The sequence below is a fragment of the Drosophila willistoni genome (assembly GCF_018902025.1).
Source record: "Drosophila willistoni isolate 14030-0811.24 chromosome XR unlocalized genomic scaffold, UCI_dwil_1.1 Seg106, whole genome shotgun sequence".
NCBI classification, from domain to species: Eukaryota; Metazoa; Arthropoda; class Insecta; order Diptera; family Drosophilidae; genus Drosophila; species Drosophila willistoni.
Window position 1 is genome coordinate 1,170,772 of NW_025814055.1, and position 122,561 is coordinate 1,293,332.

Below are 122,561 nucleotides of genomic sequence, written 5' to 3' on the forward strand. Positions count from 1 at the left end.
AACGGTTAAGTTCTGCAATAAAGTACTAAAATACCGGGATTCTGGCGGACTTTAGATTTCATGAATTGTCTTTAGTTGCTCTTCAAATATTGTAACTTCGGTCGAATGCCGAAGTGGAGAGGGTTTTTAGTTAAGTAAATTTGGTTAAATCAAAAATCCGAAATAGGATTAGCGTTGATACGTTAAACGCTATATTAAGCATAAGGTTTATATTTATATATTTATTTTTAAATTAGAAATTAGCTTATCTAAAATTTTAGGTATGGACTGCACCGAGAAAACAAATGCAGCTGTCTAAATAAAATAGAACAGAGAGAATATTATACGAGCGATAAGGAAGATATTGAAAATCTAGTAAAAGATTCAATATATAAAAATCTGCTTTTTTCGACTTTTTTCCCCGGAGATTCAGCTTTTTTTAGCTGTTTTCTTGAGTCGATTCAGCTGTTTTGGCCTAACAAAAAATGACATCACTGGATATGAGTGCCGGGCTCTGGCCTAGAACCCCAGAGAGCGGCCGCAGCGAGAGCGAAAAACGTTCGCTCGCAGCAGTGTCGCTACACATCGAAAATAATTCAGTCTGACACAGATCGCAGAACGATGAACGCATGTCTGTGATCACACTAACAACAGAGCCACGTCGACACTTTGAAAAATGCCGTCGAGTTCTGTAGTTAGGCACGCATCTCATTATACCATACACCCATAGGGTGAAATGGTATATTAAAGTCGCCAAAATGTATGTAACAGGCAGAAGGAAGCATCTCCGACCCCACAAAGTATATATATTCTTGATCAGGATCAACAACCGAGTCGATCTAGCCATGTCCGTCCGTCCGTCTGTCCGTATGAACACCTAGATCTCGGAGACTGTAAGAGCTAGAGCCACCAAATTTAGTATGTAGACTCGTGTAGTATGTAGAGCGGTCAAGTTTATTTCAAATTTTCGCCACGCCCCTTTCCGCCCCCGCAATTTAAAAAAAGCGTTTATCTCAAAAACTATTCCAGCTAGAGACACCATATTTGGTATGCATATTCGCTTAATAAATGCACACATTTTGCCACGCCCTTCTCCGCCCCCGTAATTTGAAAAACTTGATTATCTCCCGTATTTTTTTACCTTATGGAATCAAATTTGGCACACTTAAATTTAATACTAATATCTAGCAAAATAACAAATTTGATCAAAATCGGACAAAAAACAGCTCGTATGATTGAGTGAGCGAGATACTAAGATATGCTTGTAAAAAGCATGTGAAAATGCATTTGTTTAATAAAGTTGAAATGTTTGCTTTACTGGTGTATGGTATACCTAAGTCGGCGTGACGACTTACTTACTTCATTTTTACATTGTCGCTAGCTCGTCGAAAACTCAAAAAGTCTGCGAGCGAGCGATTGAAATGCGATGTTGTACAACTTCACGTCACACGCACACTACGAAGCCTGAGCATGTACCGACGAGTGTACACATACATATGCAAAACGAGAATATAGCGACACAGACATGCGTTCATCGTTCTGCGATCTGTGTCAGACTGAATTATTTTCGATGCGTAGCGACACTGCTGCGAGCGAACGTTTTTCGCTCTCGCTGCGGCCGCTCTCTGGGGTTCTAGGCCAGAGCCCGGCACTCATATCCAGTGATGTCATTTTTTGTTAGGCCAAAACAGCTGAATCGACTCAAGAAAACAGCTAAAAAAAGCTGAATCTCCGGGGAAAAAAGTCGAAAAAAGCAGATTTTTATATATTGAATCTTTTACTAGATTTTCAATATCTTCCTTATCGCTCGTATAATATTCTCTCTGTTCTATTTTATTTAGACAGCTGCATTTGTTTTCTCGGTGCAGTCCATACCTAAAATTTTAGATAAGCTAATTTCTAATTTAAAAATAAATATATAAATATAAACCTTATGCTTAATATAGCGTTTAACGTATCAACGCTAATCCTATTTCGGATTTTTGATTTAACCAAATTTACTTAACTAAAAACCCTCTCCACTTCGGCATTCGACCGAAGTTACAATATTTGAAGAGCAACTAAAGACAATTCATGAAATCTAAAGTCCGCCAGAATCCCGGTATTTTAGTACTTTATTCCAGAACTTAACCGTGTCGTCGACATTTTCCCATTGTACTTACCCAACTTCATAGTACTTACGTTCAATTTGGTCAATATTGGGAGTATTAAAATACTCCAGGATCGGAGTGATGCTTTTCTTTTTGATTTTCAAGATGTTTTCAACAGAAAAAGCATCAATCTGTTTTAATATATTAAAGTTGTCCGGCAATCTAAAATTGACAAAATTGTATTTATAACAATTAAATAAAAATAATTAAATATTTACCTTTGCTTCAACTGTTTGACCAGCTCCACTACAAAACCCGTGCAGCATTCTCTTAGATTTTTTTCTTCTAAGGATTTTATGCTCAATTCTTTGAGATCTTTCTCAAAATCATTGTGAAATGCAATAGAAACATCTCACCAAATTGAGAAAAAGTAAAATTAAAAAAATATATATTTCAATGTGCTAAAAAAGCTACAATTCCCGCCGCCCGCTGTTTTCAAATTTTTCCCGCAATCTCATTTCCAAAACAGTCAGATCTGGCTGGAAAAAAGCTGAAATGACATCAGCACTCATATCCCCCGGGGGACGAACTCGTTCGGCACCTCTTATGCGTGTAAGCCGAACGGCTGCCGAAGACCTCACACACAAAAATCATGAGCAAGAGGGTGGATTCAGTTCAGAGCCCGGCACTCATATTCCCTGGGGGACGAACACGTTCGGCACCTCGTATGCGTGTAACCGAACGGCTGCCGAAGTCCTCACACAAAGGATTTTAGTTCCCCTCAGCATTTCGACGCAAGCAGATCTATGTCGCTTTGTTGACAGAAGACACATGAAAAAATTGATCGCTGCTTTGTTTTCTCTATCTTTTTCTTGCATAAGATTATTTGCTGCACTGATTTGAGGCAGAATTTGATGAAGTTTCATTTTAACAGGTATTATACCTATTAATGACTGGTGGGCCAAGTACAGAGTTGCCCACTTGGTGCATTTTCCTTATAGAATAGCTGGTATAATGCAAAATCCAATCAATCCAACTGGAGTTAGTATGTTGACTGCTTAACTCATTGGTGGTTTGAGCATTCATGCGATCGGATACGATACAAATTGTCTTCCCTTTAGCCCTAAGGGCAGCCCATACCATTATAGGTGGATCTTTAAATTCATGGTTTCATCCCTCCAATATTTATGATGACCGTCAGGGCTATCCAGATTGAATTTTCTTCATCACTGAAAATCACATTTTATAAATCTTCACACTAAAAATAATGATAATAATGCCAATAATGGCATATTTAGGTTTTGGTACGTGATGCTCAAATTTTGTATACACTTGCAAAAAAGGGTATATTTATTTTGGTCAGAAGTGTGAAACGCATAAAAGGAAGCATCTCCGACCATACATACATATAAGGTATATACATATGTATAGTATATAATGGTAAAGTCACGAACACTGACTTTTCTCAATAACTTCGTTATTTTCTAAACTATTGTCATAAAATTTTTACTCGTAAGTTAAATGTACCTATCAACGACTGTCCCAAGATCGATGGACTATATCATATTCTCCCATAGGAACAATCGGTCGGAAACATTAGATTTTTTAAGGTAAGGGAAGAGTAACAAAATTGCAAGAGTATACATATGTATATAAATTTCCCACAAATCTCTTTTTCAATGGACCACAAATTACCTTCAAAGAAGACAAGATTTGCTTAGTAATACAGAATATACAATTAAAATTAATAATTTATATTAAAAGCAATCTAAAAACTATTTCATTTTTGAAATATTGGAAAACTCGAAAACAAAAGCTAAGCAGTAATACACCAACAAATTTTTTGGAATCAGCGACATCGATTTGCCGTAGAAAGAATATGAGAGTATTGCACTAAAAAAAAAGGTATATTTTGTAAACTAGTGTTATGAACATCTTTGCAATTAAATACATATGTACATACATTTATTCGTCTCATATAATTTTAAACAACCCTAATGCACATTATGTATGCATACGTTAATATATGTATATATATGTATATACATTATACATATATTACACTTGGAAAATGCCACAGGAATGCTCGTCGCGTGACTTTGACTATAAATAAAAAAGGTTTGGTTAAACGCCATCATCGCTTTCAAAATTCCGTTTTTTAGAGAAAAATTAGCATCGCAAAGTAATAATATTCACAAAGTCACTTTTCCACACAAGCTTCCTTTTTTCGCATTCATCTACCCTTAGTTACGGCAGCTACTCATCAAGCCATCATAATTTAGAGTTCGTGGTTTCGATGATAAGAACGATAAGAAACCAATTTTCAACTGCAATGGAATTTTTAATGAGCTTTTGAGCCCTAGCTAGTACTGGAATAGGAATTACAATACGTTAAGCACCGAACTGTTTAAGTACAAGCACTATGTTCCTAGTAGTACACTATTTTGCCTACTCTGGCATTTGTATATAATTTTAAAACTTACATAAAATATAGTCTCACATAATATTTAAGTATGTGCTAACTGCATGCCACATGCCAATATAAGGTAGACTAATCTATAGCCCAGTATACATTTGTACCTACATACATAGGTATGTATTTAGATATACTGGGCTATATATACCGGGCATATTAACATACCTTTACGTGTTATATACTCCAACCGAATTTCATGCATTTTTGCTCCACAATCTATGCTTTCTCATCTTGTTTTTACCGAGCTATTTTAATATCGTAATCACGTATGCCACGAGTGTGTCAAATTTATATGCTATATTTTAAATTTTAAGAAACCGATTATTTTCAAATTGCAAGGGCATTATATCATCCATCACATCATCTATGCAAATATTTGATGAAAATTTTAATATTTGATCGCGTTTGGCGAAAATAATATATACAATCGATAGGGAATACTTCAGAGATTATGAATCCAAAAAATTTTTGAAATCGGTTGAGGTTCATGGGTGCTAGAGGCGCCCAAAGTTGAGACAACTTTAAAACTGAATATTGGGCGATTTCAACAATCGATCTTGGATTTTTTGGTTTTATCTGAAAAGTATGTTCTTTATTAATAGCATGTTCGATACATTTTAATAATTACTTAAATCGTTATTGAGCTAGAAGCGTTAAAAAAATACACTAAATATTGGCTTTTTTTAAACTTTGGTGAAATACAACTAACAAGGATCAACTAGTATCACAACCGGACTACATACACTAGGTAGGTGAAATATTTACCTATCAGATGTATATGGTCCCAATATGCGGAGCCCTGCGACACCGATGCAGAAGCCATTAAACTAAGGTAACCTCGCCTAAAAAATGCACTACAATGTATAAGGAAGAAGAAGAACGCATGCGTATTTGCCTGTAGCTTCTTTATATTTAAATGATAACATTGCGTAATGCTGTTTTGTAAATACTAACTGGTTATATAACTTCTCGTGTTAGACAAAATGAAGACCTTTTTAACATGCTGGCAGCCTTTTCGGACCCACTTATTGCATCACTGAGACACGTGTGATCACGAAAGGATTTGAAAAATAGCAACTATAGTCCCAAAATGTTGAGGTTATTAGATATTGATGTAAATATTGAAAATTATTTTGAAAAAAATCAGCCATCAATAGCATATTTTCGAAATTAACATAAATGAAGTAAGTAAGTCGTCTCGCCGACTTAGGTATACCATACACCAGTAAAGCAGATATTTTAACTTTATTAAACAAATGCATTTTCACATGCTTTTTACAAGCATATCTTAGTATCTCGCTCACTCAGTCATACGAGCACCCTAGCGCCCCCACCAGCCAACGGCCAACTCCGGCCTTATGGAAAAACGTTTATATGCATAACTCGACTGTCTTTTACCCGATTTTGATCAAATTTGGTATTTTGCTAGATATTAGTATTAAATTTAAGTGTGCCAAATTTGATTGCATAAGGTAGAAAAATACGGGAGATAATCAAGTTTTTCAAATTACGGGGGCGGAAAAGGGCGTGGCAAAATCTTTATATAAACAAAATGTGTGCATTTACTAAGCGAATATACATACCAAATATGGTGTCTCTAGCTGGTTTTTGAGATAAACGCTTTTTTTAAATTGCGGGGGCGGAAAGGGGCGTGGCAAAAATTTGAAATAAACTTGATCACTCTACGTACTACACGAGTCTACATACCAAATTTGGTGGCTCTAGCTCCTACAGTCTCTGAGATCTAGGTGTTCATACGGACAGACGGACGGACGGACGGACGGACAGACGGACATGGCTAGATCGACTCGGTTGTTGATCCTGATCAAGAATATATATACTTTGTGGGCGACTTTAATATACCATTTCACCCTATGGGTGTATGGTATAAAAATGTGAAATTTTTTTGTTTTTTTCATTTTAGTAATTATGTTAGAAAATCAAATTAAAACATTTAAAAATGTTACAAAGTCGTTTAAAATAATGATAAATTCCGTATGTGATTGAAAAAAACCGGGTTTCGCTCCATTTTTAAACAAAAAACATGCTTGGAAATATTTTCTGACTTTGACCTTGAATATTACAACACCACAAACATCCAGCACTCTTGAAAAACTTCTTTTGATGCTTAAGGTATTTATTTATTTATTTATTTATGTCAACTAACACAGCAGTCGAAGAAAAAGCTTAAGCTAAAGACAGGTAGTAGTTATGGTCCGACGTGAGCGAACACAAAAATATAGCGTATCTAGTAAATTAGTAGAAATGACTTCGCCGTTGAATAGTTTATAGAGAAAGAGAATGCCAAAAACGAGCCTACGGTTGTAAAGTGAAGGAAGATTAATAAGAAGAAGTCTGTCGGAATAAGAAGGTAGGCGATAGATTATAGATTATAGAAAAAGAGAATGCCAAAAACGAGCCTACGGTTGTAAAGTGAAGGAAGATTAATAAGAAGAAGTCTGTCGGAATTAGAAGGTAGGCGAAGACTCGGGTCCCAATTAAGACCGCGTAACGCAAACTTAAGGAATTGCTTCTGTACCGATTCAATACTACGCTGGCGAGCAATATTCGAGAGTAGGGCGAACTAACGAAGTGTATAAAACCTTTGTTATATAGGGATCATCAAATTCTTTGGCCCAACGTTTAATGAAGCAAAGAAGGCTGCATGCTCCATTGACAATTGAAGAAATATGAACATTAAATGAAAATTTTGGGCCAAATATAACGCCTAAGTCTTTGAACGATGGTACACAATCTAACAGAACAGACTTAATAGAGTAATGAGCTAGGAACGGAGACAAACGACTGAAAGTCATAAAAGAACACTTAGAGGCATTAAGGTGTAATTTATTAACGTGGCACCAATCACAGAACGCATCGAGATCTGATTGCAAGTACTGTTGGAAAGAAGAATCATTATAGGAATAACAAATCTTGACGTCATCCGCAAATATGAGCACGCGTGAATGAGCCAAGGCCAAAGGCAAATCATTTATAAACAGTGTAAATAACAGTGGGCCCAGATGACTGCCTTGGGATACACCTGACGTAACTCGAACAGTTTTAGATATCGAGGAACGAAAATACAGATTTTGGGTTCTGCCAATAAGATACGACTTTAACCAAGCCAATAGTTTTGGGGAAAAACCCATTATGTTAAGTTTCGTGAGAAGCATAGAATGATCAACCGTATCGAAAGCCTTACTAAAGTATAAAGTATAAATAACTTTTGTTTGACACTTTTTACGGAAGCCATGGTGTACAAGGGTAGTCAATTCTAAAAGGTTGGTAAGCGACGAACGACCTTTCATGAAGCCATGCTGACAAGGAGAAATAGTGGATCTGGATAGGTGTTGAAGGGAAGACGCAATAATTTTCTCAAACAGCTTTGGTATTGCCGAAAGTTTGGCAATGCCACGGTAGTTAGAAACATCCGATTTGCTACCCTTTTTAAAAAGCGGAATAATAAAAGACTTCTTCCAAATATCGGGAAAGCTACAAGTCTCACTCGATATAAAGAAAAACCGAGATAAAGGCTTAGATAGGGAAATTGAACACATTTTAAGGATGCAACTAGGTATATTATCAGAACCGGGAATGAAGGAAGACGTCATAGATGACAAGCTAGAGATAATACAGTCTTCAGTAATACTAGGAAAAAACATCCAATTTAAATGTGGGATTGAAAAGGGATAGGGTGTGGGTTCCGAAACAGTAGTAGAATAAGTCGACTGAAAGAATTTAGCAAACAGATCTGCAATATATGAATCATTATTAGCAGTCTGGTCATTAAGTCTGAAGGTGGAAGGTAGTACATTAGAGCGTCTTTTGGAATTAACAAAGTTGTAAAATCTTTTGGGGTTCTTATAAAATTAAACCTTACAGCGAACGATATAATTATTGTAGCATTGAGTGTTTAAAAGACAAAACTGAGATTTGGCTATACAATAATTTGCATAGTCAAGTCGCGAACCAGTTTTTTTAAATTTTTTTAAATATCTCGATTTAATGTTACGGAGATTAGAGAGCCTACGTGTGAACCAGACTGGCGCGCTGGAGACGGTAGAGACATTCACATAAGGAACGCATTTATCAATTAGAGAATTAAGAGCAGAGTAGAAAAACTTCACTGCACAATCTATATCGCAGCAGTCAAATAGAAATGACCAATCAAAAGAGAAAATAAGGCGATTAAGAAGATTGAAATTTGTTTTACGAAAACATCTACGACGAGAATTTGCGATGTTATTAAATGAATTAGTAACGGAATTGTAAGAAATAGTAACTTCAATGGTAGGGTGATAAGGATCTTCAGATTTCACTAGGGGCTGTGTTCGGGATACAGCACTAACAGTAGGTTCAGAGACAAAAACATGATCAAGGATTCTTTTAGAAGAGTTAAGGAAAGAATTCAACTGATACAGCGGACATTCAAGTAGGCTATCAAGAAAAACATATTGAGATGAAGGAATTAAAAAAGATAGATTATCATCAACAACCCAAGAAATATTAGGCAAGTTAAAATCACCTAAAACTATAAGGAAATCACGATCTTTAAGACGATTAAAAATAGTTTGCAAAGCATCAGCATGGTGCATATAGGCCATGATATCAGAAGCTGGAGGAATATATGAACAAGAAATATATAAGCTAAAGTTGGAACATGTAACTTTGACGCAAATAAACTTAACACCTAAGGGCAGATCAATCGGCACAACACTTGAACACATATTCGAGTTAACAGCAATGAGTACTCCACCGCCAAATAAAGTTATTAGAAAGAATTTCATTATCCAAAACAGAGGAGTTAAGCCAAGTTTCAGAGAAAGCTAATATGTCAGCCTAAAAGGTTTGGCTATCACAGAACAGGTTCGAGAACTTGGTAAGAAGTCCTCTTACATTTTGATAATGAATGCAAAGATTAGACGTTATTAGTTTTTTGAAGCAGAAGATAAACCAGGAAGGTGGACAGGCAACGGACGGGAGCGCTTATTGGGCGCAAACTCGTGTACAACTAGGCCCTCTGGTCAGAAATTAGTGTCAACCATAGCTGAGAAATACTCATTTGGTACTGTAATTTTAAAAGAGGAGATTTCGCGAGGCCTAGAAAACTTAAACTTTTGAATTAAAACCTTAGCAGGGCATATATTACCAATGTAAGCTGCCACAGACGACTCAGAAGTATCTGGAGCAAGCCTAGATATAAATAATAGTTTGCGATGAGGCACTACAGTTTAAGGAGGCGGAGGATCATTGGGATCCGCAAGTGATTGAGAGCCAGCGTGATCCTGTGATTGATCAGAGTTCCCGTGAGGGATAGATTGAGGTACACCAGGGCTTGTAATGGGTAGTTCAATCTGAAAAGAAGAGTATAAAGAGGGACAAGAAGATGGTGTAGGCGAAAATAAAATGGGAGACGATGTAATAGAGAGTGCTGGCGACTGCTTACGAGGCAACTCAAGGGTACATTTCTTGGGCAACTTCCCAGAAGGTGGTACAAACTTGAATTGCGACAATAAATGTCGCATGGCCAGTTTGTTTAAAGAAAGAAACTTTAAACGAAGATCCCTATACATACGGCTAAAATCAAGCTGCTAGCTCAGGCTTAGACACAGACAAACCAGAAAATTTGTCGTAGTCGCGGCCATTGAGGCCAGCACATTTTAAGTGAATAAGATTATCGCAAAGCCAACAAGATATTGCTCTATACTGATCATCAAAACGATCAGAATGCTTGCAAGTAGGTAGACAACAAACCATTGAAAAGCCAAAAGAAACACAAGGCAAAAAAAATAAATAAATTTATATATATAAGAATATATAGAAAAATTTTAATACACAGTACAAAGATTCTTTATCGTAAGCTTTTTAAATTTTTAAAATCGTTTTATCGGTTTAGAAGCTATGATTTTTGCAATGTAAAATGCCAAAAGGCATCATAGTGTAAATAAATTTATAAATTAAAGCAATTGCGAAGAATTGCAAAACAGGAAACCGAAAAAATACTGTTCGGGGGTAATAAAAATTAAAAGAGAACACAAATGTGCAAGAAACTTTGGCAATGAACGAGCCCTTACCCGAAAATGGCAATGTTGACTGTTCAAGTGATAGCTTGTTGCTTGAATTGTTTACATAAAGATAATAATGAATTGAACTTGCGTGAGGAAATAGCCAAATGGGCCACTGATTTTGGCATTAGTATATTTGCACTTAATGCACTATTATTATTGATGCGAAAATTCAATATTCATGTGCCGAAAGATGGCAGAACAGTTTTGCATACGCCTAGTTCCTGGTGACATTAATAAAAAGTAGGTATACATATATCTCTATTATTGATGTACAACATTAATCATTTTTTTTTACTTTCAGACATTTGTCACATTAAATACAAGTGCACCGACAAGGACATGAATGGCGTCCTTCAAAAGCATTTTGTGCATGCTAAGGATAGAATTTCCAAACGGAAAAGTTTTGTTTAATGAAACTTGGCGTATAAATTAATAAGTATTAAGTACATAAAAGTATAACGAAATATTGAAATATTTCTTGACTTTTTTTTTTAATTTTTCAACTACACTTAAAAATAGGTATGTATTAAATTGAATGAATGTAAATAAACTTTTTATTATTTTTTATAAAATAAATAATGGAAATTATAATTACAAAAATAATCGCTTATGACTAGAAAAAGAATCGCTTATGACTGAAATAATGACTCAAAAAAAAGTCGCGCATGAATGAAAATGGATATCAAAAGGGAGTCGCGTATGATTCAAAATGCGACTTAAATATGATTCGAAATTGGTTAAAGAAAGGGGTCATATGAGATTCTTCAAGTAGAGTCGCGGCTAGGGTACCATTTTCTCCAAACGAATAGGTCATTTATGTTCAGAAAACGAGCGCATATATGACTATTTTAATCAGTCGCGCGACTCATAAAAGACTCATTTATTCTCTGTTAAATTCAAAAATGCTTTCTGGGTGGCAATCTTTGAGCAGAGTCGATTTATATCGACTGTAACTTGTATTCTATTTATCCGATCTAAATGAAATTGAAAAATGAGTTTGAATAATGAAAAAATTCCATCCCGATAGATTTTAAGATGGATGAGTAATACGCATACGCACCGACAGACGGACGGACAGATGGACATAGCTATATCGACTCAGCTTCTCATGCTGATCAAGAATTTATGTACTGTATGGGGTCCCTCTGCTTGTTACATACGAATAAGCGACTGCTGATCAAAAATATATATACTTTATATGGTCGGAGATGCTTCCTTCTATGTTAGATTAATATAAAAATTAATATACCCTTTTTGCAAGGGTATAACAAGTTTCGGTCGGGGGTTGAACCAGGGTTTCATAAAGTTTAGGCAGGACCCCCACCCGTTAGGCGGCGCAGCTGCTTGAAGTCCTTTCGGCACTTGAGGCGATTTTTTAGGAAAATATAGAATAGTGCGACAAAATACTTAATTCGCGTACCTGAATTTTCCCTTGTAAGATAAACTGCATGTATGTAATTGTACTGTACTCTAACCGAGCCCGTTAAACGCCACTTATTTATATTAAAGCACTTTGTTCTTTGAATTATAAAATGGTGTGTCCAATTGAGAAACGCGTAATAAACAAAATGAAAATTGGCCATGTTATAAAGTTTTTGTGTTAGGCATATTACAAAATCGATTCTTGACCCTTACTGTCTATACCGAACTGTAAAAATGTGTCATGTATACAATTTAGTCCGAAACACCGTGTCCTGAATGGAGTCTGTGTTGGGGTCTGGACTCCTTGGACCCCCCGTGCAGGTAAGGGGAAAATTACTAAAACCTTGCAAGGGCTTAATATCATCGGCACGTCCAATTAACCCACGATCCTCTGGTTTCAGGTTTTGCTTAAAAAATGATTATGAGCACAAATACCCTTGGTAGTCTTTGACTGTTCCAATTACTAAATATAATAAAAACAAAATATTTGAATTAAATAGTTACGGCGATTTAACACCAGATTCAAGTAATATGTTAACACAACGAATTTATTATCGATATGAAGAGTATAAACCAATTACCTTTAACACTGCAAATCAAAAGTTTGTCACGTATTTGTCCAAACGCTAATTTTGGCACAGATTTCCCCAGACTGCTTATAAAAAGGTTCAAAGTTTAAAGGCCAGCCAAACTGAGCGCACACACTTTCGGAAGAAGTCTCTTTTTCATATTCTGTAAGTTTACACAGAGATAGCCCAATACATATCGAAAACTTTCGCCACCTTCCGACATGGTTAATAGCTCGGGCGATGCCTTACACCTGTTCCTCTTTTTTGCGCGTCTACTCTTAATCATGATGTGCGCATTTCGGAGTTTAAACGCATACTAGTTTGGTTGCATATTCACACTAACTGCTTCTTCACTTAATGCCGACGGCGCTTGCAAAATCGGTGGTTGTGCGGAAAGCGATTGCGCAGTGGAAACAGGTTTTACTTCAAGTGTGAAAGAGACGTACAGTACATGTGGCGGTACTCTTTTTAGGTATTGCGTGCATATTAAGCTGGGACTGGGAATTTTACTGGAAGAATGCTTCAGGGGAAATTGCTCCGCCCAATTCGACTTGCACACACTGTCAGGTTACAGCACTTTTTATACCCTGTATACGTTTTCGAATGCACTATAAATTCGTCAATGTACATAAGAGACTGACAAAATCAAATATACACAAGTTATATAAACATATGTATTATTTATAAATACTATCAATAATATTTGTACAAATATATAGCTAAAATATTTCATAAAAGTCGCCAAAATGCAGGTCTGTCCATTCGTACGAACATTTAGATCTCGAAGACTACAAAATTTCGCTATAATAAACAGTCACTAAATTTACTACGTACATACAATGTGTATATGGAGCAACAAAAAACGTCATAATCAACCACCATTCGAATTCTACGAAGACTTATGTATAAGATATTTTCACCAAGAAACCATAGGTATGTCTAAAATAAATTTAATACCTTAAAGAATGAAAGAAACGAATTTTTAAAATGTTAGACTTAATTTCGATTCAAATTATTTAAATAAATTCTTACTTTTTATACTTATATACTGTACGGGTTGTATATCTCGGATTCAACCGGATCGGATCCATCATATAGCTCCCATACAAACGGCAAAGTTACGAACAGTGACTTCGTTATGAGCTATTCTCATAACAATTAATATTTGTTAGTTTCGCCTTCCTATAAGTGTCTGTACCAAATTTGATCCAAGCCGGATGACTATATCATCATCATATTTAAGTCGCCAAAATGTATGTAACAGGCAGAAGGAAGCTTTTCCGACCCCATAAAGTATAGCTATATACATAAAGTATAGGTATGTACATACATACATGTCCGTCTGTCGGTCCGTATAAACACGCAGATTTTGGAGACTATAAAACCTAGACCCACCAAATTTGGTATATAGACTCGTGTAGTATCTGAAGTGATCAAGTTAATTTAAAATGTATGCCAAGCCCCTTTCCGCCCCCGCAATTTAAAATAAGTGATTTACTTAAAGACTATTTTAGCTAGAGACACCATATTTGGTATGTATATTTGATTAGTATATGGGCACATATTGTATGTGTAAATATTTTGTCACGCCCCTCTCCGCCCACGTTTCTTACGCAATAAAATTAGATTTTAATATCCAGCAAAATACCAATTTTCATCGAAGTCCGACTAAAAATAGCCAAGTTATGCATACAAACGATTTCCTATAAGACCGGAGTTGGGTGTTGGCTGATGGGGGCGCTAGGGTGCTTATATACTTGAGTGAGTGAGATATTGAGATATGCTTGGAAAAAGCATGTGAACAGAATTTTTTATAGATACATAAATGCATTTCTTATTATAAAATTCAAATATATTTACATGGCATACCAAAGTCAGCGAGAGGACTTACTTACTTAATTTTTATACCATACACCCATAGGGTGAAATGGTATATTAAAGTCGCCAAAATGTATGTAACAGGCAGAAGGAAGCATCTCCGACCCCACAAAGTATATATATTCTTGATCAGGATCAACAACCGAGTCGATCTAGCCATGTCCGTCTGTCCGTCCGTCCGTCCGTCTGTCAGTCTGTCCGTATGAACACCTAGATCTCGGAGACTGTAAGAGCTAGAGCCACCAAATTTAGTATGTAGACTCGTGTAGTATGTAGAGTGATCAAGTTTATCTCAAATTTTTGCCACGCCCCTTTCCGCCCCCGCAATTTAAAAAAAGCGTTCATCTCAAAAACTATTCTAGCTACAGACACCATATTTGGTATGTATATTCGCTTAGTAAATGCACACATGTTGTATGTATAAAAAATTTGCCACGCCCTTCTCCGCCCCCGCAATTTGAAAAACTTGATTATCTCCCGTATTTTTTTACCTTATGCAATCAAATTTGGCACACTTAAATTTAATACTAATATCTAGCAAAATACCAAATTTGGTCATTCGACAAAAAAATTCGACAACAAACAGTCGTGTTATGAATATAAACGTTTTTCCATAAGGCCGGAGTTGGCCGTTGGCTGGTGGGGGCGCTAGGGTGCTCGTATGATTGAGTGAGCGAGATACTAAGATATGCTTGTAAAAAGCATGTGAAAATGCATTTGTTTAATAAAGTTGAAATATTTTCTTTACTGGTGTATGGTATACCTAAGTCGGCGAGACGACTTACTAACTTCATTTTTTATACCCGTTGTAAAGCACAGAAAGAGACGTTTCCGACCCCATAAAGTATATATATTCTTGATCAGCATAAGAAGCTGAGGCGATATAGCCATGTCCGTCTGTCCGTCCGTCCGTCGGTGCGTATGCGTTTTACTCAGCCATCTTAAGAGCTATATTGCCCGGGTAAGATAAAGTATGAAAATTGTCAGGATCGGACCACTGTATCATATAGTTCTAGAAGAAACATTTTTGCAGAAATTGGAATATCCCCATGAAATTTACCAATACGATAGTATTAAATATAAAACCTCAGATTCCAAAATTTCAATCTGATCGGATAAATAGAACACAAGTTACAGTCAATATAAATCGGCTTAAGCGCTGCCTACTACGTCATCATCAAATCAACAGAGCCCTGCATTAATCGTCTGCGGAGACTCTCCGTCGAGTTTGCGGGGACATGTCCGCTGTCTTGGGGGACATAGCGGCGACACGCTCATTTGAGTTGCGGCGACATTTAACATTAGATGGCCTAGCAATAAGGACAATCGGGACAACTGTATGTCCGCGGATGTTTTAATTCTGCCGACGCATAGTGGGGCCTTCTGGCATACATTGCAAAAATCATAGCGTCTAAACCAATAAAGCGATTTCAAAAATTTAAAAAGCATATGATAAAGAATACCTTTAGCTTCAAAATGATGTCAAAAGTGCTGGGTGTTCGTGGTGCTGTAATATTCAAGGTCAAAGTCAGAAAATATTTCCAAGCATGTTTTTCCTTTAAAAATGGATCGAAACCCGGTTTTTTTCAATCACAAATGGAATTTTTCATTGTTTTATGACTATGTTACATTTTTTAATGTTTTAAATTGATTTTTTAACATAATTACAAAAAGAAAAAAAAAATTTTTTTAATTTTTTTAGGTTAATTTGTTGAGTAATGTAAAATTTTCGGAAAGAAGATCCACCTCTCCATCAGGCATACTTTCAACAAGACGTCTCGCAGTGTGATCCATTAAATTCTGGAGTTTTATTTCTACAGATACCTCTGTTATAATTTTATTTGCCGGTACTGCTACCTTCTTGGCGAATCCAATTTTTTTGTATCCGGGATGAACGTCGACTTTATGACTTTTTAAGGAACTCCTTCAAATTTGGTACTTCTCCTTCGTCAATCCCAGGTCCATAAATAAGGAAAACGCTTCTTCCTCAGTGTACTTAGTGGCAGCTAAGTTTGGTGGGGTTGGAATACTTTCCTTAATCCTATTTAGTCGAATAGGACTGGCGATCTGCACAGCTTTCTTAATGCTCGCCTTTGCGCTCTCTTGTTCCTTTTCACACTTTGAAGAAAGTGCTTCTGAAAGATGCTCCGTTGTAATGCTTTCAGTAGCACCACTAACCATAGAATACATAGATGCGTCAAACTCAAGTTTTTTTGATTACAAATGCTAGCCTGAGTCTGGAACCCCAGAGAACTTCGGCAAAAGCCGAACAGCGTAGAACCCCAGAGAGCGGTCGCAGCGAGAGCGAAAAACGTTCGCTCGCAGCACTGTCGCTACGCATCGAAAATAATTCAGTCTGCCACAGATCGCAGAACGATGAACACATGTCTGTGTCGCTGTGTTCTCGTTCTGCATATGTATGCGTAGGCTGAGTTAAGCAAGCGAAGATGTGACCGTAGCTTTTTCAGTCGCTGGCTCGCAGACTTTTTGAGTTTTCGACGAGCTAGCGAAAATGAGATGCGACGATGCCAATTTTCTTTTTACATACATATTTTATTAATACATTTTTATTTACTTTTTTTTTAAATATATTTACTCTTTTAATTTATAATAATTATTAATTTATTTACTTTTTTTAATTATATTTTCTTTATATGTATACTTAATAATACATATATTAATGAAATTTAAATTTTATATGCTATAAACAATTTTAATAATAAGAACATGGCAACAATAAACAAGCAATTGAGGAGTGTGATCGGTTTTGTTTTGGTTTTAGTCGTGCCCCCTCTTTTTTTTTCTCTTCCTGCTTCCTGCACTATTCTTGACCGCGCTTTTTTTCATTCTTCTTTATTGCTTATCTTATAACTATTTATACTGAAAACCTGCATAATAAAGGTCGCCGCTCGAATTCGTTACCGATTGCAATGTACAGTATGTACAGTCGGTATCCAGGGAACACCACGAGGAGGCCATTGCAATAGCAATGGGGTCATTTACGAATGACCTTCGAGTCGACTTGAGATGATTAAATTCACATTAAATCTTCTCCATGTTCCCCACCTAAAAAAAAACTAATAAATAAATCCTGAGCAAATCTATATTTTAAAAAATTACCCATGACGGACGGACTTTCCCAGAATACCGACTCTGTAGCTTATCGACCTTTTTTTTTAAGACTCTAAAATTTCTATTTTCCTTTTGCTTTTGTGCTTTTCAGAAGCACCGCATAAACTATCCATCAGCCATTTGCTATTTTTCTTTAGCAAAACGAGTAGAAAATAATTTAGAATAAATTTTCGATGCTCGCTGCATTCATGCAATTCACTGTACCAATCTCGGTAATTCGGGTCCTCAATATTCGAAAGGCATTCATTAATAATTTTTTCTTTTATTTTTCGCGCATGTGGGAAATTTTTAAAGAACTGATGGAAAATCTTATAATGCTGCTTCATCAGGTTAAATAAATGATTTTGTGGGGCTTTAAGCTTTAGGTTGTTGTTTATAGTTTTAAAATGTTTGTTAATGATAAAAAATTCCGATCCCTCATAATTTGCGATCTCTTCTTTCAAAAGTTCTTTGCATTTATCGCAATTGAACTTTTGTTGGGCTTTATGCATAACAAATCCTACGAAATATCTCAATGAATTCTCAGTGGCTATACTGATTTCAGTTGGCTGTTCTTCATCAGGCTCGGATACTTCCATATTTTCATCTAAGATTATGTTAAAATCTTCGTAATACACCTGATCTTGGTCATTTACGTTTTCAATTGCCAGTTCATGCTTTGTTTCTTCAATAACATTTATTAGCATATCTTCATCTGGCTCGCAATTACCTGTTGTCGTTTTTGAAGTTATTAATTTCATTGATAACATTTTTGATATTATATATATTTTTTATATTTTTAAAAACAGCATGTAAATTGTTTAATAAACTTTCATTAAGGCCCGGAACCATGTTTTTTACCGGAGCCCATCTTAATAAGGACGATTTGCTTGGCAGGTTTAGCTCAAGATCGTCACGCATAAAATTATAGGCCTTCGAAGAATAAAAATTAATGCTTTGAGCAATTATTTTTTCATCTTCTATCCATGATTGCTTGTTTTTCAGTAACATAGTGCAAATCGTGTTTGAATTCTTTGATAGGCCTTTTTTCTTTATATTTTCAAATATATTTTTGTTTGAGTTTTTTTCTTTCAGATATTTAATTTTTCTTGCCTTTTCCGTTTTCAAAGAAATTCTTAAATGTCGAATTTTTTGATTGAAAAGTTTAACTTTTTGTTTTTCTTTTCTTAAATTCTCTGACATTTCAAAGTACTTTTTTCTGTAGTACGCTTCATTTTGTTCTTTTTTTAGGCAATTTGCACAAAATTCAATTTGTGTCTCAATAGAGCTGCCATTATTCTTATTTCCATTAATAATTGGGCTTTCAACAATATCCATGCTGTCAACCTGGGTTGCAGCATTTGGAAAATTCAAAATTTCAGAATCTTCTGTGCAAAAATCATACACGTCATAATTATTATCTCTTTCCGAGATATTCAACTTTATGTTGGTTTCTTCAAATAAGCGAAGAGTCGGTATAGCACCTGCTTTCAGATATTTTACGCGGACAAACTTTTTTTCAAAATGTAAGTTGCAAATTAACGCCTTGTCAACATTGACGTCGGATTGCAAATTACATTTTGAAACCCACTGGCGACGGACAGCCTCGTTCTTAGGAAACTTAAAAAGCCGTACGGGAAAGTGCTCTGAGCCATCTCTGTGGCTTCTCAGGCACGACTTAATAACACACTTAAGCCCACTTTTTCTACGATCACCAACCTTGTTCATTTTTGTTTACTTACTTTTTTTCTTAAATGCACCAACTCACAAACCACACTTTGAAAAATCACTTTCAGAATAAAGAAGAATGAAAAAAAGCGCGGTCAAGAATAGTGCAAGCAGGAAGAGAAAAACTGATCAAAACAAATAGAGAAAGCGCGCCAAAACTAAGAAGAGGGGGCACGACTAAAACCAAAACAAAACCGATCACACTCCTCAATTGCTTGTTTATTGTTGCCATGTTCTTATTATTAAAATTGTTTATAGCATATAAAATTTAAATTTCATTAATATATGTATTATTAAGTATACATATAAAGAAAATATAATTAAAAAAAGTAAATAAATTAATAATTATTATAAATTAAAAGAGTAAATATATTTAAAAAAAAAAGTAAATAAAAATGTATTAATAAAATATGTATGTAAAAAGAAAATTGGCATCGTCGCATCTCATTTTCGCTAGCTCGTCGAAAACTCAAAAAGTCTGCGAGCCAGCGACTGAAAAAGCTACGGTCACATCTTCGCTTGCTTAACTCAGCCTACGCATACATATGCAGAACGAGAACACAGCGACACAGACATGTGTTCATCGTTCTGCGATCTGTGGCAGACTGAATTATTTTCGATGCGTAGCGACAGTGCTGCGAGCGAACGTTTTTCGCTCTCGCTGCGACCGCTCTCTGGGGTTCTACGCTGTTCGGCTTTTGCCGAAGTTCTCTGGGGTTCCAGACTCAGGCTAGCATTTGTAATCAAAAAAACTTGAGTTTGACGCATCTATGTATTCTATGGTTAGTGGTAGCACCCTGAAGCTTTCGTTTCCTTGTAAATGTTGAACAATCTTCCACATCTTTATGTGGCCTTCCTCTTCCTCGGCTAGTTGATGGTTGATCATCTTCGTGCTCCGAATCTACGAATGTCGTATACTCCTCAAGCCGAACTTTATTTTTTTTTTACGAAATTTGTCAGATTGCTGCCGCTTGCGATCCATTTTCGCCTTAAGTTATATTGTGTATATTTGATTTGGTGTTTCCACTTATGAAGTTAAAAATAAACTGTCGCAAACGAGAGGAATAAGTATCTCTTTATGTTATATTTTTTGAATTAACTAGGTAGAACGAAAAATCGGTATTACCCTTTTTGTATTCATTAGGTAAACAACTTAATATTTACATCCAATTAGGTAAACGGAAATAAAAACGACCAACCCACAAATAGGACAAACTTTTCATCAACTTAAATAACATTTACCTGTCTTGTCATTTTTTCCAAAGCAGGTAATTAGCAATTTATCATTGTAGAAAGGCATATATGTAAACAGGTAGTATTTGCAAAACAGCATTACGCAATGTTATCATTTAAATACAAAGAAGCTACAGACCAATACGCATGCGCTCTTCTTCTTCCTTATACCTGCAGCGCATTTTTTAGGCCAGGTTGCCTTAGTTTTATGGTTTACGCATCGCTGTCGCAGGTCTCCGCATATTGAGACTACATACATCTGATAGGTAAATATTTCACCTACCTAGTGTATGTAGTCCGGTTGATACTCGTTGAGTCTTGCTAGTTTTATTCCATCAAAGTTCAAAAAATGCCAATATTTAGTACATTTTTTAAACGCTTCTAGTTCAAAAACTATTAAAGTAATTATTAAAATTTATGAAACATGCTATTAATAAAGAACATACCAAGATCGAAAATCGCCCAATATTCAGTTTTAAAGTTGCGATTTTTTTTTAAAAATTATAATTTTTCCTTTTCACTAAAAATGTCTCAACTTTGGGCGCCTCTAGCACCCAAGAATCTCAACCGATTTCAAAAATTTTTCGGATTCATAATCTGAGGAGTTCTGGAGGGAGCTCATGCATACACACACAGACGCAACGCTACATGAACTGTATGTGTATGCGTGGCGTGCTTTGCTTAGGGAATGATGGAAGAAGAAGAAAAAATTGTAGTAAAAAGAGAAATAATGTTTTGTTTGTATTGATGAATTGAGTTGCAAATTTGAGGTAGGGGAAAGAAATTTCAAAATGTAAAAATATTATTGCCAAGGACTGCAAGGGTATATAAACTTAGGGTATATAAAGTTAGCTTCTTTGATATTTGGATTTATTTTCCACAGCGGCAAATCCTCTTCTTATTGTAATTGTTTACTCGAAAATTAAAAATTTGGGTCGAGCAAGCTATTGAAATGCGGTGTTGTACAACTTCACGTCACACACACACTCTGAAGTCTGAGCATGTACCATCGAGTGTACACATACAGAAGGAAATCATAACCCTTCAGTACCAAATTGTCGTCGACGACAACGTCGCCGCATTGTCCGAGCCACCGAAGTCGGCATAAAGAATTCTGACAGCGCTTTTCATGAAGACGTTTCATTCTGAGGTTAGCCGACTGCACCCTAACGAACTAATTTCGTCATCGAAACCCAATCGGCTGCCGAAAAAAGATTCATATTTCTCGTTTGAGGCTGTGTTGTTGTTATAGCCTTGCAAAAAGGGTATATTAATTTTGGTCAGAAGTGTGCAACGCATAGAAGGAAGCATCTCCGACATATAAAGTATATATATTCTTAATCAGAACGCGAGACGAGTTCAAATAGCCATGTCCGTCCGTCCGCTCGTCTGGATCAGCGCAAACTCCTCCTAGTCCGTTAGAGCTACAGAGCTGAAATTTTGCACTTAGACTTGTATATAGTGCACAGGTTGTTTATCTCGGATTCAGCCGGATCGGACCACTATATCATATAGCTTTCATACAAACGGCAAAGTCACGAACAGTGGGAACAGTGACTTTTGTCAATATCTTAGTTATTTCCTATGCGAAGATTGTAGGCTGTTCTTTCGCAAACATTAGCCTTTTTAGATAAAACGTCTTTCCACTCTGATGGCTATATATAAGAAAATAGTTACCAAAAAAGTTGCAAGGGTATTCAAACTTTGACGCGGTCAAAGTTAGCCCCGGCCTTCTGGTTTTTTATTTTCTTGTGTATTTCTGTTCTCGTCGCTTTGTACTTTTCGTTTTTCTGAGCACGCATTGAAAATATATTCTCGCCAAAAATGACCTCTAAGATGACCAAACCCCCGGATTCACAGCTATTTAGAACAGACAAAAACAAACATTTAACGCACTCTTCGGCTGGACCTTCTCTTCTTCTCTCCTTTTTTTTTGTCTAAAAAGTCATAGACAACATTTGCTCAGGAAAAGTCACTAAAGTCTTAACTAACTTCAAAAGTGGAACATTGGAAGTCGAAACTGCCAACCTTTATCAAGCCAATAACAATATTACAGTCGAAGTCAGTGAACACAAAATAAGAAACTTTTCTAAAAGTGTCATCTATTACAACAGCCTTCGTGATATTACTGAAGACGACATTACTAGAGAACTATCTTTCCAAAATGTCATCGAAACAAAAAAGATACTAAAAAAAGACAAAGACACAAACTTACTAAAAGAAACAGGACTCATTATCCTAAGCTTCGCTTCTCCACAATTACCAGAAGATTTCTCAATTGGTTACCTCAGAGTCAAAGTGCGCCCTTTCATACCACAACCAATGATGTGTAAAGATTGCGGAAGATTGGGTCACTCCACAAAGCGATGCCGAGGAAACAAACTCTGCCTTCATTGCAGCAACCAATTCCATCTTAAGATTGACGACCCTAACGACAAATGCCATAACCTGATCTGCTGTATTAACTGCAAGGAAGGCGGCTTCAACAACTACCATCACAGCTCTGTACAGCATCGTAAGTGCCAATAATACATCAAGAACAAAGACATTATAATTACCCTATGCTAAAAAACTTACACCCTACAGTCAAAGACCGAGTAACGCAACATTTCAACAATATCTTCAATAACCACATTCCTCAAAATTACAAACTAAGTAAAATTTTCCCTATTCACAAGCCCAATACTAACAAAACTAACCTAAACTCCTACAGACCAATCTCTCTTAACTCCTGCTTTGCCAAAACCCTCGATAAGATTATTGCCAATCGACTATGGTGGTTCGTCTCAGTTAACAAATCTATCAATAGCCGACAGAGCGGTTTTAGGAAAGGAAAATCAAAATCAGACTCTCTACTATCGATAGACTATCTGATATCTTCCACCCTTTCCAGCAAAAGCCATTTATCAATAGTCTCACTCGACTTTGCAAAAGCTTTTGATTAAATTGGCATACACTCCGTCATAGACGAGCTAAAACTGTGGAAAATAGGTCCCAAAACCATAAAGTACATTTACAACTTCATGACCAACAGGAAAATCATGTGAGTGTCAACGGACACTTATCCTCAGTCCGCCCTCAACACAATGGCATACCAAGGCTCTCCTCTCTCAGTTATATTTCCTCATCGCTTATAATAAACTAAACAGAACAATTCTTGCTCATAAAGTTGACTTCTATGCCTATGCAGACGACTATCTGATAGTTAAAAAACTCAACAAACTAAGCAGAATTTCTCTTGACCCCCTTTTTAACGAAATCATCAAATGGTGTGACTACTCTGGTGCCAAACTCAGCATACCCAAATGCAAAAATATACATTTTTGCAAAAAAAAAGGTGCCAATCTTCTCTACACACATCCCTCGCTAACATCTCTAATGTCCAATCCCTAAAGATTCTCGGAAAACCACATATCATACCTAATCTCCTCCATCTCAAAAAATCTAAACATTATTAAATGCCTGTCCAATAGCAGATATCGTTGCAGCCCCCTATCCGTTCTAAATGTCATTAACCTCATAAAAATGTCCAAAATCGGCTATGGAATATACCTCTATGGTAATGCCCCCAATCCGATACAAATAAATTAAAATTATTATACCACTCAGCCATTCGAATGGCCCTGGGAGCATTCAGAACAACTCCAACCCAAAACCTTTTATTCGAGTCAAACATATCTCCCTTTGAGAACAGAAAAACTTTTAGTGACTTCAAACTTATCAAACCCATCCTTCAATCTCACTCTAAAATTAATAAATCAAAAAACCTCCACCAAGGATATGCTCAGCGCTACAAAGAGCTATAATTTTAAACAAATCTCTTCATTTCCCGACTACACCTCTACAACCTACACGGGAAAAATTTCCTCCCTGCTCAAATATCGAACAGTACATAAACTGCTCCCTTCATGCACTGCCCAAATCTTCCACAACTCCCGAACAACTGAAATATCCCAATACAACTACACATCGTTCAGTGTTGTCAACAACCACTCTAAAACACAATACCTTTTACAAAATCATTGCAGTATTTTTTCCGCTGAAATTATAGCAATCTTCTCCGCAACCAACTTAGCCAAAGTCCTGTCACATCAAACTGCCATCTGTACTGATCCACTTTCTATAACTATAACTATTAGCTATAACTAACCCCTACAATCTATCTTTCTATCCCTTCCAAATTAGACAAACTCTCTTAAGCCACCCAAATAAACTAAAAACCAGAGGGCCGGGGCTAACTTCGACCGCGTCAAAGTTTGTATACCCTTGCAACTGTTTTGGTAACTCTTTCCTTACCTATAGCCATAAAAGTGGAGAAAGGTTTTATCTAAAAATGCGAAAGAACGACCTTCAATCTTAGCATAGGAAATAACGGAGATATTGTTCAAAGTCACTGTTTTCCTCCGATCGTTCCTATGGGAGCTATATGATACAGTTACCCGATATTTACTAAATTCGGCACAGTCATTAACAGATATATTAAACTAACAAATGTTTAATTTGAAAGCAATCGCGTCAAAAGTAACGAAGTTATTGACAAAAGTCACTGTTTTCGACCGGTCGTTCCTACGGCAGCAATATGATATAGTCACCCGATCTTGATCAAATTTGGCACAGTCGTTTATAGACGCAATAAACTCACCAATATTAAATTTCACGACAATAGCTAAGAAAATTAAAATGAAGTAAGTAAGTCGTCTCGCCGACTTGGGTATACCATACACCAGGTGAAACAAATATTTAAAATTTCGAAAACCAAATGTATGTCTATTAAATTGTTTTAGCATGCCCTCATACCATATGCTATCTCGCTCACTCTACAAACACACTAGCACTCTAGCGCCGCCACTAGCCAACGGTCAATTCTGCCCTTATGGATCGCGTAGCAAAATACGTTCATACATATATTTTGCATGTCTCTAGTCCGATTTCAATCAAATTTGGTAGTTTGATAGAAATAGATAAGACATATTAGGCTGCCAAATTTGATCGCGATGGTCAAAAAATTGAAAGAGCCAATCGGTTTTTTCTAAATTGTGGAGGCTGAAGTGGGCGTGGCAGCATATTAAAATATATATATTCTGCGCGGATACTACTATACATACTAAATTTGGTGACTTTAGCTTTGTTAGTTTTCGAGAAAATCAGTTTTGTTTATGTTGCGGGAGCGGAAATGGGTGTGGCAAAATTTTTAAATAGTCAATATCTGCGCGTCTATTAAGCTAGCTTACGTACCAAATTTAATGTCGGTAGCTGTCATAGTTTTTAAGAAAATCTGTTTTTTGTAAATTTCGCGGGCGGAAGGGGGCGTGGCAAAAAGTTGGAACAATTATTTTCTGCGCGCTAAAAAAACGAGTATACAAACCAAATTTGATGTCTCTATCTGCTATACTTTTTAACAAAAACAGTTTTATGTAAATTCTGGGGGCGTAAGGGGGCGTGGCCAAAATTCCAATTAACTCTATATATTTACATACCACACGGGTCTAAATACAAAATTTGGTGGCTCTAGCTCTTATAGTCTCCGAGATCTGCGCGTTCATACGGACGGACGGACGGCCAGACGGACATGGCTAGATCGACTCGGTTGTTGATCCTGATCAAGAATATATATACTTTGTGGGGTCGGAGATGCTTCCTTTAATATACCATTTTGAACTCGTCTCGTCGTGCTGATCAAGAATATATATACTTTATATGGTCGGAAATGCTTCCTTCTATGCGTTGCACACTTCTGACCAAAATTAATATACCCTTATTGCAAGGGTATAAAAAGGACCAACTGTAATAATGAGAAGGTGTCAGCACGAGGAAAAGCTGCAATTATACGCGCAGGACCTCAAAAAAATGCCACTGCCTCTAACATTGTGAAGGAATTAGACCTTCCAATCACAAAACGACGTGTGCAGCAAATTTTGGTATCTAGTAACCGGCTAAAATGGAAAACCAGAGGGCCGGGGCTAACTTCGACCGCGTCAAAGTTTGTATACCCTTGCAACATTTTTGGTAACTCTTTCCTTACCTATAGCCATCAAAGTGGAAAAACGTTTAAGCTAAAAGGGCTAATGTGTCCGAAAGAACGGCCTACAATTTTAGCATAGGAAATAACGAAGATATTGATCAAAGTCACTGTTTTCTACCGATAGTTCCTATGGGAGCTATATGATATAGCTACCCGATCCTTATCAAATTTGGCACAGTCATTAACAGATATATTAAACTAACAAATGTTTAATTTAAAAGCAATCGCGTCAAAAGTAACGAAGTTATTGACAAAAGTCACTGTTTTCGAAAGATCGTTCCTATGGGAGCTATATGATATAGTCACCCGATCTTGATCAAATTTGGCATAGTCGCTTATATGTGTAATTTACTTAACAATATTAAATTTCATGATAATAGCTCAGAAAATAACGAAGTTATTAAGAAAAGTCACTGTTCGTGACTTTGCCAATTGTATGGGAGCTATATGATATAGTGATCCGATCCGGCTGAATCCGAGATATACAACGCCTGCAGTATATACAAGCCTACATGCAAAATTTCAGATCTGTAGCTCTTACGGTCTATGAGGAGTTTGCGTTGATCCAGACGGACGGACATGGCGATTTGAACTCGTCTCGTCGTGCTGATCAAGAATATATATACTTTATATGGTCGGAGATGCTTCCTTCTATGCGTTGCACACTTTTGACCAAAATTTGCAAGGGTATAAAAATTAAGTCTAAGCCGGCTCTAACGCACAGTCACAAAGTGCTTCGGTTAAATTTCGCTAAAGAACACATGTCCTGGTCAGAAAATTGGAAGAAGGTGGTTTTCTCACATGAAAAAAAGTTCAATTTAGATGGCCCTGATGGATTCAATTACTACTGGCATGACATTCGGCAGCCTGAACAGTATTCCACAAAGCGAAACTTTGCAGGAGGGTCGTTAATGGTGTGCCTTTAGCTACCATAATCGAACTCCAATTTGCAAAGTTTCCGGGCGCTTGAACTCCCAAGGCTAAATAAATTTGTTGGAGAATGTTCTTCTAGATTTTTTGGGGGGAGAACCGTTTTCTGACTCAATTTTTCAACAGGATAATGCGGCCATACATGTTTCACGGGCTAGTCGAGCATGGTTTCAGGAGAAACAAATCACCACCATGTTATGGCCTGCTCGATCTCCGGATTTAAATCCTATCGAGAACATGTGGGGGAACTTTGCCAGGCGTGTTTATGCTGGCGGACGAAAATTTCAATCGGTGGAAGAGCTTAGAGTAGTTTCACAGGAATGGGCTCAAAACCCACAAGCCGACTTGCAAAAAATGATTGATTCGATGCAAAACAGGATTTTCGAAGTAATTCAAAAATCTGGGGGATCGACTCATTATTAACGGAAATTTTTGAGATGTTATATTTGTTTTTTTTTTCATTTTTTTAAGGCTAGAACATTGTGCCTTTAATTGAATTTCGCGTTAAATTTTTGATTTTGTTTGTTTTTCTTACATTATAAGTTTGTTTTTTGAAAAAAATGAAAAAAAATGTTTTTGTTAAACATACAACAAATAGATATATGTGATTTAATATAAAAAACTACATCAAAATGCATAGATAAAAATGGTGTGCCTTTAATTGAATTTCGCTGAGTGTACAGCTGTTATATGAAAAGCACAATTTTTCTTTAAATTTGCAGACCTCTCAAGGGGCTGGAGACAACTCTCTCTTGTGAAGAAATACCAAAAGTTGAGCCTTAGATTCTAAGAAGACCAAATGAAGACCATAGAGCGGCATTTGTCCCTCTGGTCGCCGGCGACTGGAGGGGCAATTGTCGCTTAATGGTATTGTGCACGGGACGATTGGGCGACAATTGTCCCCGTTCGGTACGGCATTTGGACATTTGTCTTGGCGACTGGAGCGATAACTGTCGCTAGGTTGTCGTTCGGGTCTTGAAAGCTAGGACATGCAATGTTAAATGTCGCCGCAATTTTAATGGACGTGTCGCTAGATTGTCCCCGACGATTCCCCGGCGACCGGTACTGAAGTTAAGCGACATACGCATGCGTTCGTCGTTCTGTAGTCTGAGAGAGACTACTTTTTTTTTCGTAGTTGCTGGCTCTCTCCCCACGTTAGGCTCTCATTGAGAGTAAGAACGTTCGGAGCATGGTGAAATAAGTACAAGGTGGTCCCGTCGCAAATCGTACGGTCCTATGCATGATAAAAAAAAGTAAACCGTCAACTGACAACTGTCGACGAAGTCGAATGACAACTGAAATAAGACCTCGTCGTGAGCAGCGGTGCTGCCGACGGGACCACCTTGTACTTATTTCACCATGGTTCGGAGTTCCATGGCTATCGAAAAATCCTACGATTGTCCCATCCATGGTGAAATAAGTACAAGGTGGTCCCGTTGGCAAATCGTGCGGTCCTATGCATGATAAAAAAAATTTAACCGACAACTGACAACTTACGTCGAAGTCGAACTACAGCTGAAATAAGACCTCGTCCTTATTTTACCATGGTCCCATCCATGTGTTGTATGGTTAGTGCTGAAATGTTTTCTATAATAATGAAGCAGCGTCAAAAAAAAAAAAAAAATTTTACCAGGTTCGTAAGTAAACGGTCCAAATTTTCGATAAATCTTTTATGAAAACTAGAGGTTAAAAATCTGTATAACCCTGCAAGTTTTTTTTCTTGTTACTCTACCCTCAATAGCCGTCAAAATGGAAAAACATTTTGTCTAAAAAGTCTAATGTTTGCAAAAGAACAGCATACAATCATAGGCTGGAGCAATGCTATTTTATCGTATATTAATCATATAATTATTTATATTTGACACAGTATTATGACAATAGCTCAAACAACAACAAAGTTATTGAGAAAAGTCACGGGTGCCGTTTGTATGGGAGTTATATGATGTAGTAATGTCTATTGTCATAAAAATTAATATTTGCATCACTATCCGATCCGGCTTTTTTTATGAGAATATCATCTATTTCTTTAAACGAGCATATGTACAAAAAAACCCTTGACACCAGTTCGAAATCGCCTAACACGCTCGAACTCCCTCTTCATTAATTAGTCGCAGAGACAAGTTTATACATGTGTATATTGCAGTCCCAGATTCATCGGCCGCGTGATACTGACTAACTTGATAATTGATGCGAAGTCGGCTTCCCCCTCTTACTCACTCTCCTTTCACGCAGCAAGATAAGACGTATACATATGCAAAAAGCAAACTCGCTGATTTGTTTCTTACAGTTGCATCTTTTAAATTCCACAAAGATTAAAATATGTAGGTGTCGAATTTAAAATGATGACATATGTGTCAAGAATGACAAAGACTATACAGAGAGAGAGAGAGCTTAAATATAGTGCATACAGAGAGAGAGCACAGAGCGAGAACGTAGAGGGAGAGTACGGGAGTCTTGTTGGAGAAGCCGCGACGATCGGACGTCTTTGGAAGAACACCATATACATATATATAATTTGTATGAGTTCGATCAAATTTAAGCTGTAATAAACGTATCCAATAAATCGGTATCTTGACAAATCAGAAGTGGGATACGAAGACACACGGCTTTCGGAAAAGACGGAATAATTTATTTCATAAGTGATGAAATAAATTTAAGAATCCAGCGAGACAAGGGAAAAAGACAAACGGCAAAAGTGCAAAACGGTCACGATTTCCCGAAAGAGTAAAAGAGATATCTATAGGTCAACGAAACAGTGGAAGAAAGACAAAACGGCAAAGAAGCAAAACGGTCACGAAACTTCCAAAGCTGTAAAAAGACAAGGGTAGATACATACAAGAAAAAAAACGCGGGAAAAGACGCAACGGCATTTATCGCAAGACTGTCACGAATTCCCAAAGTAACGGAAAAAGGTTTGCACGGATTTCATGGGGAGGCAAGACATCGACAACGGCAAGTCATAAGGGACGAAGCAAACATCGACGTAGAAATCTCCACGAGAAAGGCAATCACAGAAAAGACGGAAAAAGTCCATACCTAACTATCGAATGTATCGATAGCATTTATCGATAAACCAATCGAGGGAAAGGTCCAGATCTAAAAAAGCACTAAAAAGAGACAATTGACTAGAAAAAAAAAAGTTAAGAAAATGTTGGTTAAATTATCTACACTACGAGTGGCGGAGTTGGATATTATTTTACAGACAAATAATATTCATGTAAATGGTAACAAACAAGCCAAGATTGATGAAATTACGACAATCCTAGGAACGGACCAAATAAACACCGACGAATACGATTTCAACCAGCAAAATAGTACGATGCAGAGACAAATGGATGAACTGAAACAAATGGTAGCTGATTTATCGCAAGCTGTATCAACGATCAACGTACGAACACAAAATCTGATGACGGAACGACAGGAGCGTGCAAATGAACCCGCAAGGTCGGAGGAAAACCATCAGCACGACGTAGTCGAACAACAATCTATGGGACAACGAATAAGTCCACGGGACTACAACAGTAATACATCGATAAAAGATGTTATAGGAATGCTTCCCGAATTTGACCCAATAAAAGGAGCAGTGAATTCGCAACAATTTTTGGACAAAGTAGAACAGTTACAGATCGTGTATGAGTGGAGAGATGCCACCATATTGTTTGCTGTACAGCACAAACTAAGAGGTGTAGCTAAAGACTGGTTGGATTCACAAAGAGTATATCAGACTTGGAGTCAATTTAAGGATGCTCTACTAAAGGATTTTCCAAGTGTTGTTAATATATCAGATGTTCACAGGCAAATGATGCGCCGCAAGAGAAAGCATAACGAAACGTTAATTGAATACTTCTACTCAATGATGGCGATAGGTCGAAAAGCTAATATAGACGATAAATCCATCAACTCATATATTATCAACGGATTAAATCAGCAAGAGTCAACAAAAGCTTTACTAGCCATGAATTTATGTACATATGCAGAATTGTTTAGGTCACTGGAGAATATGAATTCTTCATCCGTATGGCAGTCATACCGTACGGCGGAATACGCATCGTCAGATACCGCAAAGACCATGGAGGTTAACAAGGATAATAATGCTAAGGGTCCAAAATGCTTTAATTGTAATAATATTGGACATATCGCAGCCAAGTGTCCGGTTGAATCGAAAAAGCCAAGATGTTCGTTTTGCTCTAAGATAGGACATGAAGGAAAAGATTGCAGACTTAAGCGGTCAACGGTGTCGAAAGTTGATAGCTTAAAGGATAAGAAGCGTCCCCCAATCTTGAAGAAAATACTTATTGAAGGACATGAATATGAGGCGTTTGTAGACACAGGCAGTGACAATACATTCATGCAAAAGTCTCAGGTACCGAAGGACGCAGTTCTACAGGTTATGACCAATTCTTTCAGAGGTTTTGGAGGAGGAATTGTTGAGTCAAAGGAATGCCTTTTAACGGAGATCGTTTGGGATAACAAGCGAATAGATGTATGCATCTACATAGTTCAAGATAAAGAACTTAATCATGCAGTCCTCTTAGGAAGGGATATTTTGTGTGCAGAGTGTGAGACAAAGGTCGAAACGAAGTCAACTAATTCTCCGACGGAGGTAAAATGCGAGTTTGATATCGGCGCTGAGGTTGACGATCCTCAGCGCAAACAGGTGAGTGATCTATTGAACGCTTATACAGAATGCTTTGCCGAAGATTTTTCAAATATTGGCAGATGCAAATCAACAAAGATGGAGATCAAAGTAACAACCACGAATCCAATTGTGGGACGGCGATATCAAGTACCATTTGCAAAAAGAGATGCATTACGAACAGTAGTAGATGAACTCCTGAAGTACAACATAATCCAACGAAGCACATCACCACATGCAGCATCCTCGATTTTGGTGCCCAAACCCAATGGAGAACATCGCTTATGTGTTGATTTCAGAGCCCTCAACGCAGTCACAGTAAAGCAACACTACCCGATGCCAGTCGTAGAAGAGCAATTGGCAAAGTTAGCAGGAAATCATTTCTTTACAACGCTGGATATGACGTCTGGATATTATCAAATAGAAATGAGCAACGAGAGCAAGATATTTACAGCCTTTATGACAACAGACGGATTATTTGAATTTAATGTCATGCCTTTTGGTTTGATTAATGCGCCAACGCTATTCCAAAAAGTCATCGCAGATATCATACGAAACCTCAAATATCAAAGAAATATAATAAGCTATGTTGATGAAGTTATTATTTCATCAAAAACGATTGACGAAGGAAAAGTTATTCTAAATGAATTTTTAGAAGCGGTTAAATCCGAGGGATTAACTCTACGTCCATCTAAGTGCAAGTTTATGAAAAAAGAAGTCAAATTTCTAGGTCATATTATTACTGGTAAAGGAATTCAACCAGGAAAAGAAAAGACACAATGTATAGCTGAATATCCGCAGCCAACGAATGAAATAGAAATACGGAGATTTTTGGGAATTACTGGATTCTTCCGTAAATTTGTTCCAAATTATAGCATGATAGCACAACCATTGAGTATGCTTTTGAAGAAAAACCAAAACTTTATATGGACACCTGATCAAAATGAAGCTTTCAATCGTTTAAAAGAAGCTATTACAACGGAACCAGTCTTAACGCTATATGACCCAACGAAATATCATGAAGTGCATACGGATGCGAGCACCACAGGAATTTCAGCAATACTATTTCAACAGGAAGACGAGGATATCAAGCCGGTATTTTACTTCAGTAGACTTTGTACGGATTCTGAAAGTCGGTATTCAAGCCATGCACTGGAAGTTTTAGCTATAGCCGAATCATTGGAAAGATTCCGGGTATACCTTCTTGGATCTCAATTTTCAGTAATAACGGATTGCAACGCTGCAGCAACATTAAAGAACTCAACCGCTCTTCAGCCGCCTATTGCGCGATGGTGGCTCAGACTCCAAGAATTCGACTTCATATGTAAGCACCGACCGGGCTTAGATTTACCACATGTAGATGGAATGAGCAGACAACCAGTACTTAAGGAACAAAGCAGCATTATGGAAACAGATGGCATTTTTAAAGTCATCCCAATAGATGATGACTGGGTGTATACCATGCAAAAGCAAGATCCAAAGCTAAAGCAAATTTTTGAAATATTTCAAATGAAAGATAAAAGTGCTGATTGGAAGCAAATAAAAAACGATTATGTCATTTCTAAAAGCAGGTTACTAAGAAAAACAGATAAAGGCGATAAATTAGTAGTTCCTCAAGCAGTTCGTTGGAGAATTACTAAAAGCAACCACGATGATGTAGGTCATTACAGTGCGCAGAAGGCAATGGAACGAATTGGTCGTTATTTTTGGTTCCCGAGGATGAGGAAATTTATTAAGTCATATATAGACTCATGTCCCGAATGCTGTATCAATAAAATAAAAGGAGGAAAACCAGATGGAGAAATGCACTTGCAGGACGTAATACCGATGCCATTCCGGACAATAAATATCGATCATATTGGACCATTTCCGAAAAGCAAGAGCGGAAATATTTACATTTTGGTGATAGTATGCGCATTCACCAAGTTCACCATATTAGTCGCAACACGCAACACAAAGACCATCCCAGTTATTAAAGCGCTTTCGCACATGTTTGGTATTTTTGGACAACCATTACGTATCATATCAGATAGAGGTACTTCGTTTACATCAAAGGAATTCAAAGATTTTGTGCAAAACTATGGCATACAACATATTAAAACAGCAGTGCGCACACCACGCGCCAACGGTCAAGCTGAGAGAATGAATAAAACAATACTAAACGCGCTGAAAACAAGTACGGATAAAAACAAGGATTGGGATCAACAGTTGTTCAACATACAGTGGAGTATGAATACAAACGTGAATTCAACGACAAAATTTTCTCCGAACGATTTGGTATTTAATTTTAATCCCAAAGATGTATCGTATAACCGAATTATACAAGCAATGACGGAAGACCAGTTTGAAGAAACGGATGTACAACTAAATCGTCATCAAGCGGCAGAAAATATAAAAGCTGAACAGGAAAAATGGAAAAAAAGATTCGACTTGAAGCATGCCAAACCTCAAAAATTTGAAGTAGATGATTTAGTAGTCATTGACTATGTACCGATGGCTACAGGAGACACTCATAAATTAGACCCAGCGTTTAAAGGACCGTACGTCGTAACGAAAGTTTTAGGAAACGATCGCTACATTGTAGAAGACCTACCCGATCGTTCAGTATCTCAACGACGTTAGAGTAATGTAATATCGAGCGATCAGATGAAACCATGGTGTGTTTTGATTCCGGACCTAGACATCGAAGAAGAAGGCTACGACTACATAGGAATCAACGAAGAGGAGTCAGGAGAGGCCGGATGTCAAGAATGACAAAGACTATACAGAGAGAGAGAGAGCTTAAATAGAGTGCATACAGAGAGAGAGCACAGAGCGAGAACGTAGAGGGAGAGTACGGGAGTCTTGTTGGAGAAGCCGCGACGATCGGACGTCTTTGGAAGAACACCATATACATATATATAATTTGTATGAGTTCGATCAAATTTAAGCTGTAATAAACGTATCCAATAAATCGGTATCTTGACATATGTTTCTCTATAAAAATTGTATAAGGAAATGTGTAATGCTCCTACTTACCGTCAGATGCGTCACTGGCAACCAGAAAAAAAAGTAATAAAATCGTCCCGCCAACTTCTGTATATTATGCACCAAGGTAACAAATAGGTTTGGTTATTAAATTGTTGCCTCATTATAGCATATGTATGCTATCTCCCTCACTTTTACAAACACTCGAGCACGCTAACGCAGCCACAAGCCCACGGCCATCTCCGCCTTTATAGAACGCCTAATAAAATAAGTTTATACGTATAAAAGTAATAAGTATGACTAATTAGTATGTCGATATTGATTTTGATAGTCGAAAAATTTGAGAGAGGCATTCGTTTTTTTTTTCTAAATTATGGATTCATTATTAGTTTTATTAATCAGAAAATCAAATATATGTACATACCAAAGCTAGTACAGTCTTTGAGAAAAACACTTTTATTTAAATTGCGGGGGCGAAAGAAGGCGCTTAAAATAAACTTGATCACTGTAGACTATGTAAAAAATGTATGCATATATATTTAGAAATATTTAAATCATGTGCCTTACATACATACATATGTAGATTTCGCGAATATCTGGAAAACGGCGATAAAAAACGAATTGCTTAAGACACTCATTTATTATTTAAGCCTAGAATAGTATTCACTTTATTTTCTGTTTCATCTAAAAGTATTTTTAGAATAATATCAGTCGTAAAATATCAAAGAAGCTAACTTCGGCTGTGCCGAAGTTTATATACCCTTGCAGTGCTTGTCCATATTATTTTTACATGTTCTAAAATCTTTTTCAGTATCATCAATTTATTAATGCACAGACAAAACCTTTCAAATATCATTTCCATTTCTTTTTCTTCTTCTTCCCCATGCTGCATGCCGTGATTGGCACGCATACACATACAGTTTACGTAGCGTTGCGTCTGTGTGTGTATGCGTGTGCTTAGCTGCTCTGTGGGTTTCAAGCAATGACGTCGTAGAGCCGATTTATATTGACTGTAACTTGTGTTATATTTATCCGATCAGATTAAAATTTTGGGATCTGAGGTTTTATATCAAATACTATTATATTGGTAAATTTCATGGGGATACTTCAATTTCTGCAAAAATGTTTCTTCTAGAACTATATGATGCAGTGGTCCGATCCTGACAATTTTCATACTTTATCTGCTCCGGGCTATAAGTAGCTATTATATTAATATTAATATAAATATTAATTCTACATACCAAATTTGGTGGTTTTAGCTTTGTTAGTTTTCGAGAAAATCAGTTTTATTTAGTTTGCGGGGGAGTAATTTACAATTTTCAATGCAATTTGTAATTTCCACCCTATGGTAAAAAAAATCATGTAGCGTGTTTTTTTCAGGGACAATTTTCCCGGTGACTCAAATTAAGTTGAAGAAATAACGATACAATACATGACAACTTAACGTTATAAATTAACTTGTAAAATGTATATAACTTTTGGTCGAAAACTTTTTTATACCTGGTCCATTTACTTTGGGCTATTTGAAATAGTTTACCCTATTGGTAAGCTCCTGCTAACTTCCAAATGAAAACTTTACCTATTGAATAGGGTTATTTTTAGAAAAAATTAGTCTAGTGCGGTTTTATATACTACTATATTTACATACTGAATTTACTGAATCATTGGGAAGAAGAAGACAACAATAGTTTAAGGAAACATGAGACAAATAAAAAGTTTATTTGCGCACAAATTTACTTCGAAAATGGCAGAGATGCGCATCATTCAAACTGAATGACCATGACACAAGAAACGCCATGGTAACTGGATACCGGATGCAGATAAATCTTTTGGCTGGATACACAACCTGCAAACTTTTAAAGCAAGTGCGCATACGTTGCCAAGCCCAATCTCCATTGGCGATGTTAAAGCTCGATCGAAATCACAAGATAACAGGGCATCTTGGCCAGTCAGATGTGTCACAAACGAAGTTTCTGCATTTATTATATACGCAAGTGGAAAGCAACAAGCAACTAAGCACACCTCTGCACCAAATGCTAGAGTCTACTTTTGCCCTGTAAATCCAATTGTGGCAATGCACCATTTTACCATGAGATTGTTTCAACATTCCTTCTCCCTTAACGCTGAAATGTGTTAATTAAGTATTTAAATTATTAGATTTGTTTGAACCAGGGACTATTTAAATATACAAAATATCTTACAGGATATTCTTTTTGTCTAGACTGTTTGTGGTTGCATTGTCAACATGGACATTTGGTGTTGGGTTTGGTATCTATGATATACATACATATGTATATATATGTATATGTATATGTACATACGCATTCTGTGCTGCTAGTGGAAGCTGAACAACTGCAACACGATTTCGTGGCTAGATCTTGAATTTATATTTCCTAAACTACTGGTTAGTCTAGTGCAGTCCTCGCAGTAGTCCTCGCTGAATTTTAACTTGGGTCAAGTATACTTATTCAATTCACGATTAAATTAAGTTGGAAATTTTTATTATCATGGGTGAAGGTAAAGACTGGTAAGTTGCATTAAATAAATTACATTTTAAAACTAGACCTTTTAAGAGCATTCAACCGCCTAAAGGTCAATCCTAGTTCATTTAGGTATACATTGTTCATTCATTATAGTGTATGTATTTGGATTAAACAACGACGTATACATAATTGTGCGTTGAAATGTACGTACTTCAGCAAAGCACACAACTCCACTTCACCGATACTTATGCGTCCACAGGCAGCGGTGGCTACCGATGCTGCTGCCCTACAGCGCCACCGCTGTAGAATGAGTTATTGCGCTTGTTGCCGATTTTATTGCCACAGTGCAGCCATAAAATATGGTAAAATATAGCGGTTTGTTGCTTTGGCTATTTTGTAGGCGAAAACGCATACGGCCACAGGTCCCCATAGACCTGTTTATGGTTCGGTGCCGGATTGTCGATTTACCATACTACGCAAATGTGGTCATGTTAAATGAGTACAGCGACACTTCCAGTATTTTAATGTTGTGTTTCAAAAGGTATGGTATAAAATAAATATTCATTTTACGTATAAAACGTCGAAAATCAACATTGCATGAACAGCAGTGTCAATCATGTCAATTTTTAGGATAGTATAAAGCCAAATATTTCCCAATTTCATCTAAAAACGTTTTAAACTATAAAGCCAGGTTTGTCGCGTGGCCTATCGGGCCTATCTTTGCTTACAGAGTAGAGGTATTCCAAAAAGCTAAAACATCCATATTACAACAAACACACCTTTTGAGCAATCATTCGTCAACACACCTAGAAAGTTTTAGTCCACAAATCTACCCTACCTTGAAAGTTTGCTTGTTGAAACATTCAACATTGAAATCAGACCGCTATTACTAAAAAGGGCTTCGAGGAAATAGCATCAGCTCTTCTTATGATGCCGGAACCCTGAACTTTAGTTGGAAGAGTCCATGCTTTGATGAAGAAAGAAATCTGCAGAGCGAATAAGTTGATTATTGGATGATATTAAACGTTGGCACAGATGCCGATAGATTCAAAAAGCATTGATAATGCGTATGCAAGGCCTTTTCTCCTCGAAATCTAAAATGCTCAGTTTGAGCTTGGTTAATGTTTCTTTGCAGATGCACAGCAACTTTTTGACTTTTTATACCCTGCACCCATAGGGTGAAATGGAATATTAAAGTCGCCAAAATGCATGTAACAGGCAGAAGGCCTTATAAAGTATATATTTCTTGATCAGCAACAATAGCTTAATCGATCTGGCTATGTCCGCCTGTCCGTCCGTCTGTATGAACACGCAAATTTCGAAGACTATAAGAGCTAGAGTCACCAAATTGGGTATGTAGACTCGGATAGTAGCAACGGTGTGCACAAAAAGGTGGTATTCGGTATTGTAGGCTTCGCCAACTCTTTTCGCTTCAATTTTATGCCGATCTTTCGCAAAAATAAGCCTTTTTAGATAAAACGGGTTTCCACTTTGATGGCTATAGGTAAGAAAAGAGGTTTCAAAAAAGTTGCAAGGGTATACAAGCTTTGACGCGGTTGAAGTTAGCCCCGGCCCTCTTGTTTTTCAATGAAGTACCAAATGAGTCTATGATTCACGATGTAGTTCTTGGAAGAGACTTTTCAACAGCATGTGCATAATCAAAAATTTGATCTAAGCGCACTGAAATTGGTTACAGTACAAAAAGTGAAGACTGAAAGCAGAGAAAATACAAATAATTCGAATTTAAACTATAGGAAACATTTAAATGAAACAGTAAACAATTGGAAGAAACAGTAAATAATCAGTTAGACAAAACAGAAGAAACAGTCAGTAAACAGTTGGATGAAACAGATAGTTAGGAATTAGAAGGAACATTAATGATCAACAAAACAGTTAGTGCAAAATTATAAGAAACAGTTAGTAAATTGGATGAAAAAGTAAGGAAGCAATTAGATGAAACAATTACGATACAGCCAGATAGGACATTAAATAACCAGACACACGACACACCCCCGCTTCCGCCCCCGGAATTTACATAAAACTGATTTTCTCGAAAACTAACAAAGCTTAAGTCACCAAATTTAATATGTAGATTTGTTTAGTATGCGCGCAGAATTTATGTACTTAAATATTTTGCCACGCCTACTTCCGCCTCCATAATTTAGAAAAAATCGATTGCCAGCTGCAATTTTTTGAGTATCGCAATTCAAATCTAGAAACATGCAAAATATGCGTATGAACTTATTTTACTACGCGTTCCATAAGGCCAACATTGGCTAGTGGCGGCGCTAGAGTGCTCGTGTGTTTGTTGAGTGAGCGAGATAGCATATGGTATGAGGCATGTTAAAACAATGTAATAGACATAAATCTGGTTTTCGAAATTTGAAATATTTGTTTCACCTGGTGTATGGTAAGTATACCCAAGTCGGCGAGTCGACTTACTTACTTCATTTTTAATAATAAATGTGATGTTTGTTCAATTTTAACAACAAATATATAGGTAAACCTAAATTTTACTTTGATTTTTATACCATACACCCATAGGGTGAAATGGTATATTAAAGTCGCCAAAATGTAACAGGCAGAAGGAAGCATCTCCGACCCCACAAAGTATATATATTCTTGATCAGGATCAACAACCGAGTCGATCTAGCCATGTCCGTCTGTCCGTCCGTCCGTCCGTCCGTCTGTCCGTCTGTCCGTATGAACACCTAGATCTCGGAGACTGTAAGAGCTAGAGCCACCAAATTTGGTATGTAGACTCGTGTAGTATGTAGAGTGATCAAGTTTATTTCAAATTTTTGCCACGCCCCTTCCCGCCCCCGCAATTTAAAAAAAGCGTTTATCTCAAAAACTATTCCAGCTAGAGACACCATATTTGGTATGTATATTCGCTTAGTAAATGCACACATTTTGTATGCATAAAAATTTTGCCACGCCCTTTTCCGCCCCCGTAATTTGAAAAAACTTGATTATCTCCCGTATTTTTTTACCTTATGCAATCAAATTTGGCACACTTAAAGTTAATACTAATATCTAGCAAAATACTAAATTTGATCAAAATCGGACAAAAAACAGTCGAGTTATGCATATAAACGTTTTTCCATAAGGCCGGAGTTGGCCGTTGGCTGGTGGGGGCGCTAGGGTGCTCGTATGATTGAGTGAGCGAGATACTAAGATATGCTTGTAAGAAGCATGTGAAAATGCATTTGTTTAATAAAGTTGAAATATTTGCTTTACTGGTGTATGGTATACCTAAGTCGGCGAGACGACTTACTTACTTCATTTGAAAATGATGAAGTGACATCTTTTATAACAGGTGTTAGTCAAGAGATCATTAAAAGGTTGGCTGTTATCTTGAATATTATAAATTGCAAGGAAACGGTAAATGGTGAAAAATTTGCCGAATATACTTTAAAGACTGCTCATCTTTTGAGTGAATTGTATCCGCAAAAAAAACTTACCCCAATGGTACATAGGATTTTGGCTCACGGAAAGGATTTAATAGAATATCAGTGTTTACCACTTGGAGAGCTATCCGAAGAAGCACAGGAATGTAAAAACAAGGACTACAAAAGGTTCAGATACACACACCTTCAGAACTACATGGCATGTAGAAGTTAATGGATAAATTATCGTTTTATTGCGCTACAAGAAAAAAATCCGACGCGCTGCAGATCTGACGTCTGACGAATTTACAAAAAAAATTTCCTACCGCGATGATTTTTTTCAAAATAATTTTTAATATTTACATCAATATCTATTAAACTCAATATTTCGGGACCAGGGGCGTAGCGAGGTTGTCGATAATGGGGGGGTGATTCTCATTGAATTGCCGACTTACCTCGTACCATGTAGATTTGCGGTAGAAATAAATTTACTTTGATAAAACAAGGTCAGTGTTTGTAATTTCTTTTAACACTTTTCCATCAATCATTGTCAGGAAAAACTCAAAGTTAACCGTAAGTGTTTTTCCACTCTTGGTTTGGAAAACAGCAGGTTTCAGTTGGCTTATTTGATTTTTTATGTCGCCAACAGTTGATTTGATTAATTCCGAGGACTCCTTTGCATATTTGAATGACAAAGGCCGACAATAGTGGGTCGATGACGGTCGAAGATTTCTCCAATGTTCAGAACTTTCACTTCTTAGGCGCAAAGGAACTACAGAAGCCATGAACATATTTTCATCAGAAATAGCTTCGTCTTCTGTGTGTATAATCTGCTTGTAGGCGCTTTGTCCAGATGATCCATCACATCCCCATTTGTTGAGTAATGTCAAATTTTCGGGAAGAAGATCCACCTCTCCATCAGACAACTTAAATAACATTTACCTGTCTTGTCATTTTTTCCAAAGCAGGTAATTAACAATTTATCATTGTAGAAAGGCATGTTATCATTTAACTACAAAGAAGCTACAGGCCAATACGCATGCGCTCTTCTTCTTCCTTATACCTGCAGCGCATTTTTTAGGCGAGGTTGCCTTAGTTTTATGGCTTACGCATCGCTGTCGCAGGTCTCTGCATATTGGGACTATATACATCTGATAGGTAAATATTTCACCTACCTAGTGTATATAGTCCGGTATTGATACTCGTTGAGTCTTGCTAGTTTTATTCCATCAAAGTTCAAAAAATGCCAGTATTTAGTACATTTTTTAAACGCTTCTAATTCAATAACTATTTAAGTAATTATTAAAATTTATAAAACATGCTTTTCAGATAAAACCAAAAAATCTAAGATCGATTGTTGAAATCGCCCAATATTCAGTTTTAAAGTTGCGATTTTTTTTAAAAATTAACATTTTTTCCTTTTCACTAAAAATGTCTCAACTTTGGGCGCCTCTAGCACCCATGAATCTCAACCGGTTTCAAAAATTTTTCGGATTCATAATCTCTGAAGTATTTCCTATCGATTGCATATATATTGCAAACGCGATCATGAAAAAACGTATTTTTGCAACGCTATCCGAGCAGAGGCCCAACTGTGCGACGTCATTGCTCGAAACCCACAGAGCAGCTAAGCACACGCATACACACACATACGCAACGCTACGTAAACTGTATGTGTATGCGTGCCAATCGCAGCATGCAGCATGGGGAAGAAGAAGAAAAAGAAATGGAAATGATATTTGGAAGGTTTTGTCTATGCATTAATGAATTGATGATACTGACAAAGAGTTTGGAACATGTAAAAATATTATGGCCAAGGACTGCAAGGGTATATGAACTTCGGCACAGCCGAAGTTAGCTTCTTTGATATTTTCTTTTTTTGCAATAGGATCATGTAAAATTGTCCAATTCCAACATTTTTGTTGTTGTTTAAAAACAAGGAAAGGAAATTTACATATTGAGACCAGTTTGTCCGAGAATATTCTGGAAGATCTCGATCGGGACTGTTTCATTTGGTATTATTTATTACTTATTTTACTTGCAAAAACTGCGAAAGTGTCATGGACGACGAGGAATAAAAATAGTTGTCATTTATGGCCATTGGAGGCCATTTTCATTTGTGTTTTTCATTGTTTTTGCCATTGAAGTCCTTCATAATAAATAAATCATAAAATCACAACAATTGGTATGACATTCCTTTCATATTTTCTTATTTTCAGTGAATTTTTCAGGTGGGTTATAACTGTCATAACTTTTCGGCTTAAAAAGAGTTATCCAGATTAAATCTGTTCCAAATTTTTTTGAGTAATTCAAATAAACATACTTTTTTTGGAAAAAAGTTGCATTTGGCTAATATTTAAATGTTAAACTTCTTAATTTTTCATTTCCTGGAACTGAGGGAAAAATTTTTGATGTTTTTCAAAACCCGGGACACAACTAGGGCCCCGTTATATGATCTTTTGAAAAAGGAAAAAGAATTTGTGTTTCAAAAAAAGGATTAAATTGTTTTTTAATGCTCAAAGAAAAACTTATGAAAGCACCAGTCATAGCAATTTACGATTACAAGGTAGAGGTCGAATTGCATTGCGATGCCAGTGCTTTAGGATTTAGAGCAGTGTTACTTCAGAAAAAAACAGACAAATTGTTGCATCCCATATTCTATTTTCCAAAGCGAACAACCGGAGCAGAAGAAATGTATCAAACCTTTGAGTTAGAAACTCTTGCAATCGTTTATGCCTTACGCAGATTTCGTATTTAACTTCAAGGTAAACGCTTTAAGATTATGACAGATTGTAATTATTTAACAATGTCAAAGTTGAACTTAGCCCTACAATCTCTAGATGGACTTTAGGGCTTCAAAACTATGATTATGAATTGATTTACAGGCCCGGAATCAAAATGCAGCATGCTTTGATGCTTTGAGCAGATATACAAGCGTTGTGGTGGTTGAAACAAAAAGTTTTAAAGATATTTTAATAATTTGCCAATATAAGCATCCCAAAATTCAAAACATAAAGAAATTATTAGAAAAGGCTAAACACAAACTGTATGAGATGAGAAATGGTGTAATTCAGAGCCCGGCAGTCACATTCCCCGGGGGACAAACACGTTCGGCACCTCGTATGCGTGTAACCGAACGGCTACCAAAGTCCTCACACAGAGCATGAGGGTTGATTTAGTTGCCCTCAGCATTTCGACGCAAGCACATCTATGTCGCTTTGCTCGATCGCTACACATGAAAAAATTAATGCCTTCATTCTTTTTATGTAACTGGCAACTTTTGCAAAAATATTATAATATAATCATATTATGCAAATATTCCACTTACATCATCGAATATTCGAGCATCGGCCGAAGTAGGTAAAAAGGGTGCAATTTCAGAGCACTCTACCTGAAATTGCGGTTTCTTGCACTTGTAAAAGGTAAAAAGGGTTAACTCGCTACCTAAAAGTCAAGATTTTGGCGAATCAAGGGTCCACTTTTTAGTCGAAATTAAATTCTCGTTTATGTTACAGAAAATATGGAAAACCATGTGCGGTATAAGTATCACAATGAAATAGGACATATAGATAGAGACAAAATGACTGATTTAATTAATAAAAGTTACTGGTTCGCAAACCTTAAAGACAAATGTATTAGTCAAATTGAACACTGTTTTAAATGTATTGCCTATTCTTCAAGGTCTGGAAAAGAACAAGGTTTCTAACATTGTATACCTAAAGGCAATATACTATTTCGATTGATTCACATACATAGATCATAATGGGCCAGTGAGTGCTGGTCGAGCAAAAAAGCATATATTCTTGGTTGTAGATGGGTTTACGAAATTCCTACGTTTATATACGACAAAAACAACTAGTACTAAAGAAGTTTTGTCAAGTCTTAAAAATTATTTTAGAAGAGTAAGCCAAAGTGCATTATTTCTGATAGTGCGGAGTAACTATAGCATTAAACATATTAAAATCGCGGCCGGATCTACACAAGCAAACGGACAAGGCAAAAATTGTTGATCCTGAGAAGGGATTGCATTGGGATTTAGTGGTAGAACAGGTGAAGTATACAATGAACAATACACACCGTCAAAGTATACAACAATTAGTGTTATGTTATTTGGAACGTCACAAAGAGGGCGTATAGTAGATGAATTAAAAGAGAAACTAGAATTGGTAAATCAAGATACCACGCAGAAGAGTTTAACAGAAATCAGGAATGATGCAATTCAGGCTCAAAATAATGCTCAGTCTTACAACAAAGCTTATTATGATAAAAGCAAACGAGAGCCAAAAGAGTTTAAGCAAGGAGACTATGTTATGGTGAAAAATTTTCCGTACGTCAAGAAAACTAATTTCAAAGAGCAAAGGACCTTACCGAATAGAGAAAGACAAAAAACTGACAGATTTTTACTAAAAGATGTGGAAGGTTTTCAAGTATCTCGTAACCCATATCAGGGCGTTTGGAGCATTCAAAATGTAAGACACTGGATCAAAAAGTAAAGATCAAGTGTAAAGTGTGAAGAAAAATATAAAAGTATTAAATTGATTACTATGTTACTTATTAATAATAAGAAAAAATTTATATAAATGTGTAGAAATAAGTTTTTATCACGTGATCCAGAGATCTAAATGGCAGAATGGCCGAGTTGTAGTAGGCTTCATATAAATCCCCTTGTCTACTTATATAATAATCCTTATATACTTACCAAACCAATAAAGCTAATCCAATACATACATATGTATATAAAACCAGAGGCCGGGGCTAACTTAGACCGCGTCAAAGTTTGGTTAGTTTGTTTGCAACGCCGAAGGTAATAAATGGTACAATTTTGTGATTCTTTATTAGAATATATACGAACATACATACATACATAGTTTTCCTCAAGCTTAAGGATTGCGTGTTTTGTTGTTGTTTTGGTAAATACTTTGTTAGTTTAGAGCTCAAAATATGCGTATGAAAGCAAACGATGTGTTTTTTGTTTGATCTAAAAAGACTGTAATCAACATGTTATTTTTTTTTTTTTCAAATAAAGTAAGTCATCTCGAATCTTCGTTGTTCAGTTGCCTTAAAAAAAATGGGCTACTTAAACAACTCATCTACCGAGAACTGCGTATGTGGTGCATAGCAAACATACACACGTCATTTCGCTTTTGCCTAATTGTACTCGGATTTTATTAAAATGAAGTAAGTAAGTCGTCTCGCCGACTTAGGTATACCATACACCAGTAAAGCAAATATTTCAACTTTATTAAACAAATGCATTTTCACATGCTTCTTACAAGCATATCTTATTGTTAGTATCTCGCTCACTCAATCATACGAGCACCCTAGCGCCCCCACCAGCCAACGGCCAACTCCGGCCTTATGGAAAAACGTTTATATGCATAACTCGTCTGTTTTTTGTCCGATTTTGATCAAATTTGGTATTTTGCTAGATATTAGTATTCAATTTAAGTGTGCCAAATTTGCTTGCATAAGGTAAAAATAATACGGGAAATTATGGGGGCGGAAAAAGGCGTGGCAAAATTTTTATACATACAAAATGTGTGCATTTACTAAGCGAATATACATGCCAAATATGGTGTCTCTAGCTGGAATAGTTTTTGAGATAAATATGTTTTTTATATTGCGGGGGAGGAAAGGGGCATGACAAAAATTTGAAATAAATTTGATCACTCTACATACTACACGAGTCTACATACCAAATTTGGTGGCTCTAGCTCTTACAGTCTCCGAGATCTAGGTGTTCATACGGACAGACGGACAGACGGACATTGCTAGATCGACTCGGTTGTTGATCCTGATCAAGAATATATATACTTTGTGGGGTCGGAGATGCTTCCTTCTGCCTGTTACATACATTTTGGCGACTTTAATATACCATTTCACCCTATGGGTGTAAACTTCCTCTGTTCCGTAAAATTAAAGTCATTAAGAATTTAATGCTCCCAGTTAGAAAAATTTTAAAATTATTTGGATTACGGTAGCATCTGCAGTCAATTGCACTTTTGCAAAATGCAGAACCAGTGATGGCAACTGCTGCCAGCTACTGGCTCTGATTGCCACTCTCATATCCTGAAAATACACTTCATGCATTTTTGCCTGTACGTATGCAAAGTCACCATTTTATCCATAGAGTGGAAAATGTCAACATTAATTTTGTGTTTTGTTTGGTACAATCGAGCTGAGCCACACTTTAAATTAACACAAAACATGTTTAGGGGTTTTCAGAACAATTGCACCATCGGTGCAATGTGGTATAAAGAGTTTTATTAACGGTGCACCAAAGATAGCAGCATCTGACAACTCTTTCCGGCTGGGGTTGATGCATGCACAGACCTCCTTCATTCATATGTACATACATATGTATGGATGTACAAAACAAGGATGAACGTACTCACCAAGATTGCATTGACTTATTTACCTACCTACATATATGTACATACATACAGACATGTGTGTGCATAAATTGAGAAAGGGTACATTTATAGATATATAAATGTTTTTGGATAACTTCCATGATGGAATGTTTGTAATAGGTAACATCGTCTAGGTATTTACGAGTTTAACTTAATAACCATTTTGCGTTAACATTAAGAAGATCATTTCCATTTACAGTTTGTTTAAATTTTCTCGAATAAATGAATTGTCGTAAAAAGTCTGTCTTAGCAAATATATCCCTTGCAATGCATCTTGCATCCATTAGGCAATGATTTTATAAAATATATATTAATATTTTCGGTACTAAAGTGTGGTGATTATATTGCGGAAAATTACTAATGCAAGTTTGCAGTTTACAAAAAGTCATTGATTCGCATATAGGAATGTTTAAAATCTTAAAAAAAAAGGAAATCGAAAATTTTGCGAAATTCTCGATCGAAAAGGGGAAAGAAGTAGTTGGAAAACAAGTAATAATATTGCGGTGGTAAATATTTACTTAAGTAATCGAGCTTAAACTACATAAATTTGGTATCAAACGAACGAGAAAAATTCCACGAAAAAATCCAGGTGCGCCTTGGCGATTTATTATGTAGTTTTTGTGTAATTAACAAAAGAAAAATTATGTTTTTAGCGGGATTATATCTAAAAGTAGCTAGTTCCGGCTAAAAGAAGCTGTCAAATTTTGAGATTGTGTTGCCAGATGCCAAATTTCGGATACTCGAATACGAGGGCTTTTTGAAACTTTGAAACAGAGCAGTCGAACATTCCCTAATTCACAGTAAAATATTTCGCTGCCAGGGCGGTCAAACAACGCGCCAAATAAAAAATAGCCTTTGCCAACACTGAAATCTAGCTTTAGCCGATTTTTTTTACTTTTCAACACTGAAATCTCGAGTAGCTTAAGTAAATACTTACCTTTGAATGCGTTTTTTAAGTGTTTTGAATTGCTGCCTACTACGTCATCGTCAAATCAACAGGGCACATGCATACACACACAGACGCAACGCTACATGAACTGTATGTGTATGCGTGCCGATCTTTGCTTATGGACCCTTCAGTACCGGTCGCCGGGGATTCCCCGGGGACAAACTGGCGACACTCCCATTAAATATGCGGCGACTTTTAACATTGCATGTCCTAGCTTTCAAGACCGGAACAACAACCAAGCGACAGTTGTCGCTCCAGTCGCCAAGACAAATGTCCAAATGTCTTGCCTAACGCCGGGACAAACAAGCATTGTGTCGCCGCTTTGTCGCTTTTGTCCCCGTTCACAAGACCATTGAGCGACATTTGTCCTTCTGGTCGCCGGTACTGTGAAATTTTTCGCTCTGGTCGCCGGCGACTGGAGAGACAATGTCGCTAGGTTGTACTAGGGACCACAGGGACAATATCGATAAATTGTCGTACTACTATTCACTATTTGTGTATATTATAGATAATATTTAAATATCACTTACTTTATTTATATCAAAAATCAATTAGAAAACACTAAAACAATATACATATGTATGTATTTTCACTGCGTGCTCAGAAAAACGAAAAGTACACAGCAACGCGAACAGAAATACAAAAGAAAGTAAAAAACAACAACACAGCCTCGAATGAGGAATACTTATTCATTTTTTTCAGGCAATTTTTTTTTCGGCAGCCGATTGGGTTTCGATAACGAAATTTGTTCGTTCGGGTGCCGTTGGCTAACCTCAGCATGAAAAACGCTGGCAGAATTTTTCTCTGCCGACGTCTGTGGCTCGGACAATTGGGCGACATTGTCAACGGCGACAATTTGGTACTGAAGGGCAGCGACACATACATGCGTTCATAGTTCTGCGATCTGTGGCAGACTGAATTATTTTTGATGCGTAGCAGTGCTGCCAGAATCTATTAAGCTAAAATTGCTAGATTTGGGAAGAAAAGTTGCGAAAAATTGCTAAACATTTTTAAAAAATTGCCAAAAAATTGATAGGCATTGCATTATTTTAATTTTTATACCCTTGCAAAAAGGGTATATTAATTTTGGTCAAAAGTGTGCAACGCATAGAAGGAAGCATCTCCGACCATATAAAGTATATATATTCTTGATCAGCACGACGAGACGAGTTCAAATAGCCATGTCCGTCCGTCCGTCCGTCTGGATCAACGCAAACTCCTCCTAGACCGTTAGAGCTACAGAGCTGAAATGTTGCATGTAGGCTTGTATATACTGCAGGCGTTGTATATCTCGGATTCAGCCGGATCGGATCACTATATCATATAGCTCCCATACAAATGACAAAGTCACGAACAGTGACTTTTCTTAATAACTTTGATATTTTCTGAGCTACTGTCGTGAAATTTCATATTGGTTAGTAAATTACACATATAAACGACTATGCCAAATTTGATCCAGATCGGGTGACTATATCATATAGCTCCCATAGGAACGATCTTTCGAAAACAGTGACTTTTGTCAATAACTTCGTTACTTTTGACGCGATTGCTTTCAAATTAAGCATTTGTTAGTTTAATATATCTGTTAATGACTGTGCCAAATTTGATTAGGATCGGGTAATTATGTCATATAGCTCCCATAGAAACGATCGGTGGAAAACAGTGCCTTTGATCAATATCTTCGTTATTTCCGTGTTTGATTGTAGGCCGTTCTTTCGGAAACATTAGCCTTTTTAGCTTAAACGTTTTTCCACTTTGATTGCTATAGGTAAGGAAAGAGTCACCAAAAATGTTGCAAGGGTATACAAACTTTGACGCGGTCGAAGTTAGCCCCGGCCTTCTGGTTTTTATACCCTTGCAAAAAGGGTATATTAATTTTGGTCAGAAGTGTGCAACGCATAGAAGGAAGCATCTCCGACCATATAAAGTATATATATTCTTGATCAGCACGACGAGACGAGTTCAAATAGCCATGTCCGTCCGTCCGTCCGTCCGTCCGTCTGGATCAACGCAAACTCCTCCTAGACCGTAAGAGCTACGGAGCTGAAATTTTGCATGTAGGCTTGTATATACTGCAGGCGTTGTATATCTCGGATTCAGCCGGATCGGATCACTATATCATATAGCTCCCATACAAATGGCAAAGTCACGAACAGTGACTTTTCTTAATAACTTCGTTATTTTCTTAGCTATTGTCGTAAATTTTAATATTGTTGAGTTAATTACACATATAAACGACTATGCCAAATTTGATCAAGATCGGGTGACTATATCGTATAGCTCCCATAGGAACGATCTTTCGAAAACAGTGACTTTTGTCAATAACTTCGTTAGTTTTGACGCGATTGCTTTCAAACTAAACATTTGTTAGTTTAATATATCTGTTAATGACTGTGCTGAATTTGATAAAGATCGGGTAGCTATATCATGTAGCTCCCATAGGAACGATCGGTGGAAAACAGTGACTTTGATCAATATCTTCGTTATTTCCTATGCTAAGATTGTAGGCCGTTCTTTCGGACACATTAGCCCTTTTAGCTTAAACGTTTTTCCACTTTGATGGCTATAAAGGTAAGGAAAGAGTTACCAAAAAATTGCAAGGGTATACAAACTTTGACGCGGTCGAAGTTAGCCCCGGCCCTCTGGTTTTTAAATTCATTTGTGAGAAAATACGTTCAATTTCTGCGTTGGACCATGGCAGGGAAAATATTTTTATGGCAAACTCTGCTAAGCCACTGAATGGATTGTTGTTGCCAGCGTCTTTGTAATTTAGGACTTTCGCCCAAAACTTGGTGGTATCCTCAACAAACTCCCACTTGACAAAATGTATTTTTTTAATTTGAATCAGTATATTGTCAATGTCTTGACATTCAAAATATTCTTAATCCTGCAGCCAGGCATCACGAAAATGTTGCTTATAAATTTTCGGCATCTTGTTCAAATCTCAATCAAATATAAAAATTGCTATTTTTATAATAAAATTTCTTAAATTGCAAGCAAAAATAATTTAAATTGCTAGATTTGTGGCTAATAGCAATTAAAAAAAAAAAGTTGCAAATTTTTTCTAAAGTTGCCAGATCTAGCAAATAAATTGCTAAACTGGCAGCACAGTGACACTAATCAAAAAATCTTGAGTTTGACGCATCTATGTCAGAGCCCGGCACTCATATCCCCCGGGGGACGAACACGTTCGGCACCTCGTATGCGTGTAACCGAATGGCTGCCGAAGTCCTCACACAGAGGATGAGGGTTGATTTAGTTTCCCTTAGCATTTCGACACAAGCAGATCTATGTCGCTTTGTTGAGAAAACACACATGAAACCAGAGGGACGGGGCTAACTTTGACCGCGTCAAAGTTTGTATACCCTTGCAAGTTTTTTGGTAACTCTTTCCTTTTCAAAGTGGAAAAACGTTTTATCTAAAAAGGCTAATGTTTGCGAAAGAATGGCCAACAATCTTAGCATAGGAAATAACGAAGATATTGATCAAAGTCACTGTTTTCCACCGATCGTTCCTATGGGAGCTATGTGATATAGGTACCCGATATTTATCAAATTCGGCACAGTCATTAACAGATATACTAAACTAACAAATATTTAATTTGAAAGCAGTCGCGTCAAAAGTAACGAAGTTATTGACAAAAGTCACTGTTTTCGACCGATCGTTCCTATGGGAGCTATATGATATAGTCACCCGATCTTGATCAAATTTGGCATAGTCGTTTATACGTATAATTAACTCACCAATATTAAATTTCACGACAATAGCTCAAAAAATAACGAAGTTATTGAGAAAAGTCACTGTTCGTGACTTTGGCGTTTGTATGGGAGCTATATGATATAGTGATCCGATCCGACTGAATCCAAAATATACAATGCCTGCAGAATATACAAGCCTACATGCAAAATTTCAGCTCTGTAGCTCTTACGGTCTAGGAGGAGTTTGCGTTGATCCAGACGGACGGACAGACGGACAGACGGACGGACGGACGGACGGACGGACATGGCTATTTGAACTCGTCTCGTCGTGCTGAGCAAGAATATATATACTTTATATGGTCGGAGATGCTTCCTTCTATGCGTTGCACACTTCTGACCAAAATTAATATACCCTTTTTGCAAGGGTATAAAAATTGATCGCTGCTTTGTTTTCTCTATCTTTTTCTTGCATAAGATAATTTGCTGCACTCGTTTTCTTGATTCGAGGCAGAATTTGATGAAGTTTAATTTTGCGCAGTGTAAAGCAACACACGCATACAAGCAAGTGCACACATACAACTAAACTTTTTTAGCGCTCTCTTTGTGCCGGGCCCTGATCTATGTATTCCAGGGGTAGGCACGAAGAGAGCCAGCTCAAACTGCCAATGTATGCGTGCGCTTGCTTGTGTGCGTAAACTGCTTTACACTGCGCGAATCGTATGTGAAGAAACGAATAAAAAAATTAAACTGCAAGTGAAAAAGAATAATTCCGACGGCCGCTACCTGCAATAGGAAATATTTGAGTAAGCCAAGCGGAATTTTCCCACAACCCTTTTTTACCGAATCGCCCTAAAAAACAAAGTACAGTCATGAGTCTTGGGTTGCTTTTACCTAAATGTCATAAAAATGAATGCATATTTTGTATCGGCTATTATAAATATTTTTCATACTATACATATATGTGCATACATGTATATCTTACATTTATATTACATTATGCATGTTCGCTTATATTATAATATACTTTTTACCCTATAGGGACAAAATATAAATAATGACAAAATATTTTTAAAGTTGCCATTTAAGAAAGTGAAGCATTAATTTTCTGCGTGTAGCTGCGTAACAAAGCGACATAGTACTGCTTTCGTCAAAAGTCTGTGCGACACTAGCTGTTTTTTTACGCTCTCAACTTGTACTTCGTGCTCACATCGGCATGCACACAGACGGCCACACGAGCAATTGCCGAGTAAAGTGCCCGCACGGGCTATGGGCGCCTACCTCTGATGTATTCTGTGGTTAGTGCTCTTACACTAATATTTCATAGCGCCTAAGGGAATGCACAAAAAGGTGGTCTTCGGTATTGTAGGCTTCGACAACTTTTTTCGCTTCATTTAGTTGCAATGTAATTCCCAACTAGTTTTAGCGTTGAAGACATGGTATGGCTATTACAATTCTGGAGTTCTTTAGCAAAGTCTGCTGATGATAGAACTTGATAGTTCTTGAAATAGCTATACAGACAACCTGCTCACCTTTTTGTGTGGTGCCTTTGAAATAATCTTCTTTTGTAAGATTGACCTCGAACCGGCTAAGTTCGATTTATTTATTTAGACTATGATTAGTAGGTAATTATAAATTACCTCAAATCTATGTGCTAGCTAGAACTTCTATGGTCTTAAGCTAATTGTAAAATATGTATATTATACAGTTCTTTATAATTAATAATTACACAGGCCGACATGATTTTTGGTGACGTTAATCTGAGAGGTGTTTTTAACTAATTCGGGTACGCTGATTCTGACTGCATACTCAGTTTTTGTTCATCACGTCCAGATTTTGTGAAATTAGGGGATCTAGGGTTGGAAAATAGGCACCCAAAAGTATACTATATAAAGTTAAAAATTGTTTTTCTACATTTTTAACGAATTGTAGAATTTCTTGTTTAAGAAAAATAGCTGTTGTTTGCCAACATTACTTATAAACAATTTGTTAGATGCATAAAATTACAATAATTCTTTAAAATTAACAAGTTGCAAATTCTTCGAATCCATATAGCATACTTTTTGGTTCGAATTTGACTTATTTTGGAACTATATCCAAAGTGCATAATAATATGCATGATAACAAAGAAACGCTCCTTTGATTTTGTGTAAATTGCGCTTAAATCATACGTAATATATTAATAGATTAAAATAATAGCGTTTTAAGTATAATAACTTGTTTATATTATACTAGAAAATATTGAAAATAAGGCCATTTTGAATAATTCCAACGCATTTTTTTCGAAATCCTGACGTGATGGACAAAAACTAAGCACAGGGCCGTGATCAGCACCCCCAAATTACTATAAAAGACCAACAGTTCAACAGAACTTAGAACACTTTTTCATGACCTCGAAAATGTCGGACTGTGTTATTTACATTTGTTTTGTTAACCTATATACAGGTTTATTTCTTTAAAGAATTGGGAGATAGCGACGATATTGGGGTTACTTAGGGATAGGGATTCAATAGGGTTATGGTGTAGGGGGGTTTTTATACCCTTGCAAAAAGGGTATATTCATTTTGGTCAGAAGTGTGCAACGCATAGAAGGAAACATCTCCGACTATATCTCTTGATCAGCACGACGAGACGAGTTCAAATAGCCATGTCCGTCCGTCCGTCCGTCTGGATCAACGCAAACTCCTCCTAGACCGTAAGAGCTACAGAGCTGAATCCATGTAGGCTTGTATATACTGCAGGCGTTGTACATCTCGGATTCAGCCGGATCGGATCACTATATCATATAGCTCCCATACAAACGCCAAAGTCACGAACAGTGACTTTTCTTAATAACTTCGTTATTTTCTGAGCTCTTGTCGTGAAATTTAATATTGGTGAGTTAATTACACATAAACGGCTATGCCAAATTTGATCAAGATCGGGTGACTATATCATATAGCTCCCATAGGAACGATCTTTCGAAAACAGTGACTTTTGTCAATAACTTCGTTACTTTTAACGCGATTGCTTTTAAATTAAACATTTCTTAGTTTAATATATCTGTTAATAACTGTGCCGAATTTGATAAAGATCGGGTTACTATATCATATAGCTCCCATAGGAACGATCGATGGAAAACTTTGAGTTTTGTGTGTCCGAATCGTATTCTTTGAAATTTGGTAATGTCTGTTCGTTTAACGTTGTTGCCTATTTTTATTTGTGAGTCTCTTATCGAGGTTTGGTTCATATTAGTCGTCTTGTAGTGGTCTGATGAATTCCTCAAAATATTGCTTTTGTGTTTTTTAAGGATGATGTCCTTTATGTACTTTGTTGTGTCTTTGTGGTTAATGTTTTGCTCAACTATATATGGGACACTGTAAGCTATCTTTGTGGCTCTGTCCGCTGTTTCATTGCCCTGAATGCCAGTGTGACCTGGTACCCATATTAAAATTATTTTGGGGTGTTGGTGAGATACTATGTATCGTATATGAGAGATGTACGGATTTTATTTATATAATTCATATTATATTGATATTAACCATAAATGTTAGTTTTTGGGATTTTTGGAATTTTTTTTTAAAGTACGTAGTTTTAGTCTCTTTACACGTAGACATGTAGATCTCCTTGAAAATACGGAGATTTACGTAAATAGTCGGAGGGTTGGCATCCCTAGTAGGCATACTACTGCATTGCTAAGGCGACAGCTAAAAATTAAGTAAGTAAGTCGTCTCGCCGACTTAGGTATACCATACACCAGTAAAGAAAATATTTCAAATTTATTAAACAAATGCATTTTCACATGCTTTTTAAAAGCATATCTTAGTATCTCGCTCACTTCAGCATACGAGCACCCTAGCGCCCCCACCAGCCAACGGTCAACTCCGGCCTTTTGGAAAAACGTTTATATGCATAACTTGACTGTTTTTTGTCCGATTTTGATCAAATTTGGTATTTTGCTAGATATTAATATCAAATTTGGGTGTGCCAAATTTGATTGCATACATAATGTGCACATTTACTAAGCAAATATACACACCAAATATGGTGTCTCTAACTGGAATAGTTTTTGAGATAAATATGTTTTTTATATTGTGGGGGCGGAAAGGGGAGTGGCAAAAATTTGAAATAAACTTGATCACTTTACATACCACACGTTTTACATACCAAATGTGGTGGCTCTAGCTTTTACAGTATCCGAGATCTAGGTGTTCATATGGACAGACATGGCTGGATCGACTCGGCTGTTGATCCTGATCAAGAATATATATACTTTGTGGGGTCGGAGATACTTCCTTCAGCCTTTTACATACATTTTGGCGACTTTAATATACCATTTCACCCTATGGGTGTATGGTATAAAAATGTAATTTAAGTGCTGTTTTGAAGAAAACAAAGGAAATAAAAAATTTTATTTTGTATTAAAATTTTTGTTTATTTATTTTTCGGGCGGGTTGGGTTCGGGTTACAACATTTTTTTAGCTTTCGGGTACGGGTAAAATTTTCCTCTTCGGCTATGGGCTGGGTCGGGTTGGGTTGAAAGTTTTGGCCCATGCCCACCTCTATGCTGGAGTGAGCGAGATACTGAGATATGATTGTAAAACGCATGTGAAATGCATTTTTTTAATAAATTTGAAATATTTTCTTTACTGGTGTATGGTATACCTAAGTCGGCGAGAAGACTTACTTACTCCATTTCTCGAAACGTCGCGACCTGCTGAACTGTGAAAAATATCTTCACTATAAGCGGTTCGTCGTTTTAAACGGAGACGTACTAACCGGAGGCCCTTCCTATAAGGACCAACCAAGTCATCGAACTTTAGTCGTCTTAACCAGACGGATGTTATTAGCGGATCTTACTGTATTTGGTCCACGTGGTGCCTTACTATGCGCCGGTATACTTACCGAAGTCGGCGATACTACTTACTTACTTTATGTTATTTAAAAGTTAAACATTTTAAATTTCTTAAAAAAAAAAAAAAAATTAAACAAATTTTATACCACAAAATTATTCGTTGCTTTAAGTTTTTCTATTAAATCTAACTAATTTTAAGTGAGTGTGCAAGCCCTTATTGTGTGTAATTACCTTCGAACTTCTTGCGACATTTCTTTTCCGAAATTTGGGAACATTCCTTTAGCAATGGCCCATTTCTTTTTTTGTAGAGGGCACTGGAGAGCAAATTTTCTTATTGGATATTTCAATGCATTGAAATAAGCAATCTTTCTATTCTCTTCCGGAATTTTTCGCTCATCTCCGTCTGTCAATATTTTTACTTGGCCGGCAGGTTTTCTCTTTTAATTAGATAGACCAAGTTTTAGCCAAGAAAATTAATGATCTTTTCCCCAAAACAGATTCGATATGCCCAAACTAATCTTAAACGCCAAAAAAATCGATTGTCACTAAAACTACTAACAACCAGTGGGCCGGGGCTAACTTCGACCGCGTCAAAGTTTGTATACCCTTGCAACATTTTTGGTAACTCGTTCCTTACCTATAGCCATCAAAGTGGAAAAATGTTTAAGCTAAAAAGGCCAATGTTTCCGAAAGAACGGCCTACAATCTTAGCATAGGAAATAACGAAGATATTGATCAAAGTCACTGTTTTCCACCAATCGTTCCTATGGGAGCTATATGATATAGTTACCCGACCCTTTCAAATTTGGCACAGTCATTAACAGATGTATTAAACCTACAAATGTTTAATTTGAAAGCAATCGCGTCAAAAGTAACGAAGTTATATGATATAGTCACCCGATCTTGATTAAATTTGGCATAGTCGTTTATATGTGTAGTAAACTCACCAATATTTAATTTCACGACAATAGCTAAGAAATTAACGAAGTTATTGAGAAAAGTCACTGTTCGTGACTTTGCCGTTTGTATGGGAGCTATATGATATAGTGGTCTGATCCTGCTTGCCGCGTTGATCCATACGGACGGACGGACAGACATGGCTATTTAAACTCGTCTCGTCGTGCTGATCCAGAATATATATACTTTATATGGTCGGAGATGCTTCCTTCTATGCGTTGCACACTTTTGAGCAAAATTAATATACCCTTTTTGCAAGGGTATCAAAATGTTACATTCAGTAAATAAATATTTAATTTACCCTGATTGATTGCATTGTTAAATATTAAATATTGAGGAATAATACTTTTATGCTTGGCTGTATATACTTATAGTTCGGTATATCACCATTCTACATTGATGTGTGCAGTCCTCGGTAGATGAGCTGCCTAAGTGGCACAGTCAATTTTTAAATGTAGCTCTATCCGAAAGTGATAGTGCCCAATCCTAAAAGTTCAATTTTTAATCAGTAAACCATCTTGCTAACTCTTTTTGAAGCATGCCTGGGGCTAGGAGTGTGTAGAAAATTATCCTCCATAGGTTTTTCCCCTTATCATTCCCTCTTTTACTGAATTCAAGGTCCCAAATTGAAAGACCCTGGACTGCATTCAATCCGACATAAATTTGTCAACCCTCTCCTACTTTATCAGCCGTCATACAGTCCCATCCTCCGACAGCTGAGTTTGACTTTAATTTGAATAGAAGTCGCTTCAATACCGTCCCTGGTTTTTAAATTCATTCAACCAACTGATATTATTTTTTTATACCCTTGCAAAAACAGTATATTAATTTTGGTCAGAAGTGTGCAACTCATAGAAGGAAGCATTTCCGACCATATAAAGTATATATATTCTTGATCAGCACGACGAGACAAGTTCAAATAGCCATGTCCGTCCGTCCGTCAGTCCGTCCGTCTGGATCAACGCAAACTCCTCCTAGACCGTTGGAGCCACAGAGCTGAAATTTTGCATGTAGGCTTGTACATACTGCAGGCCTTGTATATCTCGGATTCAGCCGGATCGGATCACTATATCATATAGCTCCCATACAAATGGCAAAGTCACGAACAGTGACTTTTCTTAATAACTTCGTTATTTTCTGAGCTATTATCATGAAATTTAATTTAATATTGGTGAGTTAATTACACATATAAACGACTGTGCCAAATTTAATCAAGATCGGGTGACTATATCATATAGCTCCCATAGGAACGATCGGTGGAAAACAGTGACTTTGATCAATATCGTCGTTATTTGCTATGCTAAGATTGTAGGCCGTTCTTTCGGAAACAGCTTTTTTAGATAAAACGTTTTTCCACTTTGATGGCTATAGGTAAGGAAAGAGTTACCAAAAAAGTTGCAAGGGTATACAAACTTTGACGCGGTCGAAGTTAGCCCCGGCCCTCTGGTTTTTTTTTTTTTTTTTGTTTGACAGACATGACTAAATGATTTTTACACTAAAATAATTGAAAACTTTGATTACTAAATGTAAATTCTGTATGTTCTCATATTGTGGAGGTTCTGCCTTAAATTAAATACTTCCTCCTATAATAACATTCTAAAACAACACTTGTACTTTTATAAAATTCAGTTTTCCAGCTTTAGTTGACTTTGTGAGAAACTACATTTTACTGTAAGCAGCTTAAGTGTAAGGATACGGACTTTTAGGTCATGCTTACGGAATTTAACATAATATTTATTTAATATTGTGCCGTTGCGATGATATTACTTACTTTATTTTTTTAGCATCTTTTTTAACTCCGATATAGTCATAGGTTCAGGAACCATGATTAGCTAACTTCCACATTTTGAGGGCCTAGAACAAGTACTGTAGTATTATGATCAGAATATCAGGATAAAGTTGTAAACTATCAACGTAACTATTTTTACACGCACTAGGCGGCAACAGCTTAATAAAAAGTACATTCTCATATACTTGCCTGGGACTCGAACCCGGGTTCTTGTTGTTCAGTTGCCTAAATGACTGGGTCACTTAATCAACTCAGCTACCCAGCACTTCCTAATAATAGTAAAACATTCTCGCGACCCTCTGTACGCTCCGACTTAAGTATCTTTAGCATACCAACCGAGAGAAATCAAGATAGTTATTATTTCTGGGAGAGCATTTGAGAAAAGTTAAGTTAAGTTGCTTTATTGTTAGTATAAATAATTCAATTAGCAGATTTACATATATTTTTATTTGCATTTGGGGATTTTTTAAATGACATTACAACACATCCAGATTGTTGCCTCTGCCCATTATTAACTCTTATTAATTTAGATATGAATAACTTACAGGTATGGCATACATATATTTATTTACACTCTTGTATCACAGATAATAGTTAATAAATAGCATTCTATTGACTCTTAAAATTATTTAATTGAAAATACTGATGTCGAAATATTATGTTAGTATATATAAAGGTTCGCCAAATATTCCATTAATTTATTTTAATTCTTGTTGTTCCAATGTAGATACATATGTATGTTTCTAAACAGTATTCTCATATTCGTATATATGAGTTTTCCTTTAAGTTGTATATTTACCTGAAAGTTACGCTAACAGTTATTTATAAATTGCAAAAGGTTTAGTTAAATCAGTTACAAGCCAATTAACTTAAGCATTGCATAGTACAGTAGTTGTTACACATAGCATTAAAAGCTGAATTCTTACTCTGATAAATGTGCTTCAAACGATCGGTGTGTGTGTTTTCCGTGTCATTAATCTCAACGCCGAATGACGTCAAAATTCCATACACCCATTCCCCATTCTTCACAAATACTAATAACGTTGTCTTTCAGGCATTGCTAAGACAGCAGCACATGTAAACAGAGCACCGAGGGAAAGCCTCGCTCTCATAATTTTCTGTTTGAACTGTGTGTGTGCGACATGTGGCTTTGTGAACGTTTTAGTTTCAGTTGAGGAGTGTAAATATGCTAATTAACATTACGATAAAATAATTAACAATATGGTAGAAAAAAAGTTTTATTGCCATACTTATGCTACGTTTATTGCAAAATAATTAGTGGGGTTATCGCTGTCACCTCTTTATTAATTGTAAGTTTGCACAATTTCTTTTGGGCCTGTGTATTAAGATGTGTGAAAACAATTTTCTATATGTGTTTGTTGCTACTTGCAGTTGGTTCAAAGCCAGCTGGTACATATTACGAATCGGATCGGCTCCCCGCCAGGTAACCGCTGCTGTTTGTATAGACATTGCTCCCTCCATTACTGTATACAATGTTTGTCATTGATACTACGGGAGCTGTTCCTGGAGTGCCACCTGACTGACCCGAGCAGCTGCTGCTATTGTTGTTGTTACTATTAGCGTTGTTGTGTTGATTGTTCAGCTTCATATTTGGCGGAGTCTGTGGTGGAGTATCGGGCTGAATCTCGGAAAACCCAATTCTCGTCGGTATGGGCGGAAATGGATACGATTCTCGGTGAATGTTTATGGTGGTAGGAGTCTTGTTGGTGACTGAGACCACTGCCGGCCCCGACCCCGGCCCAATGTGCATTCCCATTGCTTCGGTATACACCGTAGGTATCCGCGAATATGGCGATGCGGCGGCGTAACTGTTCATCATATTCAGCGGCGAACTTAGATTCATTTGAGGCCCTATCATTGTATTGTTCGAAAGGATAGCTGGCGTCTGAGATTGGGGGCTCACCATATGGTGCTGGTGCTGGTGCTGTAGCTGAGCCGTCTCTGGCTCTGATGTCGACACTTGAGCTGGAGGATAGAAATTTTGGCCAAGGTATACCGTAGGAGGTGGAGTTTTGCAGGCGACTGTGTCGGCCACACTCCAGATTTTGGGCTTGTTCGCCGGCACTGGTATGCCACAGTCTCTGCTTAGCGGGTTTTTTTGAACAGCGTAATCACTTGCGTCTTCTTGTCCATATCCAGAATAAAAGTAGGGAGCCGGCATCGAATGCTGGTGATCCGATGGCTGTTGCTCCTGTTGGGCACGCGCATAGGATGAATACGTTGAATGGATTGAGGGCGGATTGAAGTGCGCAGAGCCATAGGACGCAATACCCCGCATTGGCATTATATTTGTATTTGCCGACTCTCGTTCTACTCTCTGATCGTCGGTTACCTCTTTTTCTACCTTTGCAAGCTCCGCTTTAATATGCTGATTGTTAGGATCTGGTGATTAGAATTTTGGAACGTGCAGCGAACGCCCAAAATAAATTTAATTATTTCAAGTCAAAAGCGGAAGTCCACAAGTTCTAAGAGGACTAAGGAACTTCGCCGTAAAAGCTAGCAGCTGTTGCAAAGAAAAACCCTTGATGTTGCTGGTGGGCGTTGATGCGTACAACCCTCGAGCACAAAAACAACGGAGCAACGAAGCAAAGGAAAAAGCTTTCAGTTACAAAATATTCCAGTTTCCGCCAACTACAGTTGACGCTTCTCTGTTTGCGTTTACGTTTACGTTTACTATGACTGTTCTCATAGGCGAGAAATATGTATAAGTATGTGTATGTATACATATAAATGTAACATGTAGCCGACAGACTAAAAGCAAGGCCACTTGTTTAGAGTTTTGTATTGCGAAGTACAGGCGCAAGGCCACTTTGCCAACAACGTTCTGTGCACTTCCGGGGAGGATGACGCCTTTTCTGTCAGACAAATAAACGGACAATGTCATCGGGCAGACAAAGATTGTATAACATTCGTTTCGCCACATAAATTCTACTTAAAAGCCTACTGCCACAAATCTACAGTGGGGGCGGACAAGTCAAAGCACATTCCCAAAAGCACAACATGAACGAAACAAAAAGAAATTAGCCTAGGGGCAGACACAGGGGGCATTCGATAAGGTCATAGACAGAAGACTAAAAACTAGGCAACTGCTTACCAAATGTATCAGCTGGTAGCTTCGGTCCATCGCAGACATCCTTGTCCTTTTCGTCGTCCGATATCAGGTTATCATCGTCATCCTCCGTCTTATTTTTGGGTTCCCATGTCATCTTGTTTTCTTTCTTTAGCCGGCGTCGCGCATTTGCAAACCACGTCGACACCTGAGTAAGCGTCATTTTGGTAATAATTGCCAGCATAATTTTCTCGCCTTTAGTAGGATAGGGATTCTTTTTGTGCTCACTTAGCCACGCCTTCAGAGTCGCAGTAGACTCACGGGTGGCGTTCTTCCTGCGTGCGGCGAGATCATAGTTCGGTCCGTACCTGCATTTCAAAATTAAACAACATTTGTCAAGCAAAGTCCTACGGAACACCAGCACATAAGAACTACAAAAACAAAGCATTGCAACTAAATCAACAGACTTTTCCGGTGAATTATTATTTAAAGCAAGTCGGCTTATCAGTATTTAAGTAAATTATAGCTGGAACTGAACACTGAACAAAATGTCACTCCGTCTTATCCATGAACATATTGTTGGACCGTAATTGTTATAAGCTATATTTATACCCTTGCAAAAAGGGTATATTACTTTTTGTCAGATGTGTGCAAGTCATAGAAGGAAGCTTCTCCGACCATACAAAGTATATATATTCTTGATCAGCACGACGAGACGATCAGCCAGACCACTATATTATATAGCTCCCATACAAACGCCAATGTCACGAACAGTGGCTTTTCTCAATAACTTTGTTATTTTTTGAGCTATTCTGTGAAATTAAATATTGGTCAGTTTATTATACCTATAAACCACTATGCCAAACTTGATTAAGATTATTTCTCAGTTTAACATAACTATCAATGGCTGTACCGAAAATGATCACGATTGGGTGACTATATCAAATAGGTGACTATATAGGAACGAACGTTCGAAAACAGTGGCTTTTATAAATAAATTCGGTACTTTTGACGCGATTGCTTTCAGTTTTATATATCTGTTAATGACTGTGCCGAATTTAATCAAGATCGGGCGACTACATCATATACATAGCTCCCATAGGAACAGTCGGTGGTAAACAGTGACTTTGATCAATAACTTCGATATTTGCTATGCTAAGACTGTCGGCCATTCGCAAACATAAGGTTTTTTAGATAAAACGTGTTTTACTTTGACAGCAATATTAAAGAAAAAATTAACAAAATAAACTTGCAAGGGTATACAAACTTCGGCGCGGTCGATGTTAGCCCCGACCCTCTGGTTTTAAAATTAGTATGTGTAATATTATTGGATTAATTTGCGACTGAACAAACAAACTCTGTGTGCAATCAGTCCATAAAAGTATTCAAAACACAAAATACATAATAGAAGAATGAAGTCTACATTCCATTTTCTTTTTATATTCTCTCTATATCGGGAAATCTGTATATGTACATTCATTTAAATGTCATTATTTACTTAATAAATAGTAAAAACAAAAAATGTTTAATTGAAAGACCGTAGTTTCCCATAAGAGTCTTATGCTTAAATAACCAAACATTTTAATTGGAATTTTAATGCTCACCCATAAGCAGCAAGTGTTGGATCATAGGAGTAGAAGCTTGTAGTTGACTGTAAGCCGGCTGAAGCCCAAGCATTCATGTCAGTACTGGCGTTAGAGTCCTTTATGCCATATGGATTGCTCTAAAAATAAATTAACGCAAATTTATTAGGCATTGGACGAAAAATCACTATACGCCCAGCTGCTATCTGAGCTGATAGGAGGTTATACAAGATTAGATGAATAATTAAAGCAGCTATTTATTACCACCGTGCGTCAATCAGTCTTTCTTACCAGTGGTGCATAGAATGCCGAATTGTCAACTCCGATACTTGGATAAGGATTCTGTTCATTTGAGGGGTACGGACCGCCGTACACCCCAATTCCAGCCGAAGGTAGCGCCATTCTAGAGTATCCGCCGATTGTCAGATGTGTCGATTCATACTGGCACGAGCACACGGTGTGTCCCGTTACGGGATCCGTGATAATTCGCCTTCCATTTTCGCAGCAGGATGTACTCTCAGGGACATTTACATGGACCTCTGATTCTAGAACTTTTACTGCTCCTCCCCCACTTTTACTAGTCGTCAGTTTATTATTATTTCCAGAAGTGTCATCGGCAAGTTTTGCGGTTGCTGACTTTTGCTGGCCCTGGCCTGACTGCGAATTGGCGCCTGGACTTAAAAGACCTGTTGTAATTCCAGTTGTAGTGGATCCGGCTGACGGACTAAGTGATGCCTCGTTCGTGTTTGATAACGGCGATCCGTCATGGGCACTCTGGCTGTCAGTAGTAGCCGTCAGCAACTAAAAAACAGCAATTGAATCACATTTTGCTCATCAACAATAAAACAATAGCTATAAAAAATATATGTATTTAAAAATTGCTTTATAATTTTAATTTTTCACATGCCTTATTGCAAACTACAAGCATTTTAAAACCAATTTTTGTGCTCTATAAAATTAAGATGTTTATACAGACGAATTTGGATATCTTTATTATTTAAAAGTATAGAGTAACGTCAACAGGATTTTGGCCAAAATCTATTTTTTATAATTGTTCGATATGTACATTACCGAAAAATGGAAAATGTACATTAGAAAGAAGCTTAAATACAATTCTTTTATACTTTTTGCTCACAAACTGAGACACTAGTTTGCTCATAAAGAAAAAAATAAACAGATAGGGACTGTACACTTTTATTATACCTTTCGCAAGGGTATAAAAAACTTCACCACAAACAAATACTTAAAACAGGTGATGCAGTGCATTGTAGTGAATGTTAAATTTGAATGCGGACAGGGGCGAGGACAGAAAAGAACTCAAGAGCCGGTCGAAAGCAACGAAGCAGATTAAGATGATATCTTCAAATGTCAAAATATTTTATTGGCTTGGCGCATTTTGCGATCCGTTCCATCTATTTTCACTTCATTAATTTTCAATTTATCACAGTCAGATTTGAGATACGCTGTTTCTCAGTTCAGACTAAGGTTCAAACTCAAACTTCAGCCACAGGGGCACGGAAACGGGGACACATATTTGAAGAGGGTATATATCCCAAGTATCGAAGGTCCGATCAACCGTTCTACCATTTTTTCGAACGAGACCCCGCGAGCAAAGGGCAATCTAATCGGATGAGGATGTAGGCACGCAGGTATGCGCTTGGCTGACAACCACAGTGAATTGGCGAAACCTAATGAAACAACGTAGAAGTTATATAAGCCAGCAACACTGTTTATGCAGACTCTTGGATTAGCTAGGGAAATCTTACACACAGACCAAAACAATCGAAAAGTCAATGTGCATAATCATCTATGTGGGTACCTTTTTTTATTTTAACTTTAGGCGACTCGGCGCTGTGTCTATCTGACTTCAATTTGAAGAGATTGATTTTATCCCAAGTGCACATTACTAAGAAATTTGTTATATAAATCATTACATATTACAAGACCAGCAATACAGGGTCAACTGTGAGAGGTCAATTATATTCATCAGCAAATACATATGTATATCTATTTTATTCAACAATCCATCAAGGCTTTCAGTACACAACACGATCGTAAAATAATACACAATGCTAATTTAAAGCTCATGAGTTGTTTTTCAACACCTCATGCATCTCAGTGGTCAGAGAGCCGCTCTACACTAAATGTAACAAAGCCAAAAAATTAAAACAAAAAAAATCAAAAAACGAAAACACGAAAAAAGAAAAGAAAAACACGACAAGTGGCTCAGGCTGCCCATCTTCCACATTGCCTCCTGCTAATGTACAAAACGCTGCGCGCGCTCGTTTCTTATTGTTTTTTATTTTTGTATGCGATTCGAACATCAATTTCAGTTTTTGTGGTCGCCCATAAAACGCGCATATCGGCAACGTCGACGACAACCAACCAGCGGATTCAGACGCGGTCGCACACGCTGGTAGAAAGTGGTCAAACGAAGGCGAAGAGGACCGACAAGCAGTGGTTATTATCGGCACGCAAGTCAGTTTATTTTTAATGGTTCTCACTCACCCACTGCATTTCGGGCTAAAGGAAGTGCAGTGATGAAAGCTCCGACGAAGTTTATCGCATGGTAAACATAAATAGGATAAAGAAGCAGATTACTGACTTCAGTCTCGATTTGCAAATTGCGGAAATGTCCGGCACTTTTGCAAAAAACCTTGTCTTTAATATTTGGTGTAACACAAAACTTTCTAGATTTTCCATATATAAATCAACATTAGCATAACTATGGTAGATACCTCTATTCAAAATACAACAACATTTATCGAATAAATTATACTTGTAAGTGTATTTCCAAAGCATTGTTAATATTATAACGATAATGTTTGTTATCATAAGATAAGAACAGAACTTACATCTTATTCTATCATCATATTACATCTTAGACTATCATTGTATGCCGTCTTTTTAGAGCTGATGGCTGATGGATTCTCAGTTCTCAGTTATTTATTAGGGCTATTCCTGACCAACGGCTCAGCGATTTGGTTCATTTTCATCAAACTATCTAGTTTCGTTACGGCCATTTTAAAAGCAAAACTGGCAATCCAGAAAAGTGAAATACAAAACATCACTTGAAAATGAAAATCTCTTGGCTGTTGAATAGGCTACCAAACGAAATCGTAGTGCGTAGCATAAAAATCAATATGGGTGAATCAGTATGTCTCGTATGTAAATCTATATGATTGCCACGGTGCCTATCCGTCCCAGTGCAGTGCCTTTGAAGTGCACATCCGATTCCATATAGGAACGATGTTGTCCAGCATGTAAAGAGATCGCAAAACTGGTGCCGTCACTTTACGGTTATTAATTTTATGATTTATGTTGAAGCTTACAAAACCGCCTCCAAGACCGAGAGGCCACCCTGTCAATTTCCAATTGCTCCTTTCGTACATGTACATCTACATCTGCATCTGTCTCTATGTATGTACCAGTATCAGTACTGGTGCGTATAAAAACAAAAGAAGATTGGGATTGGCTCTCAGGAGCCGTCGTTATTTTAGCTGTTGCTGGCGACGGTGTGTTGGTAATGGCTGTTGTGGTTATTGGTGCTGCAGTTTCGTTGCTACTGCTGGGATGCGTTTTTTGTTTTTTTCCTTTACTACTAACGAGAACTGCCAAACAAAGAAGACTGCTGGAATAGTGATAGCTGCAGCCCTACAATACGTACACACAGCACATATGTGCACATACAAATGTTTGTACACACATATAGGTAGGCGTTTGTTGTCGTCAGTCAACCCCAACATTGCAGCACCGACGCGTCGGTACTAACGGATAAACGCACAACGGAAAACAATAAGCTTAAATAAAACGAACTGGTAGAGGAGAGGCCCGGCAAGTTCCTACTTACAAGCATGTACGCATATGTACATACATATTTATATGTAGATATACGAGTACATATTGAAGTCTTTGCCTGGGATCCAGACAAGGGGACCCTGTCTGAATGGTTCGGTTGTATTTGGCATATTCTCACATTCTACCAAAAGATTGCGACGTACCCCTGTATGTTACGTCTCTCTGGTCCGATTTCTGATCCTGTCCTCTGATAGTCTGTCCTCTGTCCAAATGAAGGTACGAGCATACCAATACAAGCACTAGCACCAAAATGCCATATTCATGCATCCTCACAAGACATCCCGATGTGTTTTTGCTAATGCGAATGAGTTGCTGCTTTATGTTTTTTTTGTTTTTTATCGTCGTCGTTTTTTGTACTTTGTTCTTTTATTAAATTAACTTCAGGTTCAGCCTCAGTAGTTGGTCCATGGAACAACTCTTTTTCTTATTGCTGCAGTGGCTTTCACTGTTTGCATTAAAAATTCATAAATCAATTATGGAATTCACATTGCAAAATATTAGTTTTTTCTCGCATCGTTTTGAATCACATTGGCAATACGGTACAGACCCGGACCCCTATCAAGGCTAGTGCAAGGCAGAGGGATTCAGGACATTGGCCGACAGAATGTTTTGACGCTTCGTTTCGATTCAATTCGTTACGACTTTTTAGCCTGAGAATTTTAGTTATTTTACAATGAAATGCGTGAACTGCTCGCTTGGGAAGTTGAGAATTTTGTTCCACGCAAAGACACTTCGTGGCAACTGGCAACCGGGCATCCGTCATACTTGTGTACATATAAATACACAGTTGGTAGCTGTTGTAGTGCCAGCCGTTGATTAAATTCATACATATATTGCATATGTCAACTTTTTTTGTCTCATATTTGGAATGCCGTCTTGGCGTCGAAATTAAAATTAAATGAATGAATTCAACTTTTAATTCGAATTGATCTGCCAAGTCCATCTAGAAATACTTGTAAATGAAATGAAATACTTATGTAAATACATACATATGTACATATGCAAATTAATTGCTCATACATCCAATTAACCGTTAGAATAATAATACGTTTTACTCTGGTGCGTTTTCAAATTACAGTAACTACGTATGTACATACATACATACACACATATATTATTTAAAATCAGGCATCTATCGCATGTGCGCCTTCATCCAAGGGCATTTACATATGTAAGCTAATGTCGATAAACTAAAAGGCTATCTATTATCATTATCAAGAGTTTCAGCAAAGAGTCGTAAGTCTTAAGTGCAACACACCGTTAATGAGGCTTTATAGTCCATTACGAATCTCCACGTCCAAGTGACCGTACCCTGCCAAAATTCTCGTAGTTTGCACATAGAACAGAGAGCGGTAAGGATGCACGAATATGTTTAGCCACAATTATGGTCGATAACTAAGCGGTAATTATTTTAATTACTATAATGTAGCAACTTTGCATATTATAGCAAATCTCATTCCGGTCATTTTAACACGAATTATTGTCTGTAAGATTTCCATAAGATTGTCTATTGACAAATGCGGCAAGGGGAAATTAGCAACGATACTCGCATTGTTGGAGTCATTAATTAGAGCACAGGCTCACAGCCTACCGCATTAGATCGCGTTACAAGGCTACAAAAGGCCATAGTCCTTTTCCTGACATCGCCCAAAGTCAAAAGCATAGCAATTTGAATTACTGTTTCGCTTATTATCCCTAATACAGATCCCGATACCACTTATACCGCATTCTGAAATGGGTAATTATCACCAGAGCCTGACAATGAAATCTGTTACATCACAGGACTAGGCATCTGCTGCTATAGTTTCCTGAATACGCATTATTTGTCACGCGGCGGTTGTTGAGTATAATGGAAATGGTATGGTAAGCATTTTTCCAAAACTTATTTTGGAATACTACATAGTTTAGCACAGTTTGTGCATACAGAATATAAAAACTTATTGGTAAAGATATTATATTTGATTAATCGGCGTTGGACCTTGTGCTTACCTCATTTTCCGCCGGGTAGTTATATCCAAACTGCGCATATGCAGCCATTGTTGCCGTCTTCTTTTCCTAAATAGCTGTTTTCCGTCTTTTTCTTTTTTTAAAGAATGTAGCACAGCAATAAAACAAAAATGCGAGTAAAACGAGAGTGCCGCGCCGTGGGGGGGCCTGCTCCCTGCAAGGTGGCGGAAGCCGACGGGATGATGCTGGGACAAGGGTTTGTGGCACACGGCGCCCAACCACTACGGTGTGACACGGGGTAGTTGGGTACCCAGTTGCGTGCGTGCTCGACTGCGAGAAAGCAACTAAGCACTCTGGGCGCTTTTGTTATTTGTTGGTTTGTCGGGTTATGTGCTATTGCTTTTGGTGTTATTGTTGATGCTGTTCTTGTTGCTGGCCTTGTTGGAAATTGATAAAACAAATTGTCGATGTCGAGCAGTTCTGTTAATGTCGCCGGAGCCGGAAAATGTTTTGTTTGTTATGTGGGACTTTGCCGTTGTATTTTTTTAGTTCATGTTTACGTATTGACTTTGGGCTCTACAGCTGTTTGAGCAGCGTCAGCCACTAGTATAAATACAAATAAAACAACAAATACAAATCTGAGCTTAAAGTGTTTGTGGCAAACAGATTAGTTGTTTTGTCGGTGGCCTAGTGAGCAAACTCGTCGATGATCGTTGTTGGTTAGAGTATTTACGTAAGAGTACCGCTTCAGTAGATATAGGCAAGTTGTATATTGAATTGTCATCAATATATAAATTGTTTGTTTTTTACGTACATTTGTATTTGAAAACGTACATTCTAATTGGTAAATTTATACTACACGAAAAAAAAAATCGGGTTGCGTTTGTTCTAATCCCCTTGCTTCCGGTTAAGAGTTAAGTGTTTCAGTCAGTGAAATGAGTTTACAATTTCTCAACCGTGCCGCGACGAGTTAAAATTTTACCAACTGCTACAGCACGGGCTCTACTGAGCTGTGCACTTATTCGCGTTTGAATACAAACTGGTATGCCACACAGTCACAGTCACAGGCACAGCCACTAGCACAAGCACAGGCACGAGGTCTCTTAAGAGAAAGAGATGGCATGTACCGAAGAGAGTTTGAGAAGGCAGCATAGCAAACAATTGAACGTTTTTGATTGGCGGGAGTGGTTCGAGAAGAGAAGAGCGCATTTTCTATTTCATTCGCTCGCTGTATATGGCATTGGTGAAACTGAAACGGGGAGTGCCTTTGGGTTGCGTGAGCATTCTTCTAGCTACGGTTTAATGAATTGGAGTACGCCCACCCTGCCGACTGGAAGTTGGAGAGGAAACGAACAACGACGACTTGTATTTTACTAGATTCTACTCCCATCCTTCTCGATGTCAATCTGCTGGAAACAATTTTATGGCGAACGTTGATCAATATCCTTCTTATTGGTACCAAACTTCAACAAAACTCGCGTTTCTCAATCGCCTGTTTAAATTATAACTAATTTTTAATTGAATTTATGTAGAACTTAAATCTATTTAAGTACAATTTGATACTTTCAAAAATGTTTTACCGCTCTTGTAAAGTTATGAAGTTAAATAAATATCCCTTGTGTTAGTTTTCAATGCAGAGGCAGGGGCATATTTTGTTTCCCATTTTAACGTAATATTTGAACTTATTTTAATACATTGAAGTACCCGAGGCTTGATCATGAGGGCTGATCGATGCCGCTAACAAAAAAATACATATTATTAATATAATAACATGGTGTTGTGTTCTTTGGCTAACGGAGCTATTAGGGTAGGGTATATGTGGCAGGCTTCTTTTTAATATGTTTATACATGAAAGTTTCCTGATTTATAGAATTTTAATTGTGCGCAATTGTCGGTGTCGGTTTTATAGGGAAGTCTTATATTTATCGATGTGTTTATTATATGCAACATTTCCATCGTAAATCCTTTGTTGTACAGACGCTCTTCTCATTTGATCTTGGTCCGCTCAAAATTAGGAGAGTATCCACTTTAGGCTCAGTGTGTCATAAGTGCAGCCATTCTGTGATAGACTACTAGTTTTTAACTATATGGACATTCTCGCAATTTTCTTTGTCGTCTTTATTGCATGGGATTTCGTAAATAACGTTGCTCTTATCCATAATTTGAACTTTTGTCTTAGTTTTGTTATAAGCCTGTTAGTGTATTATCAGGCTTATGTGCTATTTTTACTTCTTTATTGTAACATGTAAAATGTGCTAAACGGACATTAACTTTGCCTTAGTTCTTTCTTTGTATAAGTTCGTTTCCTCGTCTGATTACTATGGAGTCTAGGTAAGGTAATTCTGTTGTCAAGCGTACTTTGAATGTCGTCCTCTCTTTTTATTGCGAACAGATCGTTTATATACTTTGTAATTACTCTTAGTGGTCTGCTTAGTTTTCCTACATTTTGTCCAAAAGCTCCTCCATTACAATATCAACAATGACTGGAGAAGCCAGGCATCCAATCGACATTCTTTTAATTGGTTGTAGATGTTATCCTTATAAGTGAAATATACAAAATTTCGCTTTGTCCATAAATATTGATTTTAGTACCTTTGTGATTCCTTTACTTAATTCCAGTTCTTTTATTGATAAGTGCTAGATCGATTGGGATACTTGGAAATAAAAATACTACGTCGAAGGATATTAATAATCTGTGAAAAATTACGACAAAGATCAATAAACTCCAACCGTTTTAAGATTAGTTTATATTTGTTAGTTTAATATTTTTAAAACCGTCACTGGATTTGATGTTTGCTTATACTCGGCCTTACGTATTTTGCCTATATGACACTGCATGTGACTCTCTATTATGTGGTTACTAAGTAAGAAAATAGAATGACACTGCAACAAGGCACGCCTTGGTCCACTTTACGAAGCGGTACACTTGAACAAATTCTAATTTTTAAAAATTTAGGGTCCAAATGCGAGTTGGATGAACTAAAATTTGAAAGAATTTTTGTAAAATGAGAATTTGGGACATTTGGGTGTTAACATGCTATTATTTATTATAATTTGCATGTTTCTTTGAACATGGATACGCATATCATGTTTTCGTATAGGGATAAATTTACAACAGCAACATGCCCATAGTGAAACGATCTGTTTACTTGAGTGGAAATACCCGACTGTTGGGATCATTATCATTACAGGCTAAGTGCTTGTCTAGATCTGAGTGCTTGTCTTATATGCTTGGTGGCGCCAGGAAATGTAATACTCTCCGTTAAATCTGTAATCACGAGTCACAAAGCTTAATACAGGGGGCAGACTTAACCGGCGTAATGTAACTGCGTATTAGTAAAATTGATTTAATTTTTCGATGGTTGTGGTGATGAGAACTGGCGCATATGCTGCATTTCACTTGTCTAAGACTCAGGAAACTTGCTTTTTACTACCAAATTGACAATTTGCTCGACAGTCACTCACTCGTTTTGCGTTACACCGTAAACTTGGGCTTAAACTTTTTTGTGTTTCAATGGACACAACCTTTAGATTATATTGGAAACAATTTAAATGTAGATTTCCTCGAAATATTATCCTTTGACACCAGGTGTGGCAATTCTGCCGCACACTCATGAAGATACACTTAAGTATGTATGTATGTATATATGTCTATATACACATACATACATAAATACGTTTATATATGTCCTTTGCTTCGGTGTGTGTGTGTGTCCCATAGCCTGGTGAGAGAGTTAAGGTAGAAGAATCAAGAGCACCAGCTGCATGAACAGAAGTGCAAGTACTCCCAGCCCAACCCCTCCCATTCTGCTGCTTACTTAAGTGTTGTTTCATGTCACCTGAAAACCATTTGGACATTAAATTGTCGCTTTTCAGTATATGGCACACCCACATACAGACAATCATCCATTTGAATATATGTACATGTATGTACATATATATGTACATACATATGTGTATACACAAATGGAGTTAGATTCACCTCTCACGCTTCTTCTTCTAAAAGGAAAGCGAAAAAAACGAAAATGTCCAAATTAAAGTCTCTGCTTTTATGTTTATTGAAACAAATGATAAACAAGATATTACTATGTTTAGTTGCCATAACACGTATAAAAGGACTCAATGCAAATTGCTGAAAATAAATTTGTTTTCATTTATTTCTTTAACTCCAGGGGGTGACATGTTTCATAATCAAATACTGAAGATTGTGTGACAAATTGCATAGGTCCTTATAGACGCATTTAACCATTTTAATTGCTTCCGCAGAGAACTTTATTGGCTGTGTATGTACATATCTACTCCATTTTGTAAGCGAATAGTGCAATGGCATAAAAAGACAGAATGGAATCAATCATCGCAAAGGTGGTGAAGACGATGGCACCATCGTCATCAATTTGTGGGCTGTGTTATCATCCACGATGATATCGTATCAACACCTGGCATCTTATCGTCCACTTGAAAATGAAATTGCCGCTCAAACAAAACTAAAGCGTATACAACATTTTACAAACAATCACAAATGGAAACATACTTATCTACTCACTTTTCAAAACAAATCAACAAATCGGTGCTCTTTATGGTTCAAGTGCCATCGACAATCGTTTAGACGAACTCCAGGCCCAAGTCAAAACCGATGTCCATACACATACCTACAACTTGCCGTTCCACAAACGAAACAACAGCCCTTTCCTCTGAGTTCTTCGAGCGTGCGTTTGCTTTTGTCGGCATTTCGGAAACAACAGTCACGATTGATTGTCACTGCAATTGACGCTGATTTCTAATTTCCAATTGGTTTCCGAAACATACACCCGCAACCATAACTCAGGTATTATCTGTGCCAAGCCTCACATTCGAACGTGATAAGTGGCTACCCAGAGCCTTGGAGTATGGCAATTATAAGTAGATGCTTTGTATGGACAGCTGGCTTTGGCATGTGTCTCGAACGTGACATCGATCATTTTCATTCATATTAAGTCGAAGTTTATAGTTGCTTTTGATCGCTCAGTTCACGTTCTGGACAAAGGCTTAAACATTTATAATAATTAGGAATAATACAAATTCAACACAAATTATAATAGTTAAGATTTAAAACCAAAATTGGAATGACAATCAGATCAGCCTCTAAATTGAGATGTAAGGACTATGAAAAACTTGACGTAGTTTGGCATATCAGATTATTCCGCAAAATGTTACTAATACTGTCCCCCCAAAGATAATTCAACGTCATATGTGTAAACCACATTCGAATTAGATAAAATAAAACAGTAAAACACATTACCAATACCTCTCAACGGTCTGTCGTTTATCTAGTACATCATCGAATTGGTGAATACTGGATTATCCAGCCTGTCGCAAATCCTGTTGATTTCAAGTTTTTGCCCCGCTTCGTTTTTTCCCAAGAATTAGAACAAAACTATTTCCTGCCATCACAATCAAACTTGTAATAAACATACCAAATATTAAAATCGGACTAAAAGTATCCAAGTTATTCGTGTAAAGGATTTTCACTATGTGGGCGGAGTTGGCCGTTGGCTGGAGGCGGTTCTGAAGTGCTGGTGCGCTGGAAGAGTGAGCGAAATAGCATATGTTCGCTATGCAGCGTGTAAAAATAATTTAATATACATACACTTATTTGGTCTTATTTGTACGTTTCATTAAACAACTGTTTACCGTATACCGAACCGAAAAACACTTTTTAAAATTATGGAACTCGAAATAGGCGTGGCAATACTATACGGATCGAAATTTCAAATGCAGTGGTTTTGCCCTAGATCTTACAGGCATCAAAGAACGTTATCTCAAATTGAAAGGGCTGACATAAACTTGTTCTAATAAAATTTTTATGAGTCTATATTCCATATTTGGTGGCCTCAGGTCTAATATTCTCGTCAATAATATACATATATTTTAAAGCCTACATATGTTGGTATATACATTAGGAGACTCTAATGCACTTTAATGACTTCAAAATGCACCATTAAAGTAAAATGGCACAATAACCAATGTTTGGTATACATAAGTTAGGTATATGTACACCTAAGTAGGTACATGGACAGGTGACTTCAATTAAATCACATTACTGGAGTTAAACGGCTGCTGTGATTGTTCTTTGTAAAAAATATCAAAGAAGCTTCCTTCGGCTGTGCCGAAGTTTATATACCCTTGCAGTCCTTGGCCATAATATTTTTTCATATTCCAAACACTTTTTCTGTCTCATTAAATATCATTTCCATTTCTTGTTCTTCTTTTTCCCAATCCTGCATGCCGCGATTGGTACGCATACACATACAGTTTACGTAGCGTTGCGTCTGTGTGTGTATGCGTGTGCTCAGCTGCTCTGTAGATTTCAAGCAATGACGTAGTAGAGCCGATTTGTATTGACTGTAACTTGTGTTATATTTATCCGATCTGATTGAAATTTCGGGATCTGATGTTTTATATCCAAAACTATCATATTAGTAAATTTCATGGGGACTCTCCAATTTTTATGAAAATGTTTCTTCTAGAACTATATGATACAGTGGTCCGATCCTGACAATTTTCATACTTTAGCTGCTCCAGGCTATAAGTAGCTCAAATATTAAGTTTCATCCCGATAGCTCTTAAGATGGCGGCGTGAAGTTGATTTGCACAGACGGACGGACGGACAGACGGACATGGCTATATCGACTCAGCTTTTCATGCTGATCAAGAATATATAAACTTAATGGGGTCGGAAACATCTCCTTCTGTGCGTTACAAACATCTGACCAATTTTATAATATCCTCTGCAAGGGTATAAAAAAAGCATGGCTATGTAATTGTACACATTATATAGTGTGTATATTATTATTATACCATGCAGCAATCTACTTGGCTGATTTGATGGCACAATTATAAATAATGTCTGTTTTCGTGCAACAGAAACAGGGAGAGATACAAGTGAATTTTAGGCATAAATTGCCCTTCGCGTAAAATTTAAGATGCATTGAGCCACCCAAAGAGCACAACATTGCGAATTTCAAAATTAAATTCCGTGTCACTTCGTGTAAATCGTTGGCGAAATTACCCGCAGCAACGTTGTCTCTAGTGAAACAGAGACTACAGCAATTTATCAAAAATAAATCATTTTGACGAGTGGCAAGTGCACAGTAACAGATGGTGATATAAGGCCAACTATAAGAGCGAGTGCGGAGAATAGACAGCAACTGCAGAGCCGTGTGTAATCCTCCATTGGGAGAGTGCCACTACTTCTATACATTGCAGATTACTTTGCAAATTGTACACTGCACCACTTCAGTAAAACAAGCATCATATATGAATATATGTATATTTAAACATATGTATGTGTGTGTGTCCAAAACTGCAAGTTATTTTTGTGCTAAACAAAAATTAGTGTACCTATATCATAAGGTGTAATTTAAATGACACCGTCCTGTAAGAACACGAGACACTTTAAGGGTGCAACTATCCAATGAATCAACTAACAATAAATAATATTTGCCGAGGAATTTTAAAAAATATTTATCAAGTTATATGAATAAATATTAATATTAGGTGATTGCTTATATAGCGAAATGCTTTCTGACTCTCTTAGTTGTACGTACAATGTGTCAAACTAGGGCAAATTATTTTTAAATTGTTATACTATTAGGATGGCTGTATGTATCTTTACCTAAAGTATTTAAATAATTTCTTATTTCCACCACTTCTAGAAACATTTTAGTAAGTAAGGTCAGATTAAGCGGTTAGTTATAAAGAAGGTTTATGTTTTTTCTATACTTACTTATGGCTTCACCATCCAACAATTATAAAAAATGTTTAACTATGTAGTACTTTGCACGCATTTTTATACCCTTGCAAAATGGGTATATTATTTTGGTCAGAAGTGTGTAACGCATAGAAGGAAGCATCTCCGACCATATAAAGAATATATAATCTTGATCAGCACGACGAGACGAATTCAAATAGCCATGTCCGTCCGTCTGACCATCCATCTGGATCAACGCGAACTTCTCCTACACCGTTTAAGCTACAAGGTTGAAATTTGGCATGTAGGCTGCACAGTTTGTATATCTCGGATTCAGCCGGAGCTGACCATTATATAACTCCCACACAAACGGCAAAGTTACAAACAGTGACTTTTCTAAATAACTCCGTTATTTTCTGAGTTATTGCCATGAAATTAAATAATGAATAAATAAATAAATTTGATCAAGATCGGAAAAGTATAACATATAGCTCCTATAGGAACGATGTCTCGAAAACAGTGACTTTTGTCAATAACTTCGTTTCTTTTGACGCGATAGCATTCAAATTAAACATTTGTCAGTTTTATATATCTGTTAAAGACTATGCCAAATTTGATCAAGATCGGGCGACTACATCATATAGCTCCCATAGATTGATCAATAAGTTCGTTATTTCGTATGCTAAAATTGTAGGCCGTTCTTTCGCAAACATTTGACTTTTTAGATAAAACGTTTTTCCACTTTGACGGCTATAGGTAAGATGACGAAAAAATTGTGAAAAAGTATCACAAGAAGTCAACGTTGAGTTTTGCGAACGAAATAAGTAAATGGGACAAATAAGTAAAGCACATGAAATTTGTACTTTGAACAACAAATTTTTTTAAATTAACAAAAAAAGGTGATTTTCAGGTTTTATTATATTTGTTGCTATTCGTAACTATTTTTTATACCATACACCCATAGGGTGAAATGGTATATTAAAGTCGCCAAAATGTATGTAACAGGCAGAAGGAAGCATCTCCGACCCCACAAGGTATATATATTCTTGATCAGGATCAACAACCGAGTCAAACTAGCCATGTCCGTCTGTCCGTCCGTCCGTCCGTCCGTATGAACACCTAGATCTCGGAGACTATAAGAGCTAGAGCCACCAAATTTTGTATGCAGCCTCGTGTAGTATGTACAGTTATCGAGTTTGTTTTAAATTTTTTCGAAAATTAAACAAAACTGATTTTCTCGAAAACTAACAAAGCTAAAGTCACCAAATTTAGTATGTATATTGGCTTAGTATGCGCGCAGAATACAATATGTTGCCACGCCCACTTCATAATTTAGAAAAAACCGATTGGCTCTTGCAATTTTTTGACCATCAAATCAAATTTGGCAGACTAATAAATCTTATCTATTTCTATCAAACTATTAAATTTGATTGAAATCGGACTAGAAACATACAAAATATACGTATGAACGTATTTTGCTACGCTATCCATAAGGGCAGAATTGACCGTTGGCTAGTGGCGGCGCTAGTGTGCTCGTGTGTTTGTAGAGTGAGCGAGAAAGCATGAGGCATGTTAAAACAATTTTATAGACATACATTTGGTTTTCGAAGTTTTAAATATTTGTTTTATCTGGTGTATGGTATACCCAAGTCGGCGAGACGACTTACTTACTTCATTTTTATTTTTAAAAACGCCAAGTTTCGCACTCTTATCCCATAGAGAGCGTGGAAGATTTGTGGTACTCTGTGATGTAAAGATCTCAATTAGCAAAATTGCAGAACATGTTGGCGAAAATAAAAACACAGTGAAAAATGACTTAAAGACCCGGGAAAATTATGAAAGAAACCCCTGTTCTGGTAGCCCAATATTGAGTGACAACTGAATATGAAATCTAGCAATCAAATAAAATATCAGCGCATCCCAAATAGGGAGTCATTTTTCTCTATCGATATCCACGAGACGCGTGCAAAAATCCTGTAGAGAATAAATACAAATTTTGTACTCTCAGTTTGAGCTGTGTGGAAAAATATTGTTTTTTGTAACCAAAAATGTTTAATTTAGATAAACCCGAGGTGTAGCGCTATAAAACTTGATATTGCGCGCTCCAAAACAAGTTCATGTGTCCAGAAATTTTTATATGATTATATGGACGGAATTCCCCTTTATTGAAAGGACTCTAAAGTGTTTTATAACGCACAAAATAAATGCACCATATTATTCTAAGTTGTCAAAGATAGTTTTTGTGCACTTTGGACAGGATACATACATTTTCTAGTGTTATAATGCACACAATTATACAACAAAACTCACAAAAGCTTATTTAAAAGGCTCTCCAATTCTTATTTTAGACTGGTCAACAAGCAGACTAGACCCAAATCCGATAAAGCATCTATTAGGCATCTTGATTCAACGGCTTAATGCCCACGGAAAGCAATTTGCAAACTTAAAGGGCTTAAAAGAAGCCATTTTTCAAGAATCAGACAAATTGGACATCCAAATGCTCCAAAACACACACAAAATTGCAGCTCGTATGTTGGAATTGGTACAAAACAGAGGAGAGGGCTATTCAATCGTTTAAAGTTGCTTCAGTTGGTTTTTATTTTTCATTTTAAAATTAGGACACAAATTAACAATTTGTCCCAGTTACTTATTTGGTTTAAAAATATTTTGTTTGATTTTTTTTCTTATTTTGCCCAGCTTTTTTCCATTTTAATGAGCTGAAATATATTTATAAACTTAAGAAGTTTAGAGATAAATGTATTTTATTTTAATAGCTTTTTTGGTTTAGTTGGTATAGATAGCAATGTAGTGTCACACTTACTTATTTCGCGCACCTTACATATATGTATGGGTATTACGTAAATACATACAAAGGTCAGATACGGTTTTAGGCTTAGCAGGTATCCACACTCACAGCAATCAAGTAGGGCACACGGCAGTACTGTTATACAGAACAATAAGTATAAGCCTTTTAATCGAGTGGTAAAACTGTGGTTATGAGTAGTCTCTATATTGATTGACTAAAATTTTTTTTAACAATGGAAAAAGGTACAACGGTGAAACCAACAAATTATATTAAATTTGTAACACAATTGCCAAAAAAAAAATGTTAAATGTCAGATAAACGTAAATTATATTTTGTTGTATTGCAATTTGAAGTCGCCTTTAACTGCATAAAATTGCCCAGAAGTCCTGAAATAAAATTAAGCTGTCTTGTATAAATTCAATAAATAATTGTGTTTTGCTGCTGCACTTTTGCACGGTAGCACTTTGGCTGGCCACGAGAATAACAATGGGTGCGGACGTTATCCATTAGTACATGAATCGCTACAGCATCGAACGAGATACAATGTTTGCATGTGGGTGGGAATATTTTGATCTGCAGTTAATGTACCAATTTGGAGGCCAGGAGCGAGCAACTGAACCAATAGGCGTGTGCATATTTTTTAAATGGGCATTGGACTTCCTTGTGCAGACAGTGGAGTTCCAATTTGCCATGCAATGCAAATTGTATTGTAGTCGAGTTATAGGATAATTGGTGCGATGTTCAATATACGAACGGATGTGCTAGACTCCGTTGTGGAACTGTCCTGGGACTCCGACTTCTGGTAACTTTGTCTGTGCCGTGCCCATTCAATACATTCTCCGTTTGTGTCAATAAATTAAAATGAGAATTGATTCGCTTACGCCCGATTTAAACAACAACAGTCAATTTTACGACCAGATATGCATATGGCCAGACAGTGTAAATTCGTATTTTCATATAAGCAGCATAGAATGGACATGCAAACTTATTTGTATATGTATGAATATACATATACACATATGTTTGTACGTACCTTAATAGTATGTGTGTGTGTGTACATAATGAACATGCATCTATGTTTAACATAATCCTGAATCGGTGTATAGTGTTGGCGTTCTTAACAAACAAATTAAATGTCGGACCCGCACTTTAAAAACTGATTTGGGAACGCATTACAGGAAAATTCCATTAAACAATGCTGCTATTCCAAGTGTTCAAGTTGACTTACCAGACATTCTGTCTGCTTAATGAGATGACCACAAAGCACTGCCAATGACATTAAGATAAAGAAATCGTTCTACAAAACGCATAATCTATTGGGAAATTCGAAATCGGTAACACAATTTAAATTTATTTTCAACACTATGTATACAACAAATCTTGAAAGACCATAACATATACAAACAAGATAAGCAACTTAAAGCCGTAGCGCAGCATTTGGTTCCGTTTGGAACAATAGGACGTCAATGGACGATTGGACTAGGGTACAAACCTGCAGATACTAAATGTCAGCAGACTAATAAAATTAGCTGCTTTAACGACAGTGAAATTGTCTGTATAGAATTGCTGTCTCAGGAATTGTATATCCATGCCGATACACAATGCGGGAAGAAAATCGATTGGTAAAATAATCAAACGGCTTCGTAAATATAATCACGGTCAACTGGTGCTATGGCCGGTCACTCGAGAGCTCTTCCATAAATTTCCCTATGAGACAGTTCTTTGTTATGTTAATTAAACCGCCAAGGCACAAGATGATAATGAAATCTGATAGGGCATTTCAGATACCTGTTCTAAGATTTCTTTATACATACAAATGTTTGTACATTGATGAGTGCCCAACATCCATTTTATCCATTCCCAAAAATTTCTAAGAAACTATTTTCCCAATTGCCTTCAAATGCCATGGCAGACAATGTGGCGACATTTTCGGAATATTGAATTAAGTTTTTATTTTGTACGCCATTGTAATCAGTTGATGGAGATTTGATAGAGATTGCAAAATTCGTATTCGAAAAGAAACTAAAAACTCTGGACTGAATTCATCTAGTTTAATTTAAACCAGAGAGCCGGGGATAACTTCCGCCATAACAAATGCTTTTGCAAGTTATTTTTGTTATTTTTGAGAATTTGAAGGTACTTACTTGTTCCCATTAGTTTTCGATCCCTGATGTTAGCATTCGTTTTTATTTTGCAGATTTATGGACCAATTTTATTCGAGCTTACTCGAATATAACCTTATAAGTCGATGTCATAACATTGTAGGCTTAAGTCGGCAGGAAATTATTGGCCCCTCGAATTTGATCCGAGACATAAGTTGTAGATTTTTTATTTCTAATTGTTGAGTTATGTTTAAGATTTTATGCCGCCTTCAACGATCAACCAGAAAAATATGAACGTGAAAGACACATTTAAGTGCTTATAAGTGGCGGCACAACCAAAGATTGCCTAATGTCGACTAATGGATATAATTATTTTACCTTCCTTTATCATCAGCAGTTCACTAAACATACATTTGTATGCTTGCATGTACGACACCGTTGTCATATATATATAATCAGTTGGCCGGGCTGAGGTGGTCATTGGTCCCACATTTTGTAGGCGTGTTATTGTTAATTTTCACGCTTGACATTTTATGCTCAATTTTCTTATGCCATGATGGATAGCCAGCAATGTATGTCCATTAGAGGAGACGGAGTTGCCTGAGCTTCAAAAAATGTCTGCTTTCGGCTATAATTAATTATCTCTACATACAGACAGCGACAAATCATACTATTCTCTAATCAAATATACTCATACATGTGTACGTATTGCTTGTTTTTAAAGTCTCCCAATATTGATGCCTTATGAAACAAATTCGAACATAATCTCCTCCTGATATCTTATACGAATTTTTATGGGATGTTGAGTACATCATTTATTGAGTGTATACAGTAGCATCCGGTTATAACTACCCCGTTTATAACGTCCGTCCGGTTATAGCGACTAAAGTTCGATGAGTGATTGGTTGGTCCCAATACAAACTTATATGAAAGGGCCTCCGGTTAGTACGTCTTCCGTATATAACATCGAAAGTCTCTTGAGCGTCGTTATGACCGTATTCTACTGTACACTGGCGGTCATAAAAACCGCACCACTTGAAAAATTCATGTTTTTTTGGAATCGTTCAGATAAAAATAAGAGAATAAGGTTTCTTTATTTACAATAAGATAATCTTTTTCCTAGTAAATTATCTTATTGTAAATAAAGAAACCTTATTCTCTTATTTTTATCTGAACGATTCCAAAAAAACATGAAATTTTCAAGTGGTGCGGTTTTCATGACCGCCAGTGTATATTAACATGCATTTAAGACATTAAAATCCGAGTATTCATTATATAATTAAGTTGTTTAACCTATTTTTTCAATTTGAAAGTTGATGAAAAAAGTGATTTTAGTGCATTTACATACATACATATGTTACAATTTCTTTATAATTAGGAAAACGATATTAACCTAAAACCCCAGTTATGTTTTAAAAAGTTTACTCAATGTTTCAATATTTAATAAGCTATGAAATCAAATTTTAAAACCCCAAAGATAGACCAATTTGGAAAAAAGTCGAAAAGAATAACGAAATTTTAACTACAGCCATTCGCCGACTTCGGTGTATTGTGCACCATATGAAATAACCGTTTTATGTTTATGCCACCTAGTAAAAGACGTTTAAACACATTATTGCGCAATTTTTACTCCGACTATTAATATAAGTGATTAATTTCGGGAGATTGTCTCCGGGTTTTATCACTTTTATAGCTTTTATAGTCTCAAAAAAAAAAACAAAAAAAATTAGTGGGCTGAAAGGGGCGTGGCAAAAATTTTAAATAAACTTAGACTCGTGAAGCCCAAAATGTGGTGGCTCTATTTTCTATAGTCTCCGACATCTAGTTATTCTTACAAATAGACGGACGACTGTTGATACTGATCAAGAATATATGTAGATATATGTATACTTTATGGTGTCGGAAAATGATATAAATATAAAATTAAATCATTTTTAATCACTCTTTCTCTAAATCAACCTTAAAAATGTATCCACTCTGCCGTGAGATGTTTTCTAGCTGGCGTTCCAATCCTCCCTGCTTCCTTAACATGTGTACAAAAAAAGAGAAGTAAGACGTCTCGTCGTCTTCGGGATACCATGCATTTGCTTATATGTATCCATACGATCTAATTAATACGTATGTACATACGAATATAAATTCATTTCCCATGCCCAAACTTTAGCGCTGCCGTCGCATATCTTAAATATTTATACCCTTGCAAAAAAGTTATATTAATTTTGGTCAGAAGTGTGCAACGCATAGAAGGAAGCATCTCCAACCATATAAAGTATATATATTCTTGATTAGCACGACGAGACGAGTTCAAATAGCCATGTCCATCCGTCTGTTTGTCCGCGCAAACTCCGCATAGACCATAAGAGCTGCAGAGCTGAAATTTTGCATGTAGGCTTTTATATGTATAGTGCACAGGTTGTATATCTCGGATTCAGCCGGATCGGACCTCTATACCATATAGCTCCCATATAAACGCCAAAGTCACGAACAGTGACTTTTCTCAATAATTTCGTTATTTTCTGAGCTATTGTCATGAAATAATATATATATCTCCCATAGGAAAGATCGGTAGAAAACAGTGACTTTGGTCAATAAGTTCGTTATTTCCTATGCTAAGATTGTAGGCCGTTTTTTGGCAAACATTAGCCTTTTTAGATAAAACGTTTTCCACTTTGATGGCTATAGGTAAGAAAAGTGTAGCAAAAAACTTCCAAGGGTATAAAAACTTAAACGCGGTCGAAGTTAGCCCCGGCCCTCTGGTTTTAATTACACTTTTATAAAATTTAGTGGACTGATAGATATGTGCTGATGAAAAGTATCCTTCCAAATTGAATCGCGATAGTTTAGATAATTTGAAAAACATTAGCTTTAGAAAAGTGTGGGAAACCAGGATTTGATTTAATATAAATTATTTGTCGACTGTTATACTTAAAGTGGAATTAAATCACGTAGAATTTCGCATTTCGATTTTGTATTTTTGAACTGTTTCTAAAACAAAGCTTATGTATATAAGAATGCGGCTTACCTATTGGAGGTCAGTGTTCACTGTAAATACTTCACGTGTGGATTCAAGCTTTTGTAGTCTTCACGATTTAGGTATCATACGACTCGATTTGGTAAGTACTTTGCTTTACTTTGCTTTACTTTGCTTTGATAAGTAAGTCCTCGCGTCAACTTGGGCAAAGGGGAAGGTGGAGCTATTTGGCGCGTCGGGCCAATTTAGTTTTTGTTTCCCCAAAAAGGTTTTAAAATCATTGTTGTGAATTTTAAATTTGATGAATGTTAACTAAAATAGTTTCCGAGATGCATTAACTAATTTAAATCTAAAAGGTACATACATACATATATTGTAAATTTTTTGTCTAACAGATATGTCTGAAATAATTCTGGAATAAGCTGTCGGGTTTGATTTGTCAGATGAACAAGTTTTAAATATTGGTGAAAAATTTACCAGAGCATCCGACCACTATTCTTAATTTATATCATGTATGAACTTAACTATTCTTAAAGTGAATTATCGAAGCGAAATGTTTTAAGGAAATTACCATACGCCATTTCGTATACGCCCCTGTGTACTCACGGATCATACTGAACGCAACATGCTACATACTTATGTCACGAAGCAATCTCAGGATATTAATTGTTATAGTTGCGAGATGTGTCTGCTTGAATTGTTTCCAAGGCTTTTGTGCAACGAAATTCTAATGTTGCTGATAACAAACGTATCGCCATTCCTAACACTGTCAATGCCAGAGCTAGGCACTTCGGCTACACTGACACAAGGATTTCCGTACATGACAAGCAGCAGCAATAATTTATGGAGCTTGCGTAGGCATGCTGCATGGCCAAGGATGTGGCTGCGCTGCATCATCAACCAGACATATATATACACTGAAATGTGTACACAATCTTGCAGACAGCATAGGGGATGATATTGAGGTAGGCTACAGGACCTGATTCGGCCTAAGACTACGACTGTGCAACTATGGATGGGGCTGAGGCATGCTCTTGGGCATGGATTTTCCTTGGATGTCGTTGCAACCCATTCCTAAGCCTGTTAAAATTCTGATGCTGTGTAATATGTATATTTGTACTCATCTTGTTAAAATCTTAAATGACACTATATTCTCGAAGCATCTCGAGATTTCAAACAGCCCCAGAAAACTGGTCACCCCCCCCCCCCCCCCCCCCCCCACTCCATTTTAATCATACCAGACACGAAGTAGATTAGGAAAACGGAACACTTTTAAAATTATCTTACCTATTTCATTCTTAATTAAATAGAAACATTTCGTAAACATGTTAATTCATACAAATATGTTTAAACAAAATAAAAAAGTATTTCAAAATTTCATGAATTTGAATTGAAACATGTGCATAGCAAGCGCAGGCGATCTTTGTTACTGTTGCAAGTGCACAACTACTTCAGCGACTATTTTCCCCCTTTAAGTTTTCCTGGAGAAAAATATTTGGTATAAAAAGGCCAGGCACAGAGAGCCAAAAAAGTCTATGTACATTAACGTTGCCAAAAAGTATGTAACAGGTAGAATGGAGCTTTTCCCAATAAAGTATGTATATTCTGGATCAGCATCAATAGTCTAGTTGCCCGCCCATTCGTCTGTCCGACTAAACTCCTACATCTAAGAGCTAGACCCAAATTCAAGATGTGTTTTACGGACTGATATCAAGTTTCCACGCGTAATTTTTTGGTCATTTTATGCCGGCCTAAATACCCTTAATAAATGAAGTAAGTAAGTCGTCTCGCCGACTTGGGTATACCATACACCAGGTGAAACAAATATTTAAAATTTCGAAAACCAAATGTATGTCTATTAAATTGTTTTAAAATGCCTCATACAATATGCTATCTCGCTCACTCTACAAACATATGAGCACTCTAGCGCCGCCACTAGCCAACGGCCAATTCTGCCCTTATGCATCGCGTAGCAAAATACGTTCATACGCATATTTTGCATGTTTCTAGTCCGATTTCAATAAAATTTGGTAGTTTGGTAGAAATAGATAAGATTAATTAGTCTGCCGAATTTGATCGCGATGGTCAAAAAATTGCAAGAGCCAATCGGTTTTTTCTAAATTATGGAGGCGGAAGTGGGCGTGGCAACATATTAAAATATATATATTCTGCGCATACTAAGCCAGTATACATACTAAATTTGGTGACCTTAGCTTTGTTAGTTTTCAAGAAAATCAGTTTTGTTTAATTTGCGGGGGCGGAAATGGGCGTGGCAAAATGATTAAATAGTCAATATCTGCGGGTGTATTAAGGTAGCTTACATACCAAATTTAATGTAGGTAGCTTACATGGTTTTTAAGAAAATCGGTTTTTTGTAAATTCCGGGGGCGGAAGGGGGCGTGGCAAAAATTTGAAACAAACTCGATAAGCGTACATACTACACGAGACTGCATACCAAATTTGGTGGCTCTAGCTCTTATAGTCTCCGAGATCTAGGTGTTCATACGGACGGACGGACGGACGGACGGACAGACGGACATGGCTAGATCGACTCGGTTGTTGATCCTGATCAAGAATATATATACTTTGTGGGTGGTATTCAGAAATGAGGAAACTATTATATTAGACGGACCAGATGGAAATCAAAAGTATTTTTAGATCTAGATGATCAAATTTATTTCAAATTTTTGGAATTCGACAAAAATCGATTTTCTCCACCAATATTTAAAGTTTAAATATACATAGGTATATATTTCAATTTTAAACTATTGCAATAAAACGTTACATTTGGATTTTTTGTATATCCTTTCAAAAAGAGTATATTAATTTTGGTCAGAAGTGTGCAGCGCATAGAAGAAAGCGTCTCCGAAGCATCTCTCATATAAAGTATATATGTACATACATTCTTGATCAGCACGAGACGAGTACATCCATGTCCCTCCGTCTGGATTAGTGTAAACTCCTCCTAGCCTTTTAAGCTACAGAGCTGAAATTTTGCATTTAGGCTCATATGTACTGTACAGGGTGTACATCTCGGATTTACTTGGATCGGAACACTATATCATAGTTCCTATAGAAACGACGAAGTCACGAACAGTGACTTATCTCAATAATATATACATATGTAGCTGTCATATAAAAATAGAATGAAATGGCATGCAACATGCGCCATTAGTCTAAGACTTTTGAGATAAAACGTTTTTTCACTTTGACGCCAGTAAGTAAGGGAAGAGTAACAAATAAAGGGTATACAAACTTCGGCGCGGCCAAACATTTCAAACTCCACCAATGCATCCGATCGACTTATGCAAATGTGTACATATGTACAATTGTACATTTATCCCAACTCTTAAATATTTTGTATATTTTTTTGAATCTGCAACGACATAAACATTTGAAATTTGTGAAAATCTTATAACCATGCTCGGTAAGCTTTACAATTTAAATAAATATGCCACACTGTAAAAGTTATAAACGACCGACGACAAATTCAAGTGTCATATACTCGTATCTCCCAAAAGTATTGTTTAATATAGGTACATATTATATTAACAATGCGGAAAGTTCAAATGGTGTTGAAGAACTGACCGCACACGAATCCGAATCTGAGTCTGTAAACCGTAGTTCGACGCTGCCAGGTAAATGCGACAAGTTTCCAAATAGGTAACGATTCTCAAAGTGATTAATTCGACTGCTGTCTGACAACGGGCGTTTGACCATAGGATTGATTTATTGCCCCAAGACGTTAAGTGGATGCAAGAAAAGTTAACTGTCGTATGCTCGCCGTTGGTGACCGATCACAAAAAATGCTGGAACTGTCCCGCAACAGAAACAACCACGCTTGCACTGTTGAGGGCTGTAGGCAAATCCCATGGTTTATGGCCCATAAATGAGATTGCTTCCCAAACGCTGAGAAGGACTCTGACTGGGAAGTTTAACTCACCATTACTCCGAGATGCGATTAATTTATCCGACTTACTGATTGGCCTTTGGTATTTATATAATGAAAAATTTTATACCCGTTGCAGTCGTTTAGTATTGTAAAACATCTCATAAAACCAATAAGGCATTTCGGCCAAGCTAAACTATGGGAATGGGAACGAAACTACCCAGTCATCCGCTGACGGGGGATCAAATCATTACAAAGCCAAGCCGTTTAAAAAATTAGTTACTGTAATTTAATATATGTATGTATAAATGCATCCATGTGCTAAGCATTTCCTATGAATGTATATTTGTTATATGCGGCCAAAAAGCAAATATGAATCAAGTAACGACCTACGCCGACTTCGGTATCCCATGCAGCAAGTTAAACAACTGTTTTAAATTTCAGAGATGAAGTGCTGCAACCAGACAACTGTAATCTACCATTTCACTCAAGGTATAAAAATTACCCTTTGTTAGCTTTATACGTTGGTTAATGACTGAGGCAAATTTCAGCACCCTTAACACTCGACCGTCACCAAAAAAGTCTTATATAATAGCAAATTTGCGGCTCCTAGTTGGGTTGTGCGCAAAACAGTTGGACGATGCGTTTTAGAAGTAATTAAAATATTTGCCTTCCTCCTTTTTATACAAGCAAAGTCAATAGGCAATTTGAATCGTCATTTTCATTATATTCATCTGCTGTCAAATGTAATTTAAATGACAATTTGTTCAACAATCAATTCGCTAAATATCAATTTATTAGGCGAAATTGTTCTTCATAGACACAAACAAAATCACACACATTCCATTTCGTGTATATGTATATATTGCTGTATAGTTGTAGGTACTTACACTGAGCGTCTTCAAATACCAAATTGCATTAACAATTTGAACAAAATCGTTTAGCAATGTATATTATATTGCTGTCATATAAACATACGATGAAATGGCATGCTACATTCGCCGCATTGTTCCAGCCTAATATTTTGTGTTCTTCCGTCGGTCCGTCCGTTTGTCCGAATGAACACCTGGATCTCGGAGACTACAGAAGCTAGAGCACTGTGGTACATTCGTTTAGCATCTAAATTTCTGCCAGGCCCCTTCCGCCCAGCATATAAAAAAAAACTTATTTTCTCAAAGCCTATACTAGCTAGAGACATTAATTTTGGTAGGTTAGCCAGTATACAGACATTAATTTTGGTATATATTCTGGCTAACATGTTTGTTTAACATTTTTGCCATGTCCACTTCTGCCCTAGTTTGAAAAAAACTGATCGCCGATGACATTTTTTTTTTGACTATAGAAACCAAATTTGGCACACTTATTAGACTTATTCATTTCGACATTTTTAAAATTATAAATATAAACTTATTTCACTAGACGGTTTATAAGGGCGGAGTTGGCCGTAAGCTGGTAGCGAAGCTAGAGTGCGCTTGCTTGCTATAAGTTTTATAAACATATGTATGTAGGTATATACATTTGGTCTTCGCAAATTAAAAACATTTGTTACACTTTTTTGCATTAACAACAATTTTAATGCCAGAGGTGTTTGAAAGCTAGCAAGGACATTAGTATAACTGAAATAGAGTTTTGAATTTGGAATCTGATCACGGTTTGGGCAAAAAGTGTTAATAGCAAGCTTAAGAGCGAAGTCTGAAGTAAACATTTACATAATTACTTTTTGGCAAAAGTTGAATGAAATTACATTTTTACTCCATCATACACGAACAAAAATAAAACATAAAACAAATAAAACATTAGACAATCCGTAACTAAAACATTGATTGTCTGACTCGAAATTATCTAATATTAATGCATTAAACTTTCGTTTCAATTTGTCGAAAAAGATTTGATCGCCTGGAGCCAATTTAGACAAAACAAACAATTAATCAAACATATGACTTTAAAAACGCGTAAAATATTCAACCTTGGCAATACAATTTTTATACCCTTGCAAAAAGGGTATATTAATTTTGGTCAGAAGTGTGCAACGCATAGAAGGAAGCATCTCCGACCATATAAAAATATATTCTTAATCAGCACGACGAGACGAGTTCAAATAGCCATGTCCATCCGCAGGCCCGGACTGCCCCACCGGGCAACCGGGGAAAGGTAGGAGGGCCCTTATTTGGAAGAACTATATTGAAAATTTTTTGTTTGTTTGTAAGAAGTTCTTTTTATTTTATTCACATAAACGATCATACTTGATGTAAAACCTAAAAATGTATACCTTTCATTTTCCTCGGAAATAATTTTTCAAGCTTTTAGTATATGTATGCCCTGTGAGCCCTTAGGGTCCCAGTCCGGGCCTGCCATCCGTCCGTCTGGATCGACGCGAACTCCTCGTAGACCGTAAGAGCTAAAGAGCTGAAATTTTGCATGTAGGCTTGTATATATATAGTTTGTATATCTCGGATTCTGCCAAATCGGATCACTATATCATATAGTTCCCATACAAACGGCAAAAGTCACGAACATTGATTTTCTCAATAACTTCGTTATTTTCTGAGCTATTGTCGTGAAATATTGGTGAATTTATTATACCTATAAACAAGTGTGTCAAATTTGATCAAAATCGGGTGACTATATAATATTGCTCCCATAGGAACGATCGGTGGTAAACAGTGACTTTGATCAATAACTTCGTTATTTCCTATGCTAAGATTGTGGGCCGTTCCTCCGTAAACGTTACACTTTTTAGATAAAAAGTTTTATCACTTTGACGGCTATTGTTAAGGAAAAAGTAACAAAAAACTTGCAAGGGTATACAAACTTTGACGCGGTCGAAGTTAGCCCTGCCCTATAATAGGCGGATTATCGGAAAAGTATAAATGAGGTATTAAAGATAATTGAAAATAGAATTATTTCAGATCAAAACAAATACAACAATATTAACGGTACTTTTGTTCTCTTCAACAATGTGGTTTTCGGACTAGTGCATTAGAATTAAGTGTTTGTCTTGTTACTAACTAAGTTCCTGCGTAACATACCAAGGATCAAAACTTTGAGTGATTTTATTAAGTACTTCGAATCTGACTGAAAGGCTCCTTGCTATTGCAACATATACCACTAGCGTGTGCTTTCTTTGGCAGATGATTAACTAAAAGCAAAAATCAGTGAAGTAAGTAAGTCGTCTCGCCGACTTTGGTATATCAAGCACCGAATAAAATAACGGTTTAACATTTTTTAAGACCATATGGAATATATGGTAAGTATGTACATTTATCTTACAATCATTTGCTTTCTCGCTCACTTTTAACTGTGGTCAACGGTAAAAAGTGAAAAAAGATAATAGTTACAGCTTTGATATATTCAGTTACATGAAAATGACAAAAGAAATTCATATGTATATTTATTTGTCAGGACTATTATGATTTTATTGTATTAAAAGAAAAAAAATTACATTATATGTTTATTAAGATGACGAGTCAAAGGTGAAGCCTATTAGACAACGAAAATTTTATCACAGTTTTTTAAACTTATTGCTAAATTTAATATAGATGTTTATGTAAATACATAATGTATTCTACTTTTGGTCAGATGTTCATAACGCACAGAATGAAGCATCATGAAATACACATATTCATACATAAATAGTTATAGTTCTCTGACTGTTAAGATAGTCGGACTGCAAAACATCCTACAAATTGTGAAACAATACGTTTTTTATTTGTTCGGTTCGTATGTGATGCATATCGTAAGATTATGTATGATTTGCAGAATATTGCCGTATGAAACAAAACCACCGCAGATTGCGATAGCACAAATACTGGGAACTGCAATAGTATAGATGGATACATATGTATGTATGTACATATAAAAATAAACTATGACTTCTTGTCCATTTTTCCTTTATTTGCGTTACGTTACGGATAACTTTTCGACTTTTTCACTTATCTAGATACAAAAATTAGCAAGCCTTACAGTGATTATTAGTTAGTAAAATATGTATGTATTTATGTATATCAACATTACTCTCTAATGCGGTTACAATCAAAATCTAAAAGATAATATTACAAGATCCTTCTTTGTTTTTGCACGAGTCCATCGGCCTCTAAAAAATTGCGTATGTATGTACATATATGTATATTTGTCTATTTACCTTATGTACGTTTGTACATGTAGTACCCATGTGTGCGTAATGAAGTGAGCATAAAACAATCGACTTGACCCCCGTAGATTTATGTATACACCTAGACCTCGCTTTGCGTTGGGTATACGTTCCAAAAAAACACGACGCAAACTGAAACGACGCAAAGTGAATTAAGATTTTCTATAGGCAACCATGGAAAGATCAAAGATAGGTTCCCGGGCCATGAAAATACTACTTTTTAGAAAGAAAAATTTAACAAAGTAAACATTTAAAAACAAAAATGTTATTGCATTCATTCATTAAAAAAAAAAACTGTTTCCATTAAATCAAAATAACCTATTCAATTATTTATCTTTATGAGTTTTTAGTGGCTTCGTTCACCAAAAGTTTGTCCAGAGTTTGGTGAATAGCTTTTTTTTGTAAATTTAAATAAATTTCTTGGTAGCAGTTAATGTTTGCAGCTACCGCCTGGGATACCTTAAAACTTCTGTCATTGTCAGGATCGTTTTTTATGAAAATTCTCCATTGCTTCGTCAATCAAGCCCATCGCTTTTGAAATTTGTTTGGAGGTTAAACACTGTTCTACGAACATTTCTACTAAACCCCGAGTTTTGATAGCAAGACGCAATTATAAACAGAAGTACATAGGTAAGCTAGATGTCAATGTTGAAAAACGTAAAACTGCCAAAAATTCAAAGGCAATGTTGGTAAAAGTTGATATTGGCGTTGCCACAATAGCTGATTAAGAAAAAAAAAGTTAAACACTCGAACTCAAAACAACGCAACAACGAGAATATAACGACGCACAGTGAAAATTAGTACTAATAAAGCAGCGACGCAACTTCGAAAAAATGCAAAACGAAACGACGCAAAGCGAGGTCTAGGTGTATTCAGTTTAATGCCTAAAAAGCATTGTAATTTAGTTAAAGGGCTAAGAGTTCTTAAAATATATTAGCATTGAACAGTGTATAAACGTTTTGTGTAAAAAAAAAAAAAAAAAATATTTTAAACACACATGGCCACACACACGGTTCTACATTATACATATATGTAAATTATATTAATAAAAAAAAAATATATATATATAATAATTATTCTTACATCATGATGATGTACACAGATATTGTGATAATGTACACATTCGTAAATCGGTTATTATGGTAAATATAAGTCGGCAAATGCAAGGTATTCTCAGTTAGTATATTTTTTGAATAACGGCTTAAAAATTGGCTCGCTCCGATGAAGCTGAGGGGATAAAGAGCTACTGCTACTGCTGCTGCTGTTGCTGCCGCTGCTAAAATCATCTCTGGGAGAAAACTCGCCCAGTCGAGTCGAGAAATTCTTCCGATAATTGCTGCTGCTGTCAGCTGTGAGGTCATTGACATTACTGTTGCGACAAGTAACGGTCATAGGGACTTGAGATGCGGTAGGCAGCAGATTCAAAGCTCCGCTCAACACCTTCATATTCGGCGGAGTTTGGGGTGGAGTATCGGGTTGGGCTTCGGGAAACCCCATCGCCCGCTGACTCACTGTTGACTGAGATTGCTGCTGTTGTGGTTCGATTTGCGGATGTTGATGCATGTGGTGCGAATGCGGATAAAGATGCAGATGTGGATGTGGATGCAGGTGTGATTGATGAACGATCGGGAACTCTATTTCTTGATGGTGCGAATTTAGAGACGGTGGCAGGGTCATCGGGTTTGCCGTAGAAGGGATAGTAGGAGTATGCGTGCTGCTGGAGTTGCTGCTGATATATTTGCCTTCCTCCTTTTTATACAAGCAAAGTCAATAGGCAATTTGAATCGTCATTTTCATTATATTCATCTGCTGTCAAATGTAATTTAAATGACAATTTGTTCAACAATCAATTCGCTAAATATCAATTTATTAGGCGAAATTGTTCTTCATAGACACAAACAAAATCACACACATTCCATTTCGTGTATATGTATATATTGCTGTATAGTTGTAGGTACTTACACTGAGCGTCTTCAAATACCAAATTGCATTAACAATTTGAACAAAATCGTTTAGCAATGTATATTATATTGCTGTCATATAAACATACGATGAAATGGCATGCTACATTCGCCGCATTGTTCCAGCCTAATATTTTGTGTTCTTCCGTCGGTCCGTCCGTTTGTCCGAATGAACACCTGGATCTCGGAGACTACAGAAGCTAGAGCACTGTGGTACATTCGTTTAGCATCTAAATTTCTGCCAGGCCCCTTCCGCCCAGCATATAAAAAAAAACTTATTTTCTCAAAGCCTATACTAGCTAGAGACATTAATTTTGGTAGGTTAGCCAGTATACAGACATTAATTTTGGTATATATTCTGGCTAACATGTTTGTTTAACATTTTTGCCATGTCCACTTCTGCCCTAGTTTGAAAAAAACTGATCGCCGATGACATTTTTTTTTTGACTATAGAAACCAAATTTGGCACACTTATTAGACTTATTCATTTCGACATTTTTAAAATTATAAATATAAACTTATTTCACTAGACGGTTTATAAGGGCGGAGTTGGCCGTAAGCTGGTAGCGAAGCTAGAGTGCGCTTGCTTGCTATAAGTTTTATAAACATATGTATGTAGGTATATACATTTGGTCTTCGCAAATTAAAAACATTTGTTACACTTTTTTGCATTAACAACAATTTTAATGCCAGAGGTGTTTGAAAGCTAGCAAGGACATTAGTATAACTGAAATAGAGTTTTGAATTTGGAATCTGATCACGGTTTGGGCAAAAAGTGTTAATAGCAAGCTTAAGAGCGAAGTCTGAAGTAAACATTTACATAATTACTTTTTGGCAAAAGTTGAATGAAATTACATTTTTACTCCATCATACACGAACAAAAATAAAACATAAAACAAATAAAACATTAGACAATCCGTAACTAAAACATTGATTGTCTGACTCGAAATTATCTAATATTAATGCATTAAACTTTCGTTTCAATTTGTCGAAAAAGATTTGATCGCCTGGAGCCAATTTAGACAAAACAAACAATTAATCAAACATATGACTTTAAAAACGCGTAAAATATTCAACCTTGGCAATACAATTTTTATACCCTTGCAAAAAGGGTATATTAATTTTGGTCAGAAGTGTGCAACGCATAGAAGGAAGCATCTCCGACCATATAAAAATATATTCTTAATCAGCACGACGAGACGAGTTCAAATAGCCATGTCCATCCGCAGGCCCGGACTGCCCCACCGGGCAACCGGGGAAAGGTAGGAGGGCCCTTATTTGGAAGAACTATATTGAAAATTTTTTGTTTGTTTGTAAGAAGTTCTTTTTATTTTATTCACATAAACGATCATACTTGATGTAAAACCTAAAAATGTATACCTTTCATTTTCCTCGGAAATAATTTTTCAAGCTTTTAGTATATGTATGCCCTGTGAGCCCTTAGGGTCCCAGTCCGGGCCTGCCATTTTTCCGTCTGGATCGACGCGAACTCCTCGTAGACCGTAAGAGCTAAAGAGCTGAAATTTTGCATGTAGGCTTGTATATATATAGTTTGTATATCTCGGATTCTGCCAAATCGGATCACTATATCATATAGTTCCCATACAAACGGCAAAGTCACGAACATTGATTTTCTCAATAACTTCGTTATTTTCTGAGCTATTGTCGTGAAATATTGGTGAATTTATTATACCTATAAACAAGTGTGTCAAATTTGATCAAAATCGGGTGACTATATAATATTGCTCCCATAGGAACGATCGGTGGTAAACAGTGACTTTGATCAATAACTTCGTTATTTCCTATGCTAAGATTGTGGGCCGTTCCTCCGTAAACGTTACACTTTTTAGATAAAAAGTTTTATCACTTTGACGGCTATTGTTAAGGAAAAAGTAACAAAAAACTTGCAAGGGTATACAAACTTTGACGCGGTCGAAGTTAGCCCTGCCCTATAATAGGCGGATTATCGGAAAAGTATAAATGAGGTATTAAAGATAATTGAAAATAGAATTATTTCAGATCAAAACAAATACAACAATATTAACGGTACTTTTGTTCTCTTCAACAATGTGGTTTTCGGACTAGTGCATTAGAATTAAGTGTTTGTCTTGTTACTAACTAAGTTCCTGCGTAACATACCAAGGATCAAAACTTTGAGTGATTTTATTAAGTACTTCGAATCTGACTGAAAGGCTCCTTGCTATTGCAACATATACCACTAGCGTGTGCTTTCTTTGGCAGATGATTAACTAAAAGCAAAAATCAGTGAAGTAAGTAAGTCGTCTCGCCGACTTTGGTATATCAAGCACCGAATAAAATAACGGTTTAACATTTTTTAAGACCATATGGAATATATGGTAAGTATGTACATTTATCTTACAATCATTTGCTTTCTCGCTCACTTTTAACTGTGGTCAACGGTAAAAAGTGAAAAAAGATAATAGTTACAGCTTTGATATATTTAGTTACATGAAAATGACAAAAGAAATTCATATGTATATTTATTTGTCAGGACTATTATGATTTTATTGTATTAAAAGAAAAAAAATTACATTATATGTTTATTAAGATGACGAGTCAAAGGTGAAGCCTATTAGACAACGAAAATTTTATCACAGTTTTTTAAACTTATTGCTAAATTTAATATAGATGTTTATGTAAATACATAATGTATTCTACTTTTGGTCAGATGTTTATAACGCACAGAATGAAGCATCATGAAATACACATATTCATACATAAATAGTTATAGTTCTCTGACTGTTAAGATAGTCGGACTGCAAAACATCCTACAAATTGTGAAACAATACGTTTTTTATTTGTTCGGTTCGTATGTGATGCATATCGTAAGATTATGTATGATTTGCAGAATATTGCCGTATGAAACAAAACCACCGCAGATTGCGATAGCACAAATACTGGGAACTGCAATAGTATAGATGGATACATATGTATGTATGTACATATAAAAATAAACTATGACTTCTTGTCCATTTTTCCTTTATTTGCGTTACGTTACGGATAACTTTTCGACTTTTTCACTTATCTAGATAAAAAAATTAGCAAGCCTTACAGTGATTATTAGTTAGTAAAATATGTATGTATTTATGTATATCAACATTACTCTCTAATGCGGTTACAATCAAAATCTAAAAGATAATATTACAAGATCCTTCTTTGTTTTTGCACGAGTCCATCGGCCTCTAAAAAATTGCGTATGTATGTACATATATGTATATTTGTCTATTTACCTTATGTACGTTTGTACATGTAGTACCCATGTGTGCGTAATGAAGTGAGCATAAAACAATCGACTTGACCCCCGTAGATTTATGTATATTCAGTTTAATGCCTAAAAAGCATTGTAATTTAGTTAAAGGGCTAAGAGTTCTTAAAATATATTAGCATTGAACAGTGTATAAACGTTTTGTGTAAAAAAAAAAAAAAAAAATATTTTAAACACACATGGCCACACACACGGTTCTACATTATACATATATGTAAATTATATTAATAAAAAAAAAATATATATATATAATAATTATTCTTACATCATGATGATGTACACAGATATTGTGATAATGTACACATTCGTAAATCGGTTATTATGGTAAATATAAGTCGGCAAATGCAAGGTATTCTCAGTTAGTATATTTTTTGAATAACGGCTTAAAAATTGGCTCGCTCCGATGAAGCTGAGGGGATAAAGAGCTACTGCTACTGCTGCTGCTGTTGCTGCCGCTGCTAAAATCATCTCTGGGAGAAAACTCGCCCAGTCGAGTCGAGAAATTCTTCCGATAATTGCTGCTGCTGTCAGCTGTGAGGTCATTGACATTACTGTTGCGACAAGTAACGGTCATAGGGACTTGAGATGCGGTAGGCAGCAGATTCAAAGCTCCGCTCAACACCTTCATATTCGGCGGAGTTTGGGGTGGAGTATCGGGTTGGGCTTCGGGAAACCCCATCGCCCGCTGACTCACTGTTGACTGAGATTGCTGCTGTTGTGGTTCGATTTGCGGATGTTGATGCATGTGGTGCGAATGCGGATAAAGATGCAGATGTGGATGTGGATGCAGGTGTGATTGATGAACGATCGGGAACTCTATTTCTTGATGGTGCGAATTTAGAGACGGTGGCAGGGTCATCGGGTTTGCCGTAGAAGGGATAGTAGGAGTATGCGTGCTGCTGGAGTTGCTGCTGCTGCTGCTCCGAATGTTGGACTGGGTGCGAACTGGGATACTCGTGTATGGGGAACTGTTCGTGGTATGAAGCTGTTGCGTCGTAGCCCCTAGAAAACCCCCGTATGCCGTTGTATGCGGTCTCAAATAAGGTGCTCCGTTGAATAGGTGTGCATTGCTGATGGCCGCCGACTGTTGCGCTTGGCCCAAATTCATGTCCATGCTTTCTTGTTGTTGATGGACCAGGGGTGGTATCTGCTGCTGCATGGATTGCTGCTGATGCTGCTGTCTTTGAGCCATATATGTTGGGGGTGGAGTCTTGCAGGCAACTGTGTCGGCTAGACTCCAGATTTTGGGCTTGGTAGCTGGAATCGGCACTCCACAGTCCCGGCGTAATTGGTTTTTTGGACTGGTGTGTTCACTGTGTTTGTCGATCAACCCACCTTCGCTGCTCTGAAATGCAGCTGGCAAATTCTGCTGTGTCTGGTAATAGGCTGGATGTTGATGGTGATATGGGTGATACCCGGCTGGCTGAGCACCGCTAGACCCAGACCCACTACTGCCGCCATGATAGCCGCTTGATGGGTATCCAAAACCACTATGCAATAAATTTCCTTGGCCTATGCACTTTTGATCATCGTCGGTAAGCTCGTCATCATCTTTTGGAGCATCTAAAAAGGGAAATCGCATAATGTTACCTACAATAAGTTATACCATACCACCTGTGCTCCTGTGTCTACCTTTGCCCAAGCTGCCACCCGCTATATCGCCTTTGTCCGCTTCCATGTCTTCTTTTCGCTCCTTTTCTTCATCCGACACGAGGGCGTCGTCATCATCGTCAGCTCGATTTTTTGGCTCCCATGTCATCTTGTTCTCCTTCTTTAAACGGCGCCGGGCATTAGCGAACCAGGTTGAAACTTGAGTGAGGGTCATTTTAGTGATGATGGCCAGCATGATCTTTTCCCCCTTTGTCGGGTATGGGTTCTTTTTGTGCTCGTTCAGCCACGCCTTCAATGTCGCTGTAGACTCGCGAGTAGCGTTCTTCCGGCGGGCAGCCAGGTCGTAGCTTGCCCCGTACCTGCAAAACAATGCAAATCTGGTTAGTAATTTAGTTTAGTATGTACATACATATGTAAGTCCAATGTGTAACTCTTTTCGTATACGTGCCCAACTACCACGCTGTGCTTTTTAATTGCATAGCTTTACAAATGGCAGTAACGAAAACGAGGCAGCAAACATGAAATTCATTAAAATTACAGCACAAAAAAAAAAACAAAAATGATGTTTTCATATGCCGCCCATAGTCGAGTCCCCTTTTACCCAGCGAAGACGACGCGTCGCGACGCCACTATTGTAGTACCACATCAAAATATTGTAAAACATAGTTGTGAACCAGAATACACCCACAAAGGACAACATAAAGCTGTAGCAATAACGAGGACGACAATGCCATGAACATATGGTAAATGGATGCAACCGGAGACCGGCTCGAGCTACACTGTACCGATTACTGCATTGCCGGAACTCTTCTCTGCTCTGCATTTAGCATTTTTTATCTTTATCCCCAAGCCCAACAGTGTGGGCAACCTCAACCCTCGCAACGTCCTACTCTACTCCATTTCATGGAACGCACGGACCGTACGAAGCGTCTTTCGGCTGCAATAATGGTTTTTGCCTGCCTAGTGAATGCGCTCAAAGCAACATGCCCTAAACTTTTCCTAGCTAAATTAAATCCCAACCCATAAGTACTCGTTGTACATTTACCCATCTTGTGCTATCCGGCTCGTCCGTAGGAGAGTTGCGTTATACATTTCACTTTCGGGTTGCTTTCATCTATTTTTTGTTTTCGTCATTTTTTTCTTTCGTCGCTCGTTCTTTTTTATGGGATTTTTATGGTGCCACAGAATCAACAGTTTGTGCGGTGGATTTAACAAGATGAAGCAGAAAAAAGCGTACACCGACTGTCTGATATAAGCTCGATAGACGGACATTCGGACAATCGACAACAAAGTTTACAAAGTTTCTTTTGTGTTTGACAAAAAAAAACTTATTTTATGCAGCGTTGGGTTTGATGTTTGAGTTTTGGCTCTAATTGCTCAGACTATTAAAGTGTCTTTAATTTAAGACATAATTTGTACATAATATATGTACATTTTTTCGAATTGTGCCTTTAAGCACTATCACTTTATCCCTCCTATCTATATGCAAACCTAGATTTTGGAAACATCCACAAATATTTAAAAAACAAAAAAAAATGGGATGAGAAAACGTTCTTTAATTACACTATACAAACTTGTCTCTGATTGTGCCCTCGAAACGACCTCGAGCCCATTGTAAAGTTCGAAGCGATATTTTTGTACCCGGTTTTCGACCGATCGTTCATATAATATATCCGCCCTTATGAGCTAATGAACAACGTTTATACGTATAAATTGGCTATTTTTAGAATATAATTATTTTTATGATTTGTATTAACCGTAGTTTTCTGTGAGTGGTTTTCGTATTAGTTTAAATTGAAATGTTAGGTGTCTTTTACCTGAGTCTTGGGTAACATAAATTGTAAAGTGGTAAAGCTAAATTGTATAGTTGATAGTAGATCAACTTTAGAGCGTTGAAGGCAAAAAGGAACGAAAATTAAAGTACATAAGTCGCCCATTACATTTTGACCAACTTACGCTCGTTAAGCTCAGGCTTAGCTTACAACTATTGCTGTATTGATTGTTGTTTTATTATGTATCTGCAAGCTGCATATACAGCAGTGAACACGTTTTAAACAAATAATAGCAAATGTCAAATGCCATTGTCGCCAGCTTCAAGGGACTTGAGTACCTTACTGACATGGACATGCCTGTCAGGTAGTAATTACAAAATTTTTCCATCCCTATTCCATTCCCGAGGACCGCCTGCTCCTACCCACGCCCACATTGCCATACCAAACCACTACAATATACTTCAAGCTGTCAGGTTTGTTATACCCTTGCAAAGGGTATTATAAAATTGGTCAGATGTTTGTAAAGCACAGAAGGACACGTTCCATAAAGTATATATATTCTTAATCAGCATGAGAAGCTGAGTCGATATAGCCATGTCCGTCTGTCCGTCCGTCCGTTGCTGCGTATGAGTTTTACTTAGCCATCTTAAGAGCTATCGGGATGAAATTTTTTTTGGGGGCTTTTTATTACCCGGGTAAGATAAAGTATGTAAATTATCAGGATCGGACAACTATATCATATAGTTCTAGAAGAAACATTTTTGCAGAAATTGGAGTATCCCCATGAAATTTACCCATATCGTAGTATTGGATATAAAACCTCAGATCCCAAAATTTGAATCTGATCGGGTAAATAGAACACAAGTTACAGTCAATATAAATCGGCTCAAGCGCTGCCTACTACAAATCAACAGAGCACATGCATACACACACAGACGCAACGCTACATGAACTGTATGTGTATGCTTGCTGTGCTTTGCTTAAGGAATGATGGAAGAATAAGAAAAATTTGTAGTAAAAAGAGAAATAGCCGAAGTTAGCTTCTTTGATATTTTTTGTTTTTTTCTGCATTTTAGGTTCTGCACACCCTTGCATTAATCTGTGGCGCTGCACAGCGCAAAGCGCAATTGTTCATCGTTTTAATGTTTGTCAATGTGTTCATACATGTGTACATACATATGTATTTGTTTTATACAAATACATGTGCATGTGCATTTAGAGTGGGTCGAAAAAATTTATTTTTAAGTAGCAAATCTCCATTTGGAAATTTGAAGGTCCCGCTATTCGACAAATATTGCATTTTTAGAGTCTTTACGGGCTTGCATAATATTTAGATTTAAGAGCTAGATGAGCACAACAAATCGCGTTTTTTGGACCACCCTAATATACATACATATGTATACATACATAAAGACTTGCATTCATGTGTGTGTACAAGTATGCCTTCAAACATGTACATATGTATAAGTAAACAAGAATTGTGTACTTTCGCTCAATATGGCCGCCAATATGGCGTTTATTTCGCTCACACCTCATCCAACCACCCCACCTCCACACAATTCCATCTTCCCATAGTTGTTTTTGTTCACTTAGTTACAGTCCCACAAAAAGCTCGATTTCATGGCAATTCCTCACGCAAACCCAACCGTTCAACGGCAAGCCACAGCCGGTGCAATCATCAGTCGGATCCCATACCGGTCCGGCCGTCGTATCAATTCTGATGCGTGCCAATGGCTGTGTATCTATGCATGCAGGTATATACATACATACCTACATACCTACCTACATACATGTATGTATGTACGTACGTATATATGTATTTATACATGTCCATACAAACTTGCAATACATATAAATACGCAAGTGCATGTGTGTTTATTCCAATGCATATACTATACGCTATATACGATGTACATACATGCATATGTACATATATATGAACATATATATCTGTAGATACATACATATATGATTGTGAGGATGTGCTTGTGAGCCGGTGGCGCTCTAGCGTGCAATTAACTGCTATTATTTTCGCCGCAATCATAAATAAATAATCTGGCACGCTCTGACAATTTCCGCAATTCAAATTTTATTATCGTCTACTCTCTGTCCACCTATTCCCCCGGCAATTCTGTCCAACGGCCCTCTGGCCATCTTCGTCCGGCGGTGGAAGATGTCACAGCGCCAAAAGCAATTAAATTCAAATCAATTTTAAGTACTCGTAAATATTTTGTAATTAATTATGGATGCACAATTGCCTTTGATTTGGTGGCACAAACATTTATTTTCAATAGAAAAAACATTTTCGATTATCCGAGAAGTTAGGGTAATTAATTTGCATAAGTATTTGATTACATGCACATTTTCAGAAACTACTCCTTTACCTATTTCACACCTGCAAAAAAGATACATGTACGTATGTAAGTATTGGTCTAGAAATCCGGGCAATGGGATTAAGGGTTCTCCCTTGCAACTACAAAAAATATAAAATTTTCTCACATAAATGCTAAAATCACTCTATTTTGTTTGCAGAATTGTTAAACGACAAGACTAATTTACATATATACATAGTTCTGGATCAACGCAACCTTTTCCTAATCAAAAACTCACACAAAATCTTGTGTTTATACATTATGTTACATTGCAAATGTTTTTGTTTTTTGCTATTTCAATTCACATGAGCAATTGTAAAAATTTGAACAATTTGCTTACCCATATGCTGACATTGGATCGTAGGAATAATAACCAGTAGTCGGTTGCAAGCCAGCCGATGTCCATGTTCCCATTTCTGTCCCTCCGGAAGTCTCTTTTAACCCATATGGATTGCTCTAAAATGATTGAAGAATACATAATTCAAATTAGCATTACGTTGAGATATTAAATTAATTAAGATGAGAATTGGTTTTATGTGTTTCATGATGAGCAAAATACTGCGGTATGTGGGAAACAGCTATCAACTAAAGATCAAAGACAAAATAAAACCAGAGGGCCGGGGCTAACTTCGACCGCGTCAAAGTTTGTATACCCTTGCAACATTTTTGGTAACTCTTTCCTTACCTATAGCCATCAAAGTGGAAAAACGTTTAAGCTAAAAAGGCTAATGTTTCCGAAAAAACGGCCTACAATCTTAGCATAGGAAATAACTAAGATATTGATCAAAGTCACTGTTTTCCACCGATCGTTCCTATGGGAGCTATATGATATAGTAACCCGATCTTTATCAAATCGGCACAGTCATTAACAGATATATTAAACTAACAAATGTTTAATTTGAAAGCAATCGCGTCAAAAGTGACGAAGTTATTGACAAAAGTCACTGTTTTCGAAAGATCGTTCCTATGGGAGCTATATGATATAGACATCCGATCTTGATCAAATTTGGCACAGTCGTTTATATGTGTAATTAACTCACTAATACTCATGACAATAGCTCAGAAAATAACGAAGTTATTAAGAAAAGTCACAGTTCGTGACTTTGCCTTTTGTATGGGAGCTATATGATATAGTGATCCGATCCGGCTGAATCCGAGATATACAACGCCTGCAGTATATACAAGCCTACAAAATTTCTCTGTAGCTCCAACGGTCTAGGAGGAGTTTGCGTTGATCCAGACGGACGGACGGACAGACAGACGGACGGACGGACGGACGGACGGACGGACGGACGGACGGACGGACGGACGGACGGACGGACGGACATGGCTATATGAACTCGTCTCGTCATGCTGATCAAGAATATATATACTTTATATGGTCGGAAATGCTTCCTTCTATGCGTTGCACACTTCTGACCAAAATTAATATACCCTTTTTGCAAGGGTATAATGAAGTAAGTCGTCTCGCCAAATTCGGTATACCATGCATCAGAGGAAACAACTGTTTTAAATCTATAAGACCAAGTGAATGTACATATAATTATTTTTACATATTGCATACCAAACGAAAATACATACATACATATGTATTATATCGCCTACTCTTACAAGCACATGAGCACTCTAGCGCCGCCACCAGCCAACGATCAACTCCGGGCATGGCGACAATTTTAAACAGACTCTATTTGTATATTTACATACAACGCTATGACTGTCTAGATCGAATAGACTTATGTACTTACCATCTCATAGCAGAAAAACAGATTTTTGCCTCAAAATTACAACAATCGCATGAAAATTTGTTATTTATATTGATAATCAAATTCTATTTAATCAAATTTTATTAAAATATCCAATTTTTTACTTAATCGTTCGTCGGTGGCGGCGCGCCGCGGTGCTAGAGTGCCTATGTAATTACTAAGCAGCATAAAAAAAGAATTTGTTTACCATTGCAGGGTAGAGAAGAAGACGTATTCTACCGCATTAAGTATATATACATAGTATATGTTTTTATAAGAGAAGCTGGATCGATATAGCCATGTCCGTCGGTCCGTATGCATTTTACCCCGCAAATTCGAAAGCTGTTCTGATGGAACTTGGCTTTTCAGCTATTTATAACCTGCGTGAGTTAAGGTATGAAAATCATCCAGATCGGACTACTATATCATTTAGTGTTATGAGAAAAATCAGGAAAGGAGTTGTGGGGCATCTTTATGAAATTCTAATGAGATAGTTTTTTAAATAAAACATCATATCCCCAAAAGATTAAAAAGAAATAAAACCCAATTTATAGTCAGCAGGTTACTCCCTCATTGCCCAAATGCAGAGCACACACACACACACTGAAACCTAGTTCGGCTGGGGATAATGGGAACGACTGTGGTTGACGAATAATGTTTTTTACACATGCAGACGTAAGCTTTTTACCGATGACTGATTTAATTTAAAATATCGGAGTCATCAAGACATCGCACGTACATAATTTTTGAATTAAAATTACAGATCTATTCGAATTGATTTTTTCCCACACTTTAAAAACTTTACAATGTTGTTGACATAAAATGTATAATTTAGCAACATATTTCGTAATAAAGCAACATTTTTTAATCGCTGACCATTTTTTATAAGCACCACAACTAAAGACCCACGCAGTATAAGATACAAAGTATAATTTGAATCAACCGCTATTCTAATATCAAAATGAAGTAAGTAAGTCGTCTCGCCGACTTAGGTATACCATACACCAGTAAAGCAAATATTTCAACTTTATTAAACAAATGCATTTTCACATGCTTCTTACAAGCATATCTTAGTATCTCGCTCACTCAATCATACGAGCACCCTAGCGCCCCCACCAGCCAACGGCCAACTCCGGCCTTATGCATAACTCGACTGTTTTCTGTCCGATTTTGATGAAATTTGGTATTTTGCTAGATATTAGTATTAAATTTAAGTGTGCCAAATTTGGTTGCATAAGGTAAAAAAATACGGGAGATAATCAAGTTTTTGAAATTACGGGGGCGGAAAAGGGCGTGGCAAAATTTTCATACATACAAAATGTGTGCATTTACTAAGCAAATATACATACCAAATATGGTGGCTCTAGCTGGAATAGTTTTTGAGATAAACGCTTTTTTTAAATTGCGGGGGCGGAAAGGGTCGTGGCAAAAATTTGAAATAAACTTGATCACTCTACATACTACACGAGTCTACATACCAAATTTGGTGGCTCTAGCTCTTACAGTCTCCGAGATCTAGGTGTTCATACGGACAGACGGACGGACGGACAGACGGACATGGCTAGATCGACTCGGTTTTTTATCCTGATCAAGAATATATATACTTTGTGGGGTCGGAGATGCTTCCTTCTGCCTGTTACATACATTTTGGCGACTTTAATATACCATTTCACCCTATGGGTGTATGGCATAATTATCGAAGTCAGAATGCCCATTGTTGTTGTTTTGTTTTTGTTGTTGTAGGAAAATGCTGACACTTTTAAATTTTAATTTTGGATCCGCTTCTGTGGTCTCTGTTTATGGCGTGATGCGATTTATGCCCTCGAAAAATGACAGCCGGATTTATGAGCGACAACTATTGGCCAGATCGTCAGGGGTTTGGTAGGGGACAATCGAACGCCCAATCTGGTTGCTGTAGCCGGCCATAGCCTTTGTGAACTCTTGATTTATGAATCGATATTAACATTTTTAATTGCTTAACATCATGTATTCCGTTGTTTATTAATATTTAACCCAGCTTTGCCCTCGACTCTGCCAATTCCGATGTTCGTACATACATATATGTATAAAAATTTCTATACCGATGCTGCCGCATTCGAGTGACAAATATATTAATCAAAATGCCATTTGACCGGACGAAGGAACAGGCTGGTTATCAGCATATCTACACACATACATAGCCTGCGCATTTCAAATCAAAAGAAGGGCGGCGGAACATTAAGTGTGATTTATGTGTAGAATGCATCAATCGAAACCCCCACAGTAAGACAGCTACATTAATACATTGAATCTCCAACTTTAACACCTTGCTGGTGAGGGGTGCCCGTTCGGCAACCAACACTCCAACTGAATTAAAAAGTGACGTCTTATCAAGCTCAATGTGTGACCGACCACAAGAACGTCAATGATTTTTTCTTAATTAAAAGATGTTTTTTGGGTCTGTTGATAAACCCAAGACGCGGTCGGTCAGGTACATGCAACGAATGGTTTGAGGGACCATGTCACAGGGCACATACAAAAACAAAGACAGGGAGTGAGAAGTAAGACAGTGGAGTAGGGAGAACAAATGACGCGAAAAGAATTTCCTGTTGTAAATATCAATTTAACATGACACTTTGCCGTCGTGTCCGCCCCATTTGCTCTGTGGGCTGTGCTCGGGTGCATCACTCTTTCAAAGAGGGTTTCTTCTTTGATCTGGTACTCAAGAACCGCAAGCCTACCTGACTTCAGTAGCATGTTTAGTGTTCAAATTACATAAATTATTAAATTTAAGGTCCTCATACTTTTACAAATACATTTTAGAAATGTTATATTCTGACATAATTTTAAGAATCACTTCAACCTCATAAAGAATACATGTTCAACACCTAAATCTCGGAGTCCACAAGGGCTGAATTCAACAACTGTAGTGTGCACGCAGATCACGTGTATTTCATATTTCTGCCGAATTTTTTATCCAATATTTTAACCATCGTAATCAAGTTTCAGTCAGATTAATATTTGTTAATATCTACCAACAAACCAAATTTTATTAAAAATAATATGCAACTTTTGTATGTACGAGTCTACCAACTTGTTATGCAATTTCGTTGTATAATGTCTCAATCGACGATGAGCTTAATTTCTAATTGTTCGTCGTGCAAGAAAATAATACATAGTAGGAATTGTCGTATTGTCGTAAAGAGGCTAAATCGGGATAAAATGAACATTTTTGGTATACAGTTTGGACTATTTCAACTAGCCCTATAATTTAGTCAAAGGGTTTTTATGTGTCAAATTGACTAGCCTAAATGGACTCATATTGTGTTAAAATACACTTGACGAAAAAAGGGCAAAACCTGGGATGAGTAAATTAACAGACCATTATCCAAATACAATACAACTAGGTGGGTCGAAATGATGAAGTTGGCCGTTGGCAGATGGCCTTGCTGTATAATACATATGTATATGGGCATTTCCGCGGTGTAGCTACAGACTTTTGTACACATTCAAAGTGAAAAAAAAGTTAGAGCACGACACTTTTTTAAACATTTTTTTGCTTTTTTACATGCTTCTTGTGTTGAACTTTATTTAACACTCAAGAGAATGTAATCTGTAGTGTATTTCTTTTTTTAAATATTGTAAAATGTGACGCAGTTCGCAGGGAAAAAAAGGGAAATCTTTTTGGAAGCCATTTGCATAAGAAATGATTTCAGCTAAGTTTTGCCATAAAATCAAATATATTCAGGTTTTTTCATTACACTTAAATCTAAAAGTAGTCACAAATTGCACAAGTATTGTGCAAATTAAACATACAAATAACGACGATGCAGTTCACCCTACCAAATGTACCGATCTTAGTACTTAGAACGGTAGAAATGCCACATACCGCGTCAAACGGACAGACTTTAAACATTTTTTAAAATTCAATAAACTATTTTTTTCCTATTTTGTTTTTTTTTCCAACTTATAGTTGAAAAGTATATTTGCTCCAAACTGTTCAACTTCTCTTGAGTTCTGAGTCTCTTGATTTTTGGCACAATATGAACTAATCCTCTTTTTCGGTGTCGAACGGAACTTATCAAAGTGGGCAAAAAAAATTCGATAATTTACAAATTACAAATTATGCGGGTTGCGTTATAATCCCGATTTTTTTTTTAATTGATTGTGATGTGAGAAGCATTTTTTGTTAAACCCTTTTCCTAGTAAAAGCATACCTACAAAGGGTAGATAATAAAGAAAATGAAGTAAGTAAGTCGTCTCGCCGACTTAGGTATTCCATACACCTGTAAATCAAATATTTCAAATTTATTACACAAATGCATTTTCACATGCTTTTTATAAGCATTTCTTATTATCTCGCTCACTCAAGCATACGAGCACACTAGCGCCGCCACCAGCCAACGGCGATCTTCGGCCTTATGCCAAATATGATTTCATAAGGTAGAAAAATACGGGAGATAATCGAGTTTTTTCAAATTACGGGGGCGAAAAGGGGCGTGGCAAATACACATACATAATGTGCGCATTTACTAAGCAAATATATATACAATTTGGTGTCTCTAGCTAGAATAGTTTTTGCGATAAACGTATTTTTTAAATTGCGGAGACGGAAAGGGTCGTGGCAAAAATTGGAAATAAACTTGATCACTTTACATACTACACAAGTCTAAATAGCAAATTTGGTGGCTCTAGCTTTTACAGTCTCCGAAATCTAGGTGCTCATACGGACGGACATGGCTAGATCGGCTGTAGATGCTGATCAAGAATATATACAAATACTATGGGGTCGGAAAAGATTCCTTCTGCCTGTTACATACATTTTGGCGACTTTAATATACCATTTCATCCTATGGGTGTATTGTATAAAAAGTTATTAAAAGTGCTCAAGTAAAATAGAAATGATTTTATCACTTTTCGTTAAATTTTCTCATTACGGTAAACTAATATATTCTCAAAATACTTAAAATATTAAAATTTACACATTTTCTGATAAGAATTTAAAAAAAACAAAGAGTTTCAAGATGGTTAAATTTTTTGCTCTTGGTTGACACTTCAGCGGAAATGCCCATATGTACATTATAAATTCGACAAAGCTTTCTTCATTCACATATCATAGCGGCAAAGACTTTATGTCAAAGGTACCCACAAAGAGAGCCAACGAAAACTGTCGATATGCTGCTTCTTAACCTGGTCTATGACCTAGAGCAGGAATAGGCCTTATAGCCCGTGCGGGCCCTTTTGTTCGGCAATATGCTCGTGTTGCCATCTGTGCGCATTCCAAGATCAACTCCAAGTACACGGGAGAGCGTAGATTAATTAGTTTGTTGTCCATGGCATCTAATGCGTGTGAACGACTGCGGAAGATTGGTGGTTCATGGATAGATTTTGAACGTTACCCATGGGAAAATTTATCGTGGGTTTGTTTGCTCCATCTTTTTATTAGATTATCTTGTGCGTTTGATTCGTCGATTAAGGCAAAATGTTTTTACTTTTCATTTTCCGCTGTGTAAAGCAACTTACTCACGAATGTAAGCACACGCATACAGCGACAACTTGTTTTGGCCATCTTCGTACAGTTTCCTGCCTTAAAAACAAAAGTTAATGAGAACTCCTCACTTTCTCAAGATCGGGTTTGAACCCACCTCCCAAACACATAAACTGTGTTATAAGGTCGAGCGGAATTTCTTTATTTGCTAATGTAGAGAGCAAACCATGGTAAACAGGATAAAAAGCAAGAGCAGAGGGGTAAATATATGCAAGTATGCACATACATTCAGCTCTGTTTTGTAATTTATTTAAATATTCCTCTCTCGCAAATAGTTATATGGAGTGCCTTTTTGTTGGACAAATGGGTTTTGTCGATTTATTCTATACACACACATGTATGCGTGTATGTAAACTCGTATTTAGGTTTGTATATATGTAATTGTTACAGACAATAGTCGGCAATCGTACAGCCGAAGACGTTCAATATTCTTATGTAGAAGGCCGAACGGTTTCCGAAGGAAGTGACACTGCGAGTGAAAACTTCCCAGTCACTTGGATTGATGACGTCAACCACTTATACTTATAATACTACCAACAACAAGTAATCAAACATTTGGTATTCTAGTGTTTTCTTCCTGTCCGTTCTTGAACTTATTTTATTTTATATAAATGTATCAGATTCATCAATGTTGAAAAAAATAAAATACATATACATACACTTATGATGAAAATAATAGGTACACCCCTTAAAATTTAACTTTTTGGACTTTAGATTAACACAACTTTTTATACCATACACCCATAGGGTGAAATGGACGTCTGTCCGTCCGTCTGTCCGTATGAACACCTAGATCTCAGAGACTATAAAAGCTAGAGCTACCAAATTTGGTATTTAGACTCGTGTAGTATGTAGAGTGATCAAGTTTATTTCAAATTTTTGCCACGCCCCTTTCCGCCCCCGCAATTTAGAAAAAGCGTTTATCTCAAAAACTATTCTACCTAGAGACACAATATTTGGTATGTATATTTGTTTAGTAAATGCGCTAATTTTTTTTGTGTAAAGATTTTGCCACGCTCCTTTCCGCCCCCGTAATTTGAAAAAATTACGATTACGATTATCTCCCGTAATTTTCTACCTTGTGCAATCAAATTTGGCACATTTAAATTTGATACTATTATCCAGCAAAATAACAAATTTGATCAAAATCAGACAAAAAACAGTCGAGTTATGCATATAAACGCTTTTCTATAAGGCCAGAGTTAGCCGTTGGCTGGTGGGGGCGCTAGGGTGCTCGTATGATTGAGTGAGCGAGATACTGAGATACAAGCATATCTTAGTATCTCGCTCAAAGCATGTGAAAATGCATTTTTTGCATTTTTTCAAATCATTAAAAATTTATTTTTGTTTCTTTATTTAATTAATATCCAATGTATCCACCTTTATTTTACCATTACTTTTTCCATCCGGTTAGGGATACTCTTAATCAAAGCTTGGCAGGACTCTATCGAAATCTTCTTTGACGCACTTCCTCAATTGTCGATTGTTGGCACTTTTTTCTTTTCCCGACTGATTCTATAGCTCACCCCACAAGTTATCGATGAGATTCAGATCATAAATTTTTGGTGATCAATGCAATAGAAAAAAAGTTGTGTTAATCTAAAGTCCAAAAATTTAAATTTTAAGGGGTGTTCCTATTATTTTCATCATGAGTGTATATCTATGCCATGTTTGTTGTCAAACGGATAAAGGATGTATCCAGCATTCTTGTGCACCAATTTAAATGAGTTTGGCCTTGAAAAATCCTTTGATTAAGTGCGTCGTTGTTAATCTGCCCCGTGTTAATAGATTGCCGTGTTACCGCACAATATTTTTCTTGTCAGGTGCATAGATACAAATGTATGTACACTGTACACACATATGTACATAAGGTCGGGTCAATATGTATGGAGCCAAAAAACAAAGAATTCCAGAAAACTTTTTTAAGAACCATGGTGTCTGTTATAGCTAGCCCCCGCTGCGAAAGATTGGTATTATTAAGGTACAGTTTTATACCCTTGCAAAAAATGTATATTAATTTTGGTCAGAAGTGTGCAACACATAGAAGGAAGCATCTCCGACATCTAAAGTATATATATTCTTGATCAGCACGACGAGACGAGTTCATATAGCCATGCTATACTGTGCGTTGTCAAAAATGTCACTTAAAACTGTGAGTAAGCTGCTCGTGTACATTTCTGTGGTCACTTAAAAAACAAAAGAAACAGGCACACAATATGAGTGTAGTTTATACATACATGTTCATACAAAGGTACACCCTGGCTTCATCGGTAATGTAATTGAGGCCATAGGGCGACATGTTTTGTTTGCAATGATTTTGCCTTTCTTTGGGAAAAGTATCAAATATCGAAATTGAAAAAAGCAATAGTAGACATGGCAGAGAAAAGCAGCAAAATAAATGGTCGAATTCGGGCAAAGGGACAAGCAGACAGAGAGAGAGAGAAAAAGAGATGAACAGAGAGAAAGGCAAAGATATGGGATGGTGCAAGGGCAAGAACGAGAGAAAGGCAGTTAACCTAGACGTCCTACTAAATGAGCTTTGACAGTGCGCCAGTCAGCCATAATGATAATTCGATTAAGATGAATAAAGTGACAAGCTATCGACATTTACCATGTTTACACTGGCAACGGGCAACTGCCCCAAAAAACACTATCAACATCAACGTCCTCCAAAAGCCACTGACTATAACTATGAATACAATTAAAGTCATATGTTAAAATAAATTATTTAGCCCTCTTGGCTTTCACTTACCAGCGGTGAATAAAAGGCGGAGCTGTCTACGCCAATACTTTGGTAAGGATTCTGATCCGATGAGGGATAAGGTGCGCCGTATACTCCGACACTGGCAGCGGGCATGCGGGAGTACCCAGAGAGAGCAAGGCGCGCCGAGTCGTATTGGCAAGAGCAGACGGTCTGCCCCGACACAGGATCGGTCATAATAGGACGCCCGTTTTCACAGCATGAACTTCCTGTTGTAGGCGTTGTGCCTACAGCATTGCCGTCCAGGGAACCACCAGTGGCCAAGTCAGTTCCTGCTGCCCCACCAACTACTGAGCCTGCTGCGGCATTCGAGTTGGGGCTAAGGGCACCAGAGGAGGCATCACCTCCACTGCCTGCGGCCTGCTGATTCGTCTGACTGTCCATACCACCCGTGGGGCTCAGTGCTGGAGCGTTTGTCATCACTAAAGACGACTCGTTTACATTAGAGGAGGCATCTTCGGAAGCATGTGTCACATTTGGCGGCATAAGCTGCAAGATAGAAAAACACAAAAAGTATACATATGTATATACGTATCCAAATGCAGTTTCAGTTTATATTCTTGCGAAAAGGGCATGTACATTTTGGTCAGAAGAGTGCAACGCAGAGAAGGAAGCATCTCCGAACATAAAAATATATATATTCTTAATCAGCAAAACGAGATCAAATAGCCTGAATTGTAAAATTTGAATGTGGGCTTCTTTATACTGCGGAGATTGCAAATCTCGGATTCACCCAAATCGGACCACTATATCATTTAGCTCTAAGCGAAACGGCAAAGTCACCAACAGTCTCAATAACTTCTAAATTTCCTCAATAACTTCATATACAAAAGGAGTCAAAATGGCCCGCGGGAGCGGAATAGTCAGTCAAAATAAAGAATCGTTGTATTAATGTTTTAGACATTGTCATTATTTGGAGTTATAAATTCAACCATCTTTTAGAATATATAATTATTATTAGTGTCCTTTTGCAAGCTACTCTTTGGAAACTGACTACTAGTCAGTAGCTCGCTGTAATTTAAATATGCAAGAGGAACAATAACACAATGCTACGATTACATGTAAGCGAATATAGTGTTAACACACAAACAGCACCTGAGGCAGAAGAGCACAGAAGCCAGTTTTATAATCTTACCTCGATTAAGCAGTCTGTATATATATGCTGACCGATGAAGACTCTCCATTGACGAATTCATGGCATTCGCAATGGCGGCTACTTCAATTATATTCCAAACCGATTTAAAGTGGGGCATCAGCAAAGCTCGCTTGACGACGTCCATCTTGGACAGTTTCGCCTATGGCATGCGCCAGTTGCATCGCAATTAATATGCAAAATACGCCATGCCCAAGTCCAGGCTAAGACAGGGCTGGGTAAAATGCCTCAAATCAGTGAGGGTGTGGCAGTCGACGCTTATACGTCGATATCGCCTTCGTCTTGGACTTTGAGGAAATGACGGACGAGGTAGGGGTGAAGATGAAGACAGTGACTCCGTCTCCATCTCTACCTCGGTCGCCGCAGCAACAAGAACATGCAGAGGAATGCTTCTGAAAATTGCCTTGGGGCAATCTGCAAAACGAGCTTGTCCGCTGCTTTAATTTCATAGTGTTTTTCTACTGTATCTTCACGAAAGTATCGATGGGACTATAATTAAGTTGAATACTTCGCTGATGGACAGCTACAAATTGATCAAAAGCCGTCGCGGCTGACTTTAGTATATTTGAAAAGAAGGAATAAAAACCTCAGTTGGACCCAGAGGTCAGAAACATTTTCCATTTCTTACAGCTCCTGTTGCTGGAATGGAAGGGACGCAGTTTTCTTCAAGATATTAAATTTAACCTAACTTATAATTAGCAAGCGTCATTAACATAATCTCGCAGTAGGTCTTATGACTAAAATGTCTTGCAAATAAACATCGACTCAAGGCAGTTTTCAAAATTACAGCTAATTTATGCGTTCTTTAAAACGTAGTCTAGATAAATGTATATACAAAAAATTAACGCACAAATCCAAAACTTTTTAAATATAATTAAAAATCAAAAAAGCTAAATATTTATATAAAAGATCTTTAGCTGCGTTAAAGTTCATATAGTTTGTAGTTTTAAAAACTTTAATTCCTTCATTAACTTTCGCGGGATACGTTCTTTTATGGTAGTCCGATCTGAACAATTTACTATGCAACCTATCCAACTATGTATGTATATACTATACATACTATATAATCTTAATTTAATAACTGTTAAATCTATGCGCCAATAGTGGAAAATGTTGTGTTAAAGTCGCTAAAATGTATGAAGAAAATGAAGACACCTACATACATAGATGTCAAATACTATAGGAGGTGTAGACTCATGTAAAAAGAAATCAGATCAAGTTTCTGCCACGACATTTAAACGGTTTTCAGCAAATCAACGAAGTTTTCATGTGCTGGTAAGAGTGAGAAAGAGTTTTCTAAATATGCATATGTTACTATCAATTTCGTCTGTTGAAATGTTTGACTAAATGCGTCGGCATCACGACCTACTTTATGGAACATTTTTTGATTGATTCAATTGTAAGTTTTTATTAGAACATTTCTCATGCAGTTCGTTGAAAAATCACAAACTTTTGAAAGTATTAGAAGTTAGGGTTCCGTTATACATAGCTTGTATGTGCATATGTACTAGATACAAATGTACATATATACATATGTATACTTATAAAAGGGAATATATGACTTGTACATATGAACATGAGATGAAAATGCGCAATCTGTAGAGCTATTTTGGTTGTCAGCTATGTTAAAGCACCTCTTTCAGACACAGTTCCCATGGAGTTTGCCAAGGAGTAGCCCTCACTAAGTTCCATAACGACTAAAAGTTAGCAGACATTATGAGAATTATGACAACTGATCTGATAGACGACACCATATAAGGAGCTTTATACACTTGGCAGATTCCGCTGGTTTTTCGAAAAAATAAAAATAATGCATTATTCATGAGCAGCTCCACGTACACATTCACATTCATGAAAGATCCTGTGTAAAAAAGAGGAAGGCGTTTTGCTACCTGACCACTGAAAGAAGCGCCAGCTCCATTGCTACAAGTGCAGACGATTGTCCAGCAACCGCGGCGTCAGCGCGCAGATAAGATCGCTGGCCATGTGTGCACTACCATCTACTATACCAATTGCCAATTTCTCTGAATTACAAACGGAGCTCTGTGATCTAATCTCGACTTGTATTTGCGTCCCCTGTGAAGGCAACTCGGACTGGCTGCAACGCGAGGTGCAGATGTAAGGGGCTGCCACCGATGACCAAGTTGATAGCGTAAGTCTGCGTAACAAGCGCCACAAAGCCCTCCGCACACGCAACAGAACAAACTGCATCGAGGAAGAAAGACCAACTTAGATTAGACTAGCCGAGGTCAGACAGTATCTTCCCTTTTCAGATTGATTGCAGAAATGGCAATGCAGAGCAATGTAAATAGATCACATCACAAGCTTTAAGTCATTGCGTCGTCGCCCGATATTGTTTACCGGTACATACATACATACAAACATACATAGATACATGCATACAAATACATATATATGTATCGTATGTAGGACCTCTAGTGGCCATTATCGCCGGAGCTCAAACTGCAATTGGTGATCAGGATGCTGATGCTTTCATTGAACGTACTCAGCGCAGCCGAATCCCACAGGTTGCCCTGAGCTGTCACTTTACGGTTATGAATTTTATGATTTACGATCATAGCAATTGAATTTTATTGACTTTTCAACAGTTTCATTTGCTCAAGCGCTAGGGATGCGTGCTCGAAAAGCCCCTCCTACGGTGTCGTCCCTGATAACCATCAGTCGTTGCCGACTGGATGCTTTTTGTCGAAACAATTATCTGCCGTCGATTCGGGGAGTGTGGTCCAAAATGATCAAGCGGTAGTGACTAGATATCGGCAAGTGATGTACATTTATAAATAGGGAGAGGCACAATTTTATATAAATCACTTAATTAATTTTTCCGTTTCTTCTTTTATTAAATCCATGATACACCTCGAATATCATGTTCTGGGAGTATGAACTTTGGTTAAGAGATGCAATGTACATATGTATTGATGAATTTACATACTCCCTTGTTTCTCTGCTCAGTGATATACATACATACATACATTGTTTAGCTGTCATTACAACTGGAATTTGTTCAATAATTTATTTTTCCAATTACTAATTGTGTAATACAGACCAGAAAAATAGTACACATGTATACGCTTTGATCGGAGTATATAAACAAAACCATAAAATAGAGAAAGAAAAGAAACAAGAGATCGATTGCAGCATTTCGAATGCACATTTTATGAATGTACACTATGTGTCAAATAGAAGTTCAGATAAAGGTTTATCAGAATCGCAAGTTTTTTAAGTGGAAAATTGTATTTAATTCTGATTTTTATATACTCCGATGAATTGGAAAAAAAATCAAGTAGTTATAGGATTGAATAAGTCATATATATAAGTACCTTATCGAAAATTTAATAATATTCAATATGCTTCAATAAATGGGTAATCGAGTTTAACTTTACACAAAACATGAAACGTATACGAAGTGTGAACACGATGTAAATATGTACCTATGCAATAGTGTATTCGTATGCATACATAATTCTGACAAGACTTACCTGTGAAACCGGCGGAAAACCTCCATATCCAAATTGCGTATATGCAGCCATTAAAATTAGTTGTTTGATTTAGGATCCTTGAATTGTGAATTGAATAGTTAAATTGTCAAGTTTCTCGTAATTAGTTCATGTGGGGGTGAGGAGGATAAGTTAATACAAAATGTGTATTTTGTGAGTTCACGTGAAGGTATATTTTTTATGTTCAAACAAAATGACTTCGAAATACACGTCGTTGAATTTTCTTTATTGAGCAATTCACAAAAAAAAAAAATCAATTCATGTTGATTATGAGTCAAACCAAGCCGCCAATCAGACTCTATATTGGAAGATTATATTGCAAATTGCTACTTTGTTTTCCTATAGCATTTAACACAAAAGCAATTGCAAATTATCGATAAATCAATTTTCAACGGCAAAGGCCCCAATGAAATTCAACACGCAAACGAGACTGCGGCGGCGGCGGGTCGACTACGGCGACAGTGCGCTTTAGATGTGCACCTATCTACGCTCGAGAACGAACTGGTTGTGAACGAACGAAAGCTAAAACGAATGCCGTTGCTCTGACCTTAACCACACTCGCATTCCGTTGCAATCGGCTTGCACCAGCAAGAGAGTGGGACAACAATACTTCCTGCCGCAGTCCAACTATCAACTCGGCTAGACCGAATAACCCATCTCGCGTCGTTCAAGATGGCACTGGAAGTGGAGACGAAGCAATGGTAACGCCCCCCGGAACAGCTCTACTAGTGGTGGTGGGTGCACAGTCACTGGCTTCTTCATTTCAACACATGACTAAATGCTTATTCTGCTGTACCTCCGCGAGGGGAAGTGACAGACGGCTGCTAGCCCTGGAAGTGCTTTACAACGACCAATGGGAACGAATCTCTTTTTTCAGTTCGTTTATTATAGGTTTCTTCTTTGAAGCCTTCTTGACAGGTGCGACTTTTGTTAGCACTATACAAATGATCCCAGGAAAAAAAAGAACAAAACGAATAGGAATGACGATGTGACTATTATACTTACTCTTCCGAAGAGAGAGGTTGTGCTATATTGGGAAACGCCCATTGTTTGTGGCTTGTCATTCGGTTGTTTGTTTGGTCTTCAAATCAACAAAAGCGATCGCACAAGAGAGGGAGATAGACTTAGCATACACATCTTCAATTTAAACACATCGATAAATGCACACGGGTGTTAAAATGATAAATACGTATTTTTAAAAAAAAAAAAGAAATTCTATCAAAGCCCACGCATGTCATCTGACACAAGCTACCTCTAGTGCCAAAAATAGATCGTTTAGAAACCAACCAGTATCGCGAGTAATATGGGAAAACTTTTACCTTGCTCTCCTAGTTTTATATGTTTGCGGTCATGCACTAAGCGCGGTCAAGTGCAGAAAAAGTTTTTTAAAGTATTTTCAGAACTTCGCTTTTCCGCATTATTCGATCAGATAAGTTGATTCTGTAACTTTAAGACCAAATGAATATTGATTTATTCCAGTTCAAGATGTTGACTGGAATAAGGTTGTTGACCCCAAAACATTCGTTATCCCACAAAACATCAAAGAAATAGCAGATGCGACTTTATTATTAGATCCAGTTGTTATAAAGATCGCACAAAGCTTTAAAGAAGTAATAAGAAAATATTTTTTATATCTGTAAATGGTTTTCATTAGCAGAAGCAATAAGCAAGATGGCATTCCTATGAATTCGAAATACATAATTGTTGAGATGACTTACTTCATTGGAACAGATTTATTAAAATTTTAGAAAAATTGAAAAATAACAATATTGGTCCGCACTTCGTTGGTCATTTTTGTAAGCGAAACAAAATTAAAGAGTTCTTAGGTACTGTGTACGGTGAATTGTCTACTTTCAAGGCGACAGTAAAAATTTATTGAATAAATTTTACTGTGGTCACACGGTTTTTGATAAAAATTTCGTTAGCTTCAACTGATTTCCCTTGGGTCCATATATTTCTTCTCCAATGTGGGATACTTATAATTTGTCCAACAAACGAAGGATATTACAGCTCAAACCGAGTCAGCATATTACATACATATCTGCTTATATCGGCACTTATCAGACCGCAATTCAATGTTTCACCCCAATATATCTAAAGTGTTAGCTGGATTTGTTTATTGTGGCCTAATGGTCGAGTTGGTGAGGCTAAGGTAAATTGCTATTAGACGACATGAACGTATGAAAACGTATTGGGTTGGAACTTACGATATCTTTTCACAGTTGCAGAGACTATTTTAAAATTGACGTTTCCAATAGATGGATATTAAAAACGAAAAGTATTCCCATATATTTCCTTAAACTAGTTGGGAGTTGCAAGTAAGCCAATGGGCGTCATGAGAATTAGTGTAAGATCTTCACACTAGTTTATCTGGGAACCGAACTTAGCCCCCGCCCTTTCGTTTTATTATAAAGACTCCACAAACAAAGCAATTCTTTCGAACGAAATTATGCAAATTTCAAAGCAATATGAATAGTATATTATAATATTATGTATGTTAAAGTCAAAGTCAGATAGTAAGAAAAGTGTGCCTAATGTTCAATATACAAATGAGAAATGTAGAATTTAAACAATAATTTTGGCCAACAGTATCAACCAAGATGTACTTTGGTTGTTCCAACAACAACAACTTTGTGTTTTAATTACACCCTATATTGAAAAACAAACTTAGTTTGGTACAAAACAAGATCAAAACAAAAAAAAATGATTTTTTTAGTTTTTAGTATTTGCTATGATTTTTATTTATAAGATGTGTTTATGTAACAAAATGTGTGTTACAAATTTTACTCTCAATTTTTACTCAGAAGTGCTCGATCAGGTTCAGGTGACGAGATTGTGTTTTAAGTGTGTTTCAGGCAATTATCATTGCAAATAATGATGTTCAAAAGCGGTTTTTGCAACATGACGTACTTTCTTTAACTCTGCGCTCCAAAACCCAGACATAGGTATAATAATATGGTGGCGCTACAACTTCTTTCTTGTCCTTTTCCACATCCATAGTCCTCAGTCCGAAAGATATCTATATATTTTTGTCTCATCTGACCAAACAACCTTTTTCCAATCTTAAGCAGTGTAATCTTTGCATTTGTATGAGAAATCTTGGCCACAAATTTTGGAGTCTCTGAGTAAGTACTG

At 36.9% G+C, this 122,561-nt stretch overlaps 3 protein-coding genes across 5 annotated transcripts; all 3 read right to left on the reverse strand.

Moving 5' to 3' along the window:
- Window positions 1–60,053: 60,053 nt before the first annotated feature.
- On the reverse strand, window positions 60,054–71,100 carry LOC6651904 (homeobox protein caupolican). 2 transcript variants are annotated; one of them, XM_002074325.4, is made up of 5 exons: window positions 70,122–71,100; window positions 64,566–65,075; window positions 64,296–64,414; window positions 62,737–63,059; window positions 60,054–62,024 (listed from the first exon to the last, which is right to left on the reverse strand). In XM_002074325.4, the coding sequence occupies exons 1-5, from the start codon at window positions 70,167–70,169 to the stop codon at window positions 61,039–61,041; spliced, it is 1,986 nt and encodes a 661-aa protein (XP_002074361.1). In that variant the 5' UTR covers window positions 70,170–71,100; the 3' UTR covers window positions 60,054–61,038. The 2 variants fall into 2 exon arrangements, with proteins under 2 accessions (XP_002074361.1, XP_023036736.1); XM_023180968.2 differs by lacking the exon at window positions 64,566–65,075.
- A 23,714-nt stretch (window positions 71,101–94,814) lies between these two features.
- On the reverse strand, window positions 94,815–95,449 carry LOC124460597 (homeobox protein araucan-like). Its single transcript, XM_047011779.1, has one exon. It carries the CDS (start codon window positions 95,401–95,403, stop codon window positions 94,900–94,902), a length of 504 nt encoding a protein of 167 aa, XP_046867735.1. The 5' UTR covers window positions 95,404–95,449; the 3' UTR covers window positions 94,815–94,899.
- Window positions 95,450–99,243: 3,794 nt separating this feature from the next.
- Window positions 99,244–119,927, reverse strand: LOC6651899 (homeobox protein araucan). Of its 2 annotated transcripts, XM_023180965.2 has the most exons (5): window positions 119,409–119,927; window positions 114,750–115,247; window positions 105,069–105,184; window positions 100,606–100,943; window positions 99,244–100,536 (listed from the first exon to the last, which is right to left on the reverse strand). In XM_023180965.2, the coding sequence occupies exons 1-5, from the start codon at window positions 119,457–119,459 to the stop codon at window positions 99,329–99,331; spliced, it is 2,211 nt and encodes a 736-aa protein (XP_023036733.1). In that variant the 5' UTR covers window positions 119,460–119,927; the 3' UTR covers window positions 99,244–99,328. The 2 variants fall into 2 exon arrangements, with proteins under 2 accessions (XP_023036733.1, XP_046867732.1); XM_047011776.1 differs by lacking the exon at window positions 114,750–115,247 and having other exon boundaries at window positions 99,245–100,536.
- Between the last annotated feature and the right edge of the window lie 2,634 nt (window positions 119,928–122,561).

What these genes read in the sequence shown, in the direction of transcription:
- LOC6651904 (XM_002074325.4), bottom strand. Translation starts at nt 70,169, where the DNA reads ATGGCTGCATATGCGCAGTTTGGATATAACTACCCGGCGGAAAATGAG. An exon ending in ACTACCCGGCGGAAAATGAG is followed by an intron (nt 65,076 to 70,121) that starts GTAAGCACAAGG and finishes GCTGTTTTTTAG; the next exon opens with TTGCTGACGGCTACTACTGA. An exon ending in CCAACACTTGCTGCTTATGG is followed by an intron (nt 63,060 to 64,295) that starts GTGAGCATTAAA and finishes TTTGAAATGCAG; the next exon opens with GTACGGACCGAACTATGATC.
- LOC124460597 (XM_047011779.1), bottom strand. Translation starts at nt 95,403, where the DNA reads ATGACCCTGCCACCGTCTCTAAATTCGCACCATCAAGAAATAGAGTTC.
- LOC6651899 (XM_023180965.2), bottom strand. Translation starts at nt 119,459, where the DNA reads ATGGCTGCATATACGCAATTTGGATATGGAGGTTTTCCGCCGGTTTCA. An exon ending in GTTTTCCGCCGGTTTCACAG is followed by an intron (nt 115,248 to 119,408) that starts GTAAGTCTTGTC and finishes TCTATCTTGCAG; the next exon opens with CTTATGCCGCCAAATGTGAC. An exon ending in CCGCCTTTTATTCACCGCTG is followed by an intron (nt 105,185 to 114,749) that starts GTAAGTGAAAGC and finishes CAATCATTTTAG; the next exon opens with AGCAATCCATATGGGTTAAA.